Source organism: Haliotis rufescens, unplaced genomic scaffold (assembly GCF_023055435.1).
Source record: "Haliotis rufescens isolate VD_foot unplaced genomic scaffold, xgHalRufe1.0.p SCAF_71, whole genome shotgun sequence".
NCBI classification, from domain to species: Eukaryota; Metazoa; Mollusca; class Gastropoda; order Lepetellida; family Haliotidae; genus Haliotis; species Haliotis rufescens.
Window position 1 is genome coordinate 1,650,060 of NW_025964363.1, and position 144,179 is coordinate 1,794,238.

General features: G+C 43.3%; 2 protein-coding genes across 13 annotated transcripts; both read right to left on the reverse strand.

Moving 5' to 3' along the window:
* Positions 1-19,920: 19,920 nt before the first annotated feature.
* Positions 19,921-118,330, reverse strand: LOC124119459 (dystroglycan 1-like). 12 transcript variants are annotated; one of them, XM_046481952.2, is made up of 5 exons: positions 118,220-118,330; positions 99,774-99,844; positions 76,262-76,420; positions 40,144-40,551; positions 19,921-25,558 (listed from the first exon to the last, which is right to left on the reverse strand). In XM_046481952.2, the coding sequence occupies exons 4-5, from the start codon at positions 40,444-40,446 to the stop codon at positions 23,231-23,233; spliced, it is 2,631 nt and encodes an 876-aa protein (XP_046337908.1). In that variant the 5' UTR covers positions 40,447-40,551; positions 76,262-76,420; positions 99,774-99,844; positions 118,220-118,330; the 3' UTR covers positions 19,921-23,230. The 12 variants fall into 12 exon arrangements, with proteins under 12 accessions (XP_046337908.1, XP_046337914.1, XP_046337909.1 ...); XM_046481958.2 differs by lacking the exons at positions 76,262-76,420; positions 99,774-99,844; positions 118,220-118,330 and adding an exon at positions 74,899-75,130; XM_046481953.2 differs by lacking the exons at positions 76,262-76,420; positions 99,774-99,844; positions 118,220-118,330 and adding an exon at positions 64,202-64,366.
* An 18,582-nt stretch (positions 118,331-136,912) lies between these two features.
* Positions 136,913-139,120, reverse strand: LOC125376724 (proline-rich extensin-like protein EPR1). Its single transcript, XM_048388446.1, has one exon. It carries the CDS (start codon positions 139,118-139,120, stop codon positions 136,913-136,915), a length of 2,208 nt encoding a protein of 735 aa, XP_048244403.1.
* Between the last annotated feature and the right edge of the window lie 5,059 nt (positions 139,121-144,179).

The window sequence follows — 144,179 nt, forward strand, 5'->3', positions numbered from 1 at the left end:
AATCGAGGCGAACCGGGATTCGAACCCAGACCATAGGTTTCCGCGAACATGAGGACGGCATGCACACGTAAACCGACCGACCGTTTGCTACTGCCAGTCACAGCTGCACTCTTTACCACAGTTGACGACACATCTCTCTAAGGGACCGACACGAGCCATTTCTGTTAGAGGATGTGATTTTCTTCTCTACCACTACTTGCAGACAAACATGGGGTTGGTTTTTTTTTTTTAAATCAACACCACAATTTTATTTTTGTTTTAAAACCTGCGAATCCAACCCCGGCGCCACCCACACCCCACTGATATCACACAAAGTGAAAGTCGGTTCTAAATTACAAGTACTTCATGGTTATATTGGCTTGATTTGTAAAGAATGCGTTTTCATCGAACATGATCCTATCTTAACGACTGTTTGTTGTGTTTTAGATGTGGTTGTGTGGGAGTGTTGTTTCAGCGCTATTCTGGTTATTTCACAGAGGTCCTAGCCTTGCTACAAGGCTCTACTGAAAGAAAGGTCCAGGGATGTGTAGTGATTCTACCCTCCTGATAGGCAAGTCTAGATATGTGGACAGTACAAGGACTCCACTCTCCTTGTTCTTATTATTTATATAATCTAAAATTATGATTAAAGATAATAATTACCCTCTCAGAGACCTGTGCAAGTGCTAGTGCGAGGTCCGTACATAATCGCGTCTGGCAAATCAGTGACTGTAAGTAAGAAGTAACGATCCATGCCATCGGAGCATGATGACACAGTCAGACAGGGCACACATCGGGTTAGTCTTACGACAAGCATATATAAGGTACTGGGAATCTACCCCGCCCCAGAATCCCATCAGGGAAACAAGCATATAGGTACTGGGAATCTACCCCACCCTGGAATCCCTTCAGGGAAACAAGCATATAGGTACAGGGGATCTACCCCACCTCGGAATCCCTTTCAGAGAAACAAGCATATAGGTACAGGGGATCTACCCTGCCCCAGAATCCCATCAGGGAAACAAGCATACAGGTACTGGGGATCTACCCTGGCCCGGAATCCCTTCAGGGAAACAAGCATATAGGTACAGGGGATCTACCCCACCTCGGAATCCCTTCAGAGAAACAAGCATATAGGTACAGGGGATCTACCCCACCTCGGAATCCCTTCAGAGAAACAAGCATATAGGTACTGGGATTCTACCCTGCCCCGGAATCCCTTCAGGGAAAAAAGCATATAGGTACTGGGGATCTACTCCACCTCGGAATCCCTTCAGGGAAACAAGCATATAGGTACTGGGATTCTACCCTGCCCCGGAATCCCTTCAGGGAAACAAGCATATAGGTACTGGGAATCTACCCTGCCCCGGAATCCCTTCAGGGAAACAAGCATATAGGTACTGGGGATCTACCCCACCTCGGAATCCCTTCAGGGAAACAAGCATATAGGTACTGGGATTCTACCCTGCCCCGGAATCCCTTCAGGGAAACAAGCATATAGGTACTGGGAATCTACCCTGCCCCGGAATCCCTTCAGGGAAACAAGCATATAGGTACTGGGGATCTACCCCACCTCGGAATCCCTTCAAGGAAACAAGCATATAGGTACTGGGGATCTACCCCACCTCGGAATCCCTTCAGAGAAACAAGCATATAGGTACTGGGATTCTACCCTGCCTCGGAACCCCTTCAGGGAAACAAGCATATAGGTACTGGGAATCTACCCTGCCCCGGAATCCCTTCAGAGAAACAAGCATATAGGTACAGGGGATCTACCCCACCTCGGAATCCCTTCAGAGAAACAAGCATATAGGTACTGGTAATCTACCCTGCCTCGGAATCCCTTCAGAGAAACAAGCATATAGGTACTGGGGATCTACCCCACCTCGGAATCCCTTCAGAGAAACAAGCTTATAGGTACTGGGATTCTACCCTGCCCCGGAATCCCTTCAGGGAAACAAGCATATAGGTACTGGGAATCTACCCTGCCCCGGAATCCCTTCAGGGAAACAAGCATATAGGTACTGGGGATCTACCCCACCTCGGAATCCCTTCAAGGAAACAAGCATATAGGTACTGGGGATCTACCCCACCTCGGAATCCCTTCAGAGAAACAAGCATATAGGTACTGGGATTCTACCCTGCCTCGGAACCCCTTCAGGGAAACAAGCATATAGGTACTGGGAATCTACCCTGCCCCGGAATCCCTTCAGAGAAACAAGCATATAGGTACAGGGGATCTACCCCACCTCGGAATCCCTTCAGAGAAACAAGCATATAGGTACTGGTAATCTACCCTGCCTCGGAATCCCTTCAGAGAAACAAGCATATAGGTACTGGGGATCTACCCCACCTCGGAATCCCTTCAGAGAAACAAGCTTATAGGTACAGGGGATCTACCCTACCTCGGAATCCCTTCAGAGAAACAAGCATATAGGTACTGGTAATCTCCCCTGCCCCGGAATCCCTTCAGAGAAACAAGCATATAGGTACTGGTAATCTACCCTTTCCCGGAATCCCTTGAGAGAAACAAGCATATAGGTACTGGGGATCTACCCTGCCCCGGAATCCCTTCAGGGAAAAAAGCATATAGGTACTTGGATTCTACCCTGCCCCAGAATCCCTTCGAAGGGAAACAAGCATATAGGTACTGGGGATCTTCCCTGCCCCGGAATCCCTTCAGGGAAACAAGCATATAGGTACTTGGATTCTACCCTGCCCCAGAATCCCTTCAGAGAAACAAGCATATAGGTACTGGGGATCTACCCTGCCCCGGAATCCCTTCAGGGAAACAAGCATATAGGTACTCGGGATCTTCCCTGCCCCGGAATCCCTTCAGAGAAACAAGCATATAGGTACATGGATCCTACCCTGCCGCGGAATCCCTTCAGGGAAACAAGCATATAGGTACTTGGATTCTACCCCACCTCGGAATCCCTTCAGAGAAACAAGCATATAGGTACTGGGGATCTACCCTGCCTCGGAATCCCTTCAGAGAAACAAGCATATAGGTACTGGGGATCTACCCCACCTCGGAATCCCTTAAGAGAAACAAGCTTATAGGTACTGGGATTCTACCCTGCCCCGGAATCCCTTCAGGGAAACAAGCATATAGGTACTGGGAATCTACCCTGCCCCGGAATCCCTTCAGGGAAACAAGCATATAGGTACTGGGGATCTACCCCACCTCGGAATCCCTTCAAGGAAACAAGCATATAGGTACTGGGGATCTACCCCACCTCGGAATCCCTTCAGAGAAACAAGCATATAGGTACTGGGATTCTACCCTGCCTCGGAACCCCTTCAGGGAAACAAGCATATAGGTACTGGGAATCTACCCTGCCCCGGAATCCCTTCAGAGAAACAAGCATATAGGTACAGGGGATCTACCCCACCTCGGAATCCCTTCAGAGAAACAAGCATATAGGTACTGGTAATCTACCCTGCCTCGGAATCCCTTCAGAGAAACAAGCATATAGGTACTGGGGATCTACCCCACCTCGGAATCCCTTCAGAGAAACAAGCTTATAGGTACAGGGGATCTACCCTACCTCGGAATCCCTTCAGAGAAACAAGCATATAGGTACTGGTAATCTCCCCTGCCCCGGAATCCCTTCAGAGAAACAAGCATATAGGTACTGGTAATCTACCCTTTCCCGGAATCCCTTGAGAGAAACAAGCATATAGGTACTGGGGATCTACCCTGCCCCGGAATCCCTTCAGGGAAAAAAGCATATAGGTACTTGGATTCTACCCTGCCCCAGAATCCCTTCGAAGGGAAACAAGCATATAGGTACTGGGGATCTTCCCTGCCCCGGAATCCCTTCAGGGAAACAAGCATATAGGTACTTGGATTCTACCCTGCCCCAGAATCCCTTCAGAGAAACAAGCATATAGGTACTGGGGATCTACCCTGCCCCGGAATCCCTTCAGGGAAACAAGCATATAGGTACTCGGGATCTTCCCTGCCCCGGAATCCCTTCAGAGAAACAAGCATATAGGTACATGTATCCTACCCTGCCGCGGAATCCCTTCAGGGAAACAAGCATATAGGTACTTGGATTCTACCCTGCCCCAGAATCCCGTCAGAGAAACAAGCATATAGGTACTGGGGATCTACCCTTCCCCGGAATCCCTTCAGAGAAACAAGCATACAGGTACTGGGAATCTACCCTGCCCCGGAATCCCTTCAGGGAAAAAAGCATATAGGTACTTGGATTCTACCCTGCCCCGGAATCCCTTCAGAGAAACAAGCATACAGGTACTGGGAATCTACCCTGCCCCGGAATCCCTTCAGGGAAACAAGCATATAGGTACTGGGGATCTTCCCTGCCCCGGAATCCCTTCAGAGAAACAAGCATATAGGTACGTGGATTCTACCCTGCCCCGGAATCCCTTCAGAGAAACAAGCATATAGGTACTGGGGATCTTCCCTGCCCCAGAATCCCTTCAGAGAAACAGGCATATAGGTACGTGGATTCTACCCTGCCCCAGAATCCCTTCAGAGAAACAAGCATACAGGTACTGGGAATCTACCCTGCCTCGGAATCCCTTCAGGGAAACAAGTATATAGGTACTGGGGATCTACCCTGCCCCGGAATCCCTTCAGAGAAACAAGCATATAGGTACAGGGAATCTACCCTGCCCCGGAATCCCTTCAGAGAAACAGGCATATAGGTACGTGGATTCTACCCTGCCTCGGAATCCCTTCAGAGAAACAAGCATACAGGTACTGGGAATCTACCCTGCCTCGGAATCCCTTCAGAGAAACAAGCATATAGGTACTGGGGATCTACCCTGCCCCGGAATCCCTTCAGAGAAACAAGCATATAGGTACGTGGATTCTACCCTGCCCCGGAATCCCTTCAGAGAAACAAGCATATAGGTACTGGGGATCTACCCTGCCCCGGAATCCCTTCAGAGAAACAAGCATATAGGTACGTGGATTCTACCCTGCCCCGGAATCCCTTCAGAGAAACAAGCATATAGGTTCTGGGAATCTACCCTGTCCCGGAATCCCTTCAGAGAAACAAGCATATAGGTACAGGGGATCTACCCCACCTCGGAATCCCTTCAGAGAAACAAGCATATAGGTACTGGTAATCTACCCTGCCTCGGAATCCCTTCAGAGAAACAAGCATATAGGTACTGGGGATCTTCCCTGCCCCGGAATCCCTTCAGGGAAACAAGCATATAGGTACTGGGGATCTTCCCTGCCCCGGAATCCCTTCAGGGAAACAAGCATATAGGTACTGGGGATCTACCCTGCCCCAGAATCCCTAGACTTGCATAAGGGCAATAATTATTAGTTTAAATCATAAGTTCTAGATTATGTAAATAATAAGTACAAGTTGTCCCTATAAAAGACTGGAGTCCACATATCTAGACTTGTCTATTAGGAGGATAGAATCACTACACATCGATGGACTTTATTTTAGTACAGCCTTAGAGCAAGGCTACGGAATCCCCACAAGGAGAGGTGTGTTTCTGTGTCAAAGAGGTCTTACCAGGGTCTCGCTCGTGTCTGAGTGTCCGGAGGGTGTCATTAAGAAGATCTCTGGGTGCCGCGATTCTGGTCCATCCAGCGCCAGAATGTCACGGTGTCACACTACCGGATACGGTCGGTTGAGTCACTGGGACATGGTACAAATAGGAACAATTGAATAAACACGATGTTTATTAGTTTTCCCTATAAGATTTCTATAATATCAACACCCCAAAAAGTACAAGGTTCTCTCTCTGTAATCTGGCGTTCAGCTGTGTGAAGATGGGGGATCAGGCTTGAGGGTGGGGGGTGGGAGTGGGGGCTGGGGGGGCGGCTAGGTGGGAACTGGGAGGAATTTATCACGATACAGACACAGCCCACGTCTCCTGGCACGCGCACGTTGCTGTGAAACCCGTTAGACCCAGGGGGTCAAACTGCACGCGCGTCGTGCCATGAGGGGGCGTTGTGGGACGGTATGGAGTTACGACGTGTCTATACCTTCCAGATAACAACATCAGAAATTATTTTGGGGTTACTTTTTGAATGCGATATAGGCTGACGGAGAGTGGTCTTAATCCATTTATAGGAGGTGTTTTCAGAGAGTTGAAATTTCGCTGTCGTCTTGTCGGTGTGTTTATTTGTATATTTACACTACTGTTATCTTCATGCAATGTCTTGGTAATGCACTGGTTTTGAAAATAACAGTTCCGAGAATGGAGAAAATACCACATTCCTTTCTGAGTGTTTATAATCTTTCGTAGACAGCTCGGGCGTTGGTTCAGTAAACCGGTTTCAGTTTCAACACAGTCCAAACAACATCTCCACACAGCAATGAACACGAAGTTGTAAAGAGATGAAGACCACTTCCTCTAGTCCTGCACTAGTCCTGCACCATGGAAAAAAAATAATCTAGAAATGCATACAAAAGCATGTCTAGCCAGCTCAAGCTAGCTCTATTCCACAGTCTCTGAAATCAGCATAGGGAATATTATTTTATTTTTAGAGTCAAGAAGGATATTGTGTAATATAAGATTTCAGAGACTAAATGTTAGTCTAGTCCTGCACCATGACCGTGGAATATATATATTTCATTTAAAAAACTAATCTAGAAATGCATACAAAAGCAAGTCTAGCCAGCTCAAGCTAGCTCTATTCCACAGCATAGGGAATTTTTTATATTTTTAGATTCAAGAAGGATATTGTGTAATATAAGACTAAATGTTAGTCTACACTTCCTCCTAAGTGATTGGTTATGTATTACAAGGAAAGGGGATGCATCTGTCTGTCAAAGGGCGTTCTGATACTGTGACGTTGTGTTTCATTATTAGCATTACTATTTAATTCAATTTAAATGTTATAATGTGTACAATGTGTACAATGTGTTCAATGTGTTCTGTGCCGAGACTCTAGTAGGTGTATATACGCCAAAATTATTCTTATCTTTTTCAATAGTCCTGCACCTTGACTGTGGAATTTATATTTTTAAGGTATTTTTTTTACTAAAAGCCTAGGCAAGTCTAGATCAAACTAACCAAGTCTAGTTTGCTTGATTCCCCATATGAAAACAGCTGAAGAGCAAAGGTTCTTTCGAAGAAAAAATAATGTAATTATTTTAAAGAAACGTTTTCATTGACTAACTATTAGTCTACTTTATCAATGGAATCTGTTCACGTGGTTAATCCAGTACTGCTCCAAGCACGACATCATTGTGGTGAGAGCCGACTAAAATGAGGATCGGTGGATCACTATACATGACCTGTCTGAAGTGTGTCATCGTATTTCGGCAGTCGTAGTTCATGCTGTCAACCACTGGTTTGATTCGTTCACTTCCGATGATTTACAAGCTGCATCTGTGATATTGCTGATAGGGCATAAATGTTGCTCCCCCGTTTCATGTGACAGAGATACGAGAATAAAAACGATTTACCGTTATCATTTTTCACTGTTGCATGAAAGGATTATATCGGGCGCTGCCTTGTGTGTGTGACACTCGGGTTGTGAAAGCTTTCATGCCACTGACATTTCAAGAAATCTTTATTCTTTCGCGGCGTCCGCGGGCTTTGTCAACCGGAAGGTTATAAGAAGGTAATCATCGATTCCAGCGCTTTTTCCAGGTTTCTCTGCTGTAAAACTGTCAGTGTAGAATGTGCCGTGCAGTTACGGGCGGCACCCGTTATCGCCTGTCGGGCATGCCTTCAATGCTCTCTCGGCGTCTCAGAGCGACTACAGCAGCAGTAAACATGTCAGTATACGGTAATTGTGTTGCAGATAACAGCACCCTTGCTACAATTAAACACAATAATTAAGATCAAATCTCACCCGGCTGGGAGTGGGCATATCAAATCTGTATTTATATCCAGCGTTTTTATGCCACATATGGAAACATTTACAACGGGTTACAATTGCGAAATTCGATATCTCTCTGAAACTGACATTTTGACATTTAACTTTGAAATATGCATGCTTTTCCAGGGATTTGGGTGAGTGTGTATCTCGCCCAAGGCTGAATCATTGTCTGATTAGAAACATTGGACCACCGCCCCTCCCCGTCCAATAGTCAGCTCTCTGACAGACGTTACGCCTGAAATTTGAACACTGAGATTCTGGTTTAGATATTGGCGAGAAGTGTTAAGCTTGTTCAGTGGGAATGTGTTGGCCAGAGCCATTTCCTCGATGGCCAAACAATAACACGCCGTCCCATTCAAGCAAAAATGCATGCAATGATTTCCAAGTGCGCTGACATTTGCATTGTGCGTGGATGCGTCTCGCGCCAGGAACTCTGTGTGAGGGAATTATGAACACGTGCGATATGATAGCGTTTGAATGGCTGTATCCTCGATTATCCAGTGTGTTACATATCTCTATTTTATTATGATCAATACTGGGATCCGTTCGCCAACTTAGATTATATTTGGGGCCGAAAATAACCGTCCAATACAAATGCCCACACGAGCGAGAAAAATTCTGAGCAAAATTCGTAATGAGAGAGAAGGAGATGTGACGTCACTTCCGACACGCCGATGGGGTCATGGGTATTTGCCATAATCAAATGGAGATGAAATGCACTGGGGAATGGAGGATTGACTTACTGAAGCTTGAATTTCGTAAAGATAATTATGAATACAACAAACCAACAATAACGACGGTGATGAAAATGGTATTTTGTTATCAAATTATTATCGTCGTTGTTATTGTACCATTAATGTAATGTAGCGTACAATTATAAGTGTAGTTTCATTTATTATTATTATTATCATTATTATTTTTTAACTATTTTAACTGAATTAATTTTTACTTTTTTTCTGTGTTATTCAATAGCTACAAATATCATTCGTGTGTTGTAATGACGGTCATTATTATCATAATTGTTATCATTATATCTATTGCCAGTATTATCATTAGGATCTGTGTTGTGTTTGTTACAGCGACAGATGGGGTCCTGCGTGTAGAATCATGGCGTTCATTCTTTCGGGGTATCTTTTTCGATATTTTGGACCCCTCGCTTCTAATAAACATCCGCCCTTGTCATTCATCAGCAGCGTTGTATACCTATGATCCCCGATATTAAGTTCTATATTAGGTGAAATAGCACGAATTCTATAAAATTACTCTCGAATATTAAGGGTCTCTCGAGTCTCTTAGTTTGCGAGAGCTGAGAAGGGGGTGACAGTGGAATGGTAGTCAGTGTTTGCTTACTGTATACTCTGGGGTGTGAAAGAGAGACAAAACTAAAGTCCCGTTCGCCTGGACGCATCTGCTCCCCGCCTAGACTGCACAAGTCTCTAAGGCATTAATTATAGTTTAAATCATAATTTCTAGATTTTGAAAATAATAAGAACCAGTTGTCCCTATAAGAGACTGGAGTTATGTGTACTGTCCACATATCTAGACTTGCCTATAAGGAAGATAGAATTACAACACATCCATGGACTTTTCTCTCAATGGAGCCCCCCCCCCCCCGCCCGCCCGCCCGCCACAAGTCATTGTGTGAGGTCCTGTATCCTGACAACGGGCGGGACATAATTTCATTTAGTGTGAACGCACGGAAAAGGAATTTTTGAATTCCCCACTTACTCCGTGTCGCCCTAGTGATCCCCTAGTGATTCGGTATGTTATTTTACCGCATTCATGATTATTTTGTAATGTGAGTACGGTTGATTTCTGCGTGTATTGACTGCTGTCAGATCATTGAAACATTGTTTGTTGTTTAACGCTGCATTCAGCAATATTCCAGCTGTATAACGGTCTGTAATTAATCGAGTCTGGACCAGACAATCCAGTGATTGATATCATGAGCATCGATCCACGCATTTGGGATACGAGGAAATGCATCAACCAAGTCGGCAAGTCTGACCACCCGATCCCGTTAGTCGGATTGCATTGTCGCCACTTATGGCAAGCATGGGTTGCCGAAGACCTATTCTGACTCGGATCCTGAAACATTGATGTGTCCGCCTTGTTTAATAGAGCACATGACCATGTAACTAATATTCAATACTAACGAACTCGTAGATGAGGACTCGTCAGTAGAGAATATTTGTAACATGGTCCGGTAGTTTAGGTGTATCTGAATATCGCGAAACCTCGTTATTCAGGACGGGCCGTTCAAGTGAAATCGTCATTAATAAATTACGGGATACATCAGGGGTATGAATGATGCAACCAAGTAAAGTCACTTTGTGTATATATTCAAAATAAAAAATGTAAAACCAGATTGGTGTGAGGTAGGAAAATACATTTATACGAGGAACCGTACAAGGTATTGAGCCAAAATGCTGTGGAGAGAATACTTTGTGGTTGTAGTCATCTCAGTTATCGGTACATAGGAAAAGTCCACCAATGTTCTCCGTTGGAATCGATAGCGGCCTGACATCTCCTGCCCATGGAAGAGACGAGTATGCGAATCACAGTCTGTCCCACTCGGCCTGCATCGCAAAAGCCAACTGCAGCAACGTCTGGGGTTGTGGTTGACATCGGCGTAGCCGTCTATCCAATTCATCCCACAGGTGCTCTATCGGGTTCAAATCCGGGGATCTGGGGGCCAGGGGAGAACATCAACGTTGTTGTGTAGACATACTCTTGTGATCCGTGCTGTATGCGGTCGAGCGTTGTCCTGCTGGAATACACCGTTGCTGTTGGCTGCAATTTGGAGGACGTGTGGTAGGAGAATTTCGCTGATGTATCGTTGAGCCGTAAGATTCCTCTGGATATTGACCAAACCTGTCCTGCCATGATGAGAGATAGCCGCCCACATCATAACGCTACCCCCACCAAATCTGTCCACTTCCTGTACGCAGTTTCCGGCGTAACGTTCTCCCGGACGTCTGGAGACCGATGCTCTTCCATCCCCTCGACGGAGGAGAAATCTTGATTGGTCGCTGAACCAGACATCTCTCCATCGCAATTGAGGCCATACCCTGTGTTAACGAAACCAATGCAGTCGTTGTTGACGATGCTGTCGACTCAATATGACGCGTCGAACAGGACGTCTTGCTCGTAGACCTGCTGCTCTTAAACGGTTTCGTACGGTCTGGTCGGAGATTCTGCGCAGTCCGGGTATTTGGGATGCGGTTGAGGTGGCTGTGGTGGTCCTTTCACGTAGGTGGCGCAGTCGGATGTGGCGATCTTGGGCGATCAAGTGTTGACCCATGCAGTTGAAACCGATCCCATAGCCTTGTGATGGTGCTGGGCGCTACATTGAAAACCCTGGCTACAGCTGATCGGGATTCCCCTGCCTGCAAGCGGCCTATGATGTTGTTTCTTTGCACTTCAGTTAACCTTGGCATGTTGTTGAGCTGTCACTGTTCGATTGACGCAGATGCCAGGCAATCAAAAACCCTGCACTTTAATACCGTTTATGGTGCTGCACGTGCAGCTCCGTGTCCTTTTGTTAATGCACTGGGTGCGTTTTTCCGAATCGTACGTGTTTCCCGACTAATGGTTTGCATGTCCTTGTTGTGATCATTTTGATCCAGGAAATTTGTCACTGGCACTAAAACACATAAAACCTCTTCATGTTGCATCTCTTGGTCCGCTAATTTTGCTTTAATGGCCAAATATATTTCTATTTTGGAAGAGTATATATGATAACAGTCCTGTAACCGTCTTACTCCGGGAGTTGGGGTTCCCGGAATAACAGCTATTTCATTGTGTACGGGTGGGGTGAGGTGAAATTTAGTATAACGTCACGTCCAAGGCTATTGCACTTATATAGCGACGTGCATGCACGTGTGTCGGGGGTGCTTGTACTCGTCCGGACTGATGCCGATGTTATAGTGCTAGCCACTTGAGATACCATGCCGCAGTTTAGCATGAACACCCCACTCAGACCCTCTGAGCCGACCAGCCCGCCAATGCCAAGCGCCAGGCAAGGTAACAACAAGTACCATCTTTCACCGTCTTTTTGTATGACGCGGTCGGGGATCGAAGCCCGGACCTTCCGCTCTCCAGTTGCGGTCCATTGTGTACAGATACACAAGTTATTGTTTAGGAGTTTCGAGAAAAACATTTGATGACCATGACGCCATTGGGCAATCTATAGATTTGTTCAAAGGATGACGACTCGGTGAGTGTGCGAGTGAGTGAGTGAGTGAGTGATGATTTCACTACTTCCATCAAACCTACAGTTTTACGTAAGGAATGAGATCAGCATCATACGCATCTTCCCGTGGCAAGAGTTAACTGACATTTAATAGTCAGTTAACTCACTTGCCTCGGGAAGATGCATAATACGTGACGTCACGTTGCACAAATAAATAATTCAATTGTTATTATTATTTTGCAAATCAGTAACTCATAAAAAAAAGTCAAAACTCGTTGTGTCGAACACGTGGGGACATGGAAAAAAGTTTGAGTTATTCAGGGTTTCGAGAAAAGTGAATTTCCGAAAACTAAACATGATATTATGGGAGGTAATTAGGTACTCTAGCCATCTTGGGTTGTACACTATGTTTCAGCTTCGACATCCATTGTGATAAAACACATGGGTCACGTCATATTGGTTTTTAATAATTTAGTCATTCACATGTAACATTCAATATAATTCATTTTGATACGTCGTAACAGATTCAAACAGGCTCCGTAATTCACTGTGCAGAGTTACGTCCCTTGGGCACGCCAGAAACCTATGATTGTGGGTTCGAATCCCGGCCCCGATTATGTTTCTAGGTTTGTCAGCACCATACCCGTGCTCGTGGGTTCCACCGAAGTGGTAAACGTCTGAGACCTGCATCACTTCGGGCTTTCCTCCCACATTAAGCTGACACGCCGTGATACAACTGGAATACTATTAAAAGCGGCGTTAAACCCGAGTCACTCACTCACTCAAACAGATCGCCATTTTGAAAAAGGCTTAAAACGATGTAACGGTTATATCAACTAGGAATATTCGGAATACATTTGGCTTCATCCAGTTAGCTGTATCCTACTTGTAATCTATCACCTGTTGTCGTTTATGTTAATCTGCTGCTTATCACAACATGTCATGCATCATATAAACCCCACATCACTTGCTTGTTGTCACTCCAGCTCGATAAGGATACATCAAACGTCGCCATATGCTGTAAACCAGAAGTTGTTATCCATACATCTGTACGTTTTCTTATCCATTAACTAGGGCTGGGACGAGTCCACATTTACTACCCGGGTGGGTGTCCACATTTTCTACCCGGGTACCCACCCACCCTATTACCCGACCCTACCCGGGTACTCACTGAAGGTCCTAGGTCTCAAAATGTCTGATTGGGAACATTTTTAGCATAGCCCTGCCCAAAACTTATTTAGATACACGTATCAAACAATCTTGTCATTCAAACACTGAGGCTGAATTAAGTTATATCTTCATACAACCATATGAAAAATCAGAAGGAATGGGTGCATAGTCATAAATAAGTGTGAACATTAGCGACTTGTTGTGTTACCATAGAGTTCTAGATATTTTTTGTCATTAAACAATATATCACGTGACTAACCACGGGTCCGGGTAGTCCTGGATGTACCCGGGTTCTTCTCAGTACCCACCCGACCCGGGTACCCGAGTTACCCGTCCCAGTCCCCAGCCCTACCATCGGCAATTGAAAAAATGTTTGAAAACTACAGACCCCCCCCCCCCCCCACCCCCCCAAACCCAAACCCCACCCCCACCACCCCCCATCTGTCTAATGAGAGCGACGCTTGAGGCTGGGTCCGATACTTGAAGTGTTGACAGCTCTATCAGCCATTATTGTATATACACACCAGAAATCAATTCAGATCCCACGGGTCACAGAATATATGGTCATATCGTCCAATCAGATCTGTCTTTGCAGGACTGTCCAACTGGGCTTACGTCACGTGACTGTTGACGCAACACCAACAACGAATAACAATGGCGGTCGCCATGATAACTGGTGACGTCGACGCCACATCTAGCGTGTATTGAAACATGGAAAATGTGTAAATTGAAGATGAAAACATGAATATTCGTACTGTAAGTGATATGAAGTTTGTATTTCACCGTGTCCTGTGAAGATCCGGGTTAGAACAGGTCTTCAGCGGCCCATGCTTGTCGTAAGAGGCGACTAAGGGGATCGGGTGGTCAGGCTCGCTGACTTGGTTGATGCATGTCATCGTATCCCAACTGCGTAGATCGATGCTCATGATGTCAATCACTGTACTACCTGGCCCAGACACGATTATTTGCAAACTGTCGTCTTATAGCTGGAATACTGGAGAGTGGAACGTTAAAAGAAAATTTCCCGAGTTTCCCTGAGAGGGCTGTTGCACAAACATCACACCCAGACCTCCACCCCACCAAGGAGTCGTCTGTTTTGGTCTCCTATTGTTTCACTGGTCTGCCGTGGTGATATTGTCGGCGCCAACAACGATTCATTGCAAAGACGGAATATATGTGAATTCAAAAAATATTTCATGTGTTCGTGCAATAAAATCTGCATCAACTCCCTAGACCTTAACCATAGCAAAAGTGTATTCCATTGTGTATGTCAGTGTTTATAACTTTTCATAATAGCTAATCCTGTTCATGTTTTGTACGCTGCCCCTAGACTAACATTTAGTCTCTGAAATCTTATATTACACAATATCCGTCTTGACTCTAAAAATAAAAAAAAATTCCCTATGCTGATTTCAGAATAGAGCTAGTTTGAGCTGGCTAGACTTGCTTTTGTATGCATTTCTAGATTATTATTTTTCATAAAATAAACATATTCCACGGTCATGGCGCAGGACTACGCTGCCCCCTGTTGGTGATTATGTACAATAAAGTTTCTTCTTCTGTGGTATTTTAAGTAAGTATTTCCAACTTGGCGCACACGATACATGTCGTTAAGTCTAGAGACATTGAACATCGTGTGTCAAGTGAGTATTTCCCCGGACCTAAGTAAAACAATATGTTGATTAGGTCCGTGAGATATCCTAACTGACAGGTCACGAAGACATATATTTTTTGCTTCAAACATTCCATTACGGAACAGAGGCAATTTTGTAATGGTGCATACATACAATCAGTTAACATAAGTGAGTGAGTGAGTAAGTATGGTTTTACGCAGCTTTTAGCAATATTCCAGCAATACCACACAGTTTGCCCATGTGGGGAATCGAACCCGGATCTTTGGCGCGACGAGCAAACGCTTTAACTACGAGGCCACCCCACCGCTCCAGTTAACATAAACATACATGTAGCACTTAGAGCATATTTAAAGAAGTTATATAACATATGTATATTCAATATACATGTAGGCGGTGGTACAATCAGACCTCGCCTGTCACAGATGGATGTCATCGGTCCTCTCCAGAACTGGCCTAATGTCCTATGTTTATGCAACATTTGTACATAGCTCCATCTCAAGACAGAAACAACATCAGTGTGATTCATGACTCCACTGCATCGTGCGTCACCAGAACAAACCGACGTTATACTTGCGCCCTCGCCATCAACAAGCCATTTAACAAACTGGCCGATGTCTCGTGGTTCATCTAGCTGTCACACCCAATTAGCGCCCAGCGGTGTTGACGTGGCCATTATGGGGGCCAGACAACGCAAGGGCGTGTGTACAACGTTATACGCACCCCCAGAGCGTTACAGCATATAGAGTACCGGCTAACGTCACAGTGAATTACACACCCATTAACGGCGTGTGTTATGTAAAGGATTAAGGCTTAGGTAATGGCATAGCCACACACTCTTAGCTCTGTGGCGTAACGCGTTTGTTGGAGAATGGAATTAGGTAAATAATAAATCCATAGACAAGTTCGTAGACATGGACGAAGGGACATAAGTAAGATTGATACTCGGAATGTTCAACACAATTATGCCATGAATCCCTTGGTTTAGCGCGGCTTTCTGCGGGACCCTTGCAGGGACTGACGAAAGCAACATGGCGGTGCAACTATGTGACGTTAAGAAATCCCCTTTTTTTGCCGTTGTGTATATAGGTGTGGGGACATGATATTATTACATATATCAACCCGACACCAAACACCATTCTGCTGAAGACAAACTGCTGTTCAATAGAAAATATACACCTATGTTGGGTGCTGGCTGAAATTGAAATCAACAAGAAATGGTTATTCGATGGTGTTATTTGATACGGGTATCATAGGCGATATCACACACATGATATCAAGAGTACCTCACAACAGGACATCCTAGCAATGTTTTGATACAGTTTGTAATTATTCGGAGAATCTAATTTTCACGCGTGTGCTTACCTTTGCCGACAATTTAGAGCGTCCCGTGCTGACTTACAGGAAGGGTCAGATGTACCAATAACATGTTCCTGTGATTGACAAGCTTTGGTTGCGGTGCATTGGGAAAAAGCGCGGCTTGAGATTTTAAAAATAGTGGTAAAAAATATTTTGTCTAAGGTTTTACGCACAAAACCAATTCTTCTCTGGACATTCTGAAAAAAATGGTTCGGTACCCATTTCGGAGAAAAAATGTCTTGCAGTGGCAGCAAAATATTTTGTTTCTAACCAAAATTCCAGACGAATTGTCAGGCTTCTAACCTTCATCCTTAATTTTGCCAAAGAATCTTGATTTTGTTTTTTTTAAGACAGACATTATTCGCATCATATGTCTCCGTGGGGTGACCTTTGCACCCTGTGGTATGTCACAAATCTTCAATGTTCGCGAGACATTTAGCCACACAGTCAAACATTGCAGTTTAAACATGTGCCAGTTTAGAAACATGAGCCCTCCGCCTCACCAGCAATTAGTTCAACCCAGTTTTCTAAAACAAAGATGGGGGTCTTGGAGGTTGAGATAAGTTTAGACAGAACAAAGGGTTCACCCATCAGTTTAATCTCGCCCGGATAGTCGTGCATGGCGAGTACGTGTTATTTATCCCGAAACTTCGTCCACTTGACAGTAGGTGTTGTCAGGAATTCCTTCCTCCATTCTCTAGACCACCTCCTCCCCAACCCCCAACCCCACCCCCACCCCCGACCTGTCCGCGGGCGTCACCCAGACCAGCCATTAGCTGTAACGTATACAGAGTCGGGGCCTGACAGATAAATGGCATCGGATTGGACGTGGATATTGATATTTCATCGCAAGCAGCAGCCACATACGACGCTTGGTTTTATACCCTTGACGTTTTAAAGAAATCCCCATGCTGTTCTGCCGCGCTGAATTGATGTACGATAAAAAACAAATTGGATTCAATAACCCGATAACTGGTTCATTACATTTCTTGCCCAAACTGAAATAGACGACGCCTGTTGATTTTTTATAGAGTTGTTTCACAAAGAAATTCTCTACACTGCGAGTTTGTGGGTTAATTTTTCTTGTAAGTCTGTCAATTACAACATGCTTCCAGACTCACCTCCAGGTTCCCTTTCTTCACCACGCACGATGTTTGATATCGATGTGCGCATGTGCAGTGTGTTTGTGTTAAAGGGGCGCGGTGATCCACGTTTGTTAAAGGGGGGCTGCACTGCAGTGTCCAATTGCTGGTCTCGACTCCCTTAAGGGGAAACAGGACGGGCAAATTGGCAGTCGGATCCAAGTCGTGAAAAAACACTTCGTTAGTCTTCTAACTCTTTTTATGACATATCTGTTGTGGTTAATGATTACTTTCACAAATGTAAAGCCTAGATTCCACCCATGGAACAAACAACGGAGTCTTGACTTGTCTATAGAACAAGCCCCAGATCTAGGAGCACAGTCCCTTTAACGGAATCAGTAGCTAACACGGGCTGTGGGCGTATTGTGGATGTATTGGGATGCATTATAGGTCTATTGTGGATGTATTGTTGATGTATTGTGGGCGTATTGTGATGTATTGTGTGTATGTTTGTGGATGTATTGTGGATGTATTGTGGGTGTATTGTGGATGGGAATACCTACCCTGCTGTCACTTGACACAGACAGGGTTAGGCTTGTACCTGCAGCCAGGACAATGTTTGCCAAAAACCGAAGAAGCCATCTACTTTTGACTTAGGAACCGTTTGTCATTGTGGCCTTGACCTTCAAATATCACCAATCACAATCTTGGGATTTTTAGTTGTGCAAAACACACAAGGAGTGTTTTGTCTTCAGTGACCATCCATTGTGTCCATTTCTTGGGTGACCTTGTTGCTTCTAATTTCATTGTTGCGCCTTTGACTGGCATTTCGAAGTTGTGAGACCATGAATCATGAAGCTGTAGTGGATACCAACTTGTTGTCATGAGGTGTCTGTGCTACTTCTTGCCCCTTTAGCTGGGAATGTGAATGATTATATACACCAGAGACCTTGTCATTGTACCCGCGGGGCTCGAAACATGTCTTTCGCCAAACTTGTCCCGCAGGGCAAGGAGATACTGTTTTGTACTCATCCTGCAATATTTGACCTGTTAAATTTAATAAAGTTTTATGGTCTTAGCCATTATTCCCGGCAGACAGTACAAAGTATGTTCTGCCATCTACCTTCATCTCCGCCCTTTCTACTTGCTCAAACATGAGTCTTGAACAGTTCAGTTTTTTCTTAGTCATATTGTTTTTTAGAAGTTTTGCTGTTTTCGGCCTGTTTGTAAATTAAATCATTTTTTTTGGTCGTCAACACCACTATCCCCGATCAAAAAGTTCCGTATGTCATCAATTTCCCTCACAAAATCACCTCATTTGGCGAAAACGGCTACTATGTGACGGGCGAAAACGGCTACTATGTGACGGGCGAAAACGGCTACTATATGACGGGCGAAAACGGCACCTGTTTTTAATAACGATAAGAACGATTTACGTAGTAGTGTATATGCTTTATTTACATGCTTTATTATGTTATGTTGTGTGCGATTTAGTTGATTGTCATTGTCTTGTCTTCCAGTTATTCTCAGTTGTAACATATTGTCATCTTCTCCACATCCTTGTGTGTGGCTGTTTGTACTAGTCCGGACTGATGCCGATTTATAGTGCTAGCCCACTGAGATAACATGCCGCAGTTTAACATGAATACCCCACTCAGGCACAGTATACTGACTCCGAGCCGACCAGTCCTTGTTTTAACCCCTTAATGCCGAGCGCCAGACAGGGTAACAACAAGTACCATCTTTTAACGTCTTTTGGTATGACGTGGCCGGGGATCGAACCCCGGACCTTCCGCTCTCCGGGCGGACGCTCTACCACTAGACCACGGAGGCGGTCGTGTGTGAAGAGTGAAAGCTCTACCCATAAGTCTACCCCACCACAAACACCAGCAAGAACTACAGTCAGAGGTGAAATGGGTTGAACAGGGCATTCCAAGATTACAGCATTTATGTAGCAATGTGCATGCATGTGTGTGTGTGCCTGTGGCTGCTTGTACTAGTCGAGACTGATGCCAATTTTATAGTGCTAGCACACTTCGATACCATGCCACAGTTTAACAAAAATACCCTACTCAGAAACAGTATAATGACTCCGAGCCGACCAGTCTTTGTTGTCACCCCTCAATGCCGAGCAACAGGCAGGGTAACAAGTACCATATTTTTACGTCTCTAGGTATGATGCAGCCGGGATCGAACCCACGACCTTCCTCTCTCCAAGCAGATGCTCAATCCACTAGAACACAGAGACAGTCAGTTAAGTTGATAATTGCTGTTTGATGAGATTCCAGCAGGATTGTGGGCCAGCAATAAAGAGTTGCCGGGGCTCTGGCCTGCTGCCATCCCTTCCAGTTGAGATATCAGAAGGGGAGCACAGGGGCACGGGTGGCCAAGTCGTCTAAGGCTCTGCAATTCACTGTGCAGTTTCATCCCTTGTACATGCCAGAAACCTATGATTGTGGGTTAAAATCCCGGTTCGACCCGATTATGTTTCTAGGTTTGTCAGCACCATACCGGAAATTCTGGGTTTCACCAAGTAGTAAACGTCTCAGACTGCATCACTTCAGGTTTTCCTCCCACATCAAGCTGATTGTGATATAACTGGAATACTGTCAAAAGGCGTTAAACCCAACTCACTCACTCACTCACTCATGCGAAGGAAACACAAACACATGGTCATGTTTTACATAATGTGTTTATTGAATCGGGCTAGATGGTACACTGACAAGACAGGTTTATATTTACGTATCGGTACAGTAATGACAAATCTTCACGTGAGGGATCACCTCCCTCCGTCATTCATTTCCAGCACACGCTTTGTACAACATCGTAACCGCATCCACACCGCAGCAGCAGCAGCAGACAATGTTCTACGTCTCTTGAAGCTAGCTACACATAACACCTTCCTCACAACTGGTGCGCTCAGAGGAAATATACCTCACACTTCTAATCCTTGAATTATTTATGGTCAATTCCTCAAATAAGGACCAGGTTCATCTAATCTGCTGTTTGAGAGTGCTGGTACATTGGTGGTACATTGCTCCATTATTCAGATATTTACCTGTTTGTTTCTATGGATGAGCAGGAGAGATACCATTACATCCATCAATTTCATCTTCAGATCTTAATTGTATGTTTACAGATGTATAATATTAGATGAAATTAAACACTAAAGTCATTTCGTGAAGAAGAGTAATAGGTATAAAGCTTAAATTTCATAGAACACTTTGGAGGTAGGATGACTTTGCAGGAACAAAACAACAAATGCTTTAATTGTTTACATATGAACGAATGTTTCGTATCTAATTATTTTTCTTATTAATCTAAACTGAAAGTCAACAAATGTATTTTAATCAGCCTCTCTCTTTAATTTGTGTTCTGAGGTTGGAAAATCCTGACACAGGAAACTAAAGAAGTGTTTCACATTCCCTCTGAGCACCTGTTGTCGAGGGTTTCTATTCTTTTGGCAGTCACTGAATCTGTTCATAACCAGAGGCACACTAATATGTACATCCAACATAAAGCTACAGGTATAGGACTTTTCAAGTCAGGTAGAAAATGATAAATGATATATCACTTGAGAAAGGTACGGGTATGTGGAAGAGAGACCCTACAGCACGACCATGTTACAAGGCGTATCCGGTCATCTTGCAACAAGAGCACACACACATTCCTCACACATATCAACAGTCTTAAATTTACAACATCAACACCATTAGCATTGACTGGGAGATTTACATACTACACGTAGTGGTGGGGTAGATGTTTCCTTGGTCAAATGTACCAAATCACATTTAAAAAATAAAAATCATGAATGACTGGATGGTTCCGATTCTAATCGAGAACTCAAACCTGCATTAAAATGACTGATCCGATACTATCATACACCTGCATTTGCTCAAGTTTAGGATTTGACGTCCATTGTCGGGTGTTTGTGGACTGGTCATGCACTGATACAAGGCCTGTCCTCAACGCTGACACCTATATACACACAAGGCGGAACTGGCCTAGCAAAATAAAATAACTATGCCAACTCATAAATGCTGGGTTTATTAGTTCAAAAGAAACAAATGCTGAAGCCACCTTGCATTCAACACAAAAGTCAAATAAATTATATTAAATCTCCCAAGTTTGATAAAATATTTTGGGAAAAAAATCTTACCTGTCATTTTGCGTTAATATTTGCGTTACTATGGATACCACCACATGAGCACATTATGCTTGTATTATTTGCGCATGTTAGCATACCTGAGTGAACAAAATCTCAATGTTGAGTCTCACACCCGACCTTCCACCAAGTACAGTGACCTTGAGGAGGGGAAGATGGGAGAATCAAGACTTGTGTGAAAAAGCTAAGCTAAAGACAGCTAAATGACACTATGTTTATGATCAAGTCAGTAGATATATTGGCACAATATTGCAACATTCATCAGTTATGAAATAAATACAGGCACATACAGACACTGATGAAATCGATTAATAAACTAGACATGATTTTAAAAATTACACTAAACACTGTGCCATGTCTGACAATAAACAGTGAAGGGACCCCTATCAGTCAAGTTGGACTGATCATGTAACTGACGGATCAGTCCACCCTCCAGACAGGGGGTGTAGCAGGTAGCATCTATACAGTCTGCATACTATATAAGCATAAACAAGGTACATTCACAATGTCTAATGATTCTATGTACATGAACCTGCACCAACTGAAATCAATGACAGCCTTGGCGGCTGGTGACAACATGTTATTGTTCTGTACCTGACATAATCTGTCATCTTATTATGCAGGCAAGCCTTGACCTAATTGGCGAAATAGCACAAATAAAATAAATCACAATTTTATTAAATTACTACAATATATTTCACATGAAAGCATTTTTCCAGCTCTTTCTAACAAATGGTCACATGATATGGTCACATGATTTCAAAGGTCATGTACCGCCATAAAAGGTCAAGGCTTCTACAACAGAATATTTTCTATAGTGCTGCTAGCAGCTGCCATCTACGCTGAAGCAGAGTAGGAGCAGATAATACAGACATATTGCAGACTAAATGCTTGCATTGGTAAACATAACTCAACCTACCACTGGATTTCATACCCCATCTGATTGTTGGACACAATGTCACTAAGCTCGCAAGCTTCCATTGAACCATGATTTAGATTGTACCTTTTGCTTCTTGACTTGGTGGCAGAACACCACCAGTGATCATGACAATGAGCTTTTTCCGATTCCATGTCAGCAGTATCAAATATCAGTTTTATCAAAATAATCTGTCATAACAACAAATATAATTAGAAAACATTCTAAAAAAAACAACGTTAAAATCCTTTTGAAGCTAAAACCTACAATAAGAATACTTCATTGGGTGAATGAGGTGGCCAGTTCTGCCATCCAAGTAGTTAATGAGAAATCCCCTCCCACCTCCCCGCTACAGGTTGAGTATTATAACAATCTCCTGAGATGACTAAAACAACACTGACATTACACATAGCTGACCTCAGTCAGGTGCTCGAGTCTACCATCATCAGTCAGTCACTGCTGGTATCCACACATCTTCCTCCACGCAGATATGCAACAACTTTGGAAGCCACATTCCCAGTCCAGCGACACCCAGCTTTAACCTTGAAGTCACTGTCTCCTCATAAGGCATAAATGGCATTATCAATAATGCATGCAGATTTAGTGTCCCACCACAAGTAAAGCACTGATATTTCAAGTTGCTAGGGTACAAATTTCATCCCCAAGATTTCTCTTTCAGCTGTTACACTGGTATGTGCAATATTTCAAACAATGCTGTACAATTGAAATTTGTCAGGATTCACATCGGGATCCTGACGAGAAGAATCAAGAAACGGCTCCACGACCCCAAAGTCTGTTCAAGGCAATGCATAGTTCTTAAACAATAACAATCCCCAACAAATTCGCACCTCCTTTGTTATTTCTCAAACTTCCTACAACGCCTCTCGGAGATGAGGGAGAGCTTATGGTGGGATGGAGGGAGGCTGGCTGCGGTACGCAGGCTGGGGAACGTGTGGGCGGGGCTGCTTGTTGCCACTGGATGCGGTGACGGGTGGTGGCGGCTGGTACAGCGGCGATGTGACATTCGTGTCCTCTATATGGTCATCGTGATCAAACTGAGGTTGTTTATGATTCACAGGAGGGGTGGAGCCTTGACTGTCCCCTCTCTGATACTCCGGAGGAGGGCAGGGGGGCTGCCCTTCCATTAACAAAGGCTTGCTACTATCTGTAGGCTTTTCATCAAGTTCATCCTGGAATATTACGGGCACTCCCTTGTTTACGAATGTGTTCTGGTCCTCAAGGTTCATCTTCCCCTTCCTCTTCTTCCTGTACAGGATGCAGGCGATGAGGAGGGCCAGCAGCAAGATGGCCACAATCACGACAGCCGGCACCACGGTCGTGATCCAGATATCGTCCGATGGCCCACCACCAGCAGATCCTGTCCTCACGCCCTCAGTCGAGGTTGGAACAGGTTCCGGGGTAACTGGTGGGTCTTCATCCTCTGTTGTCTCGTCGGTTGTGTCAGTCCCATCAGGTGATGATGGTTCATCTGTGTCGTCTTTGGTGACTGCCAGGACAGGGAAGTTGGGGTCATTTTCACAAGCTCCAAGCGGAACCACTCCGACGCCCTTCAAGTTAAAAGGTTTCATGCCCCTTGTTGCTTCTTTGCTCAGAGTCCCATCCTCCTGAACAAACTTGGACATCATCATCTTTATCTGATCGACGGGACAATCTGGGGAGGCAAGATTTGTGTTGGTCCAAGACACTACTGTTGAACCTTTAGTGACTCGGTTCATTTTGAAATTTTTCGCATTTCGCTCACCGTTCAGCTTGGCTACTTTATTCATAAAGCTGATCTTGTTTTCAGTACTGCTAGAAAACTTCTCGAAATCATAGTCAAGAGTCATACTGACTTCGTGGTTGAGTTGACCTGTTGCTGACCTTGGGTCTGGTATAATGGTGATGTTGAAGGTGTTCTTGGCAACAGTGTCTGCTTCATCTGCATTAAAACCAATCATGTTAAACGTGTGTTTACCGACATTCGCCTCCATTGGTAATCCCTGGATCAGCTGCTTCCTGGAGTCAAACTTGATCCAGTAGTCAGGAGGAAGCACAGTTGTGATGTTGGCCATGAGAATGAGTCTCAGCTTTCTCGTATTTCCAACTCTGCAGTCATAGAACGTATTATCAGGAATCTTGTACCGGATGATTTCTCCTACAGTAAACAGCATGTTCTTGATTGGCTCCTTGACGACAGGCACTAGGTCTTTGCATGCTCCAGATTCTGGTTTTCTTGTTGGAGCATTGGTAGGCATTGGCATTGACTTTGAAGGCATCACATCCGTCATCACGTAAGTCTTGGTTGGCAAAACTTGTGTCTTGGTCATTGGTTTCTCATCTGGCATGACAACGGAAGGTTTCATGCCACCTGGCACCTTTGTGGACATCACGGGCGTTCCTCCTTGCCCTGGGGTGGCCGTCTTCTCCATTGGTGCCATTGTCTTGGTTGGCTGGATACCGAATGATGGCGAGTAAAGTTTTGGCACAGGTCGTGTCATGGCTTCCTGATCTGCGCCAGTAGCTCGGATCGTGTCAGTTGGACCTCTGATGGGCAGGGTGGGCGTGACGGCGGGGGTAGCAGTGGGTCGTACAGCCTGTCTCTTCCGCCTCTTGTGTTCCTGGAACCTGCTGTTTGTGACGTGCCAGACATGGACTGGGTAGCCAATAGCGTTGGCCATGACACCATTGCTCGAGTCAGTCTCCACCTGTTGGAGGGCCTGCATATGGTCCTGTTGTACCCTGCCACACCCGACCAGCCACGACACGAAGGATCCTGGCGTCTGTAGAGTCTTGGCATCACCTGCACCAGACACAAGAGCTGAGGCATCTGTCAATGGCTTCAGGCCAACCTGGTTGATTTTCACCATATCCTCAGCGAGGTTCAGATGAGATACAAATTTCGTGAGGAAGTCAAGTCTTTCCTGTGCACCCAGATTATCGATATCAACATCAACCACAATGCTCACAGCCGTCTCTGGCTCGGATCTTTTACAACGCACAGTTTTAGGACCGCCTTCTTTGAATTGCAGAGTTGAACCTGTTGCTGGTCCAGCATCCTCATTCACAAAGATGGAGAATATGTCCTTGGCTTGGTCACCATTGTGTCCGACAGCAACCACCTCGACGTAGTACTGTCCCAGGTCACTGGATGTCGGCATCCCCTGGAGGAGCTGCTTCGTGGGAGAGAACACCAGCCACCGAGGCAGCGCGTCCTTGCCAGCCTCTGTCACCTGCAACACAACAGAAGACTTATAGATAATAATAATAATAATAATAATGATGATGTGCATTTATAATGGGCCAAATTCCAATCACCAAGTAAATGTTCATAAATCACACCCATCAATGGATCAGTGTGCACTCGATTTTCATTCTTAGCTCCCTGGAGAGTATACAACCCAAGGTGCCTGTGAGGCGCGAGCAGGTTAACAGCCACATTACCATCTCATCCTACCAGGTACCCATTCACTGCAGGTGAACAGAAGTGACTTGCCCCAGGGGAGACACCACATGTGCAGCATGTGCTTCAGTGTGGGGCAGGACCGAAGCCCTAGAAACTCAGGGATGAAACTGCTGAACTAATATGGCTTGCAACATTGTACAACATTCTAGCTTTGTATATTTCTTCAGTCATAAGGGTGTTTAACAGACAGCAATGATGTCCCAGTTGTGCAAACCAGTGATATATTTACTGTGCAGAGTTGCACTCCTTAATTAGCCATGCTAACCCCCAAAGTATCTCATTACCACGTTATTCAGCAATATGGATACTGTACCTATTTTCTGAACCATCATTTTCACAGATATATTCCTGATAAAGGGAAAACTTTACAGCTTGGACCTACTGTATGTATACTATTCAGAAGAAGTTAAGGAACACCTTCATATTACTGTAGTTAATCTGTCAGGTCAGTAATACTATAGTAATACTAACTTCATTGGAGTTGTGTATACAGGCCTGAGCAAATTAAACATTGAGTGAATTATTATTCTCAGCACATTTCTTATACTACACTGCATACATTATGCAACTCTTGACTGAAAACATCCACTATCTGCATTTAAGACATGCCAATTCAACTGAATTTCCAGACAAAACAAAAGCTGTACTTGAAATATATCAGTAACAATTCTCCCTTCATCTTAACCACTCTAATACAATGTAGCAATGAAAACCACACAATCAGCACTTGTACATAAGTACAGCTTCCACTTGTGAAGTGGCCAGGAAGCAAGTTCTTATGCTGATCTCCCAGCAACTACCTCCAACAAGAGTAGCACTATAAGAGGCTGCTGTTGGATGTCAATGAACAACTTCATCTTGCTGCTCAGTTACAACTTGGGCAAATAGTGACATGCTGCAGTATATAGAAAACCTACAAATAATAAACACAAACCCAGGACTTTGGCGAGACACCCAAAAAAACCTCTTTGAAAACCATGATATAAATTATTTCCTGATCAACTCAAAATTAATCTTCAGTAAGTGAGGTTTAACCCAATCTTGAACAGTAGTCTTTCGTGATATCATGGCACGTCTGATGTGGGAGGAAAGCTTGAAATGACGCATGGGTATGGTGCTGATAAACCAAGTGAGTGAGTGAGTAGTGTTTTATGCCGCTTTTTGCAATTTTCCAGCAATATAAGGGCAGGGGACACGAGAAATGGGCTTCACACATTGTACCATGTGGGGGATCTAACCCATGCCTTTGCCAGCTGATTAACCTAGATAGCTAATCAGAGCGAAGTGGGATTCAAATCCACGATCACAGATTTCTGGCCACCTTAGGGATGCAACTCACGGCAATTAATGACCTCCTGTTAGCATATATGCGAGTAAATCATGTTTAACGCTTATTAAGCAATTCTGCAACAAGAATAAATACTAATGGTTTATATGCACAGACATCAAACAGTTGACATTTACTCAGCCTTGGTGTTTGTTTTGTTCTGCCACACTCAGCAATATTCCAGCTATATGATGGCAGTCTGCATCCTCCAAGTCAGGGGGCCAGACCCCCCGATCCCGATAGTTGCTTCTTACAGCAAGCATGGGATGCTGAAGACCTGTTCTACCCCGGATCTTCCCTGGTTCATCCCTGATGGTGATATGAACAGTTTGATGTGTGTGGTTCCTCCAGCTGTGACAAAGGACGGAGGTTGAAGGACCTGAAAGTGTGCACCTTGAGCAGCCTTGTCACAACTCCTCATCATCAATCTGGAATGTTTTATCTTCACAGCCAGAACAAAGGACAGATTGTCAAATCCTCCCCACAAACGAACCAATGATTCAATTCCAAGATGACATGTGTATGAAGTCATTACAAATCTCAGGCTTCAATTTATTTCTATTTCGCTCCACTGCTCCGACTCGGCTCAGCTGGACAAGCATCTATGACGCCCACAAACCATGTGTGGCAGGAGACTAATTTCAAAGTAATTTTGACACATCATGATTTCTTTGATGTTGCTTCCTACTCTGCCAACAGAAAACACATGCCAGAATAGGAAATGATCTTTCTGGACGAAGCCTTTGAAACACACAATGAAATGTCGACAATAGTGGATATGTTTTTATTTCCTCTCCAACCAACATGGCCGGCCGCCTCCCATGTCCCATGGCATTGCGTGATGGGTTTGCCAATACACGGCGTGCCACCATAATCTCATTACCGCAGACTAGCAAACAAAATGTCAGGAGTCCCAGAAACGAAACTTGACAGAGAATTGTCACAGTGGGTCCAACATGGCTGACTTTGAATGTCTGAGTGGAAATTGATCGGTGAAGATGCTCACATTGCAAGACGCGGTTCACTGGCAGATTGTGTAATTTCAAGCCGAAAACTAAAATTAAATTGTCAGTTCCTTGACAAAGTGATGGAAGAGGCGTGGAAGCTGAAATGTCAGAACAACTGGTTACACACGCTGCATGGGCCTGCATGTGTTTTAGTCATGTGACCTTTAGACATGAGAAAAAACATGCTGTTTAACTCAGTCAGCAAAATGTCAGCTATCAGAGCTCCAGATAGCTTTTGATTATTTAGGTATTTTACCCATGGATTTTTAGGGGTTATTAAGAATTCTTAGTGGGTATTCAATTTCTTTTTACCCATGCCTTACATATGTGTATTTAACTTGAAAACCTGTTTCGTAACAATCTCTGTAAATAATTTAAAACCAAATGAATACGCTTGGTATAAACGTTTTACTGAATGTAACTGTCAGTCATCGATACATACTTGTTTTCTCTAGTAGCTGTGACATACACAACAAACATGAAAGTTCCCGTCCATATACCTCCGTGAAACTGACCAAGCCCCCATCAAGTAAACCCCCAAATTATATAAGCTCAGACACCCCGTGAAAATAAGAGACAAATTCGGAACCATATCTAAAAGTAACCACCACTTTAGAATACCACAAAGCAGTTACAAGACTAAGACTCACGACCTTCAAAGAGAGAGGAAGATACTTTAACACTCCAGCAGAAGAAAGATCATGTACCTTCTGTAATATTAACGAAATAGAAGATGAGGAACACTTCCTGTTGCGATGCCTTCTCTACAAAGATCTGAGACAAAATTCACAAAATGTTCAGGCAATGAAAATCTGCATCTCCTCTCTAGCAATATAATCATAGCAATATTTGTATTCTAATGTGTATGTCAATGTTTTTAATTAGTCATGTTCATGTTTTGTACCCTGCCCCCTGTGGGTGTAAATATACAATCAGTCTTCTTCTTCTTCCCATTAGTTTTATTTCAATAGTATTTTCATAGTGTAATAAATATTTAATTTCAGCGAAGATGCACCTTATCTCCATCTCTGCTGCTGTATCTGCTTTCAAATTATCTGGACCAGACCAACCAGTAGAATGAGCAACAAACCCTGTCATCGAGGCGTGATGTTCAACGATCAGCTGTGTCAGAAAACCTGGCCACCCAATCGGCCGTGACAAGCATGGCCGTATCTTGTTTAAAATTGGGATTGTTTCAAAAAGTTGTTATTTTCCTAACTTCAGAGGTATTTTAACATTGGATGTCAATGTACATTCAATGCAGTAATGTTAACCTAAGCACTGAAGCCTCTCCCACGATGGTAGTGTAATCAGTGGACTACAAGTCACCTCAAGCCATGACATTAGTTCCTTATAACTACAACACCATGACTTGGGGAAACGTTTAATTCCAATATGGGTATTTGTGCTGACATTTGTTGCAGACTTGAGACCGACTACGATCTCTGAGCAGGTTTGGATAAATCTCAGAGAATGGCCAGCTTGGGTAGATTCTCCAGGAAGTGGTCTGTGCCACGTACACCACATCCGATCATCCTGCTCACACGTGTATCTAGCGACCTTACTTTGTATTTAGTGTGCATGTCATGATGCCACAAGCCATGCTGCCATCAACCCAAACGGATGTCTCAAACAATCATCTAGCAAAGAAAACAATACTCAATTCACTTCTCACTATCTTCTCCTAGACATCTGTTTGTGCCATGTTCGTGTACGTTGTTTTATTTATGAGACTGAAAACAGTATCTATATCCACCAGTCCAAACTATACATATGGGCAGCAGGTATATAACAGGCTAAACCGGTCGGTCGTATCTCCAGCTTGACGTGTGCTACGGAGGTTATTACCGGCGCTATCTTTGGTGAGTCAGGCTGATGCACTATCATCTCCGCACGTGTGCCAAGACGGCATTCCAGCCCATGTGGGCCAAGCTGTTTACGAGACGTTGCTATTGAGACAAACTCCTGCACCTCCCTACTACTGAGTGTACTTCATAATTATCCAGCGTAGAAAAGCAGGTTGTTTATCAGTTCTACACTGAGGTAAATGGGATGTTTTCAACATCAACCTAACTAATCTGCACTCCTCGGATGACTGTGCAAGGAAGTTGGCAAACAAGTTCAATTCTCTTGTAACTACGTTGCTGCCATGATGCAGCTTTGGTCAAGGTCACATCACAAACACTGGGGAGGCGAGGTAGCCCAGAGGTACATGTGTCTGCCAATCATCCTTAAGACCCTGGTTTGAGTCCCTACATGTGAAATCCATTCTTGACAGTGGCAGAAACTAACATTTTACATCTACTAGTCCTAAAATGATAACACAAAGCAAACCCCCAAAAATGGCAGATTTCTACTTGTCCTAATGACACCTAAACTATAGGGCTGTTGGGCATGGACTACAGGACTAGTGCCAATTTCCAACTCTGCATGATACAAGGATAAACAAAAAACTGAACATGTTTCTCAGACACAGGGTACAATTTTCACTTGCCACTTGCCTTCCTGTAAACTCACATGCTTAAGATTCATGTTAACTGCTCCCACTTTGACCAACTCACAGAACACTGAACCACAGTCAAGGAGGTGACTTGTCTGACCTATCTGTACAAAGGCGTCGGGCAATGGAAATTTCAAATCCCTCATGATACAACTGGAATATTTCTAAAAGTGAATACCAACTCAAGTCATTGTCAGTAGATAGGGTAATATGCAAGCCAGGATTACTGGAACACAAGGCACATCTCTAGACTCAGGCCAGTGTCTGTCTCCAAGACTTGCTGCCAATGCCGACTTCCTTTGGCGCCACCTTTTTCATTCCAGTCATCGGTACTATTTTTATAGTTGCTGACCTATATATTGCCAATTATAGAATGTTTTTCTTCTCGTGGTGTGTTCTATTGTTGTATTTGAGCGACGTATTGATCGAATCTGGAGGACACGACTCTCCTGCCATGTTGGGGGGAGATTTGACAGACAGCTGACCACATCTGGGTGGAGGAAATTATTTGCTTTTTTCATGAGCATTACTACAAAAACCTATTAGCCCAATTTTGTAGAATATTTTGTGACACTGCTAACACATCACTTTTATGACAAGGACCACTCTAAATCTACATGTTTGTTTATTCCAGAAATTACTCAAAATGGTCAAAAACTTGAAAAATCACAAATCTTTTAACTCCTCCCACTTGGAACTATTTTGAATAATTTAGTCGCTAGGCGTATTCATTCACTTTGCACTTGTTTTTGTAATCACAGCTCCAGGCAGCTGACAATGATCAGTCCAACCAGAGTGAAGCCTTAAGAACACATCGAACGTCAAAGAATCTGCCGCGATGTCTGAAGCCCGACAAGTCTGACACCTTGCCAGCTTTTTCTATCTCACATGACCAGTAATTATTTTCATTGCCCCTTCTAACAACACAGCTTGTTGTTCAACTTGGGTGTCGGCCATGTCGGCCAATTCTCCAGAGTTTGTGACATAACCCTCCGAGCTGTCTGAACTAGGTGGTCCCCCCCCCCACCCCCCACCTCACCCGCCTTCCCCCAAGGGTGGCTGCTTGTTCTGGTCCGGTTTATTGTCTATTTTTACAGTGCTAGCCCACCGAGATACCATGCCGCAGTTTAACATGAATACCCCACTCAGACACAGTATACTGACCAGTCCTTGTTTTAGCCCCTTGATGCGGAGCACCAGGCAAGGCAACAACAAGTACCATCTTTTAATATCTTTTGGAATGAGCAGGGACACTACAACAATACCATGAAGGCAGTCGCTACTACATAGATGAAGAGCGTGGGACTTGTTTTTGTCAATCATGTCAATTGCCAAAGAAGGAAAGCAACTGTTTCTGTTATAACACTAATGTCCACAAAGTGATCCCTGCATAAATGTGTCACCACTCACCACCATCAAGTGTGTTGATTTCTTTCAGACATTTTGGCATATTTGCTCGAAGCTACTTCTCCGATATTTATCGATAATTGATCGATATTTAGTAAACGATTATCGATCTCTATGATCAGTATTGATAGCCACCCCCACAGCAAAGTCAGAACTAAAAGAGCTTCATTTTTATCCTAGACTCTCAGATCACTACGCTGCCAAACATGCCTTCTCAATTCATGGCCGACCTTTCCCCCTCACAAACAAGTTTAATTCACAAACTACAGCAGCATCTTTGGTCCAACAACAACTGGCCTCCATCGGATGCTGGGGGATCTGCCGCCAACGTAAACAACGCACCAGTAATGGCCAACATTAGTGGGACGTGAACCATCAGTTAGTCAACCTTTAACCTTGGAAATAAAAACCTAATCAAAGTTTATGACTTGTTTCATTGTTCAGGTTTACTCAACAAATCAGGTTTGTAAATACGATCAACAAGTTTCTTGGCCCTGATTCTGAATGTTGGAAATGCATTATAACTGTTTACAAAAAGTACAAAATATTTTTGTGAACTCGTCATCTGTCCCATTTATGCAAATATACAAGATGCATCTTCCCTTATCATCTTCACATCATCTTTTCTGATCTGAGTGAGTGAGTGAGTGAGTGAGTGAGTGAGTGAGTGAGTGAGTGAGTGAGTGAGTGAGTGAGTGAGTGAGTGTTCTACACTGTAACAGGTACCCTGGTATAATCCCCTCTCAGGAGTGTCTGTGGAACTGTCAGGAATGCTAAATGGGGTCTTTTTTCTGCAAAGGCATTTATTCTGCCTTTTCCAAATTAGTCATCATGGATGAGTGAGTGAGTATGGTTTTACGCCGCTTTTAGCAATATTCCAGCAATATCATGGCGGGGGTCACCAGAAATGGGCTTCACACATTGTACCCATGTCGGGAATCGAACCTGGGTCTTCGGCATGACGATCGAACGCTTTAACCACTAGTCTACCCGGCCGCCCCTTTAGTCATCATGGATACAGATGGGTCACATGTACCAAGATGGAGATTCAAACCTGCGCCAGCTGTGTGTTGGTGAACACACTGGTCCCTGAGTGAGTGAGTGAGTTGGGTTTTACGCCGCTTTTAACAGTATTCCAGTTATATCGCGGCGTGTCAGCTTAATGTGGGAGGAAAGCCCGAAGTAATGCAGGTCTCAGACGTTTACCACTTCGGTGAAACCCACGAGCACGGGTATGGTGCTGACAAACCTAGAAACATAATCGGGGCGAACCGGGATTCGAACCCACAATCATAGGTTTCTGGCGTGCCCAAGGGACGCAACTCTGCACAGCGAATCGCGGCGCCTTAGACGACTGGGCCACCCGTGCCCCCCCACTGGTCCCTGAACCAACCCACCACCTCCTTACTGCTTGGTTTCTAGTTCCCCAGACATGGCAGGCTATTTATATGTCATTATCAAGTGCAAACATGCAGTTAATTAACTAATTAACCTATGCAGGCTTCAGCGATAAGGACTAGTGATCGTGACATTTACAGCCGGTCTAGCAGTACACCTTCAGCTCCTTTCTGCGATTTAAGAACTGACTGAAATGTTGTAGAGAATATTTTCCTGCTCAATAAAAAAAATAAAAAAATTTTAAACAATTTAATAACATCTTTAATTACACTATTTCAGGAAACGAAAACTGTTTTCAGCCCTGAGGATGATGTTGAAGATGAGCAAGACTACTGAAAATACTTTATAGGGTGTTATGTTTCTGTATGTCAATAGTGAGTAATTATTATCAGTAGTAAACTATCAGGAGCTGAGTCAGCGATGCTGGGGAGTCCAAAATAATACATCAAACTCCAAGTCCTAGCCTTGCTCCAAGGCTGTACTGAATGATAAGTCAGTGGGTGTATGGTAATTCTAGCCTTAGATGAAAGAGTACATAGTCTGATCTTGGTGTCTTATGGAGTGGGTATATGTTTACACCACTTGATTGTGACTGGGGTCGTCATATTGTCTGGAATTAACCCTTTTGGAGAGTGTTGAGGGAGAGTGTTGGTACATAGTCTGATTTCCAGGATGTTGGTGACTTACGGGGTTAGGTATGTGTTTACACCACTTGATAGCCACTGGGGGTGGCGGTCTCAACTTCGGGGCAATTTGGAGATTGTTGGGGGTGTGTGTCAGGGACAGCATAGGGGAATAGCTTCTCCCCGTGGGTGGCACCAGGGTGTGTCAGTGACGGGACATGCCTCCCCCTGACAGTGAGTGAGTGGGTGGCACCAGGGTGTGTCAGTGACGGGACATGCCTCCCCCTGACAGTGAGTGAGTAGGAGACACCGATACACTCACAGCTACAAATAGCCAGCACTCCATGCTCTCCAAAATGTCAGATAAGCCTAATGGGATGGTATTTGAGGATCTGATTTATATGTATAATGTGAGGGAAGAGTCACCCAGTGCTGGGGGATGAACACAGTCAGTTTGTTGTAATATTTCCGGCACAGAAGACCTCATAATTAGTGCAGTCAGGTGACCTGGAACACTGAATTGTACACTCATGACACCATGTCAGGTTCATGTGGGACGAAGCAACCAACATCCCAGACTACCTTGTGAAGCCCAAGACTACCTTGTGAAGCACAAGACTTGGTATGGTGCCAACAAACCATCAGAATCAGGATGAATCATGATTTAAACCTGTAGCCAACAGTTTATAGAATTTTTTCATTGATGATTTTAGATATACCTTAATCTCCACATATAACCTGTGCCTCAAATTTTCAAAACCTATCACTCCATCCCTACACCTCCAGTTATCTCCCTTTGGTCCCTCCTGGGTCCAGGTGACCCTTTGCCCGTCCCCGACCTTGAAACAGAACACTGACCGGAATGATCACAATGTGGAAACTCTTGCCGCCCTAGTAAATTACACCCTGTCAAATTCCCTGATCCAGATTTAATCTGGCCTATCAAAGGACTGTTTTAAGTACCAGCTTCAGGCTTCAGCCAATTATCTGTACAGGTTCCAGCTTCTAACACTCCTTGGGTTTCTGAGATGGCACAGACACTGCTCACACCTCCCTTTGACACTTAGTGAGCTGCTTCAGACCTTATCACTTTAACATATGCAACACTACCCTGCAAGATGGCCCATTGACCAACAACACTACCCTGCAAGGTGGCCCATTGACCAGCAACCCTACCCTGCAAGGTGCCCCACTGACCAGCAACACTACCCTGCAAGGTGGCCCATTGACCAGCAACACTACCCTGCAAGATGGCCCATTGACCAGCGAATCGCGGCACCTTAGATTCTATCCTTATAACAGGCAAGTCTAGATATGTGGATCTAAGGACCCCAGTCTCTAATAGGGACAACTTGTTCTTGTTATTTACATAATCTAGATATTAGGATTCAAGGCAATAATGTTTGTCATAGTCTAGTTAGAGACTTGTGCAAGTCTAATTCCTGAAGTCAGTGTCCTGGCTGCTGATGACACCACACCTCTTGTCAACCTCTCGTCCAGCCATCGCCAGACAGTGTAACACTGTCCGCAGGCTGCCCATCATCTAGACAGTGTAACACTGTCCGCAGGCTGCCCATCGTCTAGACAGTGTAACACTGTCCGCAGGCTGCCCATCATCTGCAGGCTGCCCAGGCTATCAGGCCATCACTATCAAATTGTCACACTCAAATCAGCTGCACAAGTTCCTGTTTTATTGAATCATGTTAATTAGACTATGTCTGGACAAGTGTAAAGTAAGTCAAAGAGATAGATGCAATGAATACCAATCTCCCGTCAACTTGTACATACAGATGATTGTAAACAAACTTCGTACACAAGTAACAGAAATTACAAAACATCTCAAATATACAACACCTGGTCAATACACTAAACCCTGATTTGGTCAGCATGGGACAACTATGGATACAGTACTTGTGAGACCAGCCTAAACTTGCACAAGTCTCTAAGGCAACAATCATTAGTTTAAATAATAAGTTCTAGATTATGTAAATAATAAGATTAAGCTGTCCCTATACGAGACTGGAGTCACTGTCCACATATCTAGACTTGCCTATTAGGAGGACAGAATTACTACACATCCATGGACTTTTCTTTCAGTACAGCCTTGGAGCAAGGCTAGGACCAAGTATGCAAGATCATACAGTGGGCTGGACGAGAACAAGGGAAAACCAATCCACCTTTTACACCAATTTCAGGCTCAAGCACTCTTTAGTCAAAACAAATCAGACAAAGCGACCAGGATAACGCCCTGGCACCTGATGCTAGTTAGTGCCCAGTCAGGTTGACAAGTCATCTGGAAATATTATACCTGTGTTGAGCATGTAGAAAAGGTTGTTTGGCAGCAATATGACAGGGTCTCTACAAAATCTTTGGCTTTTTAGATGAGTGAGTGAGTGAGTGAGTGAGTGAGTGAGGTCTTAAGCCGCTTTTAGCAATATTCCATGTGAAGAATCCAACCCAGGTCGTCGGCGTGACAAGCAAACGCTTTAACCACTAGGCTACCCCATCGCCCCAAGTGTAAATTATCCAGACAATCCAATGATTGACATCATGAGCAATGACCTATGCCACCAGGGTACAATGACACCATCAACCAAGACTCAAGTCGGACCCACCCCTTGATGCAGTTCACTGCACAGATTTCTAGTGATATATGCTAACCCAGAAACCATTAGGTAGAAAGGACAGAAAAAGAACATAATCTCATCAAACTGCCCCAATGATTTGGTTTAATCCCAAACCATCAAGAATTTCATGGATGCTCTCATACAAACCTCTTATTTCAGCTAGATTTTATTTTAATACAAATACAACATTGACACAGATATGTCCACAGATTTATATTTGTTATCGTAAGCCAAGCAGCCATTTTTGTGACCTCTTTTCAGCGACAGATCTGTTCACTGATCTATGTCTAGTGAACAGCTGTCATCCTCACCTTATGACAAAACGGGGGAAGGTTCACACAAGCTTAACACAATGGCATTGTCATGATGACTATCATGAATGTATGCATGACCAAACCGATTTCCGAAAATAAAATAAAATGCTTGTTGAATAAAACATGACACACAATCAACTGCTACCAATAATTCCAATGTCCGACCCACGCTGTAGGATAGATTTACGTCTCAAAATAATTAATATATGCATCTGAATGACGATAACTGGCCTAAAAAATATGTGTCATGTTTTATTAATACTGATATTCTCTGGAATGAAACACCCAAGCTGAAGGAAATAAGGACCAGTGTTACACTATGTGTGTCCCGAAGTTTGGAAACAGTGTTACACCATGTGTGTCCCGATGTTTGGAAACAGTGTTACACCATGTGTGTCCCGATGTTTGGAAACAGTGTTACACCATGTGTGTCCCGATGTTTGGAAACAGTGTACTGCATCTAACCATGCTAACTAGAGGTTGCCTGGAGGACAAATAACATGGCATATTAACCTACCATTTTCTGGCATTTATTAAATATTAAGCTTTATATTTAAAATAACCTTTCATTTATCATAACACTGAAGGTGTCCTTTTCAGAGGATATGGATTTTGGCTGATTCTGACAGATTGCTCAAGAAAAGATAAATGTGACCATCAGGAGAAAAGGAACTTTAAGGGTGCTAGGATACAATGTTAGACATCATTAAGACGTTTGGTGTCAACATACAACAGTGAAGATAGCCATCTATCTGTTATCAATATGAATTGAAGCTTGTGAATTACACTTTTGTGTTCTGAAGATGCTGTAGTTTTAAAATATAATGAAAATTTAAAATGTGATTTTTCACCCATAAGGTTGGTCACGCTTGTGTACAAACTGGTTTGGAGACGCATCAGTGAACAAAGACGACACAGGTTACACAACTGAAGATGCTGCATTCCTACCACTAGCCATGTAATACAGGTTTGTAGGAACCAAATATACGACAAATATTTAAGGACCACCCAATCCTTTCATATTACTCCAGTTAATCTGTCGTGCTATGAAGAACCCCACACCCTCCTCCGCAGCCAAGTCCTCCCCATGCACTGACAGCAACATGGGAACATCCTCAAGACATGACTTATTGATTCTAAAACGGTCAATATCACATGGAACTAGGCTAGAAAAACACCCACAAGGAAGCCGAATGTGATGACCAAATATGGATCCAATAAAAACTATTATGGCACAGGGTGCAATTAAACATAGCCTTTATTCATGTCCGCGTTGGTTGTGTGGAATACGCAAGTGTATAAATCTGATAGCACCCTGAGAAGGGAATCACCCACAAAGCCATGATTGCCAGGGGTTACTTTTCACACTCATGGTATCTTCTCTTATATGATTCCGTGTTTGAAAACAAGCAGTACTCAAGGTTTTCTCATCTGAATCTAGGGTTATGACAAGGATCCCTTGAACGCCGATTCCAAGGCTACTCTGACTTCCAAAGAGGTAGGATCAATGGAGGATTCTAAACCGAGTGCCCTTTACAGGCAAATTGGGAAAAACATGTTCCTTTGTTCATTTTTAAGTCATTAGATTCAGAGGTAATAGCATTCACTGCCATTCAGGATTAAATTAAATTGTAAAACCGTGCTTCCCCTGTAGTGGTCTCATCAGCGAAATACAAGTCACCTCCACAAAGCCATAATTCGTTATTACAGTAATCACATGAATTGGTATTTGTAATTCAAGTTACACAATTACTGCTGGCATTTGCTGAAGTCTTGGAGCCAAGCCTCTGAGCTGGTCTAGAAATGTCTGCGGAATGGCACTATTTATTGACATAATTGTTACTCTATTAAATAGGTCATAAATCAATATCTAGTTAACTGATGTAACTGACCGACACGTTTATTCAGTATAACCGTTTCCATGTAGGACTGGTTTGCTTGACAACATTTCCGAATATTGCCATGGCAATACACTTAGTCCCCGATGGGAAATTTATTTAAGTCACGGATTAAATGACATTCATGCCTCATTATGCTACTCAAGAGTTAGGAACACCCATGTTTTTATATAGTTAATCCTTCATGGTAGATCTAACTAAACAAACTGGGTGTTTGTAACTTCTTTTGAGTAGTATAAAACTAGTAATCACTATGTTTACATTCCATGCAACAACCCTTTGAGAGACGGATACTAAATAATATGAGGTGAGGTAAAATGGGGTTTAGTGTTGCATCCAAGATTTTTGCACTGAAAGAGTGACATGCATACACGTGTGTGTGTGTGTGCTCTCGTTTGTGTGTGTGTGTGTGTGTGCGTGCTTGTACTAGTTCAGACTAATGCCAATTTTATAGTTCTAGCCCACTGAGGTACTATGCTGCAGCTTAACATGAATACCCTACTCAGACACAGTATACCGACTGAGCTGGCCATTCCTTGTTTTAGCCCCTTGATGCCAAGCGCCAGGGTAACAACAAGTACCATTTTTTAACGTCGTTTGGTATGACGTGGCCAGGGATCAAACCCATGACATTCAGCTCTCCAGGCAGACACTCTACCACAAGACCACAGAGGTGATCTAAATAATATGAATTCACCAGTGACGTAGAACTAGGTCTATAATAAGTATGATACACATTTCATTTTGAGTGGATCATTACTTTTCCCATTAGGGTAATACTACAACAAACAGACCAGTGGAGACCAACAACAATGTCTGCTGTTGTATCAGGAGAGAGTCAGTGTGTTGGCAGATGTGACATGTTTGAGAGAATGGTGACATGGCTTGCACAGAACCAGAGACACAGCAACACACGGACTCCCAATTAATCAACAACGTATGGCTGTATCTCTCCCAGGTTTATCAAAACCAGGTCAGAGAGGTCAAACAATTTATACCCAGCGTGCTGCATTATATCAGGGTTCTTTAGTTCAGGCAACAAATTAGCCACGCATTAACCACAGCTTACAGGCGGCATGAACTATCGCAGGAGATTTTTTATGAGAGACTTAATATGAATAAACTATATATCCTCTTACCGACTTAGATAATGTAAAGTTATATGCAGCATATAGCTTGTATACTACATCATAATCTATATTTTAAACTGTTTTATTACAGAAATTAATAATTTAAAAGAAAATTACTTACTTTATATTTGAGGTCGTTTCCTCTGAAAGCATCATGTGGAATTGTGTAGTTGAAGAAGTGTCCGACTGAGGCCGTCGTATCGGCAATACCCCACATCAATGACACTGACGATTCATCACCAGTTCTAGATCCAACGCCATTCATTCCCAACAAATCATTGGAATCCACCACACTGACACTGCAATGTCCTACACCGACCAGCATGAGGCTGACCATCACAAACATCATGGCCATCTTGCTCACTGACGCACCACCACACATTGACCTGACCATATTCCCACACTCACAGCGATGTTCTGTCATAGTAGTAATCCACAATTTGTATCAACCGTTACAGCTAATCCTGGAAACAGAATCGCGTGTATCCTTCTCCTAGTCCTGCTCAGCACATCACAAGGAGAATATCACCTGAAACACAAAGACACACGTTAATACAGACAGAGGTCTGCCAAGAAATGGCAAATCGGAAACAGTTCAGTTATTCATGTGAGTCAAATACATTGATCAGGAATCTGTAGGTTGAAGCCTTTGCAGTCATAACACAAACACTCCTGACTGTACGAACAACTTCAGCTTCCTTCACCTGCTGCCATAGAAAAGAAAGTTAATCTAAATAACAGCACTTCCTCCCATCCCAGCCCGATTAAAAGCCAGCAATTCATACAAATATGTTTAAAGTTAAGCTGACACTATGGTATCACGTTTCACCAGCACTGACTTCCTCTGTGTTCTAATGACATTACGTTGCAACCTAAAAGGCACCCCCTCTCGGGCTCTTCCCTCTCCGGAGCCAAGAAGTCAATCAGAAAAAGAGCGGGAAAGAGCAGACGTCAAAAGAACAGATGCGGCAGACGTACATCTGGCCAGATGTCGACATTCAATGTTACGAGTGGCTGCCGCAGGAGGCAGACCAAACCCTACTTACCAAGTATGCAGGCATGATGCAGTCAAAAAAGGAAATGTTTGTCATGGTTACGCACCAAGAGGAAGCTCAGGCGAACATATAGCCACATGCCTCTCACTCATGGCTGTGTGCCTGGCTGCATGACAAGATATGCCGCTCGGCAGGTCGAACGACTCCATTGCAATCATTCCTCATGTTATAGCCGCTGAACAAACTGTCAAGTTAGGGGGCTTTCTACAATAGCTTTTGATTTTCTTATGAGGTCATATGACCAATATTTATAATGCTTCCCTGGACCCTGTTTCTTGTAGACTTTCAAACCTTGGTGAGATGAGCTGAAAGTACACATAGACTGGCATCATCTTGGGCGTAGCGCTCACATTGATGCTCTGCTCTGCTAGACTGGCTCCAAGCTGGGGAGGTGGGGGCAGAGATCAGGCTAAATAAACAGGCCAGGCAGGACAGCAACTGAATCAGTTAAATGATCTCCGGGAATTGACAGACATAGTCAGCTGTACAGGAGATGAGATTCTTTACAAATAAACACTGGTCAGTCAAGACATCCGAGTGGTCAAGACAGCCCAAGTGGTCAAGACCGGTATCATTGGGCTATTGTGGGGAGGGAGGGAGGGAGATTTGAGCTTCCCTATTCACTCTTTACCCATCTTTATATTCATGGTTACTATCCGGCAGTTGATCACCCTGGACATGATATAAATCTTTGACTACATGGAGGATTTATTTCTAATTTGATAATGCGATCAATCAGATATTTATAGCCCTGACACGGATGTATAATGAACTTTAAAACAATGCACCACAAAATTAGGCATCAATATTTGCCCATCACGTTAACTGCTAACATGTAAAGAGGACTGAGTTTGTAGGGTCAGAAACTTTTAGACATCCACCTTCAGCATATCTCGTGATGTGTGTGTAAATAATTGCAATAACTCGATCCATGATAGATCAGGGAGCCCACATTACACAGCGCCACTACAGTCAAAACTGTTTAACCATCTAAGAGATAATATATCAGGTTCTACTGAACCCCAAATCAAACAAAACATAGCTATTACAAAACATACCTAAATAAAATGTATTATTTTCATCATTACTATAATGCAGTCTTTCATATTATATTATGAATTAATTTGATATTAATCTTATTTTGTTTTATTTAATATTTATTTCAATATGTATTTTAATATTTATTTTTAAATTTCATTTCATTTCTTATTTTTATATATTATCATATATTTACTGTTTCTTCAATCAAAGTGATAGATCTTCATTTATGATAGATCTTCAATCACAAGCTTGCCCTACCGTGAAAGGGGAGCACACAGGAGGTTGCCGACATGACCATACTGGTCTAGATGTACTCTGAGTAATGCTTCTGACATTTCTCTGTTAACCAACCTGGTCCTCCATTAACATCCTAGTCTACATTAGCTCATCCACACCTGTAATGGTCTGTCTTAGTGGTCGTCCCCAGGCTAGACTCGCCATGCATTTGGGAGATTCCCTTTTAAGAAATGATTCTCTCAATATTAATCCACTGATCAACTTCCTCATCTAATTAGACCTCTTTTCCTGAGTAATAACATCCATTTATGTGATAACAAAGTATCATGCCAGAAAATGGTAAAATATTACCGATTCCAATTCCTTTGTAATCATAGGAACCCGAGCGTCTTTGATGCAATCTATAACTTACACTGTTGTCGAAAGTGTTTTGTAGAGTTAACACTTCACCTACAAATGCACACAGTGGAGTTGGATGACACTGTTGTAGGAGGAAGATAATGGCAGTTCAAGGGTTAACACCCCAGTAATCGCTGGCCCATGGGTTCAGACCTCCATCATTGTGTGCCTTGTCTATTTACATCATAAACCAGAACATCACACGACAGGCTATTCTCAAATATCCACAAAAATTATCGCTAAGCGTTTCCCATTTCACTGGCTTTCATAAAAAGGTTCAGAAATAAGCCTTTCTTCACCACCTCTGCACACAATGATATTTGCCCTACATTAATTCTTCATACCCCATGAGGAAAAAGAATGCCAAGTTTTTTTGGATTCCTGAGGAAAGTTGACAGTGATTTGATATCAAAGAACCAGGAATATGTCTGAATCCCTGATGCACACTCCCAGCTAGTCTGTCTCCCAGACCCTAGAGAATAAACTAAACAAGGAGTCCAACTCAAGTCTAGAATGATTGGGCAAGTCTAGATTACCTCAGCTCTAGGCCTGAAATTAAAAACTGCTCTGGGCTCCTTTTGGATTTTATTATTTATATTTTGTTATTTATATTCTGCATCTACTCACATCACAAGTAACATAAAGAAAATAACTGAAGCTATCAAAACTGTAAAATAATAATCAATGAAAAAAACAACAATACCATCTCTAAACATTTGCAAATACCAGGTATCATCACTATTTGATAGTGAGTCATTAACACATGCTCGTGAGAGTCGAAATTGTACAATTGACTGTTTTGGGCAGATATTTCTCATGTGTATGGAAACGTTTGTCGACTTTTTTTCAATACATACTCAATGTAGATTCCTCAAATTACTGTAGTCCTAAGTCCACACGCTGAAACATGCAGCAGGATCACAGAATCATCACAGAACACGCTAGTTACATATCGGAACATTATACATCAACACAGCAATACAGAATACACAAACATCCTGTTTCACCGTTTGATCTGCAAGTGACTTCGTGCCACTAACACCCCAATGTCCACACCGACCCTACCTAGCTGTTACGTCAGGGCCAATAACTTGGTACTGTCCACATACCTGACCCCCAGGGTTACGTAACGTCCCCTGGACCAAGTGGAGGTATTACAGCCTTCTCCTAGTGATAACACTACAAGGACCGGCATGGCTTCTCAGCCTTAATCTGTCATGTCACTGATTACATCGCAGATGCAACATTTAGTATACTGACAATACCGCCTCATCCCCTGAGGCAACATATTAATGAATTAATGGGATCCGGGCCATCATTCACAGTCAAGGACTTCATGACAGTTTTATCTATTCTGTCCAGAATCATGAAAGAATCAATTCATAAACTGCACCCATGGAGAATGGAAGTAAGGTACAACCACATGATAGAAGAAGTCAGATAGGCATAGAAATTAATCCATTATATATTTGTTCACAAAGTATTCAGCTTTCACAAGAGTTTAAACTCCCAACTTTGAAGTACATGGACTTTAGAATGTTTAGAATGGGGACAAGGAATGCCTTAATCAATCTCACCTTTTCGTTCTTAACAACTCTTGGCGTTGTAACTAAGACTGAATACCTGGCTGCCTCCTCTCCGCCTGCACCCAACCTTTGTGACTGTCCGACTACAATACATTCTCAGCTGGATCACATTCACTTTCACACACAACACCACTAGACATTCCGTTCTCCTCCCACTGACCTCTAGGATGGACAGGTGCCCCTTGGCTCTTCTGTTTGCCCCCCTCACAAGAAGGATTACAACTGTCCGAAGACAGAGAGCTATCTGCCCACTTGAGAATGCCTCATGCCAGGCTAATGAAATGGATGAAACCACATGTCAAGTCTTATCAATATTGGAAACTAAATACCTCAGTTAGTGAGATTTACATGTGGGACAGAGGGCGTGGCCTCGGGCCATGTCAATAAAACTTGGCAATCACTTTGATATGTGCCCAGCAATTAACTGGGAGGTGATAATGGGGGATGAATGAAGACCTCCGTACTCTATGGAATCTGGACAGTTCTAGATGAATCATTTTACTAACAGATTGGCATATAACAACACTAACATGAAAAAATCCCAAAAAATGTCATTGTTTAAAATTTATACATGTATACAGTATAAGAGTATAAGATTTTATTAAAAATTGTTTTTTTTAAGTGAATACATGTAAAATTCGAAAAAAATTGTCTACAGATTAAAATAAAACAAACTGACCAACAATTTGCCCATCAGTTCCGCAGGTACTTCTACAGTACATTACACTACCCTATCAGCACACAAGACCTACAACAGCCCAGTCTGAAGTAGAGGTCCGACATGACCCATGAAATGATCACGTTCCTACCGAGATTAATATCAATGAAATACAAACAAGTCTCTGCTCAATGCTGGTGTCCGAAGTGCCCCCTGGTGAGTGTGTGTGTAAATGTAGAAATTGCTGCATGTAGCGCCAGTGATATAGCTGTGTATACCCTGATAAAGTGACCAGCTGTCAGCACCAATCAGGACATCAGCTGGTCAGCTGGAGCTGAGAGGCTGAAGTAGTGTTAATAAGCTGACCAAATGTTTCCACACCATGCTGCTAGTCTACAAAGCTACGTACATCTCTTGATATGATAGCTGTGTCTAAGAGGGAAGGTATTTGTACTGCGGAAAAACACCACAGCTTTGGAATGGCCAGGGAGAAGGAGAACGAAAATAGAACAGTCATAACTCAGGGAGCCTTTTTGTGTATGAAGTAAAAAACTGTGAACATGGCAAACTTTTTGTAGCAGGTCAGATCATCTGGGACAGAAAAATGTTGTAATCACTCAAATCAGATCCAGTTACACTGCCTGTGGAAATTCTACACATTTAAGTCAATGGAATCTGGAAATGTGGCTGTGAATGCCTTTATCCAATTAGACACTGTGATGCTGATTGAATTAAACTAAATGGCCCACATGGTGCTGAATGAGTCACGAATCAGATAAAGGGTTAAAAGGGTATGAACCCAAATTCAAAAACTGATTATTCTGAGTTGTTATTTCCCCATGTGGAGTGGCTGTAAGGGCCCAATCGGGCCATCGCATTGAAGTGCTCGAGGACCCTGATTGAGGTTTCTGAGGGGATGTGCATGCTGAACCACACTCATGATTGAGAATTCGGAATGAACCTCCTCCACAGAGAGATGAAATCAATATTCATACACCACGGCCATTCCACATTTCAAGCACTGCTCAAACAGGGGACAAATGAAAATATGAAAATTTCTTGCTTTTCATGAATATGGTTAATTCCTTTTGAGTTGTGAGCACTTGGTCCAGCAGTTGTAATCAACAACCTCCGCAGTCAGTACGACATGGTCATTAAAATGACAAAACATTTCCATAATCATTAAAAACCTCTGCCAAAAACAAGTCCATTGTCGGATTTCGACAGTAGCATGAGCTTGTGTTAAACACTCACAATCAAATACACCGGCGTAAGCACTGCAAACAAATCGTTAAACATATGACATTGTCACGCTCAGTTAAACTAATGTTATATTTTGGATGACCAAAATGTATGCAATAACACACACACCCCTTGACAAAACAGCAACAACCGATGTCTATGTGCACTTAACATTATCTACAGTATATAACAACAGTTCTTTACACAGAGGGGTGTGTTGTCGAGCCTCGGTGCTAAATACTTTCTTCTGTCCAAGTCTAATGTTCCATCATTATCAGTCCGGGGTTACACGTCCCCTGAGACTCCCAACAAAAGCAATTTCCTTCGTCCTTTCAGCTCACACAAAGGTAAATCCCCGGCTTCTGTCCCTCTAACACAACATGAGAACCCCTCACCCCAACATTCCACAACCACCTCGGGGTCACACATGCAAGTGGAAATAATACCATTTCAACATCAAACACCTTTTTGTAAATCTCTATGCTCGGCAGGAACAAGGGATCTAGTAACTCCACCAGTCCACTATAAACCCGAGACACAGATCTGAATAGAGTATTTGTAGCATGCATGACCCTCCCTCCCTCACACAAATCTCCTAAACTAAATAAGTGGTAATTGGCTCGAGCAATACATAGTTGCATGTTGTCCTAAAGAGAGTGACTTACTTGCAGGTAACTACACACACAGGCTCCGTTAGGTATGTGTCATTGTGCCAAGAGCCAAGAGCAACAATGACCCTTCCTTCGTTTCTTCCTCTCACACAGGAGATGAGCAAAGGGAGACAACTTCTACTGGCTTGTTTATCCCACAAGGCCTGAATGCTAATAACAATTCACCAGCCAGCTGCTCGCAAACTAGAATGATCTTTTATATGATAATGCCATACATGAAACCAAGCTACTTATTACTATGACAACGGAATATGAAATACAAATATGTGAAATATAATGATAAGGAAATATTACTTAATCTAAATCTAATATTACCAATGCAGAGATAAAATTATTGCAGACATTTTTTTTATTCCACTGCAAGCTGCTGATAACAGTAATATGTCACAAGAAATTTGCAAAGTATACATGTGCCTGTGACAGAATTCGGTTAATAGTTCCATGTAATGTCAGACAGTTCCCAAGACTGCCACGGCGGGAATCCTGCACCGGGTCAACCTACACAGAATAATGTAACATACATAACACAAACACTAAACCACAGACACCTTGGGAACATTTGAAATTAAACCCTGTCTGACAGTAACCACTGCACTAGAACACTGAAAGTAGTTAAAAGGCTAAAGAGCTCACAACCTTCATATTGAGAGAGGAAGATACTTAAACACTCCAGCAGAAAAAAGAATATGTACCTTCTGTAATATTAACGAAATAGAAGATGAGGAACAATTTCTGTTGCGATGCCCTCTCTACAAAGACCTGAGACTGGAACTAATATCATCACCGGTCTTAGCTATGCACCCAATATCACTTAAAATACTACTAAATCCACCAGTGCCTTTTGCAAAAATTATCTCATATTTCATTTACAAAATTTTCATGCAAAGAACATCTGCATCTCCTCTCTAGACCTTGATAACATTTGTATACCATTGTGTATGTCAATGTTTATAACTTTTCATTATGACTAGTCATGTTCATGCTTTGTACCCTGCCCCTTTGGGTGATGTATAACAAATCTTCTTCCTGTAACGTGCAACATGATGGCCTCTCAGTAACCTGGACAAGATGACCGCGGACTGCCCACTTGAGAGAACACACAATCTTATTACACTACCATCCTGCCCTTATAGTCGCCACTGACAGGGGATAACACTCGTAATGCCCTGTCTGCAGAAAACAGGGTTATCACATTGGGATATTAATAATATATATATATAACATTAACATTGTCTCTGACTGTCTTGTTATTTGCTCTATCAGCACATGAGCAACACACAGCAAGTATCAGCACACGGAACCAGCACATGGAACCAGCACATGGAACCAGCAAAAAGAGTTCTGTTAAGTCACGAGGACTGACAAACTTTGGTTGTCATGGTTTTACGTAATGCACAAATGTAGAGAATGGACGCAGAAAATTTATATGCAGACAAAATATATGTACGCTGTCCTGACTCCCGAGAGACGCACGATAATATTAATTGTTTCTACATCAAGAGCTGATATGCGTGTCTGTCATTTCATCCATCAATCATGACCAGTGTCCATTTGATCATTGATTCATTCCAGGCTAAAGTAATTATCTAACATACAGTACACTACACCCTTTTATTACGTACAGGACCCGTATATTGCCTGCAAGGACCCGTATATTGCCTGCAAGGACCCGTATATTGCCTGCAAGGACCCTTAAAGTGAGTCCCTGGGAGTCCCTGGACCCCCACTTTTGTGAGGCAAGGTAAAACCTTGGCTGGGTAGAAGTAGAAACAATCAAAATATTTATTTCTGAGACCACAGAATATTCAAAAACAGACAGGTCTAAATCAATGCTATAGCAAAACGTTGTGGCAGACTATGGAACTCGTGGATGCAGTATGCATGTGGCGTACATGTTGAATGTGTGAAATGTGATAAGATCTAGTCGGTGTCAAGTGCTCACCAACCCTACCCGTTTGTCACAACTCACCCATGAAACAGCTCCTTCAGAGGGCACACACAGTATCTGCCCCGGAGAATATTCCACTCCACACAAACTGTTCATGTCATTAGGAGTGGCATGGCAAGAATACTGCCAGTCTGAGCCAGACAGCTGCTGTGATGTGTGTCCTGTACCGTAATGTGTACTGTTTCAGACACACCTAATCCTCAACTACTACCTTCCACCCCTTTAGAGGGAGTGGACTAGTGTCACTACAGTCAAAGATGAGTCCATGTTAAACAGTGGGGTGGGACAACTAGAGCATATGGGAAGGAAGTCCCGAAACAGTTCCATTAACTGTCCCTGGTTGATGTACAGCCGAGGAAATAAGAGCCACATTTGTGAGAGTTGTGATTCACAGAACACCTTTCCTGACATCTGCTTTCACACTTCCCTTTCAAAATAGCTCCACATGAAAGTACTGCATGTGACAATATTCATCCTGTTTCAACACAGTGTTCAAGTAGCAGCCCTATTCATCATATTTAGCTGCTAGTTATAAACAAAAATACATCTGTTGATAAATCTTTCATTTACCAATAAACATAAAAAAAATATTTTTTAAATCACATTTTCAATTTACCTATACAAAGTAATACAACATTTATAATTGGCAGCTTCTCAAAGAAGAAAACATTCATAATTGTTGTTACTTACAGATTCCCTGCTCGTATAATGTTATCCGGTAATAATCCTGCGTATAATATCCACACAGTGACGTAGAATGGTGTATCCCACCACAACACCTCTTTATCTCAATAGCATCAGTAGATAAGTGTGGTGTAACGAGCTCTGTGACTATATAGAGACACTGCAGCCAACTGGCCCACTGGCTCATGACCTGCCAGCAATTTCACCCCTGTACAAACACACCAAGTTGATTGGTCAAGCTGACCACTCTAGATTGAGTGACAGTCTGGTCAGCCAATCACTGGGCTGGACTCACAAGCAATGCTATCACAATGTTAAGTACCCAAGCAGAGGTTTGGGGTCAGACAGATCACAGCAAATGTCTCTCTGCTTGGTTTTAATCGTTTACAAACACACAATGGCATATGGTCACAGTGAAGTAAAACAAAGTATGTGATGAGGAAATGTGAAAATAATCTGGCATTCAGTTTTTTCTCTAATAATGCACAACAGTTTTATACCAAATCTCAGTGGATACAATTAGGTTTTCACCTTTGGTATTTGCCACAACATAAGTCATTAATGGGCTCCTAACTGACCTTTCATTGTCACTAATAAATAGATATGTTTCCAAAAATATACAAAACATAAAAAAAAAGAAAACCATTGGGCATATTTTTCACAAATCAAAATTGACATATTTGCTAAAGAGGATTAATAAGCAACAATACATTTACAACTTGGCAGACAGCATCTAAATCAGAGATGATCTTCTAAAATAATATTGTCTAATTGTTTACACCGTGTGATATAGGTTTTGTATGAGTTTTGTTAATCCCCGGGTGGGATGAGCTAACGACTGGGGGGATTATGTCGATCCCCGGGTGGGATTCTACACCAGATAATGCCTGTGACAACATGAGGAGTTGGATCATTAATAGGTCGTTAGCTGAAACACCCAATTAGCAGCTGCAGCTTCTGACTGGCAGCTGGACTAATTGTGAATTAAGGGGAAGGGATTAAGTGATGTGTTTAGGAGATACAGGTGATAATTGAGAGTTATTCCCTGCCACTGCTGCAGGGCAAACACTCAAACTCATTTTGGTTTGGACTGGCAGCCTGACCTTAGACTAACATGTAGTTCCAGAAATAGTTTACTTGAAAATATACATCTACAAAATAAAATAATACAATCCAAATTGATCCTAGAGCAATGCTTAATTTCTGGAGCTGAGGCAATCTAGACTTGCCAATTATTCCAGACTTGAGTTTGACTCTTTTTTTAAATTATTCACTAGGGTCTGGGAGACAGACTAGAAAGAGTCAAGATTCAAAATTTAAGTTTCAAGATTCACGATATGTATTTTAGAGAACACCCTCAAGGGGCCGGGTATAAATCTGTACTACAGATACAAGGTATGTATTGTAGAGAACACCCTCAAGGGGCCGGGTATATATCTATACTACAGATACAAGATATGTATTGTAGAGAACACCCTCAAGGGGCCGGGTATAAATCTATACTACAGATACACCAAGACATCGGAATATGAGACGCATCGACATGTTCAGTTTTCAGGAGTCATTCTCTCGCTACCACTGTAACAAGATCAAGAAGGAAGCCAGGCTTATCCCAGATCCTCCTGGACAAACTGGCATAATGCTGCCCACTAACCTCTGTCACTTCAAAGTCTACCCGTGTCCAGGAAATAGTGCTGCAGCCTCGCAGTCCCCTCCAACCTCCGTCCGTCCCGTCTTACGTGCAAGTCAGTAAGCCTGCACAATGTCTTGTCAGAGCGGGATTGATCCCGGTGACAGATGCGAGGACATCAGCAGACTGTGATTGTACCCTGACTCCCCCCAGCTGACACTGTACACAGGCCGACCATGCACTTTCTTTAACATGTATCCATGTATGGTTTCCATTGCCATAACTCTTCGTCTCAAATTATTGTCTCTAAACAGCAGCTGTGGCCAAAATCAATCTGCTCTTTAATGTTGCTTTATGCCAGTGTTTTCTCCAGCTTACGCCGGCAGTTTCTACTCTCTGACTTTGTTATTCAAGTCCACAATGACTTGTATATTATTTGGTATCAGATGTGTCAGGGCAACAACAATCTGCAAATTAAATTTTCCATATTTCACATCTGCTGTCAAAAGTTTGAGAAAAAAAAATGTCACAAGTGTGATTCATATGTGAATGTAAATTACCATGATATATTATGTATTCAGAACACACCTAAATTTCAACATGTCTGCAGAATGTAACTCCTGGCATTTGAAACACAAAATATCAACTCTATTAACCGTGCATGTTCGCCATAAATCTGATAATTCCAGAAGTGCCCGTTATTCTGCCCGTCTTCATTATTTCGCAATTCTGTCAGCAAATATGTTTTCAACACCTTCAGCAAATATCAAACTGTAAAAGACACCGTTCATTTGCTATGAATTGCACGCAATCAATAAAAGCAAATAAGCAAGGCCTCAATATGTCCCTTGCCTGACACCTCCCTATTTAATCCCCACCTGGACGCAAGTGTAGGTTTCAAAGAAAAGCCAAACTCTATTGACATAAATTAAACATGACTTGAGCACGGCGTACACCTCCAAGGTATCAGTAATAAATCCATTCAATTCCCTGAAGTATATATTACCTGTTGGAGTGGTCCCCTACATATACATTATTTAAATTATTTATATGTAATGTTCAACTCTAAGCCTTCAGTTCCTCCACATGTTTTTGTAAAATTCAAAATAAAAATATACTATTTGCATTTTCATTGAAAACTTCCAAAAATATCAGACTGACAAGGTTTTTTTTAATATGGCTGATGGTAAAGGTCACTTTGACAATCTAAATGACAATGAGATGCTGCTGTCAGATTTTAGACATACAAAATTTATGATGACCAAAACCAGTCCAAGATTATTATTATCATGACTGATCAAAATCAACTTTTAAGATAATTAATTTTTCATAAAATCCTGTATAATGGGTATTATGTTTGATTCATATTTTATTCCGGACCTGTACTAATTTTACATTTCTTGAGTATCCAAAGTACCAAATTGAAGACTGCCTGAAGATTGAAAGTACTTGTGACTTTAAAAATATTTAAAAATAAAAACTGAAAAATAACAACACATGTCACATTAGATGTGGTTTAATACCACTAATACTTCTTGTGGCGTTTCAGCACAATCACACCAGGGGAATTCAAACCTGATCCTTGCGAGTGACAAACACACTAACCATTGGCCCACTACTTCCTCCACAGTCTCCACCCTTAAAGAGTTCATACAGATGTGCTACACACAATCAAGGGTTGGACGGTAGCTCCACTCCATGGTGTAGTTCTTGGTGGCAGATTTCCAATATTATCTTGTGACCAGCTGTGTGTGGGAGGGGATGTGTGGGTGCTTTGTGTGGGTAGAGTGGGCGTGGCTGTGTGGTTGTGTGGGTTCGGTTGTGTGGCTGTGGCTGTGGCTGTGGCTGTGTGGTTGTGTGGGTTCGGTTGTGTGGCTGTGGCTGTGGCTGTGTGGGCGTGGCTACAATCCACCCTGCAGCCACATCAGATGCCGTCTTTGGATTCTGGGCTTGCATAAATCTATTTTAAACATATTCCTAATATTAATGTCACGGTGATATCTTTAGAAACATGAAGAGGTTTCCTATTTTAGCTCTGAGCTCATCTGATATTGTCAGTCACTAGGCACAGTGTGATATGCAAAACGATGCAGCATAAGAGGGAGGGGGGGGAGGGGTCGCCAAAGTATATCACAACTGTATGGGTGGGGCCATGAAATGTTCTAAATTTAAACATTATTTGAGTACTGGTCAGCTTTTTTAGGGAGAAGGAGGCCTTGTACAAATGTTATATACAAATACGATACAGTCTAACACTAATCCTGTGAAGACCACCATGTGAAATATCTGCTTCTCTGCAGCCTGTTTATTAATAAGATCATTCGACCGGCACATCACGGTTAATTACATTTATTGAACTAAATAAACAAACATCAATGGAGAATGGAGCTGTTTTTTTCAGCAACATCTGCAAAACCAGATATTTTTTCTATTAAATTTATCTGCCAAAATGTGTTTTCACAAAAAACCCAGCTTACAACAATGTAGTTTTTGAGGCTGAAAATTTCTCTCTTTGTTTTTAAGTGTTAGAAGCACAAATATTTTTTGATGGATAAAATTAAAAAAATTAAAAAAGTGAGTGAGTTTGGTTTAACGCCGCTTTTAGCAATATTCCAGCAATATCACGGCGGGGGACACCAGAAAATGGGCTTCACACATTGTACCAATGTCTGGAATCGAACCCTGGTCCTCGGCTTTACGAGCCAACGCTTTAACCACAAGGCTACCCCACCACCCCACACCCCCACTAAATATCAAATGATCCATCCCTTAACCATGTTAACAACACTTTGTAATCATGTGATGCACACTGAGTAAGTTGAAAACACCCACAGAAGCAATACCCCTTAGGCCTGAACTTCTGAAAACATGTACCTGTACCCACTTGGTATCAACTGTCAGGTATTGGGATCAAAACCTACACAACACAACAATGCATCAGCATCCCCCTCAGGAAAGAAACATATTTATACAAGTTCATATATATAATCCAAGCTTCCACAAAGAACAATCCTTTGGCAAAACCAAACTTATTTACACTTAAACAACACAAAGTGTCCATCCTGCCTGTTTGTCCTCGCTGAAAGTAACCAAATATTACCCTGACAAAGGCCAACCTAGAGTTGTACACCAGGACAATCAACTGTGTGTTAATCACAGGGACATTGCCTTATATAACAGAGCTAGAGACACACTACATGCTTTCCACATGTCCACATGATGTGTTTGGCTGACCTGATCCTGTGTCAAGGATGGCATCTCTCCCCACACAATCACATCACAATCACATCACAATCACCGGATTGTCTGGTCCAGACTCCATTATTTACAGACTGCTGTCATATACCTGGAATATTGCTGAGCGCGGTGTGAAACAACAAACAAAGAAACAAACACAAAGGTAAACCTGAAAAAGTTTGTTTGTTTGTTTGTTTGTTGTTTAATTTAAATAAATTCAAAATTGATAGAAAACAGCTGTTCGATTGAGCCGAGGATAACTTGAGCAATGTCACGTGACTGCCATGACTCTTTTTGCTTTAGAAGCGGGGTATAAGGGGCTTATTCTGCCTCTCATAAATCCATGTGCAGCCTGACTTGCTCGTGGTGGGATATAAGAAATTTATTCCCCCCACTGAAAGTATTTTATCAAGACCATGTTGACCAATCAGATCTCATCATTCTGACATGGAGGTATGATAAAGTATATTAACCCAGTATGGTGTAAAGCAACCCAGTGATGCCAGTCTATCCCGCCTGCCACTAGGCATTTAGTCTTCTGTGTTGCAGGGCAGTTGTACAGGTTTGGCACCTTCTTCAAATACGATGTATAATGTATTACGAGCTGCAGCGATGTAGGGAGATGGTTGATGGTTGTAACAACACTCTCACCAAGCCAATATTGATCTTTGTGGTTCTCGTGTGTCTCAGTTCACAACTCAAGCTGGCGTGGTCAGCCTCCTTACCTACAGAACAAACGTAATTAGTCCATCAACACTTGAACAGAATGCAGGTCAGCAAGGTGATTACAACCCGACCTGATCATTCAGTCCGGCTTAATGTAACAATGAAAATAAAGAATGAGAGAAAGGCATTGCAAGAACACAGACGTATGACAGTCACAGTACTATTTAAAGACCTCTTTGTGAAGCTGGGTCTATATCACTGTATGAAGCTCTTCCTGAAGAGACGCGTGAAGATCCAGATAAGAATAGGTCTTCAGCAACCCATGCTTAACGTAACAGGCGACTATGTTTGTTGTAAGAGACGACTATGCTTATCGCAAGAGGCGACTAACGGGATTGGATGGTCAGGGTTGCTCACTTGGTTGATGTATGTCATCATATCCCAATGGCATGGATCGATGCTCATGATGTCAATCACTGGATTGTCTGGTCCAGACTGGATTATTTACAGAACGCCATCATATACTGGAATATTGCTGAGTGCGGTGTTAACCAACAAACAAACAAAAATCTTCTCGAAGGACACTGTTTCAGTCAGTGAGAGTGTTTCTGGAAACTGTCCCATCCAGGATGTCTGCCGGATGTCAAAACTGACATCTCACGTTTTGACATCTCACTGATACACATCAACTGGAACAATCAACTATTTAAAAAACGACATTTGTATCTACGTCCTGCGATCCACATTGCTTCCTGTAAACCCCCCAAACCCTAGAAGCCATTCGATAACATCGCCAGCAAATAAAGACCCACTGTTCATTTTGCTCGACTCAATTAATACCTCTCCCTCTGGCCATATCAAACATACATCCATTACCCTGTTTCTTCAAGAACAGCCAGCCTCTCGCATCCCGCCCCTCCCAGTGCCACCTACCCACTTCCACAATAGGCCCTTGTTTATAAGACATTAAATTGGATTTACCTCAACAGTTTTCAATATAAATTATTCATTACAGCTAACCCTGCTTATATTCATAACTGTGTGGAACAAAGGTCGGTGTTCAGCGCCTAATCTCCCGCCAGACCGACCACTGATGGAAGGTCACACTTGGTAAATAGACAAAGTAGTTCCGTTAATTGCTGAATAGACACATATGTATGTTAGTGTAGAGTTACGCAGCTTCGGGCAGTAGACAAGCATGGGAAGGTTAGCATTGAAATAACTAGGCATATTCATGATGACTAAACAACACACTCTGCCCAGTCAACTTGTAGGTCACACTGTCATTTTAACATCCCTATGCATTGTTTGTATATTTATCTGGGGCAGTGTATAGCAAGGAGTCTGGTTAGATGCAGAAACATCCTATATGGCAGTGTCAACTGTCTTTCCAGACTAACATCTAGTCTGTGAAATGACAAATCTTACAGAAAAAACAGTTGTTAAATTATCTTGATCAAAATATAATGAAAAGGAGCCCAGAGACTCTCTTCATTTTCAGATACTGAAGTAATCTAGACTTGCCCACTAATATAGACTTGCATGGGCTTTATTGGATATATTTGTTTCAGGGTCTGCATGATAGACTACTTTCTTTCAAGCATACAAGAATATGACACTTCAATACATAACACTGAGATTTGCAACCTCCTTTTCCTGATTTGAAATTATTTTTGAGCCGAAACACATTTATCTAAGAACATACACCATCCCAACTGAGGGCCCACAAATACATATCTGTCCTCATCAAATATATAGGATGAAATGCTCACACAGATTTGCTCTCCAGAGTCGTGTTCTGTGACTTCAGTTGTTTATGTCTTAAGTCATTAATGGATTCTGTGCTAGAAATTGGCACTAGTCCTGTAGTCCTTGCCAAACTGCACAATAGTTAAGGTATCATAAGTAGTAGTAGAAATTTGCCTTTTTTTAAGGGTTTAACTGCATGTATATGTTATCGTTAAAAGGACTACTGGATCTAAAATGCTAGTTTCTACTGCTGTGGATATTACATCCATGTTTCCATGACGATTCATTCAGATATTGTAAGAGGGAGGGTTAACTTATAAACATGCGCCCCCTCCATTGACACACACACACACACACCCCCCCCCCCCCCCCCATTCACAGTATCCCCGTGTCACATGTGACAAGACGTCATGTTGTACACTCATACTGATTCATCACAACCAAACTTCCTGGCACAATCATATTTCTCCCGCTTAATTTTGGAACGGAAACTTTACAAGTCATTCTCAAATAACAACTGATCTCACCTCCTGATGTGGTTATATCTGTGAACTTGAGGAAGGATGATCCTAGTCGCTGACACATCAGCCATGTACAAAGGGTTCGCTGAGGATGTAGCCTCACAGCGGTCTTACAGTCATCACACAAAATAACAAAACTCACTTCCTGACAACTAATCACAACCGATCATATTGTCAAAAACATCTTTCCTTTATGAGAATATTTTTAATTGGATGAGTTTGATGAAAATAAATATCATGAAACAACAGTACTTATTACATTATTAATATTGACGCGTGATAACAAGAGAGATTTGTAATGAAAGCCGCCCACGCTCCAATTTGCAAGTATGAGAAGGGAATAGACCACAGTACTGTTTGTTATAGCATGGGTGGGAGTACAGGAATACAAAGATGTGGTATTTCAGCTGTTAATAACTGTTGGTTTATGATAATGCAATGTTATTGACAAGGTAATGGTAGCTTGTATTGTCCCAACCTGCTTGTTACAACAGATGCTTGTCGTAAAAGGACACGAACAGAAATGGACGTGGTCAATCCTGACATATTCAAGTACTACCGACACTGAACAGCCATTGTACCCAACCAATCCTCAGTGAGTCCTCCATGACCCAGTTAGCCTAATTTAATTTTCATTCTCAACCTGACACATTGGCCCTATAAGAACCACACTAAGTGGAAGTAAAGAGGGATACAAACATCACCAGGTGGCGCTGTTATGTATCCATGGCAACAGACTACACAACTCAGCTATCAGCAGTAGACTCATCGAGTGGTGTTCCTTCCTCTCACCTGTGATATCTGGGTCATGACCGGGTGATCCCTTTGGTATTCAGCATGACACCCAGGTGAAAATTCCCCGACACAGATAGACACGAGGACCTGGACCGATGGAGACATGGGGTATATCGGACCCCAATTACAAGCACCTGGCGGCGATGAAAATCCATGACAGACGCAGGGCACTCCCTGGAGTAAAACTACCCCAAAATATATACGCAGTATGTAAGTAGCCACGTTCATCAGCCTGGCTGGGCACTGGGGTATAACTACGATGCATGTCAGATGGAGTACGGCTTAAATATTAAGCAATTTCCATGCCTGTGTATATATTGTGTTTTAGGCCTATCAACTGCAGACACATCTGGGGCGTACCTGTCAACCCTCACGTGTTCCGCGTCACATTCACAGTGATACAACAAAACTCACACTCTCATACAAGGCTACTATAATCTCATACTTGAGAGCTTTATTTTTTTGGTTTTAAAATTCCAACAGCATGGTTAAAGTTACCAAGGCACTTTGGTTTTTAAACGAAGGAAAGAGGCAAAAATGCAACAAAAAGGTTTTCAGATTGGAATGTGGCCATGGTTCCACAGGTCCGATGTAAAGTCGGGAATCAAAATCCAGACCTTATATATGATGGCAAACACACTTACCGCTAGACTACCCTAGGCTTGTCTTAAATCTTAAATCTGTTTTGTTCCCACCCTACCTAATACACAAACTTCATGGTCCAACAATGTCTCAAAATGTGTCTAATTTATCCTCTAAGATGATATCAGCCAGACAGTTCTCCTTTAAAGAAGATTGCAATGATAAAATACACCCGTTTATCGCTGCGATTCAAATGTTCACATCTGACTAAGCTATTACAATGGCCGTATGGCAGTGGTATCTCAACCATCACCAGAGATAACCCAGGCACTTTTCCTACCCCTCTGTCAACCCAAGAGTGTGCTTAATACATCTGCTCTGTTACATGTGTAACTGGGGGCACGGGTGGCCCAGTCGTCTAATGCGTCGTCAACTAACCAACCCCTAACTTTCCCTCTCAACTAACCAACACCTAACTTTCCCACCCAACTAACCAATACCTAACTTTCCCACCCAACTAACCAACACCTAACTTTCCCTCTCAACTAACCAACCCCTAACTTTCTCACCCAACTAACCAACACCTAACTTTCCCACCCAACTAACCAACACCTAACTTTCCCACTCAACTAACCAACACCTAACTTTCCCACTCAACTAACCAACACTAACTTTCCCACTCAACTAACCAACCCCTAACTTTCTCACCCAACTAACCAACCCCTAACTTTCCCACCCAACTAACCAATACCTAACTTTCCCACCCAACTAACCAACACCTAACTTTCCCTCTCAACTAACCAACCCCTAACTTTCTCACCCAACTAACCAACACCTAACTTTCCCACCCAACTAACCAACACCTAACTTTCCCACTCAACTAACCAACACCTAACTTTCCCACTCAACTAACCAACACTAACTTTCCCACTCAACTAACCAACACTAACTTTCCCACTCAACTAACCAACCCCTAACTTTCTCACCCAACTAACCAACCCCTAACTTTCCCACCCAACTAACGGACACCTAACTTTCCCTCTCAATTAACCGTCACCTAACTTTCCCACTCAACTAACCAACACCTAACTTTCACACTCAACTAACTAACACCTAACTTTCCCACCCATCTAACCAACACCTAACTTTCCCACTCAACTAACCAACACCTAACTTTCCCACTCAACTAACCAACACCTAACTTTCCCACCCAACTAACCAACACCTAACTTTCCCTCTCAACTAACCAACACCTAACTTTCCCACCCGTATTTACACCACACGTTTCACAGAGAGTGAAACACAAGCATGTGATCAGGCTTCCACCATGATGGCCTTCCAGGTGACCCTATCTCCGTCCACGGGTCAGTGCATGGGGATCACAATACCCTGCTGTGTTCCAGGTGAGCTAACACGGTATTCAAGCAACTGAGCTGTATCAGATCGCTGCGATAAAGGAAACACACACAACTCCCAGATGCTTTTACATTTTAGTGTTGAGAAATAACACTACTCCCATTATTGAATGATGTAATTGTTGCACAAGAGAGGAAGAACACCTTGAGAACATTTTCGTGTTGACTTTATAACATACAATGTCTTGTTGTTGTTTTTTTGTTTGTTGTTTAATGCCGCACTCAGCAATATTCCAGCTATATGATGGCGGTCTGTAAATAATCAAGTTACGACCAGACAATCCAGTGATTGACATCATGTGCATCGATCCACGCAATTGCGATATGATGACATCCATCAACTAAGTCAGGGAGCCTGATCACCCGATCCCATTAGTTGCCTTGTACGACAAGCATAGTCACCTTTTTGATCTTAGGAATATGCTCAGAGAGAGTCCCTAGCTGTCTGTGTTTTCAGCTCATTTATCATAGGTTAAATGTTTTTAAATCTCTCTTAACAGCTATCTATTACACTGTTTAAACACACATTTTCCTTATAAAAAAATAATGAATTGTAGCATTCTTATCAAAATTCATCCAAATGTGAAATGTCATAAATACAAGGAAATATGTTAGAAAATGATTAAATTGCAAATACTTTCACAGGCTCTATTGCTATGTTCTAGTAGACACCACTTATCACAGACTAACACCTAGTCTCTGAAATGAATATATTTTACAGAAAAGAAACAGTTGCTAAACTATAGTAATAGAACATAATAAAAAGGCGCCCAGAGACTTGCTTCATTTTCAGACAGCAGTATCTTGACTTGACAAACATTATAGACTTGCATGGGCTGTACTGGATATATTTGTTTCAGTGTCTGTATGACAACTACCCTTATCACAGTGAGTGCTGTATACCCCCATACATCCCCATATACCCCCATACATCCCCATATACCCCCATACATCCGCATAGAGCTACACCAGCCACCTGGGAGGAATACTGACACTGCCACCTCTATGCTAGCCTTGCTCCAAGGCTGTACGGAAAGACAAGTCCAAGAATGTGTAGTAATTCTATCTTCCTAATAGGCAAGTCTAGATATGTGGACAGTAAGTATTTACATAATCTAGAAATAATAATTTTAACTAAAAATTATTGCCTTAGAAACTTGTGCATGTCTACCTCTATGTTGGAGACAGGGATCTGGGCACAGACAGTCGTCACCCCAGTAGCACCAGGAGGCCATAGAAGGAGTGTTGGGACATTTTGTCATAAAAATGAATTAAATATATTGGGAAGGGAACGGAAACAAGAACACAAAGATAGCAATTTTCCACGTGGATGAACCGACGTTAGTTCACTGAACATGATGCAGTCAAATGAAACAGTCACTTTACAAATGGACGGATTAACCTTGGTTGATGTTTTTAATCATCAACTGACGGTTGGATGTTTTTTACATTGAATTGACTAAAAAAGGAATATAGATATTGCTAATATAAAATATAATAATATGTTGTTTCTCTCTTCTTAACAATAAAACATTATGTGAGTTTACAAACACAGGATTCAAGTTTCACGTCTTTACGGCACATCTTTTATGATGTATCTGTCTAAGGCTGGCAGCATCCGGCCAGCATCAGACCATGGCCAGTATTCCATTACTTTTCCCTCCCCATACAAAACAAGTAATCAGGCCATGGCCTGTATTCCATTACTTTTCCCTCCCCATACAAAACAAGTAATCAGGCCATGGCCAGTATTCCATTACTTTTCCCTCCCCATACAAAACAAGTAATCATGCCATGGCCAGTATTCCATTACTTTTCCCTCCCCATACAAAACAAGTAATCAGGCCATGGCCAGTATTCCATTACTTTTCCCTCCCCATACAAAACAAGTAATCAAATCTGGCCAGTTTTCTATTACTTTTCCCTCCCCATAAAAAACAAGTAATCTACTTTTGACAGTATTCCATTACTTTTCCCTCCCATACAAAACAAGTAATCAACTCTGGCCAGTATTCCATTACTTTTCCCTCCCATACAATCCTTGACTGTAGGCCATTGGTAGTAGTGCTCTCGCCCACCGTGACCTGATCAATCTACCATTACCACTGGAGCCTGCAACAATACAAGCCTGCAACAATACAAGCCGGCAACAATACAAGCCGAGTGATAGAGGCTTGCCCGTATCCCACACTGACCTTGCTGTTGTTCCCACCACGCCTGTCCTCTCATGCCAACTGACCCCTACTGCCCTGCCATCCTCACACGGGACAAAAGTCCAGCTATAAATCGTGTCTGTGCTCCTGCCTGCCTCAATTTATTACCCCTATGTAGTGAGAGCCGTGCTGGACAGTGGTCACTTGTCCCCCATCCATGGACACCTGGGTCATGTATCATCTACATACACTAACGACTCCTGTGGGGGTAAGAAATACGTTCTTCCCTGCTGAATGCTGGCACACCCAACACACGTCACCAAAATAGAAATATCTGAGGAATCAATCCCAGTCCAAGTTAACACTGTAACCACTTGGCCACCCACAACCTCACCCACACCCACACCCACACCCACACCCACACCCACAACACAGGAGGACAGTAACGTGAGGAAGTACGCCACCCACAACCTCAACACAGGAGGACAGTAACGTGAGGAAGTACGCCACCCACAACCTCAACACAGGAGGACAGTAACGTGAGGAAGTACGCCACCCACAACCTCAACCAGGAGGACAGTAACGTGAGGAAGTACGCCACCCACAACCTCAACACAGGAGGACAGTAACGTGAGGAAGTACGCCACCCACAACCTCAATACAGGAGGACAGTAACGTGAGGAAGTACGGTACCTCTCACTCTACATAGGTTAATATATGAAACATATCTCAAGAACAGTAACTTGAGGAAGTACGGTACCTCTCGCTCGACACAGGTGAATATGAAACATACCTCAAGATCAGAAACTTGGGGAAGTACGGTAACTCTCACTGGACATTTAACTACTCCAGATAAAGTGAAGTGGCTGGGCTTAGATATAGGCAACAGCACTTGTAAATACCTGTGTAGATAACGAACTTAACCCTCGGGTCTAATCCTGCCCAGTGGTGGACAGGTGAAGAAGCTCACCTGGTAGTCACTACACCTGCTCATGTACCCCCACCCACCACAGCAGAGGGGAAACACAGAATCAAGGCCCCCATGTCACGAAACAAACTTAAGTTTTACTCAGCTTTTAACTCAGCTGAGTTTCACACCCAGTCACGTTTCTCAACGCAAACTCAGTCAGCTATAGACTCAGTTTGAGTTAAAAATCGAACTCAGTTAATTTCGAGAATGCGTTTTGCTGCGCATTCTCAAATTTGAGTAAAAACTCAGACCGAAGTAAGCTTTTTAACTTAAGTTTGTTTCGAGAAATCAGAGCCTGATTTGTTAAATCTGGCAGTAGACTGTAAATACAGCGTGTTGGAAAGTAAGTAGCACGGTCTACCTGTGTCTAGTATCATCATGCCTGGCAAGGGGCAAGGTAGCAGGAGGCTCCGGTCTAGTTCGTGCCGGCTAGCGTGCTACATGTCCATGTAGATAAAACTCTATAACACTATGCAAAGGTTGAAGGGTCGGAGATTGTAACATACTATCAGTGAACAACTGTCAAGTCGCACAATGTCATTCATTCATAACGAATGCCACTACGTCAACCCTGACCAAGATTGGAAACTGTACGTGACGGAAATCACCAAGTCCACGAAATATGGGGTCAAATGCAACAAAGTGTCACAACTATCTACCTGGATCTCTAGGAGCTTGTAGAAACCACAGCTATTTCCCTCCAAAACTGGGAAGAGCAGACGTCCCACACAAAGCCCCAGAAAACATTCCAGTATGTCCAGGCATACTCCGCAGTCCCAATACACATGCAGTGTCATAGACTCCTGAGACATGCTCGGTCAGGCATGAGATGAAATACCTGTGAGGCCGTAATGCAAATCCTTGACCGAGCAGAGTGACCGATGGCTTGATGGTTCACCAGCTGGGCAGTTTCACCAGCCTACAGCACACAAAACCTTACCTGAATTTCAGTAACTCCAACAGACGTTTTTTCCCTCTGTAAACTTCAGCACCTGCTATTTCCGATAATTTCCGAAGGGAGAAACATCGAGGTCCTCTCACAGGTCTAACATGTGTTTCTCCCACACGAATAGGAAGCCGGGAATACTATAGGCTAGCGTAGAATGAGAGCGCACTTCACTGAACACACTTGGCTGCCAGAACTGAGGGAGGGGGGAGAGAGGGAGGGGGGGAGAGAGGGAGGGGGGAGGGAGGAGGGAGGAGATCGCTGCTTGCCGTGACCTATGATTCACGGAGTGTAGAGAAGGCGGGATCACGGCTCCATCCGTGGCTCCATAGCTCCACAGATAGACTGGTAAAGGAGCACCCAACAAAGCATTCTTATTTCACTGGGAAGATCAGATTTAACACTCAATGTATATATATTCCTGGGCTTCAAACAGTAGCTTTAATGTCCTATACTGAATAATCCTGTGAGATATTTAGATTCACAGTTTTTCTGGTTAATGTTTTATCGGAATTGACACAAACGACGTAGACATACTTCTGGCCTACTAGATTTTGATATTCAGCACAAAGCTTTTTTTATTTCATACAGAATATTCAGAACTCCAAATTATGTAAATATTCCCAATATATCTTTAGACCATGGAAGAAGGTCATCATCCAAAAGAGTACTTCCCTTTATGTTTTATAGAGGCCAACATTTACTCAAAACAATATATTCAAATCTTATTCAAATTTAAAATAATCAATGTAGATGTGATATGTTTTCCAAACAGTTATTCTTTATGCTGCCAAGAGACAGACATGCATGTTTCACAGAGGCCGACATTTACTCAAAATAATATATTCATATTTTACTCAAATTTAAAATAATCAATGTAGATGTGATATGTTTTCCAAACAGTTATTCTTTATGCTGCCAAGAGACAGACAGGCATGTTTCACAGAGGCCGACATTTACTCAAAATAATATATTCATATTTTACTCAAATTTAAAATAATCAATGTAGATGTGATATGTTTACCAAATATCCTTTATGCTGCTCAGATACAGACATACATTCTGATAAATTACTTGTGATGGAGACGTCAAGACTTGCACCAATAATGAAGCCATTTCCCCAACCCCAAGCCATGCTGTCTTTCAGGGCAGGGCGTAGACTAGCACAAGTCTCTAAGGCAATAATTATTAGTTCAAATAATAATTTCTTGATTATATAAATAATAAGAACAAGTTGTCCTTATAAGAGACTGGAGTCATTAGACTGTCCACATATTTAGACTTGCTAATTATAAGGATAGTACATGTATTACCATACACCCATAGGCTTAGTTATCATTGGCCAGAGCCTGGGAGCAAGGCTAGGCAGGGCGGCTCTCTGGTACTTGACATTCATACCACTTGCATAACAGTATGTCTCAAGCGATAGACTTTCATAACCCTGTTTGATGTTTGAGATTCATGAATAATACCATGGCGATGTACATGCCTCTGGGATACTACTGAACAATTAGATATAGACAGTCATACAATGAACAGATAACTGATGGAAAATCTTATAAATTTGAATTCTTTTGAAAAAAAACACTGTATGAATGCATGAAGAACAAACCAATATTGCAAGAGAACCTAAGCTATATTTACTGAATGAAAGCCATGGGGTAGACTTGCACAAGTCTCTAAGGTAATAATTATTAGTTTAAATCATTTCTAGATTATGGAAATGATAAAAACAAGTTGTCCCTTTAAGAGACTGAAGTCCTTAGACATATCTAGACTTGCCTAATAGGAGGATATAGTAACTACACATCTATTGACTTATCTTGTAGTACAGCCTTGGAGCAAGGCTAGCCATGGGGCACTGGTCATTATCTTGATGTGGAAAGAATGAAATTATGGGCTCAGATGAAAGAACTAGCTTTGTCTGGAAACTGAAAACAGTACCCAGACCTCTACTCTCCCTGTTTCCGTCATTACAACACAGGCTGACTTATGCCTCCATCAATAAAATATTAAAGTGTTTGTTTAGAAGTGAGTGAGTGAGTGAGTTGGCTTTAACTCTGCTTTGAATGGTATGTCAGTTACATCATGGCGGGTTTTCGAAGTGAGTGAGTGAGTGAGCGAGTCAGGTTTAAAGCTGCTCTGAACAGTATTTCAGTTCTCTCTAAGTCTAGTTGACTAACAACGGCAAGTATAGACGACTAACATCGGAAAGTCTAGATGACTAACAACAGCAAGTATAGACGACTAACATCGGCAAGTCTAGATGACTAACATCGGCAAGTCTAGACGACTAACATCGGCAAGACTAGATGACTAACATCGGCAAGTCTAGATGACTAACATCGGCAAGACTAGATGACTAACATCGGCAAGCCTAGATGACTAACATCGGCAAGTACAGACAACTAACATCGGCAAGTATAGACGACTAACATTGGCAAGTCTAGACGGCTAACATCGGCAAGTATAGACAACTAACATCGGCAAGTATAGACGACTAACATCGGCAAGTCTAGATGACTAACATCGGAAAGTCTAGATGACTAAAAACGGCAAGTCTAGACGACTAACAACGGCAAGTCTAGGTGACTAACATCGGAAAGTCTAGACGACTAACATCGGCAAGTATAGACGACTAACATCGGCAAGTATAGACGACTAACATCGGCAAGACTAGATGACTAACATCGGCAAGACTAGATGACTAACATCGGCAAGTACAGACAACTAACATCGGCAAGTATAGACGACTAACATCGGCAAGACTAGAAGACTAACATCGGCAAGACTAGATGGCTAACATCGGCAAGTATAGACGACTAACATCGGCAAGTCTAGATGACTAACATCGGAAAGTCTAGATGACTAAAAACGGCAAGTCTAGACGACTAACAACGGCAAGTCTAGGTGACTAACATCGGAAAGTCTAGACGACTAACATCGGCAAGTACAGACAACTAACATCGGCAAGTATAGACGACTAACATCGGCAAGACTAGATGACTAACATCGGCAAGACTAGATGGCTAACATCGGCAAGTACAGACAACTAACATCGGCAAGTCTAGATGACTAACATCGGCAAGACTAGATGACTAACATCGGCAAGTATAGACGACTAACATTGACAAGTCTAGACGACTAACATCGGCAAGTACAGACAACTAACATCGGCAAGTATAGACGACTAACATTGGCAAGTCTAGACGGCTAACATCGGCAAGTATAGACGACTAACATCGGCAAGTCTAGATGACTAACATCGGCAAGTCTAGACGACTAACATCGGCAAGTACAGACAACTAACATCGGCAAGTATAGACGACTAACATTGGCAAGTCTAGACGGCTAACATCGGCAAGTATAGACAACTAACATCGGCAAGTATAGACGACTAACATCGGCAAGACTAGATGACTAACATCGGCAAGACTAGATGACTAACATCGGCAAGTACAGACAACTAACATCGGCAAGTATAGACGACTAACATCGGCAAGACTAGACGACTAACATCGGCAAGACTAGATGACTAACATCGGCAAGACTAGATGGCTAACATCGGCAAGTACAGACAACTAACATCGGCAAGTCTAGATGACTAACATCGGCAAGACTAGATGACTAACATCGGCAAGTATAGACGACTAACATTGACAAGTCTAGACGACTAACATCGGCAAGTACAGACAACTAACATCGGCAAGTATAGACGACTAACATTGGCAAGTCTAGACGGCTAACATCGGCAAGTATAGACGACTAACATCGGCAAGTCTAGATGACTAACATCGGCAAGTCTAGACGACTAACATCGGCAAGTACAGACAACTAACATCGGCAAGTATAGACGACTAACATTGGCAAGTCTAGACGGCTAACATCGGCAAGTATAGACGACTAACATCGGCAAGTATAGACGACTAACATCGGCAAGACTAGATGACTAACATCGGCAAGACTAGATGACTAACATCGGCAAGTACAGACAACTAACATCGGCAAGTATAGACGACTAACATCGGCAAGACTAAATGACTAACATCGGCAAGACTAGATGGCTAACATCGGCAAGTACAGACAACTAACATCGGCAAGTCTAGATGACTAACATCGGCAAGACTAGATGACTAACATCGGCAAGTATAGACGACTAACATTGACAAGTCTAGACGACTAACATCGGCAAGTACAGACAACTAACATCGGCAAGTATAGACGACTAACATCGGCAAGACTAGATGACTAACATCGGCAAGACTAGATGACTAACATCGGCAAGTACAGACAACTAACATCGGCAAGTATAGACGACTAACATCGGCAAGACTAGATGACTAACATCGGCAAGACTAGATGGCTAACATCGGCAAGTATAGACGACTAACATCGGCAAGTCTAGATGACTAACATCGGAAAGTCTAGATGACTAACAACGGCAAGTCTAGGTGACTAACATCGGAAAGTCTAGATGACTAACATCGGCAAGTCTAGATGACTAACATCGGCAAGTATAGACGACTAACATTGATAAGTCTAGATGGCTAACATCGGCAAGTATAGACAACTAACATCGGCATGTCTAGATGACTAACATCGGCAAGTCTAGACGACTAACATCGGCAAGTCTAGACGGCTAACATTGGCAAGACTAGATGACTAACATCGGCAAGTCTAGACGACTAATATCGGCAAGTCTAGAATCTGCAATAGAGACAGGCTCAAGAATGATCATAGTTTAAACGTCAGTCTACCACTGTAACACTTCCTCCGCCTACAGAACTATAGCCTGTCTCTAAGGCTGTACTGAAAGAATATTCCATGGATGTGTAGTAATTCTATCCCCCTAATAGCCAAGTCTAGATATGTGGACAGGAATCTAGTCTCTTTCAGGACAATTTGTTCTTATTATTTACATAATCAGAAATTATAATTTCAACGAATAATTATTGCCTGAGAGACTAGTGCAAGTCTAACAGGACTGGGCAACCTGCCACCAGGCATGCCATGAAGTTCTAGGACACACCCTCTCTCAAGTATAGCTGCCCTTTCCCCCCCCCCCCCCCCCCCCCCCCCGACACCCTCTGACAAGATCGTGTTTGGAAATGCAAAATAGCAGTTTGCCATTTACTGGTTGAAGTCGAAGCTGAGTGGGAGCTCCTCTCAGGGAACATTAAACTTGGGGTGACATTTACCCCACCGCCGTCTCATGGTCAGATCTCCGCATGTAAAACATGGCAAGCGCAAAGTCAAACACTCGCATCAGCAAATTATTTACTTGTATCAGATGCACAACAAAGGGTTTATCCGATTAATCCCTGAGGCATCGGATTCACTCTGCCTGTTCATTACCATCTACAACCATAACGAGGGGATCACACAACTATAAGGAGGGGATCACACAACTATAAGGAGGGGATCACACAACTATAAGGAGGGAATCACACAACTATAAGGAGAGGATCACAGAACTATAAGGAGGGGATCACACAACTATAAGGAGGGGATCACACAACTATAAGGAGGGGATCACACAACTATATGAAGGGGATCACACAACTATAAGGAGAGGATCACACAACTATAAGGAGGGGATCACAGAACTATAAGGATGGGATCACACAACTATCACGATGGATCACACAATTATAAGGAGAGGATCACACAACTATAAGGATGAGATCACAGAACTATAAGGATGGATCACACAACTATAATGATGGATCACACAACTATCACGATGGATCACACAACTATATGAAGGGGATCACACAACTATAAGGAGGGGATCACACAACTATAATGATGGATCACACAACTATCACGATGGATCACACAATTATAAGTAGGGGATCACACAACTATCACTATGGATCACACAATTATAAGGAGGGGATCACACAACTATCACGATGGATCACACAACTATAAGGATGAGATCACAGAACTATAAGGATGGATCACAGAACTATAATGATGGATCACACAACTATCACGATGGATCACACAATTATAAGTAGGGGATCACACAACTATCACTATGGATCACACAATTATAAGGAGGGGATCACACAACTATCACGATGGATCACACAACTATAAGGATGAGATCACAGAACTATAAGGATGGATCACAGAACTATAATGATGGATCACACAACTATCACGATGGATCACACAATTATAAGTAGGGGATCACACAACTATCACTATGGATCACACAATTATAAGGAGGGGATCACACAACTATCACGATGGATCACACAACTATAAGGATGAGATCACAGAACTATAAGGATGGATCACAGAACTATAATGATGGATCACACAACTATCACGATGGATCACACAACTATATGAAGGGGATCACACAACTATAAGGAGGGGATCACACAACTATCGTGATGGATCACACAACTATCACGATGGATCACACAACTATAAGGATGAGATCACAGAACTATAAGGATGGATCACAGAACTATAATGATGGATCACACAACTATCACGATGGATCACACAACTATATGAAGGGGATCACACAACTATAAGGAGGGGATCACACAACTATAAGGAGGGGATCACACAACTATCATGATGGATCACACAACTATCACGATGGATCACACAATTATAAGGAGGGGATCACACAACTATCACGATGGATCACACAACTATCATGATGGATCACACAACTATAAGGAGGGGATCACACAACTATCATGATGGATCACACAACTATCACGATGGATCACACAATTATAAGGAGGGGATCACACAACTATCACGATGGATCACACAACTATAAGGATGAGATCACACAACTTTCACGATGGATCACACAATTATAAGTAGGGGATCACACAACTATCACGATGGATCACACAATTATAAGTAGGGGATCACACAACTAACACGATGGATCACACAGCTATAAGGATGAGATCACACAACTATCATGATGGATCACACAACTATCACGATGGATCACACAACTATCACGATGGATCACACAACTATAATGATGGATCACACAACTATAAGGATGAGATCACACAACTATCATGATGGATCACACAACTATCACGATGGATCACACAACTATAATGATGGATCACACAACTATAAGGATGAGATCACAGAACTATAAGGAGGGATCACACAACTATCATGATGGATCACACAACTATAAGGAGGGATCACACAACTATCACGATGGATCACACAACTAGAAGGAGGGGATCACACAACTATAAGGAGGGATCACACAACTATAAGGAGGGATCACACAACTATCACGATGGATCACACAACTATAAGGATGAGATCACACAACTATCATGATGGATCACACAACTATAAGGATGAGATCACACAACTATCATGATGGATCACACAACTATAAGGAGGGATCACACAACTATCATGATGGATCACACAACTATAAGGAGGGATCACACAACTATCACGATGGATCACACAACTATAAGGATGAGATCACACAACTATCATGATGGATCACACAACTATAAGGATGAGATCACACAACTATCATGATGGATCACACAACTATAAGGAGGGATCACACAACTATCATGATGGATCACACAACTATAAGGAGGGATCACACAACTATCACGATGGATCACACAACTATAAGGATGAGATCACACAACTATCATGATGGATCACACAACTATAAGGATGAGATCACACAACTATCATGATGGATCACACAACTATAAGGATGAGATCACACAACTATCACGATGGATCACACAACTATAAGGATGAGATCACACAACTATCATGATGGATCACACAACTATAAGGATGAGATCACACAACTATCATGATGGATCACACAACTATCATGATGGATCACACAACTATCATGATGGATCACACAACTATCATGATGGATCACACAACTATAAGGATGAGATCACAGAACTATCATGATGGATCACACAACTATAAGGATGAGATCACACAACTATCATGATGGATCACACAACTATAAGGATGAGATCACACAACTATCATGATGGATCACACAACTATAAGGATGAGATCACAGAACTATCATGATGGATCACACAACTATAAGGATGAGATCACACAACTATCATGATGGATCACACAACTATAAGGATGAGATCACACAACTATCATGATGGATCACACAACTATAAGGATGAGATCACAGAACTATCATGATGGATCACACAACTATAAGGATGAGATCACACAACTATCATGATGGATCACACAACTATAAGGATGAGATCACACAACTATCATGATGGATCACACAACTATAAGGATGAGATCACACAACTATCATGATGGATCACACAACTATAAGGATGAGATCACAGAACTATCATGATGGATCACACAACTATAAGGATGAGATCACACAACTATAAGGATGAGTGAGTGAGTTGGGCTTAATGCCGCTTTTAACAGTATTCCAGTCATATCACGGCGTGTCAGCTTAATGTGGGAGGAAAGCCCGAAGTGATGCAGGTCTTCGGTGAAACCCACGAGCACGGGTATGGTGCTGACAAATCTAGAATCATAATCGGGGCAAACCCGGATTCGAACCCACAATCATAGGTTTCTGGCGTGCCCAAGGGACGCAACTCTGCACAGCGAATTGCGGCGCCTTAGTCGACTGGGCCACCCGTGGCCCCCTATAAGGATGAGATCACACAACTATAATGATGGATCACACAATCATAAGGAGGGATCTTCATCGGTTTGTTTGTTTGTTGTTTAATGCCCACTAAGCAATAGTCATATTTCTTCATTTGTAAGGACATCTGTATGTATATTTCAAATACTAAATATGGAATCTGTCACATTTAGAACCATCTTGTAATGGTTTCTATATTAAAAGACAATCTATACAAAAAAACAATACAAAAATTACGGAAATTAATATAAGTCTACATGGCTTTTGACATACAAAATACAAATACACTATTGATGGTGAATACAGGATGATATTAAGTCTGTGCAAGTTCATCTAAACTTCAATAAGTTAAAGGCAATTGTTGAAAGTTTTCCGCATCACCGAGGGAAAACATTGACGAAGTGTGCCTTACCTCAGTGAGACAGGCTATCCTGATACTGTTGGTGTGACTACGCTGTGCACTGACTGACTCAATGTGTGTATTCACAGGAGACTCCCCCACGTTACCCGCACAATATAGCGTAGACAAGCATGGCGATTTCTCCGTATCAAACACACACGACATGCTATGACAGTCCTCTCACACACACATGACATGCTATGACAGTCCTCTCACACACGTGACATGCTATGACAGTCTTCTCACACACGTGACATGCTATGACAGCCCTCTCACACACATGTGACATGCTATGACAGCTCTCTCACACACATGTGACATGCTATGACAGTCCTCTCACACACATAACATGCTACGACAGTCCTCTCACACACACATGATATGCTATGACAGTCCTCTCATACACGTGTGACATGCTATGACAGTCCTCTCACACACACGATATGCTATGACAGTCCTCTCACACACACGATATGCTATGACAGTCCTCTCACACACATGTGACATGCTATGACAGTCCTCTCACACACATAACATGCTACGACAGTCCTCTCACACACACGATATGCTATGACAGTCCTCTCACACACATGTGACATGCTATGACAGTCCTCTCACACACACATGATATGCTATGACAGTCCTCTCATACACGTGTGACATGCTATGACAGTCCTCTCATACACGTGTGACATACTATGACAGTCCTCTCGCACACATGTGACATACTATGACGGGCCTCTCACACACACATGATATGCTATGACAGTCCTCTCACACACATGTGACATACTATGACAGGCCTCTCACACACACATGACATACTATGACGGGCCTCTCACACACACGTGACATGCTATGACGGTCCTCTCACACACAACATACTATGACAGTCCTCTCACACACACATGCGACATGCTATGACAGTCCTCTCACACACACAACATACTATGACAGTCCTCTCACACACACACATGACATGCTATGACGGTCCTCTCACACACACAACATACTATGACAGTCCTCTCACACACACACATGACATGCTTTGACGGTCCTCTCACACACACAACATACTATGACAGTCCTCTCACACACACATGTGACATGCTATGACGGTCCTCTCACACACACACACAACATGCTATGACAGTCCTCTCACACACGTGACATGCTATGACTGTCCTCTCACACACACACACAACATGCTATGACAGTCCTCTCACACACGTGACATGCTATGACAGTCCTCTCTCACACACGTGACATGCTATGACAGTCCTCTCACACACACATGACATGCTATGACAGTCCTCTCACACACATGTGACATGCTATGATAGTGCCAGGGATAGAAACTAAAAGTTTAAACCCACTAGTCCTAAAAATAGTAACATTGTAGCAAAACCCTAATGGCAAATTTCCACTAGTACTTATGACACCTTAACTATTGAGTAGTTTGGCAAGAAATGTAGAACTAGTGCAAATTACTATCACTGTAGCACTCTGACACATGAAGACATATATATATCAGATGCTCTGACAGTCCTCTCACACACATGTATATCCCTCTCTCAGACCACTAACCTTCACTCTTGCCCTGCTCCATACATCCACCAATATTCACGTGTCAGAACAGATGCTGGCGTTTCACGGGTAAACGTCTCACTTGACAGAGGGTGGTCACATTTAGCCGTGTTAGACAAGAGCCATGTAACTATCACTTGTGCAATAGAGAGGGATTAAACCTTTTGTGTAGTCCGTCAGGCACAGAAGACCAGGCCATCTGCCCAAGTGGCAACAAGACCAGTGTTGGCAGTTCCAGAGCCAGCCCAACGATCAATACCTGCTCGCCTAACTTCACCATCAATATCGGCAATCAGCTAGTATTATTAGGCCACCGCTTGGCCAATCACATCGCAGTGTGAGTGACCCTGAGCCTGTCCCCTGGGCGTGTGCAGATTCCCTCCCTAGGGAGATATGAATAATACTCAGCCAGCAGCCTCAGTAGCTATTGTGATTGGTGATGAAGTGATGTGATACCGTGGTAATAGCATGGGGCTACTGACAAAAGGGCTGTCTGGACCCAGTTCTGTGTGTCTATGAGATAATGGTGGCCCACATGTCCTCATTCATTGAAGACAGATCACACTAATCGTTCCTAATGTTCTGTTGGCCTTTGTTCTCTAAGGAGCTGTTTTGCTGTCTATGAGAACTGTATTAGCCAAGAAAGCTGTCATTGTCACACCATTGTCAATCCTAATTCTACAACCATTTTCTGTCAATTATTCCATGGTTTTAGATTTGTCACTCTAAAGTGAAATCTTAATATAACCATATCCTGTTACATGTGAGTGTTGCCTAATGACGCAGTCAATGAAAACAACCCATGTCACAGTGGCCTGTACATGAACCAGGGTCAATTAAACCAGTGGTTGATAGCATGAGCAACAGCCAAAGCCATCGGGTCATGATGACATTCAATCAGCCAATCACCCATCCCTGTCATCTTTTACAACAAGCCTGGGATCTGGGGACCGATGATAGATCCCCACCGGGTTCATGTTAAAAGAACGATAAATTACAGATCATTCTAAAAAGTTCTTGATCTCTCCAAGAGGCAGATGGAAACAATATTACCTAGGAAGGAGGATATAAAGGATATAGGAACTATTTTATTATGTAGAAGATTAGAGACATGGTCAATACGAAGACTGAATGAAGGTTAACGATGTCTGCTAACGAAGCGAACAGTAGTTTTCGTCGACATCAAGTGGACGACAATTGCTGTCTTGAGCTGGCGGACTGTTCCATCAATAGGGTGCTTAACGGCGGAAATTGCCCATTGTGGCTGAGCGTGTGCCAAACTGCACAGGAAATAATCAGAGGCAGACTATGTTAATATGGCCACCATTATTGCCCTATATCATCACGCTATTAGTCAACTTACTGGTGTGGGATGTCGAAGATTTCCTGAGGCCTTGAAGGGTCAGACTGGTGCTGCTGATGTCCCGGTAGATGCTGATTTTGTGGTAGATGCTGATGTTGTTTATATACACTGATGACACAGTAGTTGCTAATGTTGTGACGGTTGAGTCCGTCTTCAGTCCTGGAATCAGTAAAGAACTTGTGTTAAATACCATGCCTTGTCTTGACCATGATGAAAGGCAATACTCCAAGCAGGAGAAAGAAGTAAGAAGTGAGAAGCCTGTGGACTGACATGTATACATCTTCCTGAGGCAAGGGAGTTAACTGACTTTAAAAGTCCAGTTTCCACCCTTGCCGAACTAGGCTGGAATTCCTGGGCTCGATTGTAGCACCACCAGGGGCTGTTACGAGTTAAATCCCTTCTATGCCTCTCCTATGGACCAATCAGATTCCACCACTTGTATCACTTGCATTGCTTCAAACAAAATGGCGGTGCCAAGTCAAGACGATCTGATGGACAATCAAGATCTATATTGTGAGAAAACGGGTCTTACATCGCAAACTGCATCAAATCACATGAGCACCTTGATTAAAAACTTGAAAAGATTTGGAAAATATCTGTTGACAACGAGTTAGTGGTGCAAATGCTGTGCAAATCCTGCAATCGACCAAAATCTGCATGACAGTTTACTAACCGGATTTCGATTTCGGTACGCATAGGCTCATTAGTCCAGCCAAAATCTAACTCCATAATAGCAGCCTAGTTCGGCATGGGCGGAAACTGGACTTTTATAGTCAGTTAACTCTCTTGCCTCGGGAAGATGTATGTATATTGAAGATTGTACCAGTACATCATATTTGAAACAAGCATGAAATACTCATATCCCCTGCCAGCATGACATGTCTGGTTGTGTGCATGGCAAGAAATATTGTACAGTTTTCAAGACCTGCTCTGGAAATTAGCACTATCGCCATTTTCAGTCTAAGTCAAAGTTGTTGCCATGGAAACTCCAAAGATAAATTTGTAACATCCCAAACCATCAAAAGGCACCAGGTCACCACTAGACCTATCTGTGTGCCAAGTTTGGTTAAGATATCACTCATGGTTTTTGAGTTCTGCTCGGGAAACGAAACATGACGAACGGACGGAAGGACAGCACCCATTCTTATACACTTTTTGGCAGGGGATAAAAGTTAACAGAAGGCATAAGGTGATCTGATATTTCAAAATTGAAAAAGAAATATATCATTATTGTATCACGGCTAAAATTCCCTGTATAAAAGAGGAAATGACAGGGTCCAAATCATTATGACACAGCTGAAACAAGTTCCCGGTGCTTTCATGTCACGCTTAGAAATCTGATGACTGTGATGTGAGTCGAGGCAATGAGGGAAGTACTTCACACAAGCAGACTGGACAAACACTTGGAAAGTGATGAACATCTGTCATTGAGATTAATCTTCTGATTCGCATAATTAAATTCGTAAAGGCACATCTAAACATCTCTTTCAGTACCCTGTGGAAAACTTGACATGAAGTACATTACTATGACTGAATTTAAACCAAAAAGAGACATTTAATAAAATAATATTCAAAATTTATCTGGTTATTCAGCAAATCAAAAAAAGGTTCTTGACTTTTGGTTTGAGCTAACTTTGATTAGTGTTGCTATTGCTGAAAAATTGAACATTGAAGTTCACTTTCCAATAAAATATATAGTGCCAAGCATGGTAACCACAGTAAATATCTTTGAATTTGACAAGGAAAAATAAACACCATATTTAACAAATGATCTATTTGGCATAACATTTTCTTACTAAAGTACAGATTCTAGTACTTTTTGGTGTTGAGTCCAGGGGTCCGGAAAATTTAAAATCCCAATCGGACATTTGCATTTAGGCCACGCCCCCTTCAAATAGCGTATTTTAGTACGACTTTTCACACACATTACAAGTTTACGTATTCATAATATGATGAATTATGAATTGTTTCAATTTAAATTGTTTAATTTACCAGACAATTAATAACAAATAATATCATTTTTAGATTTACATGGAAAAAATACGTTTGTTTCTGTTATAATAACGATCTGTTAACGTAGTGAACGGTCTAATTAATATTCATGAGTTATATTCATGGGTCTGCTCAAGTGTACGCGTTGTAACATTTGGATCGAGACTATTTTCCCATATTTGGTTATCATGTGACCTCACGGGAAAAGTTTTTTTTTAAACTAAAGATTTTTTTAAAAACAAGACAGATAATTTAATCACAAATACTAAAATATCATTGATAGCAATAGTTATTTGAATACTTTTTTCATCTGTACTTAATTATTGACCATAAAAAAATTGGATATCGATCGTCCGAGAAAGCAAAATGGCGGTCAATCAAGATTCAATATACGACTAGCTACTGAAAACAATAAAATCTGCAAATCCTCATTGTATGTCAACCAAGTGAAAGTCGTTAGCCACGACTTACAAAATGATCATCCAGACTTTGAGGGTTTGGCAGATCCGCCCGACTGATCTGCATCCGTCGAATGGCTGTCGTCACGCTTTCGCTTCTTGTCTGAGGTTACAAATCGTACGATTGTGAGGATAATGAGGTACATCGATGATGCAAGGTATTAATGTACAGTTGTAAACACCTTTCACTCAAATTAACAATGTTCTCAGTAATTAATCCTCGATTAATCAGTGTCAACTCAGTTTATTGCCCATTACAGTGATTGACAGATTGGACTATCATGTAGGTACGATGTATTTACAGCAATCAAAACAAACAAAGCTTGTCAGTGTAGTTAATCTTCATTGTGTTGCAACTGCAGACAGAAACTGCTCAGTCCTAACTGTTGATCATGTCCAGTCAAAATTTAAGAATGTCCGGACAATACTTTTTAAAATGTCCGGTAAGCATTATTTTAAAACGGACATTTGAGATTCCCAATCGGACATGTCCGGCGCATATGACGGTTTCCGGACCCCTGGTTGAGTCTCATCCAGGATTCGAACCCACACTGCCAGAGTGAGGCACCTAATCGCAATCACACACAGTCAGTGATCTAACCCACTCAGCCACCGAGGCTTCCACTTTGTGTGCTTTGTGTGCTGGCGATTAGGTGCCTCACTCTGGCAGTGTTGGTTCGAATCCTGGATGAGACTCAACACCAAAAAGTACTAGAATCTGTACTTTAGTAAGAAAATGTTATCCCAAATATAACATTTGTTACATTTGACCTCCTTTCTAAAATGGCATTGTGTGTTCATAAAGAAATTGTAGACGGACATGATGTGATGGGGCACTGTATTAGTCTTGTCATCTCTACAACTGGAACTGAAACAGCCAAATTGAGACAACTGTTTGCTTGGGTTATTTTCAAAGTTAAAGTTGTGTTTCTCCTTGTCAGAGGTGAGGTGAGGTGAAATTGGGTTTAACATCGCGTCCAAGATTATTGCACTTATATAGCGACGTGCATGCACGTGTATGTGTGTGTGTGGCTGCTTGTACTAGTCCGGACTGATGCCGATTTATAGTGCTAGCTCACTGAGATACCATGCCGCAGTTTAACATGAATACCCCACTCAGACACAGTATACTGACTCCGAGCCGACCAGTCCTTGTTTTAGCCCCTTAATGCCGAGCGCCAGACAGGGTAACAACAAGTACAATCTTTTAACGTCTTTTTGTATGACGCGGCTGGGGATCAAACCCCAGACCTTCCGCTCTCCGGGCGGACGCTCTACCACAAGACCATGGAGGCGGTATTCTCCTTGTCAGAATACACAGTCACAACACTTGAGCCTGTAGTCTGCTACAGATGAGAGTCAGACTACCCCATGTCCAAATCAGTCTTGTACCTCAGTGTTCTTGCTGGCTTTTGAAGCTGACAGTCCTGCTGGAGGCAATTCTAAAACTTAATAGTCCCCCCTAATTATTGTCAGTCCCAACTTAGAACATATAAAAAACATATGAAAATTACCTGGTTTTAATTCTTTGAACATCATGTTCAGTGCAATGACGTCATCTCTGAAGTATCTTGGTTAGATCTATATGTCATTCACAAAAAGTTCAGTCACAAGTTTTCTCATTTTTTAAAATATTTCAAGACTAAGTCGCTACAAATATATACTGAATCTCAAAGCAAAGCGAAATGTTATTTCCTTGCACTATAAATAGACAAGGGGAAAAACTGATGGTAACAGACAAGCTGATTTCATTTGAAAAATATACTTATATGAATATTGCCAATGTTTTGTCCAACTACAAAGATTTATAAGGTACTTTATTTGCCTGTCCACAGGGACTGGCAGTCACATGAATTACCAGTCCAAGCTTAAATTTACTGGTAAACGGGAACACTGTACCTGTGACACCCTCAACATCCAGAGATCACAGAGCAACACTTCATCAGGACGAAGTTGACAGGAGGACTCGGTTGAACCGAGACATTGTCACCACACAAGGAAATCATATCCAGGAAATGTCTGTGAGACATGTGAGAGTGTCGGTACTGCAAGGGTTAAATCCTACATCATGTCCCGATTATGATCCTTGGGTTGTCAGCATCCCACCTGTGGTCATGGACTCAGGACAGAGGTCATGGACTCAGCATAGAGGTCAACGGGGAAACCCTGCAACATGTCCAGCCTTTCTCCACATCCAGCAGAGCCCCATGATAACTATAACACTGTTCAAAGCGGCATTAAACCGCATCACTCACTCATTCTACCCCCGTCTCTTTTACTCAATCCAGGCAGCAGAGTCAGGGTGGGGGTGGCCTTGTGGTCAAACCGTTTGCTCATCCCATGGTTTGGATTTCCCAAGTTGGTAAATGTGCAATGACAAAATTTCTGGGGACTTCGCCATGATGTTGACATATTGAAGAAAGTGGGATAAAACTGGTACTCACTCACTGACTCACTCACTCTGAGCAGCCTTAGAAATTGGCACTAGTCCAAAAGTCCTTGCCAACTGCCCAATAGTTATGGTATCATAAGGACTTGTAGAAATTTGCCACTTTTAGAGGTTTTGTTATATGTTATCATTATAAGGACTAGTAGACTGAAACTGTTAGTTTCTACCACTGCTGAGGCCTCTTATAAAACTGGTTGAGTTGCTTTGCTAGTTCTATACAGAAACACATACATGTTCTGTCACGTTCCACCGTTTGTTTATTTATTGAAATGTCAGTGTGGCCTCATTAGAGTGTAAACCACAAAAATTAACCTCCACTAGAAATAAATTTGTAATCAAAACTGAAACTCATTTCCTCCTAACTTAAATATGGTAGCGCCATGTTTCAATGGATTCAGGCGTTAATAAACGGTGTTGTGCGTTTCAGTTTCATGTTCCTACAAATACAAGCCTCAGGACACAAACACTTCATCCCATATTTCTAAATAATCATCTTCTCGGAAAAAATATATGTGGAAATGATTCAAACAACATGCACTAACCTCATTGTCAGTCCCACTCGTTGACATGAAAACAAAGACATATAAAAAATAATTATCATCAAAAGGCACCATTTCACCACTAGACTGACCTGTATAACAAGTTTCAACGAGAAATATCCAACAGTTTAGGAGATCTGCTCCAGAAATAGAAAACGGACGGACGGACGGATGCTGATCACCATATCCTGCCGTTCTAAGAAACAGGGGGATAAAAAAACTTTTTTCTCTCAAAGGAGACGAATATTTGTCTTATTTTACAATCTTAGGGACAATTTTTTTTTTTAAATGTTGTTCCTCACACGCAGGAAACAAGATACTATTAGTTGCACAACTGGTCATGGATAGTTGACATTGAAGAGCATCTCTGTTGAAAATCGGGGCGGTCGGGTAGCCCAGTGGTTAAAGCGTTCGCTCGTCACGCCAAAGACCCGGGTTCGATTCCCGACATGGGTACAATGTGTAAAGCCCATTTCTGGTGTCCCCCGCCGTGATATTGCTGGAATATTGCTAAAAGCGGCGTAAAACCATACTCACTCACTCACTCACTCTGTTGAAAATCTGAAGATTTTATAGTATGATTACTGCTAAAATACAGGACTTACGGCAATAATGTAAGGAAGGTTTTGTTTCACAAGAATTGTATGGTCTTTTCCAGTATTTCTGAAACAAATTAAATCAAAACAATCCAAGCTTCCCTCTAGAATATCAACACAAGTGTAAGCTACATCCTACCTTTCTGTGTGGCTTGATCCAACCCTATTTACATTCTCATTAAATATTTGATACCTTGTGGTATATTTATTCCTAAACCATGTCATCTAAACCACAATATTATTTATCAGCCTTCGAATAAAATCAAACCAACCTTATTCTTAAAGATTTCAACATATATTTCACTTTTTCACAAAGTTCCATAATTCTTTATAACATCTTGCTTGATCATTTGAAATGTCAGGAATTCCAATAGATTATCAAACTTGCCACTCAATGTTTTTGTGTGGATCTTCAACATACGCTTCTTGTTTGCTCTCTTCGAAATATTATGCATTCAAAAAGATTTAAATCAGAGATGTAGACCAATGTAGCTATTAAACTAATCTTAATGTTGTGTATAATTCTACGGCAGCACATTCAAGTATCCGATGTACTATTCCCCTCACAACTGCTGCTGACCTGTGTGCTATTCCCCTCACAACTGCTGCTGACCTGTTTCCTGTGTAACTGAGCTACCCTGACTCTGCATATTATTTCCTTCTTCAGTGAGTTCATCTTATACAGCAGGAATGCCCCAGTAGCCATCTTGCATAAAACCAACTTCATTTCACGGCAATAAAGAACCTCCTTGAATGACTTCGGCAGACCCGTCCCTGCCACGATTTCACGAGTTACATCCTTCATGCACACAACATGCATCAGTTATTTGATATTTCAGTGTGAACTCTGAACCTTTACTTTACTTTTTTTTAGTAATTCAAGTTTACTGCGATGGTTTTTCAATATGTTTACTCATTTTTAAATCATTTTACCCTACAAAGGTCTGTGTCGGGTCCATGATAAATATGAGATGGAAATGGAGGATACAACTGCTAAATGATAATATGTTGATATTGCCGCATGTGGCAATGATGTAATTGCCTGTGGCAGCATCCAAACTGGTGAATGAGGAGGGTTCTACCACTGGCTGTGTATAGGAAATAATGTCTCTAATTTAAGTCGACTGCACAGTAGGCCACAGTAGGCTTCAATTTTTTTTTAAACTTTCATACATCGATTCGTTTTTGCCATGTATTCCAACTTGTCCACCATCTGCCAGCTTCTGTGAACCCTGCTGGGATTCTGGATCAGGATGGTCCTCAGAATCCAGCGCTGGTCTTAAACAATTGGGTTGACGATTGTGAGATCCATCTGTGTCACCTGGCTAACTGTGTGTCATCATGCTATCAACCCTCGGGTTTGTCTGGATATAACTCAACTGTAACATGCTGTGTGAAATGTCTGCGATATTGTTTTGGTGTATGACTTGAATATTACTGGGCGTGGTGTATAAGTGGAATATTGCTGTGGTGATAAACTGGAATATGGTGTGGTGTATAACTGTAATATGTCTGGGTGTGGTGTATAACTGTAATATCCCTGGGTGGGTTGTATAACTGGAATATCGCTGGGTGTGGTGTATAACTGGAATATCGCTGGGTGTGGTGTATAACTGTAATATCCCTGGGTGTGGTGTATAACTGTAATATCCCTGGGTGTGGTGTATAACTGTAATATCCCTAGGTGTGGTGTATAACTGTAATATCCCTAGGTGTGGTGTATAACTGGAATATCCCTGGGTGTGGTGTATAACTGTAATATCCCTGGGTGTGGGGTATAACTGTAATATCGCTGGGTGTGGTGCATAACTGGAATATCGCTGGATGTGGTGTATAACTGGAATATCACTGGGTGGGGTATATAACTGTAATATCGCTGGGTGGGGTATATAACTGTAATATCGCTGGATGTGGTGTATAACTGGAATATCACTGGGTGGGGTATATAACTGGAATATCGCTGGATGTGGTGTATAACTGTAATATCGCTGTGTGTGGTGCATAACTGGAATATCGCTGGATGTGGTGTATAACTGGAATATCACTGGGTGGGGTATATAACTGTAATATCGCTGGGTGGGGTATATAACTGTAATATCCCTGGGTGTGGTGTATAACTGTAATATCGCTGGATGTGGTGTATAACTGTAATATCCCTGGGTGTGGTGTATAACTGTAATATCCCTGGGTGGGGTGTATAACTGTAATATCCCTGGGTGTGGTGTATAACTGTAATATCCCTGGGTTGGGTGTACAACTGTAATATCGCTGGGTGGGGTGTATAACTGTAATATCCCTGGGTGTGGTGTATAACTGTAATATCCCTGGGTGTGGTGTGTAACTGTAATATCCCTGGGTTGGGTGTACAACTGTAATATCCCTGGGTGTGGTGTATAACTGTAATATCCCTGGGTGTGGTGTATAACTGTAATATCCCTGGGTGTGGTGTGTAACTGTAATATCCCTGGGTGTGGTGTATAACTGTAATATCCCTGGGTGTGGTGTATAACTGTAATATCCCTGGGTGTGGTGTATAACTGTAATATCCCTGGGTGTGGTGTGTAACTGTAATATCCCTGGGTTGGGTGTATAACTGTAATATCCCTGGGTGTGGTGTATAACTGTAATATCCCTGGGTGTGGTGTATAACTGGAATATCGCTTGGTGTGGTGTATAACTGTAATATCGCTGGGTGTGGTGTATAACTGGAATATCGCTGGATGTGGTGTATAACTGGAATATCGCTGGATGTGGTGTAAAACTGGAATATCGCTGGGTGTGGTGTATAACTGGAATATCCCTGGGTGTGGTGTATAACTGGAATATCGCTGGGTGTGGTATATAACTGGAATATCCCTGGGTGTGGTGTATAACTGGAATATCGCTGGGTGGGGTATATAACTGTAATATCGCTGGGTGTGGTGTATAACTGGAATAGCGCTGGATGTGGTGTATAACTGTAATATCGCTGGGTGTGGTGTATAACTGGAATATTGCTGGGTGTGGTGTATAACTGGAATATCCCTGGGTGTGGTATATAACTGTCATATGGCTGGGTGTGGTGTATAACTGGACTATCGCTGGGTGGGGTATATAACTGGAATATCACTGGGTGGGGTATATAACTGGAATATCCCTGGGTGTGGTGTATAACTGTAATATCACTGGGTGTGGTATATAACTGTAATATCCCTGGGTGTGGTGTATAACTGTAATATCACTGGGTGTGGTGTATAACTGGAATATCGCTGGATGTGGTGTATAACTGGAATATCACTGGGTGGGGTATATAACTGTTATATTGCTGGGTGTGGTATATAACTGTAATATCCCTGGGTGTGGTGTATAACTGGAATATCGCTGGATGTGGTGTATAACTGGAATATCACTGGGTGGGGTATATAACTGTAATATCGCTGGGTGGGGTATATAACTGTAATATCCCTGGGTGTTGTGTATAACTGTAGTATCACTGTTTAACTGGAATATTGCTGGGTGTGGTGTATAACTGTAATATCGCCGGGTGTGGTGTATAACTGGACTATCGCTGGGTGTGGTGTATAACTGGACTATCGCTAGGTGGGGTATATAACTGGAATATCATTGGATGGGGTATATAACTGAAATATCACTGGGTTGGGTGTATAACTGTAATATCCCTTGGTGGGCTGTATAACTGGAATATTGCTGGGTGTGGTGTATAACTGGAATATCGCTGGGTGTGGTGTATAACTGGAATATCGCTGGGTGTGGTGTATAACTGGAATATCGCTGGGTGGGGTGTATAACTGTTATATTGCTTGGTGGGGTATATAACTGGAATATCACTGGGTGGAGTGTAAAACTGGAATATTGCTGGGTGTGGTGTATAACTGGATTGGATGACCTATTGGCTTCAAGGCATCACTGCCTGTACAAGAGATGCTACCACTTCATCTCTGCTCCACTCTTCATCACTGGTCTGCCTGCTCCAGGATCAATCACATACCAGGCTGCTGTGATGTTGTTAAAATGCTGAAATGTTGCTGCAGCAAATCCCACCCTCATCTTTCAAATGACAAACAATATCACATATTATTCAAAATAGAAACATAGCCAGTAACCTGACACCCTGTGTGCTGCCAGGTGGGAAAGGAGACATCAGGGTAGAATTCCCCCTTCCCTGTGAAGGGAGGAACATTAAACTGTTCTGTATGGAGAAGACTTCCATGGTCAGGCCAACTTAATGACAATGTCACAGTTCACCGAATTACAAGAGACAGTGATATGACAAGTCGGCATCCAAGTATTGCCAGTACACTACAGCCTAGACAACCCTTGTCCCATGAGACCTCGCCAGTAGTGGTGAGACGATACACCGATGCATCCATGGATCGCGATATTTGACTTCCCGATACAAGTATGGATCACAGTCGCACACTAAGTAAAAAGTAATGATTCTTAATGAACCTTAAATGTTTTCTTGAATTAATGTTACAACAAACACTAATTATTAGTGAAAATGAGTTGTGAAAACGTAAATATTTTCATCCATTGTGCGATACCTGACACTGCCAACTGTTAATCATCAGTGTGCCAGGTATTTGACAATCCTGTCAATGAAAAAGATGGCTTACGCACCACAGATAAGTGCACATGCATGTATCGCGATATGTATCGAATAGTGTGTAAGGTATCGTGATACATATCGGTTTGCACAGTTGGTGTATCATCCCAGCCCTACTAGCCAGTAGACCTAGCCTTGTCCCAGTAGACCTAGCCAGTAGACCTAGCCTTGTCCCAGTAGACCTAGCCTTGTCCCAGTAGACCTAGCCAGTAGACCTAGCCTTGTCCCAGTAGACCTAGCCTTGTCCCAGTAGACCTAGCCAGTAGACCTAGCCAGTAGACCTAGCCTTGTCCCAGTAGACCTAGCTAATAGACCTAGCCTTTTCCCAGTAGACCTAGCAAGTAGACCTAGCCTTGTCCCAGTAGACCTAGCCTTGTCCCAGTAGACCTAGCCTTGTCCCAGTAGACCTAGCAGACCTAGCCTTGTCCCAGTAGACCTAGCCTTGTCCCAGTAGACCTAGCCAGTAGAATTTGTTTGCTTGTTTGTTGTTTAATGCCGCATTCAGCAGTATTCCAGCTATATGACAGCTGTCTGTAAATATTCAAGTCAAGTCTGCACAAGACAATCCAGTGATTGACATCGATCAATGCAATTTAGAGACAATGACATACATCAACCAAGTCACCAAGTCACCAAGTCTGACACCCGATCCCGTTAGTCACCTCTTATGGCAAGCACAGGTTCTTGAAGACCAATTCTAACCTGGATCTTCATTGATCACCCCGCAGAAACATCTGTGTCCCAGTAGACATAGCTAGTAGACCCTATGGTCCCAGTAGACATTGCTAGTAGACCCTATGGTCCCAGTAGACATAGCTAGTAGACCCTATTGTCCCAGTAGACATAGCTAGTAGACACTATTGTCCCTGTAGACATAGCTAGTAGACCCTATTGTCCCAGTAGACATAGCTAGTAGACCCTATGGTCCCAGTAGACATAGCTAGTAGACCCTGTTGTCCCAGTAGACATAGCTAGTAGACCCTATTGTCCCAGTAGACATAGCTAGTAGGCCCTATGGTCCCAGTAGACATAGCTAGTAGACCCTATTGTCCCAGTAGACATAGCTAGTAGACCCTATGGTTCCAGTAGACATAGCTAGTAGACCCTGTTGTCCCAGTAGACATAGCTAGTAGACCCTATTGTCCCAGCAGACATAGCTAGTAGGCCCTATTGTCCCCGTAGACATGGCCAAGGTTAAACTACCAGAGCAAGTACAGAGAGTTCACAGCTGAGAGAAATATCCACACAGCCATTATGGTGACATAAACTGACTTACAAGACGCAATCAGCTCACTGAAACTGCCGACACAAATCTTTGAATGCGACTGACATTTAGCCTGAACATTTACACAAAACTGCAGTTTAAAAGTCTAAGAATTTAGCATGGAGAAAACATATGGCTAGACTTCAAAGTAATTTACGATCAACCTGGCAAATATTAGTAATTCAAAATAGGCCATTAAATCGCAGGCTAGGCCCCACAAAACTTAATGTGAGCATCAGTTGCGGCTGGTTGAACATCGAGTGTAACCCGTACCTTCCCTATGATTATCCCATCGGGTTGACAGACTGTTAAGTGTGCAGGTATTGTCCGTGCTGCTCCACTCGGCACCCCGAGCCGTACAGGCACATGCAGGCATACTGCCACCTCTGTCACAGCCCCGCGTCACCCCGAGCTGTACAGGCACATGCAGGCATACTGCCACCTCTGTCACAGCCCCGCGTCACCCCGAGCCGTACAGGCACATGCAGGCATACTGCCACCTCTGTCATGGCCCCGCGTCACCCCGAGCCGTACAGGCACATGCAGGCATACTGCCACCTCTGTCACAGCCCCGCGTCACCCCGAGCTGTACAGGCACATGCAGGCATACTGCCACCTCTGTCACAGCCCCGCGTCACCCCGAGCCGTACAGGCACATGCAGGCATACTGCCACCTCTGTCACGGCCCCGCGTCACCCCGAGCCGTACAGGCACATGCAGGCATACTGCCACCTCTGTCACGGCCCCGCGTCACCCCGAGCTGTACAGGCACATGCAGGCATACTGCCACCTCTGTCACGGCCCCGCGTCACCCCGAGCTGTACAGGCACAGACAGCCATACTGCCACCTCTGTCACGGCCCCGCGTCCCCCCGAGCTGTACAGGCACATGCAGGCATACTGCCACCTCTGTCACGGCCCCGCGTCACCCCGAGCCGTACAGGCACATGCAGGCATACTGCCACCTCTGTCACGGCCCCGCATCACCCCGAGCTGTACAGGCACATGCAGGCATACTGCCACCTCTGTCACGGCCCCGCGTCACCCCGAGCTGTACAGGCACATGCAGGCATACTGCCACCTCTGTCATGGCCCCGCGTCACCCCGAGCTGTACAGGCACATGCAGGCATACTGCCACCTCTGTCACGGCCCCGCATCACCCCAAGCTGTACAGGCACATGCAGGCATACTGCCATCTCTGTCACGGCCCCGCGTCACCCCGAGCCGTACAGGCACATGCAGGCATACTGCCACCTCTGTCACGGCCCCGCGTCACCCCGAGCCGTACAGGCACATGCAGGCATACTGCCACCTCTGTCACGGCCCCGCGTCACCTTTACACCAACAGGCAGCCCATATCAATGGTCGGTTTGTTGTTTAACGCCACACTCAGCAATATTCAACCTATATGACACCGGTCTGTAAATAATCGAGCCTGGACCAGACAATCCAGTGATTGACATCATGAGCATCCGCCCACACAATTGGCATACAATGCCTGACCACCTGATGCCATTAGTCACCTCTTATGACAAGCATAGTCGCCATTTAGGGCAAGTATGGGTTGCTGAAGACCTATTCCATCCAGGATCTTCACGGGTTTCATGTCATTGGCCTCAGTTGGTATTTACAAGGATGTATTGAGGTATATTCTCATACTTGTTGTTATTTACAAGGATGTATTGAGGTATATTCTCATACTTGTTGTTATTTACAAGGATGTATTGAGGTATATTCTCATACTTGTTGTTATTTACAAGGATGTATTGAGGTATATTCTCATACTTGTTGTTATTTACAAGGATGTATTGAGGTATATTCTCATACTTGTTGTTATTTACAAGGATGTATTGAGGTATATTCTCATACTTGTTGTTATTTACAAGGATGTATTGAGGTATATTCTCATACTTGTTGTTATTTACAAGGATGTATTGAGGTATATTCTCATACTTGTTGTTATTTACAAGGATATATTGAGGTATATTCTCATACTTGTTGTTATTTACAAGGATGTATTGAGGTATATTCTCATACTTGTTGTTATTTACAAGGATGTATTGAGGTTTATTCTCATATATGTTGTAAGGGTCTTGTTACATAATTTGTGGTGAGAAATTCTTGCAACAAAAATACAAACTAATTTTCAGATGCGCATGTTTTAGTATAACCTAAGAATCATCCTGGACGAAACGTTGAATATACATCCTGGCCCAACTCAGCATATTATTGTTATTTTCCTGCGATTTTTAAGCAAGTGTATAACCACTGTGCAGTGAGAGAGCGAGCAAGGATGTTTTTTGCCGCCTTTAGCAATATTCCAGCAGTATCAATCATGGTGGGGGACACCAGAAATGGGCTTCACACATTGTACCCATTTGGGGAATCAATCCTGTGCCTTCGGCGTGACGAGTGACACTTTAATTACTAGGCTACCCCACCACCCCAATAACCAATGTCCACAATGCACGGCTATTGACACATATATGCAGGTAATTTACAGTGCATCCGCACATTATAGATAATCCATCCCAGAATAACTTGCAGTTTAACCAGCACTTGACACCTTTGTATGTTAATCTAGTCCCACACCCAGGGCAAGAACAACACCAACTGCAGACCCATGAAGATCCGGGGTAGAATAGGTCTTCAGCAACCCATGCTTGCCGTAAAAGTGGACTCTGCTTGTCATAAGAGGCGACTAACGGGATTGGGTGGTCAAGTTCGCTGAGTTGGTTGTTGCATGTCATCGTATCCCAATTTCATGGATCAATGCTCATGATATCAATCACTGGATTGTCTGATCCAGACTCACAGACCACCCTCATATAGATGGAATATTGCTGAGTGCAACATTAAACAACAAACAAATAACACCAACTGCAATTCTGCAGCCTGCTTGCATCTGTGGAGATACCCATTAGTAATAATACTTATACACTTTAACTCATCACTAATAATGTGTATCACACTTTTACTCAGTGTTTAAAGTCAGTGAGTGAGTTATCTAAAGACATGCAGAGTGAGTGCATGAGTGCGTGAGTGCGTGAGTGAGTGAGTGAGTGAGTGAGTGAGTGAGTGAGTGAGTGAGTGAGTGGGGTTGAATGCTGAGTTGAACAGTATTCCCTCAGTGTTAATAACACCTATACACATCGTTATTAATAGTCATTATTAGGGCTGGCAAAAAGATCGATACTCAGAATTATCATCAATGGGAAGAACTATTAACGATTATCGATATGAAAATTGTGTTTTCGATAATATCTTATATAAACTATTGTTATAAAATAAAGTTTAGTTTTACCAAAACAGACTTGTCACTGTCAGTAATGTCAATTGTCAAAGATGGAAAGCAACTGTTTTTGTTATATCTCAAATGTCCAGAAAGTGATCTATGCATAAATGTGTCACTGATCACCAGTGGAGTAAAATATCATGACTTCATTCAGACTCTTTTAGCGTATTTGCTCAAAGTTACTTCCCCCATATTTATTGATAAGTGATTGATTTTTAATTAATGATTATCCATTTCTATGATCTGTATCGACACTGATGATGACAATGTGAGTTTATAGACGTACCACACCATCAACTTGTTTGTGTGTGTGTTGATGTATGAGATACAGGAGTTACTCTCCCGTACCCCACTCTGGTCCCCCATCCACTCCTCACCCACACACACACTGTTTTTAACTGTTCTGCTACTTGCTTCCAAACTACCAGTCAAATATTTAGAATGCCATCCAAGACATGTTCCATCACCTCAAAGCATCTCCCTCTCACACATACACATAGTACATTAGCCATCTAATCAATTTCTTCCCACCTTGCCCATGAGAAGCCAACATTCATCATCAGAAATGTAAATAACTCAACAAAAGCTTTTGAAAATCATTTTTTGAGTTTCTCTTTAAGTTTATTACCTGTTCAAGCTTCTGACGAGCAGGTCACTGAAGCATGTCACGCTACGTGTGCATTGTCAGTGAAGCATGTCACGCTACGTGTGCATTGTCAGTGAAGGGGGATTGTCAGGCGATTAGGTGCAGCCGTTGTCATCACAGGTGCAATAGTAGGACAGGTGTGTTAACGAAACAACCAGCCCTGTCTAGCAGGATCAGTCAGCTAGAGAAACATCAGCAAACTGAGACCATATGGGATTGACCTGTGCCTTGTGTCAGAAGCATCTACACTGGTGGAGTCTGGCATGTAAATGGTAACGGAGACCCGTGAATGATCCGGGCTAGAATAGGTCTTCAGCAACCCATGCTTGCCATAAGAGGCGACTATGCTTGTCGTAAGAGGCGACTAAGGGGATCAGGTGGTCAGGCTCGCTGACTTGGTTAATGCATGTCATCGTATCCCAATTGTGTGGATCGATGATCATAATGTCAATCACTGGATTGTCTGGGTCAGACTCAGTTATTTACAGACTGTTGTCATATAGCTGGAATATTGCTGAGTGCGGTGTTAAACAATAAACAAACGCTCACAAAGATCTGGATTAGTCAAAGAACTGTTAAGACAGAGATCTGGACTAGTCAGAGTCCTGTTTAGACAGGGTTCCACATTAGTCAGAGTCCAGAGTAGGGACATTATAGCAGGACATCCAGCAATTGAATACACAGATAAGTAGAAAGACATTACTAATCCCAGTCAATGTGGGACCATAAGAGTGGTGGAGTGTTGACAGAAATCCGGATAAGTCAGAGTCCTGTTTTGGCAGACTGTACTGTGACAGGAAAATATATCTAACACAAACCATAAAAACTAAATCATTAGATCATCAGATCATCATTCTGTGAGTGAGTGAGTAACTACAGAACTTTAAAAAAATTACATTAATTTATAACAGGACATGAGCAATCACAAAAATATACACAAGCAGATGAATTTTCATCAACCCAACATGAACTGACGGTGAGGGAAACAAATGTTGAAAAGAGAAAAACATAAAAGGATGCCAAGTAAAAACAGATGATGGAAACACCCATCTCATTCTGTGACACAGATTTTATTCATTGCAGCCCATGCCCCCCCCCCCCCCCCCAGTGTGTGGGGGGGACATACGTGCAGGTATGTCCCATGTCATAACCAGACTTGCTCTGATTCCTAAGTAGACCAGGGCAAGGTTCTCTTTTACCTCCTATCCCTTTTACATACGCTGCACACAATTTTCAGATTCCATCCTTGACCTGAGCATTATGTCAATGACGCTCCAGTCAACTTGTCTATATCACAACCCACACTACTACTGGAGGTGTTGACATACTTCAAACACCAATCCCTTACATAGCCGGAAATGTATCTCAAATTTCTGCTTTGTCAACTTTTTATGCAGTAATATAAAATACTGAATCCACAATAATCCACTATTCAGATATGTCATGAATCATTTAATACAAGCCTCAGTTTTCATGTTGTCATAAATAACGCACAGGTTGAATATAATTTACATTAATTTGGCCTGTTTCCAGATTCTTGACTGGGAAACTCATACATCAATATAGCCCTTGTCCAGAACAGGAAAAACAATGTCAAGTGATATCTTATCTCAAATTTCCCATTTTCATTGACCAAGTTTGTTATCTCCTGTTCATTCACCTGAGGCGACATCACAAAGTTTTTGACTGCTCATAATACTTTTTTTCTCCCAAAATATTGCCTCCCCTAGAGAGGGATGGGTATTATGCTTGGATGTGAAAATGCAATAACATGTAGTCAGCATTGGTAATGAATAATGCCATATTTGTTTATGACCTCAAGTACTGTTACTGTCATCAATGTGGTCTGTCGGGGCGTGGTGTCAATGGAGAGATGTCCATGTACAGCAGTGAGTGAGTGAGTGAGTGAGTGAGTGAGTGAGTGAGTGAGTGAGTGTGTGAGTGAGTGAGTGTGTGAGTGAGTGAGTGTGTGAGTGAGTGAGTGAGTGAGTTGGGTTTTTAGCGCCGCTTTTAACAGTACAGTTATACGGACTTCAGATATCCGGAAACCTCGGTTCCCGGACGATTTTCATTCAAAATGAAATAATTACTATATAAATTTACCCGTATATCCGGAAATTCAGTTTCTGGAACCGGACGGTCATTTTCATACACAAAACACTGAAATGCACACAAAATTGTCTCACTTATCCGGACAATACACTTCCGCTGGTGGTAATCCTTTGATTCGTGAGAAGTCAATTAACCAAGTGACACTGAGTTACATTTGAGACGAGCTTGTTTATTGTACATGTAATCCCCTTCGATAAATATGGCGTCTGTGGAGGTCAGAGGTCAAAGCTGTGTAAGTATGGCCTGTCAACAAGCGAAATGTAAGCGACACGCAGTTACAGCACACGAAAAAAGGGAAATTTGTCTGTTTAAAGAAAAACACCCGTCAGCAAGTTTAGAAACCATCAGTAAGCATAATGGCACTGAATTTGGACATACCATAGGAAAATTGACAATTGGTGACAGTTCAAACTTCCATGACAGACTTTTTGAAATGTGTATGAATAAAGATTGAGTGGATGTATCTGTTTGCTCTGTCATCTGTCATGAGTTGCATAATTGAAGGGAAGTAACTCTTCTAGTAAGAAGCTGGTTTCAGTTATACGGAAATTCGTTTATACGGACGAATTGTGAAATGACGCAAGTGTCCGTATAAACGAGGCACGACTGTATTCCAGTTATATCACGGCGTGTCAGCTTAATGTGGGAGGAAAGCCCAAAGTGATGCAGGTCTCATACATTTACCACTTCAGTGAAACCCACGAGCACGGGTATGGTGCTGACAAACCTAGAAACATAATCGGGGCGAACCGGCAATCGAACCCACAATCATAGGTTTGTGGCGTGCCCAAAGGAAGCAACTCTGCACAGCGAATCGCGGCGCCTTAGACGACTGGGCCACCTGTGCCCCCTAGAGTGAGTGAGTGAGACATTTACAACCTTGTTCACATCCCTGAGCATGGGTATAGTGGTGACAACCAAACCAGGGTGAATCTGGGATTTGAACCTATGATCACTGGATTCTCCCACATCTAAGGGCTACAACTCTGCACAGCTAATGGATCTTTGATGAATGGGCTGCTACCATTGTCAGTTTGCATTTATTTTGGAAATCAAATATATCGAATCGATGGTATGTCTGCCCTTCCATATCATTGTAAGAAACTCCTGAATTGTAAGAATGTGTGTATGGAGAGATTGCGGTCAGAATGTGTGTATTAAGAGATTACTGTCAGAATGTGAGTATGGAGAGATTGCTGTCAGAATGTGAGTATGGAGAGATTGCTGTCAGAATGTGTGTATGGAGAGATTGCTGTCAGAATGTGAGTATGGAGAGATTGCTGTCAGAATGTGTGTATGGAGAGATTGCTGTCAGAATGTGTGTATGGAGAGATTGTTGTCAGAACGTGTGTATGGAGAGATTGCTGTCAGAACGTGCATATGGAGAGATTGCTGTCAGAATGTGTGTATGGAGAGATTGCTGTCAGAATGTGTGTATGGAGAGATTGCTGTCAGAATGTGTGTATGGAGAGATTGCTGTCAGAACGTGCATATGGAGAGATTGCTGTCAGAATGTGAGTATGGAGAGATTGCTGTCAGAATGTGTGTATGGAGAGATTGCTGTCAGAATGTGAGTATCGAGAGATTGCTGTCAGAATGTGAGTATGGAGAGATTGCTGTCAGAACGTGTGTATGGAGAGATTGCTGTCAGAATGTGTGTATGGAGAGATTGCTGTCAGAACGTGTGTATGGAGAGATTGCTGTCAGAACATGCATATGGAGAGATTGCTGTCAGAATGTGTGTATGGAGAGATTGCTGTCAAAATGTGTGTATGGAGAGATTGCTGTCAGAATGTGTGTATGGAGAGATTGCTGTCAGAATGTGTGTATGGAGAGATTGCAGTCAGAATGTGTGTATGGAGAGATTGCTGTCAGAACGTGCATATGGAGAGATTGCTGTCAGAATGTGAGTATGGAGAGATTGCTGTCAGAACGTGCATATGGAGAGATTGCTGTCAGAATGTGCATATGGAGAGATTGCTGTCAGAATGTGAGTACGGAGAGATTGCTGTCAGAATGTGAGTACGGAGAGATCTCTGTCAGAATGTGTGTATGGAGAGATTGCTGTCAGAACGTGCATATGGAGAGATTGCTGTCAGAATGTGAGTATGGAGAGATTGCTGTCAGAACGTGCATATGGAGAGATTGCTGTCAGAACGTGCATATGGAGAGATTGCTGTCAGAACGTGTGTATGGAGAGATTGCTGTCAGAACGTGTGTATGGAGAGATCTCTGTCAGAATGTGTATATGGAGAGATTGCTGTCAGAATGTGAGTACGGAGAGATTGCTGTCAGAATGTGTGTATGGAGAGATTGCTGTCAGAATGTGTGTATGGAGAGATTGCTGTCAGAACATGTGTATGGAGAGATTGCTGTCAGAATGTGAGTATGGAGAGATTGCTGTCAGAACGTGCATATGGAGAGATTGCTGTCAGAACGTGCATATGGAGAGATTGCTGTCAGAATGTGAGTACGGAGAGATTGCTGTCAGAATGTGTGTATGGAGAGATTGCTGTCAGAATGTGAGTATGGAGAGACCCCTGTCAGAATGTGAGTATGGAGAGATCATTGTCAGTATGTGAGTACGGAGAGATCTCTGTCAGAATGTGAGTACGGAGAGATCCCTGTCAGAATGTGAGTACGGAGAGATCTCTGTCAGAATGTGAGTATGGAGAGATCCCTGTCAGAATGTGAGTACGGAGAGATCTCTGTCAGAATGTGAGTATGGAGAGACCCCTGTCAGAATGTGAGTACTTTATGCCACAGAAATACAATGCCTGACTCCACCGACATAAGACAGTAGGACATGTAGACTAAAATCAAATATGTAAAGATTGTGAGTTCAACTTCAGACGTCTGTTTCCTTCAAGCCAAACATTACGAGTGACGCTCAGAGTCAGTGCCAGCACAGACTTATGACCCGGCCACTGATTGGTTGATTGGTGTGCATGTCACCGGGCGTACCTGTGATCGTCACTGATACCTGTCAGTTTGTACTGGTAAAGCTGATCCTTCCAAAATAGGGCAATTAGTACTCCGAAGACGACTAGCCCTAAAAACCTGGACATGTAGTTTTTTCACCCTTGACAAAATTTGGACAGTTTTCTTGTCCAGTAGGCAAGCTTTAGATGTCTACTTCCTATGTGTGAAGGTAAGCAGGTGAATCTGGACAGTACTCATCCCGGGGACATCATTTGAGTTTTCTGCTTAATGAACTATAGAAACAAAAGAATGCGAATACCATACATGTTGGTTCATTTTTGAAGAATTTTTCATATTCAAGAGATAATAGATAGGACTACCCCCCCTACCAACAATCTCAAAGTGACTTGGGTGAGTTATTGGAACAAGCTTCAAGTCATTAAGTCCCTGAACTACTGTCGAGTCGTTCCAGGAACCATCAATTTACATGAATGTTACACACTGTTGTCTTAGTTGAGGACAATGCTTTGTACAGATATATATGACAATTGTCAGAAGAATGTCATTAATCGTATGGACCAACGTGATGGCTGGGAGAGGGATGTGGTATGTAGGGCAAGGGAAGGTCATTCCGCTGTATCGGTATTGTATCATCTGTGCTCTGTGTCAACGAGGATTAAATACCTGCCCCCTCACCTCCATCAACCTGAAGCCTTCTGTTACAACGATAAATGGTATTTAGTAAATACACTCTTAACATTGCTTCATATTATACAGTGGTTGTACGATAAAGTGATTGTACCATACAGTGGTTGTACAATAAAGTGATTGTACCGTACAGTGGTTGTACCAAAAGGTGATTGTACCATACAGTGGTTGTACCAAAAGGTGATTGTACCATACAGTGGTTGTACCATACAGTGGTTGTACCATACAGTGGTTGTACCATACAGTGATTGTACCATACAGTGGTTGTACCATACAGTGATTGTACCATACAGTGGTTGTACTGTACAACCACTTTAGTGCCAGTCTGAAACTGGTGGTAACAAGAGTTTGCCATTAACGGGGCTATACCCCCCACCCCTGTTGCAGAAATTATGACATAATTAAATCTAAACAAACCCTAACCTTTTTTAACCGAGGTGGAACTTGTTGTCATGGAAATTGTAAAAAAAAGAAGAGTTTGCCACAAAAGTGGCCAAGTCTCCTGCCCAGCAAATGAAGTGTATATTATGTCAACAATAGTGAAATTTGATCACACAAACACATACATTTGAAAATATTCAAAATTTTGTAAGGAGTAAGAGGGAGCAGGGGAGCATCTACTTGATGCAAAATATCCTGAAGAGACAAAATAAAATGCTGCAAATCACAATTTCTATGAAGTTCAAGAAAAAATTGAAAACTTCTCCACAAAAACATGATAGAAGTACAAACTGACAAAACCAGTTACTACATTTACTACTGAATTCATTAGGGTGGGAGAAAGAAAAAACATTACAAGTCACATTTTGACTCATTATAATATCTACATGGAATATTTGTTAAGAAACATAAATGGTATTAGTTTGTGATATGTGACTATGGTCATTACCGGCACTCACTGCGAGGAAGTAGGCTGCCACCAGTGCCACACACATTTTATGTTGTGGCTTTTTAACAATATGGTCATACCATGTGATATGATAAAGTGAAAAAACAAACATGTAAAGTTTCCTGAAAAAATATTTAACGGTTTCTGAGTTATGCTCAGGAAACGAAACGTGACAGATGGATGGACGGACGGAAGTACGGACGGACGGACAGATGGACGGAGCCCGTTTATATATATATAATAAGGTATATCAGTCCAAAACTGGTGTTGACGGGGAATATCAGTCTAAAGCTGGTGGTGACAGGGAATATCAGTCTTAAGCTGGTGGTGATGGGGAATATCAGTCTTAAGCTGGTGGTAATGGGGAATATCAGTCTAAAGCTGGTGGTGATGGGGAATATCAGTCTAAAAATTGTGGTGACGGGGAATATCAGTCTAAAGCTGGTGGTGATGGGGAATATCAGTCTAAAGCTGGTGGTGATGGGGAATATCAGTCTAAAAGCTGGTGGTGATGGGGAATATCAGTCTAAAGCTGGTGGTGATGGGGAATATTAGTCTAAAGCTGGTGGTGATGGGGAATATCAGTCTAAAGCTGGTGGTGATGGGGAATATTAGTCTAAAGCTGGTGGTGATGGGGAATATTAGTCTAAAGCTGGTGGTGATGGGGAATATTAGTCTAAAAATTGTGGTGACGGGGAATATCAGTCTAAAAATGGTGGTGAATTAGAAACAGTGTTGCAATATGGTTAACCACATTTAGATACAGTGCTGCAATATTGTTTGCCACATTTAGGAACTGTTGCAATAGTGTTAGCCACAATGAAAAACAGTGTTGCCGTACTGTTAGCCACATTTAGGAACTGTTGCAATAGTGTTAGCCACCAGACATAAAACAGTTTACCAATTGTACCCAGTCTTGCTTGACAACACTATAAGGTATAAGGATCTACACCAAAACGTTGCCTTTGCAGTATTAAAGAAGTTGTTATCCATAACTTGTGTCCAACATGTGCGTGGTTACCACGGTGTCACTTACCGCCAAGGTTTCAGGAGTTGCTGTAATCTACAGCTTTGGCCTCAGTCCTGTTGTTGAAGTTTCCCCCCAGTCTGAAAAAAGAACAGATCTCATCATTCCTTGCATCACAATTAACCCTTTGTGTGTCATCAGCACAATGTGCTCCGTCCCTATTCATTACAATTTGATTAACCCCATACACGCCCAGCCTTAATCCATTTAATCCCCATAATCCCCACTGTCGGAGTGAGGGATGGCAGGCAGTAGTACTCCGGCCTTCTTCAACCGTCTGCAGTGTCGGCCTGACTGTTGACACCAGTGGCATAGCTACCACTCAACAAAGATGCAAGTGCTTACACTTTGAAATAATTACTATGTTCTTCTTTCAGGCGGTTGTTATAGTTACATGATCTTTTGTTAATTTACAGGTTGACCCCCCCGACCAGTGTCAAAATTGTCGTTGATGAGTTTGTTCGATGTTGTTGTTGTTACATTTCCTTTCCCCTTTTCGAGAACAATCTTTGTCAACTTATTTTCAGTGGTCCATTCTTATAATTTTCACAGCTATTTTGCCCTTTATGCCAAATGGAATCGGTTTTGGTGAATAATCTATAACGGGGTCTTGCATTGACAATTTATATTTCTTGAGGATATCTGATCACAATGATTAAAGTGCTTTATACTTAAAATGTGTAATGCACAGAACGTGGTAAGGATACTTTGTGATATCTGTTTTAGATATGTTGTACTGGCCTGTTGTGTTTGTGTTTGATGAGTGTTTAAGAAAAATAAGTAGTGTAATATGATTGCTTACATTCTTATTTTGCCTAGCTATCCCCCTAGACACATACCCTGGCCACTACACATGCAGGGACCAACTGGCCAGGGTTTTTTTTACTTCTTGGATCACAAATGTTTTCTACCTAAAACACTCAGCAGTTAAGGGGGGGAGGGGGGACGAGTCATCAGCCTCAATCTACATACCTTTGACTTTCGAATTTTAAAATGTGTGAAATTTTCGCTTTTCTCAGAAGTCTTTGGAAAGTTTTTGGCCAAGTTTGTGTATCAAGGGGCAGAACTCTGGATTTATTATGCACAGAATAATCTTCAACCTGTCTGTATGGCAAGTATTGAATGTCAACATAAGTATATTGGTGCACAGAGGAAAAACGAAAGCCCGAAGTGATGCAGGTCTCAGATGTTTACCAGTTTGGTGAAACCCACGAGCATGGGTATGGTGCTGACAAACCAACAAACATAACTGGGGCAAACTGGGATCCGAACTCCTAATTTGAAGATACAAACTTTAATGTGGTAGCTGTAGTTCCTCAGGGATAAATTCAAGATGCTTTATTCTTAAGTCATTTGTGTCAGTCAGCAATATTCCAGCTGTATCCCAACAGCCAATATATAATCAAGTCTTGGCCAGGCAAACCAGTGGTTGATAGCATGAACATGTTGATTCACCCTAAGCCAGGTCTCATACTGCAACCAACTGATCCTAGAGTTGGCTAAAAAGATTGATAATCAGAATTATCATCGATGGGAAGAAATATAACGATTATCGATATGAAACTGTTGTCATCAATAACTCATATAAACTATTGTGATAAAATAAAGTTTAGATTTACCAAAACAGTCTTGTCATTGTCAGTAATGTCAATGGTCAAAGACAGAAAGAAACAGTTTTTTGTTATGTCTCCAATGTCCACAAAGTAAACCATGCATAAATGTGTCACTGCTCACCAGTGGCGTGATATCTGCTCATTGCTTTCGGGACTTTCTTGTATATTTTCTACCTTCTCTGATATTTATCGAAAATTGATCATTGTTTAGTTAGCGATTATTGATCTCTATGACCTATATTGACAGCCAGCCCTAGCTGATCCCACTTTGTCTTGTACACATACAAACTGAAGAAGGAAACAAATAATGTACATTGAAAGTCCTGTGGAAATTCAAGAAGAAATTCACTCAAAATTCTGGGTGCTGCAGCCTGTAGATAATCGAGTCTGGACCAGACAATCCAGTGATTGATATTGTGAACAACGATCCATGTTGTCAGGGTACAATGGCAGCTATAAACTAAGTCACCGAGTCTGGTCAATTGCTGGTCAGCACAGCTGGGTTGGTGGGGACCTTAACTCCGAATCCTCATTTGTTATGTACTGAAGTCTCTTGGACTTGCCACGAGATAGACCTATGGAGTGAGTGAGTGAGTGAGTGAGTGAGCAATATAAGAGCGGGACACACCACAAAATGGGCTTCACACATTGTTCTCATTTGAAGAATCGAACCCAAGTCTTCAGCGACAAGCCAACGCTTTAACCACTGGGCTAACCCACCGCCCCTACACATGCAACCCCTGCAGACACACCCTTGTTGGGACCTGAGGCCACTGAAATTATTGTTTACCATGGCAATTTGGTCTTCTTTCTTTCAGACAAGGTTAAAGACATAAGTTAAGTGTCTCAGAGTTTCAGGATTTCAATAAACCCATCAATAACAAACCAAAAATCTCTCTGTGAAACACATTTCCTTTTTCCCAGCTAATGCCTGCGCAGGTTCAGTGAACAGCTGCTGGAAGATTTTGTTTGTTTGTTTGTTGTTTAACGCCACACTCAGCAATATTCAAGCTATATGACGGCGGTCTGTAAATAATCAAATCTGGATCAGACAATCCAGTGATTGACATCATGAGCATCGATCCACACATTTCGAATATGATGACATGCATCAACCAGGTCAGCGAGCCTGACCCCGATAGTGGCCTCTTACAACAAGCATAGTCGCCATTTTTGGCAAGCATGGGTTGCTGAAGACCTATTCTACCCCGGATCTTCACAGGACGTCTTGACAATTGGATGACATCACTGTATGTGACAATGGACGTACCCTGTGGGTGTTCCCCTGTACATAGACCTATTCTACCCATCTTCACAGGACGTCTTGACAATTGGATGACATCACTGTATGTGACAATGGACGTACCCTGTGGGTGTTCCCCTGTACATAGACCTATTCTACCCGATGTGTATCTTCATGGGTTGCAGCTGACCCTGACACAGGAGGATGTCACCATATAACACATCTGTCTGTGTCTCAGCCCGTGCCTCAGATAGGGACCCACAGAAGAAACTGACAACCCCCAAATAATTGCCTTGTATGTCATACGCTTCAAGATGAATTCATTATAATGGAACACCCCTTGTTCTCGGAACCTTATAAAACATCAACCCATGGCTGGCTTGACAAAAACAAGGGCTGTGGCTTTATATGTGGAAGGGAAGGATATCAGTAGACTTGCACAAGTCTCTAAGGCAATAATTATAAGTCTAATTCATAACTTCTACATTATGTAAATAACAAAAACAAGTTGTCCCTATAAGAGACAGGAGTCCTTCCGCATATCAGACTTGCCTATTAGGAACATAGAATTACTACACATGCATTGACTTTTCTTTCATTGCAGACTTGGAGCAAGGCTGGGATATTAGCGATATGTTTGAATCCTCCTGACTGCTGAAGGCATGCAGGGACTCCAGATGGGGAGGAGAGATGTGTGGTCATGACGATGTTCCACCTAGTACTAAGGAAAATGAATGATGAATATTACAAGCCTGGGATTTGATGGAAAATTCATCATTTAGGCAACGCCATTTATTACAGGATGAGTGAAGCCATGGCCAAGCATCTTCCTTTTCAGTATTAACAATATCGTTTTATATTCGTGGGGAAAATCACAAAATGAATACCATTGCCATCAGCTCCTTCAATAAGGTTTCCGTGATCAGGTCCGGGATTCTATACAGCTTCATCAGTAAATCTTTTGGATGTTGACTCAAGGTAGCAGCATACAATTCGTCCTAAAATAAACTGTACAACCAGAAATTTGTTTTGAAACTACACAACGTAATTTTCTCCACTAATACAAACTGGCAATAAGCTCTTTTTTAAGGGTTTAGAGGATTGCAATGGGATGGAGTAATGTTGATGAAAGAACTGATGATAGGCCAGTCATCAATCTCAATTGTCAGCATTACGTCCAACCTTAGGATACCCTGGGGTCCGGAGCCTGTTCCTCACGGAGATCAAGGTAATCTTTGATCAGCTACTATTTATACAGCAAATAATGTTTCCTGGATGCCAGGCCTGCTTTCATCTGTTGCGATCACATCAGGAGCATGCAGCGTCCATGTAGCGAGGGATGACATCGATGGCCAGACTTGACAAATGAATAACATCACTGTCTTGGCAATACAATTATATTGGTTGACAATTGGATTATGTTGTTGTTCTGACAATTGGATGACATCACGGTCTAGACAATTAGATGACATCATAGTCTTGAGAAATTAATAGCATCACTGTCTTAACATTTGGATGACATCACTGTTTATATAATTGGATGGCATCATTGTTTTGACAATTGTTCTTTCTATGTTTGTTTGTTGTTTTATGCCGCAGTCAGTAATATTCCAGCTATAAGATGGCGGTCTGTAAATAGTCGAGTCTGGACAGGACAATCCAGTGATTGACATCATGAGCATCAATCCAAGCGATTGGGATATGACATGCATCAACCAAGTCAGGGTGCCTGACCCCCGATCCCGTTAGTCGCCTTTTACGACAAGTATGGGTTGCTGAAGACCTATTCTACCCCAGATCTTCATGGGACTTCTTGACAATTGGATGACATCACTGTCTTAATAATTGGATGACATCACCGTGTGTGACGTAGACATAGGCTCACACACATGGCACATCACACTATATGACGTATGTGAGAGATGGCTTGACAACAAATTCATCTCACCGACATTCATTTATACGGACCCAAAATGAATGTCCAAAGTTTCACCAAGTGACAACGCAAACGAGTTACTTCAAATGAATGTCCAAAGTTTCACCAAGTGACAACGCAAACGAGTTACTTCCCTTTACGCAATTTATTTGGATAAACATCAGTTCGTATCAACTCAACAATATTTATTCGAGATATGCAATTTACCAACAATGTGTTCCGATTGATTTCACAGCGAAGTACATGCATGGGCTACATGAGCATGCAACAAGGAAAATAATTGCCCACTCCTTAACCAATCAGAAGTTAGTATTAACACTAAGACGAGACAATAAATGACATCACAGAGCTTGGCAAAAAATGGATGACCAGGTGTTGGTGTCCCATGGGGGACATCGGATCTGGACAACTACCCCTGAAGGAGGAGTGATCCTGTGCTGTCGGTGAGGGGCTTGTCTCCAACAATACCTGTCTTAACGAGTTAAGGCACAGGGGGCATAATCCCAGTCACAGGTGATTCAAGGAGGTTTATAATCCCCAACAGGATAATCCTCACAGCAGCTGTCTGATATTCAGACACTCAGGGCAACAGGAAACAGGGCAACAGGAAACAGGGCAAGGTGCCCGGAATTAGCCTTTCTCCAAGGCTGTTCTGAAAGAAAAGTCCATGGATGTGTAGTAATTCTATCCTCCTAATAGGCAGGCCTAGATATGTGGACAGTACCAGGACTCCAGTCTCTAATAGGGACATCTTATTCCTATTATTTACATAATCTATAACTTATGATTTAAACTAATAATTATTGGCTTAGAGACTTGTGCAAGTCTAGCCCTGAATGAGAACTGTCAATGGAGAGATCACTGGCTGGGACTTCTTGTGTAGCATGTCCAGTAGTAGACATCAGCGCCTGGACCACCATGGTGTCTATGTGTTAACAAGTTTTGGTTCCATCGGAACTTTTACTTCCGCCATTAGTTCCTTTGGAGGTGCATGTCACGTTGAGGTTTGGTTCCTATCACCAAGACATTGGTTCTGGTCATACACGAAGCGCCACACACATACATTCTACCTTGTGAAACTGTCAAGTGTCTAGAAGAGGGATTTTGTGATGGGGGTATATTAAACAATGGGGCTGGGTCATTTTGTTGTTGTTGTTGTTGTTGTTGTTGTTGTGTGGCTTGGTTATTTTGTTGTTGTTGTTGTTGTTGTTGATGTTGATGTTCAGTGTTCCCGCTGGCTTTTGAAACTGCCAGTTCCGGTCATATGAAAATTACCTGGTTTTAATTCTTTCAACATCAATTTCAATGCAGTGTACTTTCATGGCTGACAAATTCAGTGACATCATTTCTGAAGTAGCTTATCTAGATCTACACATCATTCACACAAAGTTCAATCACAATTTTTTCTTTTTTTTCTGAATGTTTCACTTTGGTTCAAGACAAGTCACTACAAATAGATATTTAACCTTGAAGCAAAGAAAAATATTATTTCATTGCACTAAAAATAGACAACAGGAAACCCTGATATTAATAGACAGGCTGACGTCATTCAAAAATATGTTCTGTTTTTGAGTACCAACGATGTTTTGTTTAATAACAAAGATTTACAAGATACATTATTTACCGGTCCACAGGTTGTGGCAGTCACAAGGAATTCCAAAAGTTGAATCTGGGAAGGAAATCCTGCACAGAACGAGTGATTCTATGTGTTGAGTTAAAATTAGTTTATTTTTTAGGATAAGATTTCTCTGGTTTCCTTTGCAATCTGTTTCTTTATTACACGTTCCTTAAGATTACAACCTCAGCTGCCATTCAGTGTCATAACTAACATGTATACTGCCGTTAGGAGATACCGTAGTTACTCCAACATGGACACCAGGAGTCCAAGTACAAGCCAAAGAGGATACTGGTGGTTAGCTGAAATGGGGTTTAACCTTGCATTCAAGTATATTGCACTGACGTAGGAATGTGCCTTCATGTGTGTGTGCGCGTGCATTCGTGCATGTGTGCGCATGAGTGTGTGTCTACTTGTACTAGTGTGGACTAATGCCTGTTTTATAGAGCTAGCCCACTGATATACCATGCCCAGTTCAACATGAATACCCCACTCAGACACTGCATACACTTTAGGTATACACTGCTGCCAACAAAAACTGCAGAGCCTTGACAACCACAGGCGAGGGGTTCATCCAGACCAGCTCAATGGCTGGAATTGGGCCCCAGGTCTGCAGCAAAGGTCAGTACAAAATTCCCAAATTAGAATTAAAAATTCATGTTAATTCAGTTATATCTAACGCTTTGTAGAGTAACTTGAATATCACGAATAACAGGACTAATAAAGATGAAGAGGTTTCATTTCTTCACTTGACATGGCTGCACTGAAGGCATGTTAAAATACCTCTGAAATTAGGGAAAATAAGAACCAGTTTCAACAAAATAAAAAAATTCAAATTTGCCTGCCAAGGGCACTCAGTTCAGAATAACAGATATATCCCTGAAGGCCTTATCAGGCTGAAAAACAACTCAAATCTCAGCATCCTTGCAAAGGGGTACTTGTTACCAACAGCAGCATCTGTCCAAGCAGCTCAAGGAGTGTTTACGACTCACAGAACTTTTTAACAGAGGAAGTATAAAAATTGAATTTTAGACATGGAGCTTAGACATGATCTCCCATCCTGCTCTGAAAGTGACACTTGGAATTAGGTCTTCTTGCCCTGCACCTCTGCTGATATACTTGTCTGTTTGGAAAAGAATGAACCACAAGCATCTCCTACAAGAGCAGCCTGGCCAAGCCTCTCTCGCTGGACAACCACATGCTGAACAGCAGCTTCAGAAGAAATTAGCAGGATGGGGAACATCTACATGACAATGCTGACAAACTCACTGCTTCCTGCACGGCATGCGATAACACAGGGTTTATTCACAGTCAGTTTTACACTTGTCATCTTATGCAAATCCCAGCTTATCCAGACAGTGAGGAAATCAGGCAGCACGGCTGCTGTGATTGACGGCTAGGATACCTTCTTCACTGCAAGTGCTTATTTGATATTCCCAGAGAACTGTTTTATCTTCCAGTCAGAAAATTCCGATCATGTCTTTTGGAGTTTTTTTCAATGTTGCCCAGTTGCTGGTGTCGGGCTTTGTCTGGTCGGATCCTGGTATCCTGGGGAGACCGGTTCTGTGTGCAGCAGGCTGGGTCTCCGGGGTACCTTCCTATCAATGCCAGCTATTGTCACTGGGAAACAGAACGCGGGGGATTCTGTGAGGCTTTGCACATCATTCACAGCCAGACAGGGACTTTGGTATTACTTGATTACAAAAAGAAAAAACAGAATCGGGAAGTGAAATTAAACCAAATCTGTGGACATATTTTTTAGGTACAATTTGTGGAAGATCTAAAAGTGCTGTAGAATATAAAACATTTGCAATACATCGTGCAAGATCTAAAAGAATGGAAGGGTTAAAAAAATGTCACGAAAGAAAAGTTATGTGATTGTTTCTATGAATGATAAAACCAAGAATTACAGACCCTTTCACACTGATCTGGAAGTTCCATATCGGACATAATTTGCATGAAAACAAATCATTCTTGTGAATTTCAATTTAATCCATTTTTTGACAACACCCGGCCCACTGATCCCCTTGTTAATTGGCTCTTAAAATGAGGTACTGGGGCCTACATGAGGTACTCATCCTAGCCTACATGAGGTACTCATCCCAGCCTACATGAGGTACTCATCCCAGCCTACATGAGGTACTTGACCCAGCCTACATGAGATACTTGACCCAGCCTACATGAGGTACTCGACCCAGCCTACATGAGGTACTCATCCCAGCCTACATGAGGTACTCATCCCAGCCTACATGAGGTACTCATCCCAGCCTACATGAGGTACTCATCCCAGCCTACATGAGGTACTCATCCCAGCCTACATGAGGTACTTGACCCAGCCTACATGAGGTACTCATCCCAGCCTACATGAGGTACTCATCCCAGCCTACATGAGGTACTGGGGCCTACTTGAGGTACTCATCCCAGCCTACACGAGGTACTCATCCCAGCCTACATGAGGTACTTATCCCAGCCTACATGAGGTACTCATCCCAGCCTACATGAGGTACTTATCCCAGCCTACATGAGGTACTGGGGCCTACTTGAGGTACTCATTCCAGCCTACATGAGGTACTCATCCCAGCCTACATGAGGTACTCATCCCAGCCTACATGAGGTACTCATCCCAGCCTACATGAGGTACTCATCCCAGCCTACATGAGGTACTTGACCCAGCCTACATGAGGTACTTGACCCAGCCTACATGAGGTACTCATCCCAGCCTACATGAGGTACTCATCCCAGCCTACATGAGGTACTCATCCCAGCCTACATGAGGTACTCATCCCAGCCTACATGAGGTACTCATCCCAGCCTACATGAGGTACTTGACCCAGCCTACATGAGGTACTCATCCCAGCCTATATGAGGTACTCATCCCAGCCTACATGAGGTACTTGACCCAGCCTACATGAGGTACTCATCCCAGCCTACATGAGGTACTCATCCCAGCCTACATGAGGTACTCATCCCAGCCTACATGAGGTACTCATCCCAGCCTACATGAGGTACTCATCCCAGCCTACATGAGGTACTTGACCCAGCCTACATGAGGTACTCATCCCAGCCCTTTATGAGGTAATCATCCCAGCCTACATGAGGTACTCATCCCAGCCTACATGAGGTACTCATCCCAGCCTACATGAGGTACTCATCCCAGCCTAAATGAGGTACTTATCCCAGCCTACATTAGGTACTCATCCCAGCCTACATGAGGTACTCATCCCAGCCTAAATGAGGTACTCATCCCAGCCTACATGAGGTACTTATCCCAGCCTACATGAGGTACTCATCCCAGCCTACATGAGGTACCCATCCTAGCCTACATGAGGTACTCATCCCAGCCTACATGAGGTACTCATCCCAGCCTAAATGAGGTACTCATCCCAGCCTACTTGAGGTACTCATCCCAGCCTAAATGAGGTACTCATCCCAGCCTACATTAGGTACTCATCCCAGCCTACATTAGGTACTGGGGCCTACATGAGGTACTCATCCCAGCCTACATGAGGTACTCATCCCAGCCTACATGAGGTACTCATCCCAGCCTACATGAGGTACTCATCCCAGCCTACATGAGGTACTTGACCCAGCCTACATGAGGTACTCATCCCAGCCTACATGAGGTACTCATCCCAGCCTACATGAGGTACTCATCCCAGCCTACATGAGGTACTTGACCCAGCCTACATGAGGTACTTATCCCAGCCTACATGAGGTACTCATCCCAGCCTAAATGAGGTACTTATCCCAGCCTACACGAGGTACTCATCCCAGCCTACACGAGGTACTCATCCCAGCCTAAATGAGGTACTTATCCCAGCCTACATGAGGTACTCATCCCAGCCTACATGAGGTACTCATCCCAGCCTACATGAGGTACTTATCCCAGCCTACATGAGGTACTCATCCCAGCCTACATGAGGTACTCATCCCAGCCTACATTAGGTACTCATCCCAGCCTACATTAGGTACTGGGGCCTACATGAGGTACTCATCCCAGCCTACATGAGGTACTTGGGCCTACATGAGGTACTCATCCCAGCCTACATGAGGTACTCATCCCAGCCTACATGAGGTACTCATCCCAGCCTACATGAGGTACTTGACCCAGCCTACATGAGGTACTCATCCCAGCCTAAATGAGGTACTCATCCCAGCCTACATGAGGTACTTGACCCAGCCTACATGAGGTACTCATCCCAGCCTACATGAGGTACTCATCCCAGCCTACATGAGGTACTCATCCCAGCCTACATGAGGTACTCATCCCAGCCTACATGAGGTACTTGACCCAGCCTACATGAGGTACTTGACCCAGCCTACATGAGGTACTCATCCCAGCCTACATGAGGTACTCATCCCAGCCTACATGAGGTACTTATCCCAGCCTATGTGAGGTACTTGACCCAGCCCACATAACTGAGTGAGTGAGTTTGGTTTTACGCTGCTTTTAGTGGCAGGGGACATCAGAAATGGGCTTCACAGATTGTACCCATGTGGGGAATCAAACCCGGTCCTTCGGCGTGATGAGTGAACGCTTTAACCACTAAAGTTAGTATGATCTTACACCGTTTTTTGCAATATTCCTGCAATATCATGGCGGGGGACACCAGAAATGGGCTTCACACATTGTACCCATGTGGGGAATTGAACCCGGTTCTTCGTCATGACGAGTGTACCCTCTAACCAGTAGGCTACCCCACCGCCCCATGGACACAACAGTCCAAGCAATCCAAGGATGGGTGTCTGATTGTGGAGGAGCAAGTGATTAACATTGATATGGACAAAGTAATAACCAACCAACCAATATCTCACTCTGGCACTTATGACAGGGCAGGTCTGATCATTTAGAAGTGATACACATATATGCCAATTAATGTAAAGTGTTGGCTTCCATTGTCTATTGCTAATCACCTATCAGCTTCCCTTGTTAGTTTCCACCCCTTGTTTGTTTCCACATTTTGTTATCTTATTAATTTTGTTGTCCTTCCATGTACATGATATATGCTCTCTGCCTCATGGCATTCATTCACCTGATGAAGAAGTAAGGATGTACTCCTCTGCCTCATGGCATTCATTCACCTGATGAAGAAGTAAGGATGTATTCCGAAACGTGTTCCTCATAATAAAATAGTTGACATCCATGAATTCTCTCCTTGGGTCTGAACAAGTTATTTTGATGACAGACATACACCACAGTCACATTGTTTCAAATAAAATATAAATCTGTAACTTTAGGTTATTGAAATCAAAAATCCTTTCTGCAACACTGAAACTAATTGGTTTCTAATCGGTGAGACATGGCTGACTCAATACACTATATGCCTGTATAGATAATCACGTATAAACATTGACAAGCAAGTGTCTGGTGACTCGATGACATGGGACGAGACTAGTGAGTGAGTGAGTTGGGTTTAATGCCGCTTTTAACAGTATTCCAGTTATATCGCCGCGTGTTAGCTTAATGTGGGAGGAAAGCCCGAAGTGATGCAGGTCTCAGACGTTTACCACTTAGGTGAAACCCACGAGCACGGGTATGGTGCTGACAAACCTAGAAACATAATCTGGGCGAACCGGGATTCGAACCCACAATCATAGGTTTCTGGCGTGCCCAAGGGATACAACTCTGCAAAGCGAATCACGGCGCCTTAGACGACTGGGCCACCCGTGCCCCCTGAGACGAGACTAAGAACAGGATTAGTTTGATGGAAATAATTAGTCACGATCTCACATATTGTTGTTAAGTTGCCAGAAAAATCCCAAGAGAATTTTTATTTTATTTATAAATCAATCAATACGATATTAATATAATATATAATATATATAATAATATACGATATCACAATGTCTGAAACCATGCCATGCTGATATCCTAGCTTTAAATACGCATGTATCGGTTGTCTCATCATACAGGATCACAGGTCATGTAAGCAGCATCCCTCTGATAGATTTCCACCTTGTATACACGGAGCATAGATTCTTACCTTGTATACACAGAGCATAGATTCTTACCTTGTATACACAGAGCATAGATTTCCACCTTGTATACACGGAGCATAGAGTGTCTCCTTGTATACACAGAGCATAGATTTCCACCTTGTATACACGGAGCATAGATTCCTACCTTGTATACACAGAGCATAGATTCTTACCTTGTATACACAGAGCATAGATTTTTACCTTGTATTCACGGAGCATAGATTCTTACCTTGTATACACAGAGCACAGATTCTTACCTTGTATACACAGAGCATAGAGCGTCTCCTTGTATACACAGGGCATAATTTCTTACCTTGTATACACAGAGCATAGAGTGTCTCCTTGTATACACAGAGCATAGATTCTTACCTTGTATACACAGAGCATAGATTCTTACCTTGTATACACAGAGCATAGAGCGTCTCCTTGTATACACAGAGCATAGAGTGTCTCCTTGTATACACAGGGCATACAGTGTCTCCTTGTATACACAGGGCATAGATTCTTACCTTGCATACACAGAGCATAGAGCGTCTCCTTGTATACACAGGGCATAGATTCTTACCTTGTATACACAGAGCATAGAGCGTCTCCTTGTATACACAGAGCATAGAGTGTCTCCTTGTATACACAGAGCATAGATTCCTCCCTTGTATACACAGAGCATAGAGTGTCTCCTTGTATACACAGAGCATAGAGTGTCTCCTTGTATACACAGAGCATAGAGTGTCTCCTTGTATACACAGAGCATAGAGTGTCTCCTTGTATACACAGAGCATAGAGTGTCTCCTTGTATACACAGAGCATAGAGTGTCTCCTTGTATACACAGAGCATAGAGTGTCTCCTTGTATACACAGGGCATACAGATCCTCAGAGATCTTACCCAAGCAATGTGTCCCCAGAGGACATTTCTGTTGGATTCCAAGTGGGCTCCCACCAGTATGGCAAATCCCATTATTATTTTCACATGGGTTCCTGTGGAAGCCAGTTTTGGATGATTAATTTTCTAGTTTGACGAGTAACTATGGACACAACTAGCTGATACTGCTGAGCCCGTTGGCGGTTGTCATGTACAAACATTGAGCCCTTGTAACCTCACACGCGGACACATATAGTTGACAAGTTAGTTTGCTAGTTATAGACTTCAACATAGAAGTCCAGAGACAGTCATCATCCATCCCTAAGCCATCACACCCAGCACTGACTTTCATTGTTTGACTGCTTTATTAAGTTCATCCCAAGAAACCACTCCAACTGGACTGAATGGTATTGCAGTCAGAACCAATACAGCTGTCTGACAGCAGCCAGTATAGCGGAGTCCAGGATAGCAATACAGCTGTCTGACAGCAGCCAGTATAGCGGAGTCCAGGATAGCAATACAGCTGTCTGACAGCAGCCAGTATAGCGGAGTCCAGGATACCAATGACGGATAGTGGGAATATGACAACCACACTGTGGTGCCACCCAGTACTCTGTCAAACCAGCTGTACAAGCAGGACCTACATAGGACGGATGTGTCCTAGCATCCAACCAGTTGAGGAGGGCCGGCTGTTGTTTTGTTGTTGGAGAGGGAAGGTTGTTGTTTTGCTGTTGGGGAAGGCTGGTTGTTGTTTTGTTGTTGGGGAGGGCTGGCTGTTGTTTTGTTGTTGGGGAAGGCCTGTTGTTTTGTTGTCGGGTTAGGGAGGGTTGTTTTAATTATTGTTGGGAAGGGCTGGATTGTTGTTTTGTTGTTGGGGAGGGCTGGTTGTTTTGATTGTTGTTGGGGAGGGCCGGCTGTTGTTTTGTTGGTTGTTGTTTTGTTGTTGGAGAGGGTTGGTTGTTGTTTTGTTGTTGGGGAGCGCTGGTTGTTTGATTGTTGTTGGGGAGGGTCAGTTCATTGATTTGTTGTTGAGGAGGGACGGCTGTTGTTTTGTTGTTGGTTGTTGTTTTGTTGTTGGGGAGGGTTGGTTGTTGTCTGGGAGGGTCGGTTCATTGATTTGTTGTTGGGGAGGGACGGCTGTTGTTTTGTTGTTAGGGAGGGCTGGCTGTTGTTTTGTTGTTAGGGAGGGCCGGCTGTTGTTTTGTTTTTGGGGTGGGCCAGTTGTTTTGTTGTTGGGGAGGGCAGGCTGTTGTTTTGTTGTTGGGGAGGGTTGTTGTTTTGTGAGGGGGTGGTACGTTTCTAGAAGAACATAACAAATAATGATAAAACATTGTTCAGTTAACTTGAACCTGAATTTGAAGTGGTGTTTTTAAATCATGATCCATGTAGCTATGCAGCAATTTTGCACAGGACTAATGGCAACAGGGCATTTAGATGGGACATTCATCTATACCTACAAGAATCTTTAGGACATTCTGGATAACAGGGAGTCCTGGAATCTGAATCAATCTTAAAGCCCTGCTGTGTTAGTTGAGACATATTCCCAATATACTGGCAGTTCTATGACAGGAGCGGGATAAGTAGAACTTATTGATCCTGAACACTTCTCTCAGCTATATGCACGCACTCCTTACAATAAATTAATCCAAGTTTTTTTGGCAATTCAAAAACTTTAATTCAGCATTGAAAAACAGGGCTTGAATAATGAACATTTCTCGTAAATTTTGACCCAAGGATGGCAGTGCAATTGCAGTAGAAATATACAAGGCAGGTTTATAGATCAGCAACGCGGCTGCATGTCGCCAGTGCATCAATCGATCACGCAGGAAGACACAGTTCAGACCTACTGTAACACTCTGGCTTACACTACACACACAGCGTGTGCCACCCAAGCCATGGACATGCTGTTGACTGATCCCCTGGAAGATCAGTCTGGAAGTGGGTGCAGGGCTTATTTTCCTTACCTTTCAGGAACTTTACAAGGACTGAATTGTTAATGGTATCGGTGAGTGAGTGAGTGAGTGAGTGAGTGAGTGAATCTGCATGGGTAGTGAGAGACACGTGATAGCAAGAGAGTGAGTGACTGAGATGTGAGTGAGATTGTGAGTGAGTGAATCCCCATGGGTAGAGAGTGAGTGAGTGAGTGAGATTGTGAGTGAATGAGTGAGTGAGTGAGTGAGTGAATGAGTGAGTGAATGAGTGAGTGAAATTGTGAGTGAGTGAATCCATGGGTATAGTGAGAGTGTGACAGTAACAGGATGAGTGAGTGAGTGAGTGAGTGAGTCTCATCAGCAACACTTCAAACAAAACATGATGTTATTATTTGAAAATGTAAACAGCGTACCTAAAGGATCCCTATCTCTTACCAAGATAAACATTCCACTTCTTACACCCGACTTCCTACTGAACAAAGAAAGATGGCACCTCACAGCCGAGAAAAAACTCAAGTAGATCCAGTTTCCACGATTTATGTTTTAAATTGTGAATTTCTTCTCAGCAGGCAAACATTTTTTTCCAAAATAAACATCGTAATTGTTCAAGAAAGGACCCAAGTGGTGTCTGATTACATTGGAATAAGCCACACAATAGCCGAGCCTGTCTCCTCCCTTAAACACAGGCCAGCCATTTAGAATTAACCCTCAGAATGACCCCCACCCCTTCTCCACCCCCAACACAAATTACCCTACCCCATTGTGCTCTCTGTCTCACATAAGCCTCTTCACGGTGGTCCAATGCATCAACAGGTTTCTTCATACAGTTGTAGAATCAGGCAATAAAACCGTCTCTGCATGAAAGCAGCAACTGTATCAACAGAGGGGCATGTCTGTGTGGACCGACGCTGTCCACCTGCACGGACAGGGAGAGATGACCGCCACAGGTACTGCAGGTCCAGCTGTACTCCTGAACAGTGAATGTTGGTAGGGAGGTAGTATCAGTACGAGAAACTGTGTCCCAGGAAACCAATTGTTACTAAATCCTGCATCTCTCAATGCTGTGGTGTTAAGTGCTTATTCACAACTGTCATTTTCATTATCAATACTAATACCAATATCATAATTATCATCATTATTAATACCATTATTATTAGTACTAGTACTTTAAATAAGCCCATTTTTGGTGGTAGTAGTAGTAGTATTAGTAGTAGTAGTAGTAGTAGTAGCTGCAATATCATAATCATTATCAGAGCTTGAGATAAGCTGCATATTTGCATAAAATATGCATTAAATTAACTGAAATGCGCACACAAATCAAATCCAAGCGCATCAAATATGCAACAAAATCTATAAATACCCTCTTTGATGTGTATATTACAACTGTTAGATAAAATGATTGCGTATCAGCAGATTGTCAAATTCACTTACCGACAGTTACTTTCGGAAAAGCTTGTAAGACAAACATACTGATAGATGCCAATTGAAAAACACATCGTGCTAGTCAATGTTTTTGTTGTATTTTGATAAGTCACTGATTGGTGATTAAAACAATAGCACCTTTCTAACATGCTAGGTTTTGTCAACAAAAAATTGCTTCCCGGAGAGGAAGTCGCAAGCAGACACAGACGGGTATACTACTATTCCCACAGGCTTAAATGTTTTACAGGAATTGTTACGAAACAGGTTTAAAGTTAAATACCCAAATGTAAAAAACAGGTGGGTAAAAACAATTTAAATACCTCTAAAACTTGTGGATCAATCAAAATTCCTATCATTATCCTAGTGTTTGTGGGCATGGAGAAGTTAAAAGTATCATGACAAGAGCATTATAGACAACAACTTCTGTATCCTACATACACAACGTTCCAGGCCTACTCTATCTGAGAACATCATCTATTCATCTCCTAGGTCTCCGAGTCTCACTACAACATCCATGACATCGTGCCTGCCATTTGGATACGGAAACACAAACATGTTGTCCAGCAAAGCCCAACCACAAACATCAGTACAGCTGCAACACTATACACCTTTGCAAGTGAGTCACGACACATGGATGATGATCAGCAACACTCTATATGCATACCACATGCATAATCGTTACTTGGGGAACAATTTGCTATAATCCTACTCATGGCTGGAAACCGCAAACGTCCTAAGTAACACCTCATATTTGTTGCCGTGTGACTAGAGATCGCTGATGCAACAATCTGTTCAATAACTGACCGATGTAGAAGCTCATTAACACTGTGTAATGGGGACGGCGGGGAAAATTGATTCATCCTTTGTTGTCCTGGGCCTGTGAGTAATACCGGTACAAGGGAGGACATGCGTTTTATTGTCCCTCGAAACATGACAAGTGCAAATACACATAACATAGTCATTCCTCAAACTCTTTAAAAAATAAGTCTCCATGGCAACATGTGGATTTTCATCTTTAAAATATAATCACACTTTGGCTTGAACCTTTGAGTCGGACATCTGGGGCGGACATGAACAATACTCTTTTAAAAAGAAACTTGGAAGGGCACGTTTCTGACCTTCATCTGATCTCACCATGACAGATAAATCTGCCCAAGGAGACAAGTCATCCTCATCTTGACTTGAGGAAAACAGCTCCGGGGACCAATCAAACATGCATTATAGATAAGGGAGGAAATACTATACTTATTTCATTCGTGTGTATCACTTTAAGCCTCAATTATAGTAAGTCTGTTTCAAAGATGTTTAGACTGATGTCAATAAAACATATATAATAAATAGAACTGAAAGTATCAAGTATGAGTCACTCGATGATCACCCCAACATCCTTTATTGGGGTAGCTATCAACACTGGATGATGTCATTTCTCCAAACAAAACTCACTGGTCCATTGCTTCATGTGATTGTTTGTTTGTTTTTTTAGGCAGCACTAGGCAATATTCCAGGTATGTGACGGCGGTCTGTAAATAATCAAGTCTGGACCAGACAATCCAGTGATTGACATCATGAGAGTCCTTTTAACGCCTTTTGGTATTACATGAACAGGGATCATCCTTTGGCTCTCGATCCACTCATTTCACGGGATCCCGGAGGTGGTCAGATATACTGTGCAATTCATTCCCCATAATTAGACTCCCCTTAACTTTGTTTAGCAGTCTCACAAACAGATCATGTACTCCATACAACTTCTGGCATTGACAAACCTTGTCAGCTGATGGAATTACATATGGAACACAACAATGACCGTCACTGACACAGATGTAAAATGGTTGAAGGTAAACTTTAAATTTACTTACCTTAAAAGCAAAAGTCCCAAAACAAATGGTCCAACCGAAGACAACAAAGCACACCTACACAATAACAACACAGAACGTAAACTAGCCACACTGAATCATCTGGCTCTTCCTTTCTCCTCCCCAGCTTACCAACAAAGGCCTGTCTCATGACAAAGCATGACTCAGTGAGGCATAATTAAAAATTAAAATATAAACAGTGCAAGATTATGGCTCAAGTATTACATAATAATCATCCTAATTAATAGCTCTGTGTTGTGGGGAGGCCGACAGTGTCATGCATGACTGACTTGTACGTAATCCCTGTCTCCCGTCTGTCACCCATCAATACATTGTCTCCTCATCACACACAAACAAGCTCTGAGGCAGGTCCAATTTAAATAAATATTGATGCAATGAGAAATATTATACATGTACATATTCTACTCAAAAGAAGACAAAGAACACCGTATTCTTTCATATTACTACATGCCATATGCCATATAATTCTATAGTAATGTGAAAGAATTTAGTGTTCTTTAACTTGTTTTGAGTAGTATAAAATATTTGTGTTCGAGTGAGTGAGTGAGTGAGTGAGTGAGTGAGTGAGTGAGTGAGTGAGTGAGTGAGTGAGTGAGTGAGTGAGTGAGTGAGTGAGTGAGTGAGTGAGTGAGTTTTTTACGCTGATGCATGCACTATTCCAGCAATATCATGCCAGGGTACAACTAAAGTGGCCTTCATACATTGTAGCCATTTGGGGAATCAGACATACATTTGTCATCGACGACCCACATAAAGCAGACACATCGTGATATAACTGGAATACTGTTCAAAGTAGCAACAAATCTCACCCCCCAACCCTCTCACTGTGGAATATATAGAGAGAATTTCACCCTCTCACTGTGGAATACATAGAGAATCTCACCCTCTCACTGTGGAATACATAGAGAATCTCACCCTTGTGTCTTGACATATCAAACATACACAACACAAGTAAAAAAAAAGTTTAAAATTCCAAGTCATGCACACTTTATATTTTTTATATCAAAAGACACAAGGGTGGGATCATCTAAAATCATTTTTCAGTTTGTAAACATTAACAACCAAGAGGAGAGAATGCCGTGTGTAATGAAAGATTTCATAGACAATACGTTGGTCCATGATTCACCCTCCCCTATTGTTGGAGCCGCTCCACAACAACACAGTGCAGGTCAGCGCCAGGGAATCACGGTCTCCCTTCAACCACTGAAGTGCAATAAAAATACACAACAAATACTTGTCTGCACATAAACCCCAATATACAGTCTACATTATTTATAGTTGGGTTTCACACCTGATGTAAGGTCAGACCAATGTAATCTTGTTTCACTGAGGTTTGTAAAACAATATGTGATGGCAGGAAGGGAAAAAACAAAAACTGTTAAATAACAAACATCTATGGATACATTTTCGCCAATTATTTATATGGTATAGATGTGTGCATTTTTTCTTAGGATAATGGCTACAAAAGAAACAGTTGGATCTGAAATAATATGTTTGTTTGTTGGTTTGTTATTTAACGCCCCACTCAGCAATATTCCAGCTATATGACGGCGGTTTGTAAATAATCCAGTGATTGACATCATGAGAATTGATCAACACAATTGGGACATGATGACATGCATCAACAAAGTCAGCAAGCCTGACCATCCGATCTCGTAAGTCGCCTCTTACGACAAGCATAGTCACTTTTTACGGCAAGAATGGGTTGCTGAAGACCTATTCTAACCCGGATCTTCATGGGGAGACAAGCATGGGTTGCTGAAGACCTATTCTACCCCGGATCTTCACAGGGACAAGCATGGGTTGCTGAAGACCTATTCTAACCCGGATCTTCATGGGGAACAAGTATGGGTTGCTGAAGACCTATTCTACCCCGGATCTTCACAGGGACAAGCATGGGTTGCTGAAGACCTATTCTACCCTGAATCTTCATGGGGAGACAAGCATGGGTTGCTGAAGACCTATTCTATCCCGGATCTTCATGGGGAGACAAGCATGGGTTGCTGAAGACCTATTCTATCCCGGATCTTCATGGGGAGACAAGCATGGGTTGCTGAAGACCTATTCTATCCCGGATCTTCACAGGGAGACAAGCATGGGTTGCTGAAGACCTATTCTACCCCTTATTTTGAAGGGTCATTATAATATTTTACTTTGCCTGAATACTCAATGCCATTAACAAAGTGTTCAAATGTAACAAATGTTATACTTGGGATAACACTTTCTTAGTAAATGGCTCTGTGTGTTTTCGCTTTCGGCCATGGGAGCCGTGCCAGTTGACACTTGTCCGAAGGGTACAATAAGTACGTGATCTAGACTACCAGTTGTCAGACTTTCATTTTGTGGAAGCCTTGGCGGCTGAGTGGGTTAGATCGCTGACTTTGTGTGCTGGTAATTAGGTGCCTCACTCTGGCAGTGTGGGTGCAAATCCGGGATTGGACGCAACCCAATAAAGTACGAGATTCTGTACTTTACTAAGAAAGTGTTATCCCAGGCATGACGTTTGTCATGTTACTTTGTGTGGCCTACACAGTTTACAACACCTTGAACACTGTACTGTCACTTGGTGGACAGGTGAGGGTGTCACCAAGGCTTCAGATCAGTTGTAACCAGAGGCAAATAGGGCTCTTTGCTTGGTTTGTTGCTACTCAACAAGTAGGTTGTAGCAGATTACTCAGTTACTCACAGCTTCATTGTCCAAGGCTGCTGTTTGTCTTTCTGCTTGTTGTCTAACACCTCACTCAGCAATATTCCAGCTATATGACTGTAAATAATCGAGTCTGGACCAGCCAATCCAGTGATTGATGTCATGAGCATTGATCTACACAACTGGAATACAATGACATGCATCAACAAAGTCAGCCAGCCTGACCACCCGATCCCATTAGTCGCCTCTTACAGCAAGCATTGATGTCATCATATCCCTATTGTGTGGATCGATGCTTATGATGTCAATCACTGGATTGTCTTGGAAACATGATGACACAAATACAAGGTGACAACAAATGTGTTACTGATTGAGCTGATTGTAGCACATCCGGTCCAGACACAAGTTACAGGAAGATTGCAGTGATATACTGTAACATTGGTGACTATGATGCAAAACACTCACTCACTCACCCATCCAGAACTAACTCTATCAGCCACCGACCCACCCAAACACCCACCAACCCATCCACAACTAACTCATTCACCCACTGACCAAGCCATCAACCCATCCAGAACTAACTCACTCACTCACTCACTCACTCACTCACCCATCAACAACTAACTCATTCACCCACCAACCAAGCCATCAACCCATCCAGAACTAACTCACTCGCTCACTTACTCACTCACTCACTCACTCACCCATCAACAACTAACTCATTCACCCACCAACCAAGCCATCAACCCATCCAGAACTAACTCACTCACTCACTCACTAACCCATCAACAACTAACTCATTCACCCACCGACCAAGCCATCAACCCATCCACAACTAACTCACTCATTCACTCACTCACTCACTCACCCATCAACAACTAACTCATTCACCCACCGACCAAGCCATCAACCCATCCACAACTAACTCACTCACTCACCCACTCACTCACCCATCAACAACTAACTCATTCACCCACCGACCAAGCCATCAACCCATCCACAACTAACTCACTCACTCACTCACTCACCCATCAACAACTAACTCATTCACCCACCGACCAAGCCATCAACCCATCCAGAACTAACTCACTCACTCACTCACTCACCCATCAACAACTAACTCATTCACCCACCGACCAAACCATCAACCCATCCAGAACTAACTCACTCACTCACCCACTCACTCACTCACCCATCAACAACTAACTCATTCACCCACCAACCAAACCATCAACCCATCCAGAACTAACTCACTCACTCACCCACCCATTCAACATTGAGATGACGATGGGCGGTTGTATATTGTTCATCCAGATTTCATTCATTTATTTTCATTTAAGGAACTGATGACAATTTTACAGAAATTCTTCTTCAATACACACTAGTTCGCATGACAACAAACAGAGTTGGTCGACATGAAGTTAGTTATAATAAACCCAATTCTTAAGAACATTTGACAATTCTAATAAAAAAAATCTGATTTAATCCCTTCTCTGTATGAAATGAAGCTTTAGTGTGGTATGAATTGATTGTGATCCTACAAGATTGAATATGCTATGAATAATTCAATTTAATCCGAGTCCAGAGTACTTCCTCCAGTGTGCCATCCTGTGATATCGACACCATCGCACTCACAAGACAAACTAATGATTTGAAACAATCTCATGTGATGACAATCTGCATGATGGGCTTATCATGTTAATATTGCATCCAAGATTTAATCATCTTCACCCCGACCAACATAATGCAATCAGTCCCAAATGTTGATAAAGTTACGGACATCAGCTGCGCAGCAGCACTGATGGACTTGCTGTGCCATGAAGGGGGTCAACAGAACAGGACGAGCTCACTGCATCTGAGGGCGGGTCCCGGCATCAACGGACTGGATTTCACCCTTTCTGTGGGGTTTTCAGATACTTACAGTGTCAGTACTGGCAGAACAAAGTTGAAACAAGAATTCAGTGTTGTGGGAGTTATTAATTCCAGAAACATACAATGTTGCCAGACAGAAGAGCCACAGAATACAATGTTGCAGTGAATAATACAATGTTGCAGTGAATAATACAATGTCACAGGGAAGAATACAATGTTCCAAGGAAGAATACGATGTCACAGGGAAGAATACAATGTCACTGGGAAGAATACAATGTTGCAGGGAAGAATACAATGTCACAGGGAAGAATACAATGTCACAGAGAAGAATACAATGTTGCAGGGAAGAATACAATGTCACATGGAAGAATGCAATGTTGCAGGGAAGAATACAATGTCACAGGAAGAATGCAATGTTGCAGGGAAGAATACAATGTCACAGGGAAGAATACAATGTTCCAAGGAAGAATACAATGTTGCAGGGAAGAATACAATGTCACAGGGAAGAATGCAATGTTGCAGGGAAGAATACAATGTCACAGGGAAGAATACAATGTCACAAGGAAGAATACAATGTTGCAGGGAAGAATACAATGTCACAGGGAAGAATACAATGTTGCAAGGAAGAATACAATGTCGCAGGGAAGAATACAATGTTGAATTGAGTACACTGGTTGAAAGGAATACACTTGCAGTAAAGAAGCCCCTCAATGGACGATACACAAACACATTCACCATCAGCCTCACAGTCATCACCAAGATAAGACGGCGTGAAACATAACATTGTATAATTTGTCAAATATGACACCCACTGATTCATCATCAGCTACTTTACACAAGCCGGCCATGACAGGCAGTCCCTTGGGTGACATTAATATTTCCTCTTTTGGAGAATTATTTTCCTTACATTCTGAAACACAAACACTGCTATAAGTAAATATTTTATTTTCAGCTCCACCATCAAGCACATCCCCCAGACATGAAAGATACATTACGTAATTCCATTATGTGAACCAGATCTCACCCCTCCAATCAGCCAAGTTCAACACAGCCAAGACGTTTTTGTCAATCTTGCTTGTCGCTGATAGAGATGATGGAATGTTTTCCTTGTTTGTTGTTTAATGCCGCACTCACCAATATTCCAGCTATATGATGGTGATCTGTAAATGATCGAGTCTTAGACAGACAATCCAGTGATTGACATCAAGAGCATCGATCCATGCAATTGGGATACAATGAAATGCATCAACCAAGTCAGTGAGCCTGGCCACCAAATCCAGTAAGTCGCCTCCTATGACAAGCATAGTCTCCTTTTACTGCAAGCATGGGTTCCTGAAGACCGATTCCAACCCAGATCTTCACGGGGCTGATGCACATTAAGAACTGACCATTTTATTTTCTTGGGGGGGAAGTGAGATATAAATTTATTTCTTTTCTTTGTTTTTTCTGCATTTCTACATCCATCTTTCATTCAAATATTAGATTTCCTAAAACAATTGTGCTTGTTTCTTCCAGTTAAGCTCTTTGTTCTTTGCATTTGGCATTCAAACTGTTGCACTTCTTGGATGTACCATTGTAATATCACTTATCTAATTTGTTTCTATCAGAAATTATCCAATATGTCCTGAAAGTTCCATAAACATTATCATTTGTATGCACAGGATATGCCTCCTTTAAGGGTTGTCATCTCACCATACACCCTGTCAGAATAAAGGTCTTGGATGTCAAAATCGTTTACAAAATCATTCAATGATTTCCCGATATCAAACTACACAGTTCTGATGGGGTATCATCAGCCATTTTCTTTATGGACTATATATTCATACTTACAATGTTTTTGTGAAACAAATTTAGAGGTATCAAACAAAAATTTGCTACCTCACTGTAACCAATCATAATCAAGTATTTTTCAATGTCATGTCAGATTGTACAATTGTGTTCAAACTAATGCGCTTACTGCACTTATCATGCTAAGAATGCACTCAGGAGAAACATTTATGACATCACTTTTTTCAGTCCAAGTGAAAAATGCGTCTCTTAATACAAGGAGTGTTTGCCATAAACTCTCAATTAACATACAAGCATGGATATCATTACGAGAGAAGTAACAAACGATAAAATATCAATTCAATTTTTTGTCACTGAGGCGAACATTTTAACCCACAGGGAAATAAATGAGAGTTCCAGATTTATGAGATCATCCGCCTACTTCTCCTCATTAATTACACAGCAGTTCTCCCCATTAAAACTGATGCAGACAAGCTTCACAAGTACCCACTGCCGATCCCAGCTTCATCAGCTTTCACTCTTCCAAGCATCGAGGCCACATTATGCTCCATAACATAATGACCAGAAAGCAGGAGCTACATTGTAGAAATAGGTTTCAGGATAATGTGGGGAATAAAAGTTTCTTGTCCTCCAAGTACAGCTGTAGGTAGACTGGCACAAGTCTCTAAGGCCCCAATAATTATAAGTCTAAATCATAAGTTCTAGATTATGTAAATAATAAAAACTTGTCCCTATAAGAGATTGTAGTCTAGTCTGTCATACAGACCCTGAAACAAATATATCCAATACAGCCCATGCAAGTCTATAATGTTTGGCAAGTCTAGATAACTGCTGTATCTGGGCTGTTTTTTATTATATTTTATAACTATAATTTAACAACTATTTTTTTCTGTACAATATGTTTATTTCAGAGATTAGATGTTAGTCTAACTGGAGTCCTTACTGTCCACATATCTAGACTTGCCTTTCAGGAAGATAGAATTATAACACATCCATGGACTTTTCTTTAAGTGCAGCCTTGGAGCAAGTCAGAGCTGCAGATTCCCCTGTCACGTCACAGATGAATTCATGTGTCATAACCTGCTCCTTGAACTCCCAGATTTGAGTGAGTGAGTGAGTGAGTGAGTGAGTGAGTGAGTGAGTGAGTGAGTGAGTGAGTGAACACTATTCCAATTATATCATGGCATGTCGAGCATGTGGTTTTATTCCGCTTTTAGCAACATTCCAGCAATATCATGGAGGGGGACACTAGAATGGGCTTCACACATTGTACCCATGTGGGAATCGAACCCAAGTCTTCAGCGTGACGAGCGAACACCTAACCATTAGGCTACCCCACGGACCCTAGAATTGTAAGACAGAAAATACATCAAAATCAATCAGTTGAATGCAGGATTTGTAAAGCATGTGTACCACCAACTTGGTGTCAAAAGATATTTTCCCAATCTTTTCATGTTATTAATCAAGGTGCTCACGTGATTTGATGCACTAAGACCCGTTTTATTGCAATATAGATCTTGATTATCAATCAGATCGTCTTGATCGCCACCATTTTGTTTGAGGCAAGTGCAAGTGTTATGAGAGGTGGAATATGATTGGTCCATTGGAGGGGCATAGAATGGACACAACTAATAATAGCCACTGGTGGCGCTACGACTGTGCCCAGAAAACCAGCCTAGTTCGGCAAGGGTGGAAACTAGACTTTTACAGTCAGTTAACGCCCTTGCGTGGGTTAAATGAGTGTGTATCTGATACGCTCGTACCCGGGTACTGACCGGACTGCTCCATCACTGGAGACTGGCCTTACACAGTTGCTACAGCCAATGACTCACAACATCAAATTTCATAATAATCAGTCAAATTCCTTTTTACATTTTTGTTAGCTTACGAGCGTAAATTCCTCTTACATTGAATGATACAGACACAAATGCACTTTTAATGCTAAATAAGCAAAGACATTAAACACCAAAAAAATGCAATTCCCATGAGACTTGACTCAACATATTTAACTATTTCTATTACCCCACTCACAGCAAGGAAAGCCGATCTTGATATGTCTGAGATTGAGAGCTGTTGACATGGTGAGTCTGTCATAGACTTGCACAAGTCTCTAAGGCAATAATTATTAGTTTAAATCATAATTTCTAGATTAGGTAAATAATAGGAACAAGTTATCCCAATAAGAGACTAGAGTCCTTAGTCTTATCTAGACTTGCCTATTGGGAGGATATAATTACCGTATTTTCTTGAGTATAGTGCGCACCCATGTATAATGCGCACCCCCCTCTAGCGGGTTCAATATTTTGGAAAAAAAAGAAATTTGAATATTATGCGCAGAAATTTTTTACACCGTACCCTTTTAAGCGAAGTCCGGCAAACGAACGGGTGCTGAGAAACTTCGTCAGTACAAATTCGAAATTTGAGATAAAAAATCACCAGACATGTTTATTTACCGTTTAAATAGTATTTATTGTTCTGCTAGGCATTGTTTTATATTTAGGGATTAAGATTACCTTGTGTATTTTCTCGTAAACTAGGCTGGAAACAGCAATCAGCTGTACACACGTTTTCTTGGAATCGACCGGTGATTCGGTCAAGACACACCCAATGATATAACTTTATAAGATTTTTAATGCAAGGATCGGCAACAATTGTATCTGAAACTATTTTATTTATCAGGAATAATATATTCCATTATTTTCTTAATTATATGCAACCTTTAATAAACATATTTAAAATAATAATAATCCTAAGCGAAGCAGCTGATCGCTATTCCCGGGTATTATTTTTTACATGGAACATGTCTGACCAGTCACCGTCAAGGCTCACGCGCACATGATCACGTGATTGCGAGAATTTCATGTTGACATAGAATCGTCAAACAAAAACAAATATGACTTTTAACGAGTCAAAGTATGTCATTTATGATATATGTATCCATTCTCTGTCAACTAAAGTTTGTTTCAAGGCGTCAATAGCGGTATTCTGACCGTGGTTGCTGTTAATAACGGTGAGTTGTGCGATCTTCCGATCGCTTCACACACGATTTCGCCGAAATTAATAAAAACAATATTATCAGATTATAAGGAATTTTGAATAAAATCAATGAAATAAGTTACAAACATAAGTCCAGATATACAAAGAACACTTTTTATAGCCAGACAGTGTAATTACATAATTATTTTGCGTACTTCAGTATGGATTTGTTGACATGGTATTCCCGGTGTTTCGTGCTCACGGCAATGTCTTTCCATGGGGGAAAAAACATCCAAACTCATAATTCGTGTATAATGCGCACCCCCTTCTACACAGCTGTGTTTTTTCGAAAAAAAGTGCGCACTATACTCAAGAAAATACGGTACTACACATCCATGGACTTTTCTTTCAGTACAGCCTTGGAGCAAGGCTAAGTCAGTCAGACTGGAGACATTCTTCAGCCCTGTATCTTGTACAGACATCAGCAAGAAAATAGGTCTCCATGGTTATTTCTTCATAATGAAACAAATCGGCTGCATGCACCGAGTGACGTCAGTGTTTACCGCGTTACACCAACCTTCATTAACATCCCTGCTCTGTCACATCCTTGAACTGCAACTATTATGAGAAACAGTCAAAATGCTTCAAATATTTATACAAAGTCAGCATTTTAGATCAATTTTAGAAAGATTTTCTGTATACAATTAGAGCTCAGTTTAGAGGTCTGATCCTGATTCCGATGAGCCAGCAAATTATCCATGTAGGAAATATTTGTTTTGGAGACTTCAGCAGGGATATATGTGTTTATCAATTCATGATAACAGCAAGGTACCAATCTGAAAAGCTATCAATTACTATCGGTAATTGTGCGGGAATTGTTTATAATGCCTCATGGAAAGCTGTGGGCCACATCGATGCTAATGTGAATCTATTGTGTTAACCCCCGGACCACATCAATCATTATCCAATTAGGAACATAAACCCTTTGATGTGTAGTATGGTTGCTTAGCAGCACAAAGTAAAAGTTCAGAACTAATTGTCACGGATCATCAGATAACATTTCCATTAAGACAATCAACTGAAACTGATGACTCGGTTCTGATGGACACTTAGTCCGTGTTATCTTGTTTGTAGTTGATGTTACTGACACAGGCAGTACTGATCGCTTTCCATGTCTCGGAGGGACTGGATGGTTGTCATGTTGATATTAAGAAGCTAAACATACAATCATAAAACTATCTACCTAAGCCATCAAATACCTCCCAATTATAGTGAGTGAGTGAGTGAGTTGGGTTTAATGCTGCCTTTAACAGCCCCACAATTATACATATCTTTGTTTCATTGTTAACATTTAGGTTTCAAACTCAGGCTTCTTTTTTTCTAAATGTCAGTCAAGGGCAGGTAACTTTTCAACATATTTCAGTATATTTCAGTGAGTGAGTGAGTGAGTGAGTGAGTGAGTGAGTGAGTGAGTGAGTGAGTGAGTGAGTGAGTGAGTGAGTGAGTGAGTGAGTGAGTGAGTGAGTGAGTGAGTGAGTTATATCACTGCCTTGATGTGGGGGTAAAGCCTGAAGTGTTGCAGGTCTCAGGTCTCAGTCCTTTACCACATTGGTGAAATCCACGAGCCCAGGTGTGGCGCTGACAAATCCACGAGCCCAGGTGTGGCGCTGACAAACCCACGAGCCCAGGTGTGGCGCTGACAAATCCACAAGCCCAGGTGTGGCGCTGACAAACCCACAAGCCCAGGTATGGCGCTGACAAATCCACAAGCCCAGGTATGGCGCTGACAAACCCACGTGCCCAGGTGTGGCGCTGACAAATCCACAAGCCCAGGTATGGCGCTGACAAACCCACGTGCCCAGGTATGGCGCTGACAAACCCACAAGCCCAGGTATGGCGCTGACAAATCCACAAGCCCAGGTATGGCGCTGACAAACCCACGTGCCCAGGTATGGCGCTGACAAACCCACAAGCCCAGGTATGGCGCTGACAAATCCACAAGCCCAGGTATGGCGCTGACAAACCCACGTGCCCAGGTGTGGCGCTGACAAACCCACAAGCCCAGGTATGGCGCTGACAAACCCACAAGCCCAGGTGTGGCGCTGACAAACCCACAAGCCCAGGTGTGGCGCTGACAAACCCACGAGCCCAGGTGTGGCGCTGACAAACCAACGAGCCCAGGTGTGGCGCTGACATGGCCACCTGCGGCCTGCGTCATGTGAAGAAAACAGTGCTGACATCACCTGCTTCTACATGACACAATGCAGGGCATTAGTGGAAGATCTCCTCGACTCATGAGTGAGTGTTGTTTTACGCCGCTTTTAGCAATATTCCAGCAATATCACGGCGGGGGACACCAGAAATGGGCTTCACACATTGTACCCATGTCGGGAATCGAACCCAGGTCTTCGGCGTGACGAGCGAACGCTTTAACCACTAGGCTACCCGACCGCCCCCTTCAACTCATGAACATCACTCCATGGACTACATGGACAGCTGTTGGAGTTCCAGTTGGAGATACTTGGTAACGTGAAGCCAATTTTGGCCATTTTCATCAAAAGATTTTTTTTAAATAATACCTAGTCACTTTGATGATTGCAGAACTATGCAGCCTGGTTGTACATTGAGTTCAGGTGCAGCCTGCATTAAAGCATGGAAAGTAGTGTACTCCTTACCGGCAAACTGTTCAGGGTGTACTATACATCCTTCATAGTGAGGCTCAGTACCGGCAAACTGTTCAGGGTGTACTATACATCCTTCATAGTGAGGCTCAGTACCGGCAAACTGTTCAGGGTGTACTATACACCCTTCATAGTGAGGCTCAGTACCGGCAAACTGTTCAGGGTGTACTATACATCCTACATAGTGAGGCTCAGTACCGGCAAACTGTTCAGGGTGTACTATACATCCTTCATAGTGAGGCTCAGTACCGGCAAACTGTTCAGGGTGTACTATACATCCTTCATAGTGAGGCTCAGTACCGGCAAACTGTTCAGGGTGTACTATACATCCTTCATAGTGAGGCTCAGTACCGGCAAACTGTTCAGGGTGTACTATACATCCTTCATAGTGAGGCTCAGTACCGGCAAACTGTTCAGGGTGTACTATACATCCTTCATAGTGAGGCTCAGTACCGGCAAACTGTTCAGGGTGTACTATACATCCTACATAGTGAGGCTCAGAACTCTTCAGGCAGCCCTCTCAACAGTTGACAGTAGCTTGAACTACAGAAAACTAGGTTTTATAACGAACACCCTTATAACGAACGAAATGACGGATATAACGAACTGTTTTGGGGGACCTGTCCATTTGCTGTATATATGCTGTACATATGCTGTATATATGCTTATAACGAACTATGGCTATAACAAAATAAGATTAGTGGTCTCTTTGAGTTTGTTTTTAGTGTAGTTTTTTCTACTTTCTTCCTCCCTGCCGTCGAATGGAGGGATAGTAATGTCATGACAACATAGGTCTCCCCAAACCAGATTGATTACCACAGCTTCTTCACATTATCAATTCCAAACATGTCAGATCACCTATTCCATCACTGACATTAAACTTCCGAAAGTTGGAGTCACTTTTACTGCAACAGAATAATTCACAATCAGATCAATACCCTCTTATATTTCAACTTTTGGCGAGTCAAGACAACTGAATCTTCCAGAGATTCTTACAGACAACTATACAACATGAGTTAAAGGTGGCCTACTCTCCACTGCATATATCTCAGTACACTCTATGTCTAGATGTGGTTCTCAGTGACCCAAGCGAGGCACGCCGGCTCTGTGTCGTTAGAGTAGCCATTACGATTTTGTTTGTTTGATGTTTGTTTGTTATTTAACGCTGCACTCAGCAGTATTCCAGCTATATGACGGCGGTCGGTAAATATTCAAGTCTGGACCAGACAATCCAGTGATTGACATCATGAGCATTGATCCATGCAGTAGTCGCCTTTAATGGCAAGCATGGGTCGCTGAAGACCTTTTCTACCCAGATCTTCATGGCGTACCCATAACTAACCAGCATTAAATTGTAACTCCAATGATCATAATTTATTTCATTAAGTGGTCCAAGTTTATGCTCAAAAGGTGAAATTGCCAAATGATGCTATTGCGGTTTTAATGCTGGCTAGTATAGATTGATGACTTGAACAGAAAGTTTGAGTTTGTAGACAAACACAGTGCCGGTTTGAAGGACTTCCATCAAACTTGCTTGAGCTGCCAAGTGGCTCTAGAGCTGTGCCCTTTAAGATGCATAGGAAAAGAAATCTTGCTAACAACATTGATTATTTAAGAAATAATGAGCCATTTGATTACAAAAAGAAACAGGACTGTTAAGAAAAAAAATATATTGTAAAAACTTACAACTCCTTGAGGAACAAACCAATACCATTATTGACCCCATGACACCAAAGCCGATACTTTTAGACACCAGACTTTTAAATTGTCTCTAAATCTCAACTTCTTCGTCTATCAGAGCCTGAGGAAGGCTTGCCAACCTGGAGGTAGCCATTGAAGCAGCAAGGCTCGTTATGACCACTAAACCGACAGCCAGCCCCGTCTCTAAATACACACATGTGAAATTGACTGTGTTCATCGTTTATCTGCCTGGATGACAATCAGAAGATATTTTCTCACTTCACCTCTCTCGTACAAAACAAACATGTCCTCTAGACTCAATACAAATGCCTTATTTCATATCCTCTGTGAACACAACGCTTAATTTCACACTTCTCCCAGCACACAATGGCCTCTCATGGTTGTGATCCCAACTGATATTTTTTTTCAACATGGGCACTTTTCACCATTGTCCGACATGCTCGAAAAACGAACGTCTGGATCAATTGTTTGGGCTGGACTGGAGACGGAGCTGACTCATTGTTTTGTCTCCGGAAGCATGTCTAGACGAGTGGGACGATATACCCGATCTCAATATCCGCTGTCCGACTCTGATTGCACTAATTAGTCCCCAGCTGATGACACTCGTTAGGACCCGCCTGTAATTACCCCCCTTCGACAAGGAGTCCCTGTCTGGTCATTAAAGCAGAATTTTCTAATTTATCCGTCATCAAAAAGAGCAGGAATTGTTTCTTTTTTCTATTTATAACAAACACGGAGAAACATTCTGTTCTTTGTGTTGAGTTCCATGCAGTGCGTCACCTCCGGCTACAGAGCCGAGCATCCTGGTCGGGCATCCGTCTTCATGAGCAACCTAACATTATCTTGTACTGTGGAGATTTCAAGATGAATTAAAATTGAGTCATTCTTTAGAAACATCACTAATTTATTGAACTACATATGAGGGGGTGTATAATCTTTTTTACAAAAAAATAAGAATTTATTTTTATTCCAGTGGTGTACATAAATGTGATAAAAATCTAAATTTCAAACAAATGACGAATGAGTGAATGTTATTTTAGGACACAGACAAATACAAACGTGTGAATGACCTTGTATTATGGAACAAACCAACCAGTACCACCCAATTCCCACTGTAGACCGACTCCGTGGTCTAGAGGTAGAGCGTCACCCCAGAGAGCAGCTCCATCCCACTGTAGACCGACTCCGTGGTCTAGAGGTAGAGTGTCACCGCAGAGAGCGGTTCCATCCCACTGTAGACCGACTCTGTGGTCTAGAGGTAGAGCGTCACCCCAGAGAGTGAGTTCCATCCCAGTGTAGACCGTCTCCATGGTCTAGAGGTAGAGCGTCACCCCAGAGAGCAGGTCCATCCCACTGTAGACCGACTCCGTGGTCTAGAGGTAGAGCGTCACCCCAGAGAGCAGTTCCATCCCACTGTAGACCGACTCCGTGGTCTAGAGGTAGAGCGTCACCGCAGAGAGCAGGTCCATCCCAGTGTAGACCGACTCCGTGGTCTAGAGGTAGAGCGTCACCCCAGAGAGCAGTTCCATCCCACTGTAGACCGACTCCGTGGTCTAAAGGTACAGCGTCACCCCAGAGAGCAGGTTCCATCCCAGTGTAGACCGACTCCGTGGTCTAGAGGTAGCGCTTCACCCCAGAGAGCAGTTCCATCCCACTGTAGACCGACTCCGTGGTCTAGAGGTAGAGTGTCACCGCAGAGAGCAGGTCCATCCCAGTGTAGACCGACTCCGTGGTCTAGAGGTAGAGCGTCACCCCAGAGAGCAGTTCCATCCCAGTGTAGACCGACTCCGTGGTCTAGAGGTAGAGCGTCACCCCAGAGAGCAGTTCCATCCCAGTGTAGACTGACTCCGTGGTCTAGAGGTAGAGCGTCACCCCAGAGAGCAGTTCCATCCCACTGTAGACCGACTCCGTGGTCTAGAGGTAGAGCGTAACCCCAGAGAGCAGTTCCATCCTACTGTAGACCGACTCCGTGGTCTAGAGGTAGCGCATCACCCCAGAGAGCAGTTCCATCCCAGTGTAGACCGTCTCCATGGTCTAGAGGTAGAGCGTCACCCCAGAGAGCAGGTCCATCCCACTGTAGACCGACTCCGTGGTCTAGAGGTAGCGCTTCACCCCAGAGAGCAGTTCCATCCCACTGTAGACCGACTCCGTGGTCTAGAGGTAGAGTGTCACCGCAGAGAGCAGGTCCATCCCAGTGTAGACCGACTCCGTGGTCTAGAGGTAGAGCGTCACCCCAGAGAGCAGTTCCATCCCAGTGTAGACCGACTCCGTGGTCTAGAGGTAGAGCGTCACCCCAGAGAGCAGTTCCATCCCAGTGTAGACTGACTCCGTGGTCTAGAGGTAGAGCGTCACCCCAGAGAGCAGTTCCATCCCACTGTAGACCGACTCCGTGGTCTAGAGGTAGAGCGTAACCACAGAGAGCAGTTCCATCCTACTGTAGACCGACTCCGTGGTCTAGAGGTAGCGCATCACCCCAGAGAGCAGTTCCATCCTACTGTAGACCGACTCCGTGGTCTAGAGGTAGCGCATCACCCCAGAGAGCGGTTCCATCCCACTGTAGACCGACTCCGTGGTCTAGAGGTAGAGCGTCACCCCAGAGAGCAGTTCCATCCCACTGTAGACCGACTCCGTGGTCTAGAGGTAGAGCGTCACCCCAGAGAGCGGGTTCCATCGCAGTGTAGACCGACTCCGTGGTCTAGAGGTAGCGCGTCACCCCAGAGAGTGGGTTCCATCCCAGTGTAGACCGACTCCGTGGTCTAGAGGTAGAGCGTCACCCCAGAGAGCGGGTTCCATCCCAGTGTAGACCGACTCCGTGGTCTAGAGGTAGAGCGTCACCCCAGAGAGCAGGTCCATCCCAGTGTAGACCGACTCCGTGGTCTAGAGGTAGCGCATCACCCCAGAGAGTGGGTTCCATCCCAGTGTAGACCGACTCCGTGGTCTAGAGGTAGAGCGTCACCCCAGAGAGCAGGTTCCATCCCAGTGTAGACCGACTCCGTGGTCTAGAGGTAGCGCGTCACCCCAGAGAGCAGGTCCATCTCAGTGTAGACAGACTCCTTGGTCTAGAGGTAAAGCGTCACCCCAGAGAGTGGTTCCATCCCAGAGACAACTGCCTGTAAATATTCGAATCTGGACGAAACAAACAAACAAGTGACTGATATCATGAGTAACACACAATCCACCAAGGGATCAAGTTTGACCCTCTGATTTGTTCAGTCACCCTGATGACACCAATGACGTATTACAAGGGGTCGGTTTGAAAGAAAGGACTTGTAATTTGGCGGGTGTTGACCAAATAAGGACTTTATCATACCTCGTCTTTTATAGGAGACAGGCAAGAGAAGTACTGATATGTGGGTGGGTGGGTTGGTGCGAGCATGGCTTTACCGCTTTAGTTATATTCAAGCAATATCATGGCGGGGAACATCAGAACCAGACATGGGTTTCACACATTGTACCCATGTGGGCATTGAACCCGGGTCTTCGGCATAAGGAGCGAACACATTAACCACTAGGCTGCCCCATATTGCCTCTATGGATGATGCAAGGGCAAAGACATTTGGGCTTTAGTGCTCAGTGTGACACTACTGTATTCAATGCAATGTTTAAACACCCCAATGTTGACAAAAACTGAGTTTTTCCCAGTTACCCCTTAATTTGAGAAAATAGAAAGTTTTATAAAAATTCCAATTTCGAAATAAAATAATGAGTTTTTCTCAGTTTGTCTGCCAAGGGCTTAATTTTGGAATCCTAGGTAAACCCCTGAGATCGTTGATCATTACATTTCCTGAGCACATGTTTGAAGCCTCTGAGCCCACAAGGCAACATGATGGCAGTTAATCTGCGGTGTACACAATACCCCCAGCACTGTAACCGAACATTCATCCTGGGCTGCTTAACCTGGAAGAAATCAGGTGTCAGGTGCCAAAATCCATACACCAAATCAACCGATATATCCTATTTCTAAAAGTCTTTTTTCCAGTTCATGCCTCACTGTAAGTTTGTGTTTTGCTCCCACAGTGTAGCAGGGCTGCTTGTTTACTCAGGGAGCTGAAGCATGCTCAGTCTAGACACCTGATCTGAACTGGGGGGGACACAATGCATGTTCCAGGTAGACATGCGGGTGGGCAGGTAGAGGGCACATTGCAGGGGTGGGGCAGGGGGGTATATTGCAGGGGCGGGGTGGGGCAGGACAAGGGGTTCATTCCAGGGGCGGGGCAGGGGGCACATAGCAGGATCAGGGCGGGGCAGAGGGTACATTGCAGGGGCAGGGGGGTACATTGCAGGGGCAGGGCAGGGGGACACATTGCAGGGGTGGGGCAGGGGGGTACATTGTAGTGGCGGGATGGGGCAGGGGGACACATTGCAGGGGCGGGGCAGGGGGGTACATTGTAGTGGTGGGGTGGGGCAGGGGATACATTGCAGGGGCAGGGCAGGGGGACACTGCAGGGGCGGGGCAGGGGGGTACATTGTAGTGGCGGGGCAGGGGGGTACATTGTAGTGGCGGGGCAGGGCAGGGGGACACATTGCTGGGGCAGGGCAGGGGGAGACATTGCAGGGGCAGGGCAGGGGGATACATTGCAGGGGCAGGGCAGGGGGACATTGCAGGGCGGGGCAGGGGGACATTGCGGGGTGGGGCAGGGGTGGGGCAGGGGGACATTGCAGGGCGGGGCAGGGGGACATTGCGGGGTGGGGCAGGGGGACATTGCAGGGGTGGGGCAGGGTGACATTGCAGGGGTGGGGCAGGGAGACATTGCAGGGGCAGGGCAGGGGGACATTGCAGGGGCAGGGCAGGGGGATACATTGCTGGGGCGGGGCAGGGGGACACATTTCTGGGGCAGGGCAGGGGGACATTGCAGGGGCAGGGCAGGGGGACACATTGCTGGGGCGGGGCAGGGGGAGATTGTAGTGGTGGGGTGGGGCAGGGGGACACATTTCTGGGGCAGGGCAGGGGGACATTGTAGTGGTGGGGTGGGGCAGGGGGACATTGTAGTGGTGGGGTGGGGCAGGGGGTCACATTTCTGGGGCAGGGCAGGGGGACATTGCAGGGGCAGGGCAGGGGGACACATTGCTGGGGCGGGGCAGGGGGAGATTGTAGTGGTGGGGTGGGGCAGGGGGACACATTTCTGGGGCAGGGCAGGGGGACACATTGCAGGGGCAGGGCAGGGGGATACATTGTAGTGGCGGGGTGGGGAAGGGGGACACATTCCTGGGGCAGGGCAGGGGGACATTGCAGGGGTGGGGCAGGGGGACATTGCAGGGGCAGGGCAGGGGGACACATTGCTGGGGCGGGGCAGGGGGACATTGTAGTGGTGGGGTGGGGCAGGGGGACACATTTCTGGGGCAGGGCAGGGGGACACATTGCAGGGGCAGGGCAGGGGGATACATTGTAGTGGCGGGGTGGGGCAGGGGGACACATTCCTGGGGCAGGGCAGGGGGACATTGCAGGGGTGGGGCAGGGGGACATTGCAGGGGCAGGGCAGGGGGACACATTCCTGGGGCAGGGCAGGGGTGGGGCAGGGGGAAATTGCAGGGGTGGGGCAGGGGGACATTGCAGGGGCAGGGCAGGGGGACACATTGCAGGGGTGGGGCAGGGGGACACATTGCAGGGGTGGGGCAGGGGGACATTGCAGGGGCAGGGCAAGGGGGTACATTGCAGGGGCAGGGCAGGGGGACACATTGCTGGGGCGGGGCAGGGGGACATTGCAGGGGCAGGGCAAGGGGGTACATTGCAGGGGCAGGGCAGGGGGACACATTGCAGGGGCAGGGCAGGGGGACACATTGCTGGGGCGGGGCAGGGGGATACATTGTAGTGGCGGGGTCGGGTAGGGGGACACATTGCAGGGGTGGGGCAGGGGGGTCCATTGTAGTGGTGGGGTGGGGCAGGGGGACACATTGCAGGGGTGGGGCAGGGGGGTCCATTATAGTGGCGGGGTGGGGCAGGGGGACACATTGCAGGGGTGGGGCAGGGGGTACATTGTAGTGGTGGGGTGGGGCAGGGGGACACATTGCAGGGGTGGGGCAGAGGGGTACATTGTAGTGGCGGGGTGGGGCAGGGGGACAAATTGCTGGGGCAGGGCAGGGGGACACATTGCAGGGCAGGGCAGGGGGGTACATTGTAGTGGTGGGGTGGGGCAGGGGGACACATTGCTGGGGCGGGGCAGGGCAGGGGGACATTGCAGGGGCAGGGCAGGGGGACATTGCAGGGCAGGGCAGGGGGGTACATTGTAGTGGTGGGGTGGGGCAGGGGGACACATTGCTGGGGTGGGGCAGGGGGACATATTGCAGGGGTGGGGCAGGGGGACATTGCAGGGGCAGGGCAGGGGGACATTGCAGGGGCAGGGCAGGGGGACATTGCAGGGGCAGGGCAGGGGGACACATTGCAGGGGTGGGGCAGGGGGACACATTGCTGGGGCAGGGCAGGGGGACACATTGCAGGGCAGGGCAGGGGGGTACATTGTAGTGGTGGGGTGGGGCAGGGGGACACATTGCAGGGGTGGGGCAGGGGGACATTGCAGGGGCAGGGCAGGGGGGTACATTGTAGTGGTGGGGTGGGGCAGGGGGACACATTGCAGGGGTGGGGCAGGGGGACATTGCAGGGGCAGGGCAGGGGGGTACATTGTAGTGGTGGGGTGGGGCAGGGGGACACATTGCAGGGGTGGGGCAGGGGGACATTGCAGGGGCAGGGCAAGGGGGTACATTGCAGGGGCAGGGCAGGGGGACACATTGCAGGGGTGGGGCAGGGGGACACATTGCTGGGGCAGGGCAGGGGGACACATTGCAGGGCAGGGCAGGGGGGTACATTGTAGTGGTGGGGTGGGGCAGGGGGACACATTGCAGGGGTGGGGCAGGGGGACATTGCAGGGGCAGGGCAGGGGGGTACATTGTAGTGGTGGGGTGGGGCAGGGGGACACATTGCAGGGGTGGGGCAGGGGGACATTGCAGGGGCAGGGCAGGGGGGTACATTGTAGTGGTGGGGTGGGGCAGGGGGACACATTGCAGGGGTGGGGCAGGGGGACATTGCAGGGGCAGGGCAAGGGGGTACATTGCAGGGACAGGGCAGGGGGACACATTGCTGGGGCAGGGCAGGGGGACACATTGCAGGGGTGGGGCAGGGGGACATTGCAGGGGCAGGGCAGGGGAACATTGCAGGGGCAGGGCAGGGGGACATTGCGGGGGCAGGGCAGGGGGACACATTGCTGGGGTGGGGCAGGGTGACATTGCAGAGGTGGGGCAGAGGGGCATATAGTGGTGATGGCGGGGATTAGAGGGAACAAAATAGTCTGTGAGGTGCAGGTGTAGAAGGGTCAGACAGGAACACACACGCCCACCCCAAGGATCCGGGGAGTCCTGTGGGTACAAGGGTCAACACAACTCAAGACAACATCAGACAACTGCTACAACCTTCCCTACAACACAAGAAAACATCAGACAACTGCTACAACCTTCCCTACAGCACAAGACAACATCAGTCAACTGCTACAACCTTCCCTACAGCACATCAGACAACATCAGACAACTGCTTCAACATTCCCCTCACCACTCGACATCATCAGACAACTGCTACAACCTTCTCTACACAAGACATCATCAGACAACTGCTACAACCCTCCCTACAGCACGAGACAACATCAGACAACTGCTACAACCTTCCCTACAGCACAAGACATCATCAGACAACTGCTACAACCCTCCCTACAGCACGAGACAACATCAGACAACTGCTACAACCTTCCCTACAGCACAAGACAACATCAGACAACTGCTACAACCTTCCCTACACAAGACAACATCAGACAACTACTACAAGCTTCCCTACAGCACGAGACAACATCAGACAACTACTACAACCTTCCCTACAGCACAAGACAACATCAGACAACTACTACAACCTTCCCTACAGCACGAGACAACATCAGACAACTGCTACAACCTTCCCTACACAAGACAACATCAGACAACTGCTACAACCTTCCCTACAACACAAGACATCATCAGACAACTGCTACAACCTTCCCTACAACACAAGACAACATCAGACAACTACTACAACCTTCCCTACAGCATGAGACAACATCAGACAACTACTACAAGCTTCCCTACAGCACGAGACAACATTAGACAACTGCTACAACCTTCCCTACAACACAAGACAACATCAGACAACTGCTACAACCTTCCCTACAGCACGAGACAACATCAGACAAATGCTACAACCTTCTCTACACAAGACAACATCAGACAACTGCTACAACCTTCCCTACAACACAAGACAACATCAGACAACTACTACAACCTTCCCTACAGCACGAGACAACATCAGACAACTGCTACAACCTTCCCTACAGCACAAGACAACATCAGACAACTACTACAACCTTCCCTACAGCACGAGACAACATCAGTCAACTGCTACAATTTTCTCTACACAAGACAACATCAGACAACTGCTACAACCTTCCCGACAGCACGAGACAACATCAGACAACTGCTACAACCTTCCCTACAACACAAGACAACATCAGACAACTACAACAACCTTCCCTACAGCACAAGACAACATCAGACAACTACAACAACCTTCCCTACAGCACGAGACAACATCAGACAACTGCTACAACCTTCCTTACACAAGACAACATCAGACAACTGCTACAACCTTCCCTACACAAGACATCATCAGACAACTGCTACAACCTTCTCTACACAAGACATCATCAGACAACTGCTACAACCCTCCCTACAGCACAAGACATCATCAGGCAACTGCTACAACCTTCCCTACAGCACGAGACAACATCAGACAACTGCTACAACCTTCCCTACACAAGACAACATCAGACAACTGCTACAACCTTCCCTACAACACAAGACATCATCAGACAACTGCTACAACCTTCCCTACAACACAAGACAACATCAGACAACTACTACAACCTTCCCTACAGCACGAGACAACATCAGACAACTACTACAACCTTCCCTACAGCACGAGACAACATTAGACAACTGCTACAACCTTCCCTACAACACAAGACAACATCAGACAACTGCTACAACCTTCCCTACAGCACAAGACAACATCAGACAAATGCTACAACCTTCTCTACACAAGACAACATCAGACAACTGCTACAACCTTCCCTACAACACAAGACAACATCAGACAACTACTACAACCTTCCCTACAGCACGAGACAACATCAGTCAACTGCTACAACCTTCCCTACAGCACAAGACAACATCAGACAACTACTACAACCTTCCCTACAGCACTAGACAACATCAGACAACTACAACAACCTTCCCTACAGCACGAGACAACATCAGACAACTGCTACAACCTTCCCTACAGCACGAGACAACATCAGACAACTACAACAACCTTCCCTACAGCACGAGACAACATCAGACAACTGCTACAACCTTCCCTACAGCACGAGACAACATCAGACAACTGCTACAACCTTCCCTACAGCACGAGACAACATCAGACAACTACAACAACCTTCCCTACAGCACGAGACAACATCAGACAACTGCTACAACCTTCCCTACAGCACGAGACAACACCAGACAACTGCTACAACCCTCCCTACAACACGAGACAACACCAGACAACTGCTACAACCTTCCCTACAGCACATCAGACAACATCAGGCAACTACTACAGTTTTTACTCATAATGTTTGGCCATGAAACCCAGAGCCTAGACTTGCACAAGTATCTGAGGCAATAATTATTAGTTAAATCATAATTTCTAGATTATGAAGATAAAAAGAACAAATTGTTCCTATAAGAGACTGGAGGCCTTAGTCCACATATCTGGACTTGCCTATTAGGAGGATACAATTGCTACATGTCCACGAACTTTTCTTTTAGTACAGCCTTGGAGCAAGGCTACTCAGAGCCCATTTCAGTCAAGTCTGGAACACATGCTCTGTAATGTGTGTCTTGGGATGTGAGAGTGAGCGCCTTTCCGCTGCATGTGGCCGTGTCTCCTGTAAAACAGTCACCTTTGAGTACAGCGTTCCATGTATCAGCTGAACACAAGATGTGACAGCTGGCTGCTGATAACCTCCTGTCCGGGACGCCTCATAAATGTGCAAGTGTTGCCACATGGATTCTCATCAATAGTCAGCCGATGGCGCCACTGATAGCAGCCGTAGTGCAGTACTCATGAGTGAGTGAGTGAGTGAGTGAGTGAGTGGGTTTCGGTGAGTGAGTGAGTGAGTGGGTGGGTTTTGGTGAGTGAGTGGGTTTTGGTGAGTGAGTGTTTTGTTTGTTTATTGTTTAACGCCTAACTCAGCAATATTCCAGCTATATGACAGCGGTCTGTAAATAATTATGTCTGGACCAGACAATCCAGTGATTGACATCATGAGCATCAATCCACGTAATTGGGATACGATGACATGCATCAACTGTGAGTGATCGGGTGAGTAAGTGAGTGGGTGAGTTGGTGGGTTTTTGGTAAGTGAGTGAGGGTAGGTGGGTGGGTGAGTGAGTGAGTGGGCAAGTGGACAGGTTTTGGTGAGTGAGTTTGTTGGTGGACGAGTGAGTGAGTGAATTGGTTTGAGTGAGTGAGTGAGTGAGTGAGTGAGTGAGTGAGTGAGTGAGTGACCTCTAGCTTCCATGCAAGATTTTGGGGTGTGGCACAATCTGACATTAACAGAATCACACACACTTTTACTGTGAGGGCAAGTAAATGTTGTTTTAAGCAGGCTGCAACATTCCAGCCATAACTGTCTGGATGAAGAAAACAACTCCCTACCCATCTATCCAACAGCAAATAACCTTGCACTACAATCAGATTTATGTTGTAAAGATGGCACTATCAACACTTATCAGGAAACAACACACTAATAATGGCTGACATGCTCTGTACAGAGACAGGAAGTCACATGGCCATGCATCTTTGTGACCAACGAGTGCACCTTGGACTGGGCTCTGTCTATGAAATATACTAAAAACATTCCGGTAAGTTTTCTTTTGAAAATACATATATTGCATCAATGCTCATGTGGTCTGATAATTCATTGTAAACTAGCTTTCATCTTCTTGTTTCACAGACAAACCAACTGAAATTTTGAAACTTATGACATTACCGAAAATTGAATGTTGTATTTGAAATATGTTTTTTTAATACACCGGCCACTTGTTTTCATCTTGTGTGTAACCTCAGCAGTTTCACCAGGAAAATATGTAAAACAAGCAGTGTAATTGGTTCTGTAGTTATATATCAAAACAGTAGGAATATTCTATTCAAAACAAATAATTATGGGACAGAGCCTGTTGTTTTATTATAAGTGTCTACTTTGGAAGAAAACCTCACGGGGGATTTTGACTGACATTGTGTGGAGCTCCAACCAGGTGCCGACACTGTGCGGAGCTTTTACCAGATTTACTTAACGTTAAAAAATGTGAACCATTTGCCACCTTAAGTCCTGTAATAACTACAATAGGGAGGTGTTGACACCTCTCATTATCCCCCGACATCAGTTCCAACACACAGCACCACGCACTGCCAAAACACATCCTCAAGCAAAGAACTCTTAAACATTTTCCCAATTCCTACCCAACATGCAACAGCAACCACGTAACGTACTCTCGTACTGCATCCATCCACGTCACACCTGCTTGACGCAGTCTCCCAACAAATCTCCATCAAAGGTGCTTGAAAGAAGGACAGCGATCAAATTTCATCTTCCGGATTAACAAAAAATTCTTTCTTAGCTGTGCGTAAATCTGGCTACAATGGAAGACGGTTTACCCAGAACACACAAGGCCTGACCTGGCCAAATACGACCTCTGTGTCCAACGCAATGGGTAGAGCATCAATGACAATATTGCCAGATAATACCCAAATTCTCGTCCCTTGTCCACTTGGCCTCTGAGTGTTGGGAGTATAGCTGTCCTTTGTGTGTGGATGTTTATGAAATACTGCCACTGTTGACCCATCGCTCCCTTCTAATGGTTCAGACACATCAGTCAGGGAGTCACTTCATTCACTCATCTCAACACTACAAATGTCATCTTTCTTACAAGTGCATAAGATTTTTATTTGTCCAAATTGTCAAGTGTTTGATAGTAGATACTTCAAACAAGAACAGGGTGAGTGAGTGAGTGAGTTGCTTTTAACAGTATTCCACTAATATCGCGGCGTGTCAGGTTAATGTGGGAGGAAAGCCCGAAGTGATGCAGGTCTCAGACGTTTACCACTTCGGTGAAACCCACGAGCACGGGTATGGTGCTGATAAACCTAGAAACATAATCAGGG

Coding starts and splice junctions, on each gene's coding strand:
- LOC124119459 (XM_046481952.2), bottom strand. CDS start 40,446: ATGACAGAACATCGCTGTGAGTGTGGGAATATGGTCAGGTCAATGTGT. Junction 25,559..40,143: donor GAAACGACCTCAAATATAAA/GTAAGTAATTTT, acceptor GTTGTGTTGCAG/GTGACAGAGGCTGGCAAGGA.
- LOC125376724 (XM_048388446.1), bottom strand. CDS start 139,120: ATGTCACCCTGCCCCACCCCAGCAATGTGTCCCCCTGCCCTGCCCCCG.